This window comes from Vigna umbellata, chromosome 8, assembly GCF_029865625.1.
Source record: "Vigna umbellata cultivar VRB3 chromosome 8, Vumbellata_1.0, whole genome shotgun sequence".
Taxonomy (NCBI): domain Eukaryota; kingdom Viridiplantae; phylum Streptophyta; class Magnoliopsida; order Fabales; family Fabaceae; genus Vigna; species Vigna umbellata.
This window is the reverse complement of record NC_142172.1, coordinates 34393062-34516324: the sequence shown is the minus strand read 5'-3', so window position 1 is coordinate 34516324 and position 123263 is coordinate 34393062. Positions and strand designations below refer to the sequence as shown.

General features: G+C 31.7%; 12 protein-coding genes across 14 annotated transcripts; 4 read left to right on the top strand and 8 right to left on the bottom strand.

The window, feature by feature from the left end:
• Nucleotides 1-17910: 17910 nt before the first annotated feature.
• Nucleotides 17911-20594, bottom strand: LOC124826120 (putative pentatricopeptide repeat-containing protein At3g11460, mitochondrial). Its single transcript, XM_047298882.2, has one exon. The coding sequence runs from the start codon at nucleotides 20365-20367 to the stop codon at nucleotides 18481-18483; it is 1887 nt and encodes a 628-aa protein (XP_047154838.1). The 5' UTR covers nucleotides 20368-20594; the 3' UTR covers nucleotides 17911-18480.
• Nucleotides 20595-31887: 11293 nt separating this feature from the next.
• On the bottom strand, nucleotides 31888-40299 carry LOC124826119 (phosphoribosylaminoimidazole carboxylase, putative / AIR carboxylase). Of its 3 annotated transcripts, XM_088097463.1 has the most exons (19): nucleotides 40112-40299; nucleotides 39927-40017; nucleotides 38713-38791; nucleotides 38126-38397; nucleotides 37745-37960; nucleotides 37559-37670; nucleotides 37290-37352; nucleotides 37061-37199; nucleotides 36839-36894; nucleotides 36240-36313; nucleotides 35927-36074; nucleotides 35601-35774; nucleotides 35318-35405; nucleotides 35114-35230; nucleotides 34467-34564; nucleotides 33538-33655; nucleotides 33363-33457; nucleotides 32457-32563; nucleotides 31888-32377 (listed from the first exon to the last, which is right to left on the bottom strand). In XM_088097463.1, the coding sequence occupies exons 4-19, from the start codon at nucleotides 38326-38328 to the stop codon at nucleotides 32281-32283; spliced, it is 1905 nt and encodes a 634-aa protein (XP_087953589.1). In that variant the 5' UTR covers nucleotides 38329-38397; nucleotides 38713-38791; nucleotides 39927-40017; nucleotides 40112-40299; the 3' UTR covers nucleotides 31888-32280. The 3 variants fall into 3 exon arrangements, with proteins under 3 accessions (XP_087953589.1, XP_047154835.1, XP_047154837.1); XM_047298879.2 differs by having other exon boundaries at nucleotides 39927-40299; XM_047298881.2 differs by having other exon boundaries at nucleotides 38126-38383; nucleotides 39927-40299.
• Nucleotides 40300-48298: 7999 nt separating this feature from the next.
• LOC124826118 (uncharacterized) lies at nucleotides 48299-52426 on the top strand. The gene is made up of 2 exons (XM_047298877.2): nucleotides 48299-48600; nucleotides 49836-52426. Exon 2 carries the CDS (start codon nucleotides 49942-49944, stop codon nucleotides 52195-52197), a length of 2256 nt encoding a protein of 751 aa, XP_047154833.1. The 5' UTR covers nucleotides 48299-48600; nucleotides 49836-49941; the 3' UTR covers nucleotides 52198-52426.
• A 1654-nt stretch (nucleotides 52427-54080) lies between these two features.
• Nucleotides 54081-56450, bottom strand: LOC124826104 (uncharacterized protein At2g34160-like). Its single transcript, XM_047298860.2, has 5 exons — nucleotides 56176-56450; nucleotides 55343-55391; nucleotides 54697-54759; nucleotides 54547-54611; nucleotides 54081-54456 (listed from the first exon to the last, which is right to left on the bottom strand). The coding sequence occupies exons 1-5, from the start codon at nucleotides 56284-56286 to the stop codon at nucleotides 54361-54363; spliced, it is 384 nt and encodes a 127-aa protein (XP_047154816.1). The 5' UTR covers nucleotides 56287-56450; the 3' UTR covers nucleotides 54081-54360.
• A 15089-nt stretch (nucleotides 56451-71539) lies between these two features.
• On the top strand, nucleotides 71540-75490 carry LOC124826117 (protein WVD2-like 2). Its single transcript, XM_047298876.2, has 7 exons — nucleotides 71540-71783; nucleotides 72934-73408; nucleotides 73963-74048; nucleotides 74264-74354; nucleotides 74441-74512; nucleotides 74684-74794; nucleotides 74901-75490. The coding sequence occupies exons 2-7, from the start codon at nucleotides 72938-72940 to the stop codon at nucleotides 75204-75206; spliced, it is 1137 nt and encodes a 378-aa protein (XP_047154832.2). The 5' UTR covers nucleotides 71540-71783; nucleotides 72934-72937; the 3' UTR covers nucleotides 75207-75490.
• Nucleotides 75491-76405: 915 nt separating this feature from the next.
• On the bottom strand, nucleotides 76406-77322 carry LOC124826116 (uncharacterized). The gene is made up of 2 exons (XM_047298874.2): nucleotides 77146-77322; nucleotides 76406-77057 (listed from the first exon to the last, which is right to left on the bottom strand). Exons 1-2 carry the CDS (start codon nucleotides 77224-77226, stop codon nucleotides 76569-76571), a joined length of 570 nt encoding a protein of 189 aa, XP_047154830.2. The 5' UTR covers nucleotides 77227-77322; the 3' UTR covers nucleotides 76406-76568.
• A 7439-nt stretch (nucleotides 77323-84761) lies between these two features.
• LOC124826113 (receptor-like protein kinase ANXUR2) lies at nucleotides 84762-87494 on the bottom strand. Its single transcript, XM_047298870.2, has one exon. It carries the CDS (start codon nucleotides 87465-87467, stop codon nucleotides 84882-84884), a length of 2586 nt encoding a protein of 861 aa, XP_047154826.2. The 5' UTR covers nucleotides 87468-87494; the 3' UTR covers nucleotides 84762-84881.
• Nucleotides 87495-92550: 5056 nt separating this feature from the next.
• LOC124826114 (1-phosphatidylinositol-4,5-bisphosphate phosphodiesterase epsilon-1, putative (DUF1685)) lies at nucleotides 92551-93845 on the top strand. Its single transcript, XM_047298872.2, has 2 exons — nucleotides 92551-93182; nucleotides 93282-93845. The coding sequence occupies exons 1-2, from the start codon at nucleotides 92681-92683 to the stop codon at nucleotides 93359-93361; spliced, it is 582 nt and encodes a 193-aa protein (XP_047154828.1). The 5' UTR covers nucleotides 92551-92680; the 3' UTR covers nucleotides 93362-93845.
• A 4812-nt stretch (nucleotides 93846-98657) lies between these two features.
• On the top strand, nucleotides 98658-99705 carry PRA1.E (prenylated RAB acceptor 1.E). The gene has a single exon (XM_047298869.2). The coding sequence runs from the start codon at nucleotides 98757-98759 to the stop codon at nucleotides 99321-99323; it is 567 nt and encodes a 188-aa protein (XP_047154825.1). The 5' UTR covers nucleotides 98658-98756; the 3' UTR covers nucleotides 99324-99705.
• Nucleotides 99706-102490: 2785 nt separating this feature from the next.
• On the bottom strand, nucleotides 102491-104143 carry AIP3 (ABI3-interacting protein 3). The gene is made up of 3 exons (XM_047298868.2): nucleotides 104024-104143; nucleotides 103822-103932; nucleotides 102491-102874 (listed from the first exon to the last, which is right to left on the bottom strand). The coding sequence occupies exons 1-3, from the start codon at nucleotides 104030-104032 to the stop codon at nucleotides 102614-102616; spliced, it is 381 nt and encodes a 126-aa protein (XP_047154824.1). The 5' UTR covers nucleotides 104033-104143; the 3' UTR covers nucleotides 102491-102613.
• A 4028-nt stretch (nucleotides 104144-108171) lies between these two features.
• Nucleotides 108172-113575, bottom strand: LOC124826109 (E3 ubiquitin protein ligase DRIP2-like). The gene is made up of 7 exons (XM_047298865.2): nucleotides 113015-113575; nucleotides 112258-112357; nucleotides 111192-111471; nucleotides 110461-110963; nucleotides 110326-110376; nucleotides 109379-109451; nucleotides 108172-108638 (listed from the first exon to the last, which is right to left on the bottom strand). Exons 1-7 carry the CDS (start codon nucleotides 113130-113132, stop codon nucleotides 108465-108467), a joined length of 1299 nt encoding a protein of 432 aa, XP_047154821.1. The 5' UTR covers nucleotides 113133-113575; the 3' UTR covers nucleotides 108172-108464.
• A 4416-nt stretch (nucleotides 113576-117991) lies between these two features.
• On the bottom strand, nucleotides 117992-118725 carry LOC124826103 (pathogenesis-related protein PR-4-like). Its single transcript, XM_047298858.2, has 2 exons — nucleotides 118457-118725; nucleotides 117992-118346 (listed from the first exon to the last, which is right to left on the bottom strand). Exons 1-2 carry the CDS (start codon nucleotides 118709-118711, stop codon nucleotides 118176-118178), a joined length of 426 nt encoding a protein of 141 aa, XP_047154814.2. The 5' UTR covers nucleotides 118712-118725; the 3' UTR covers nucleotides 117992-118175.
• Between the last annotated feature and the right edge of the window lie 4538 nt (nucleotides 118726-123263).

Below are 123263 nucleotides of genomic sequence, written 5' to 3'. Positions count from 1 at the left end.
TATGTACTGTTTTTTTTTCTCACAAACTACTATGTCATTTATTGTTTTTGATTAGTATGTATGCTAAACAACCAATTTTTTTTTCTTTCTTTATAGATTTTGCTTTTGCAGTTAGTTAGTGAAGGATGTACTTAGATTTTAAGATACACAGTCAAACAAGGTTATTCTCTTATACAGACTAAGTATTAATAACTTCAAAGTGATTTGGCTTTTAATTTTCTTTTCTTTATTCACTTGTTAAATTTTTTGTTTCGTTTGATTTGATGGAATTTATGTTTACTTTATAATTATTCAAATGGTACTCTAAAAAATATTTTGATGTTTAAATATAAAAAATTCAGTCATTTTGATATTAAATGTAAAATCAATATTATTTATTATCTTAGTTAAAGCTCTTATTTATACAAAGTGTAAAGAATTTTTATTTATTAGTGACCTAATTATAACCCAATAACACCTTAATTATAATTACCAAATTGATTTATAATAATTTCTACATATGCTCTTAATCACGGTAGTTGTATGTTTGATTGATGACTCTCGCTAATTGTATGTTTGACCGGTGGCTTAAGGGACCCGTCAAATTCTTTTATAAGACTATGTGACTTTATTTGTTCCATCTATGTTTATGTTAAGTCGGTTTGACAACCCTATGTTAGGGTTAACTAGACTATTCTACATTGAATCGGTCGGGCTTGTACTATTCACGTATTAGCATCATCGTGGGGGTTGAGTGAGCACTTATAAACTCACATGGTGACAGTGAGGAATATGACGAGAACCATTGTAATAGAATAAGCTTTGGACGACCAATTGGATCGAGGGAGATGATAAGAAACCTACAAAAGCAAATAGATGAAATGTAGAGCAAAAATATGAGAAAGAGTTAAAAGTTTTGCATGCGAAGAACACTATTGGAAAGTGGTTTTAAGCCTAACTCAACCCCACAAAACCGACTTGTAAGGTGAGGTTTGCACTCCACTTATATATTATAATTTGACCTTATCTCTAGTCGATGTGGGACTTCCAACTCACCCCATTCACTCTGAGGTATAGACATCTCAAGCGTGAGAGTATAATTAATGGGTGGTCTAGTAGTGACCCGACAATAGGTTGAACAGAATGTTCACATAGATCTTGCTAGGAATGGCTCAAACCATGGCTTTGATACATATTAAGATGTGGGCTTTAAGTCTAACTTATCCCCATAGAAACGGCTTGATCATAAGATAGGGTCAGGGTGCTAAGAATCTTGTACCTTCCACCCTGACACTACCCAGACCAACCAAACAACTACATGACAAACCTAACCTTACAGTTTAAGAGGTTAGCAGAGCCAACAAGGATCATAACTCATCCATTGCGATAGTGGCTGCGATCGAGATGCTACCATTCACCTTGGGCATTGTGGAGACCCATCTACCTAGTAATTGAAGGATGTCTATTTTCAACAATTATGATGACTCCACTAACCCATACAAGCATATCAAAATATTCATGAACCAAATTACACTATATACAACGAGTGATGCTACCTTGTGCAGAGTTTTCTTTACCTCGTTAAAGGGAAAGGTCTGGGCCTAATTTTTGTTACTCCTAATGAACTTTATAGATTGTTTTGCCACAATTCAAACGAAGTTTGGAGCTCAGTACACCACGAGTCGACTATACCACTTGACCTTGATTGTCTTAATCAATGTAAGACAAAAGAAAGATGAATCACTACAAGCCTTCATGGATCGATTCATCAAGTAGCCTTACAAATAAAAAATTTCAATCCTAACGTGGTCATGTACCACATAATCATGTTATTACAGCCTGATCCGTTCGGAGACAAATTATGTATGCAATCCCTTGAAAACCTCGATAAACTAAGATAAAGAGCAACCAATTTCATATGATTGTAAGAGATGAAAGATTTTCGGATGTGGATAAGAGCATATTATATAAAGTAAAAGATAGAAATTTATAAATTAAATTATTTTAAAATATTTATCAAATATATTTATATTAGTTTATAAATTAATCACATAAATCAATAATTAACTTAATGGTCTTACCAAAGTATTCTAAAAAGTATACATTACCTTTTAAGAATTTCGTTTATCAAGATTAGAAATGGTTGTGAAATGTCAAAGGGTGAAACGCTGTGGCAGGAACAAGTGAAAAGGATAAACTGTGATATGATCACCGGAGTAAATGTTTAGAAGAGTTTAGTAATTTTGTACCCTGTTGAAATTCATTATGATTTTGAATTATTCTGGTCAACTTTTCTAACAGTACCTGATTATAAAGTTATTTATGAAATAAAAATATATTCTTTTATCGATAGATAACAAATCACAAAATACTTTTATTCATAAAAAATTTTTATAAATATTTTCTCTTGAAGATCCTTTACCAAGAATTTTTTTTGTTTCTTTATCTTTTATGAAACGTCTGACTTTATTTTGTATATGCGCTCTCATATCTTTTTCTTGTATATAAATGGAGAGGGTGATCACAGCGAGGAAAGTTGTGTATATTCGTATATCCCAAAATAATTTTAAAGAAGGAAAAATCGAACTGGCTTGATTTGTTTCCATTTAAAAGCATTTTATATTTCTTTAAAATGGAAAAGAAAAAAGTGATTTATAAGGGAATATTTTCAAAGCAGTGTTGATGAGTAACAAAGTATTTTCAATTTCACCATGTCAGAAAATTGGTGGCTTCTTCTGAAATCAACTCTTGGTTTGAGCATATTTGTCGCTATTTGGAAGCATTATTGAATGATGGTGAAATTCTTATATCTATCGATAAAGTTCGACTAAGAAGAGGAAAGTATACTGAGATGAGAAAATGTAACATACTGAAGAAGAAGAAGAAGAAAATTTAAAGTCTTATAATGTTTAACAACAAAAGTGTTTTAAGAAGATTATACTATTTTGTTCTCTATTATTTTCGTTTTAAAAGCTACTTTCTTCGTTTTTGTAAAATAAAATAAAATTAAAAATAGTAAAATTATTCTTCACTCCCAAATAGTTACCGTACATGTGAGAAAATCATATGCTATTATTATTCAGTTCTTTTATTTTAGTTTAACGAGTGTTTTAAATTTAAATCTGAGCATTTATTTTTTGAAAATAAATTAAAAGTTGAAAAATAAGAATTACTTTATTATATTTTTAAATAGAAAGTGATGTCATGGAGGAGCATAGGAATTTGAATGGAGATGTACAACTTTCAATAAACATGACAATGTGCAGAGGGAAGTTTATAGAGTTGTAGGTCTCACGTATATTAATGTTAGATGATGACGTTGGAGTTGTGCAAGAGATTCCCACTTTTAATATTTTTATTACTTTTATTTCTATTAGACTATTTTTTTATAATTTAAAATAGTAGGATCATTGCAAGTGATCAGACTTCGATGACTCAGTGTAATACCCGAAAAATGCTATAATATTATTTTTCATTATTTTACTAAATATTAGATAAAAATACGTGATACCTTAGAATTGCATAATGTGTATATTTTCAATAATAAAAAAGTATTTTTTAAGTGTCTGGTGTATCTATGCTCCTTTTTAATGGAGAGTTACATTATTTTAATAAATCCACTTAGCTGTTTGTCAATGGTTAATTAAAAAGCATATTTAAGCGGTGATTAAGAGGTTTGGATTGCATCACTGCATGGATGCTTACTCAGATTTTCTTGGGAAAATTACTCTAATATCTGAAGAGAATAAACCAATCAGAGACACAGAGAGAAAGTTATTAGTAAAATGTAGCAATCTTAATTATTTTAATTCGATAATCACAACATGGTTTGTTTAAAATAGTTGTCTTTTACCATATCGATGAATTACCTGCCACAATTCCCTCGTGTTTGTTAATGTGTTGGAACCACTGTATGTAAATAAATGAATTAAGTAGTAGTAGTACCCCTGCATATCAATTGACAGAACATAGAACATAAACCATAGAACATAGAATATTACTAGTTATTTGTTATTATTTGGTGGAAAAAGGTGGTCAAAAAATTTAAATTTTGAACATGTGTATGCACGTGTCATCTGCTGCCTCTTTTCCAATTTCTTTCATTTATTGTTGTAGGAAGAATATCACCTACCATACACATTAATAGGGGAATATAGGAATATATGTTCTGGGTTATTTTAAATACCACCATCAAATACTATAATATACAAAGAATTTCATCATTCACATTGTTACCATAAGTAACTATTTAAGTCAATTTTACTTACCGTTGTTTAATTATGAATCAAAGTACAACTTAAAATTACTGGCTTTTATGATAATTGATTTCAAAATTCAATCGCAAGTTCATAGTGTTAAAGTTTTTATATCGTTATTTTGCTGTAAACTATTATATTATAAAATTATAACATTTTATGACATCCACTGACTAGTTTAAGATTTCTTTTTCCTACCTTTTATGTTGATTTGAATTAGGGCTGTGAAAAATATTTGTATCCCATTGAATATAAAGAAATTGAAAGTAAATTTAAACATGTAATTAGATTGAATTGGATAATGAGTAATGTAAAATAAATAAAATTGGTCAGATTTGGATAATAGATTAAAATTTTATGTATACCCGACTTAATCCAGATTTGTATTTTAATATTATAAATTTTTAAATATATTTTAAATTTTATTTTTAACATATGATACTATTTTGTTAAAATTTAATAATAATTGTTATTAAAATTATATGGTACTTTTTTCAGTAGATTCGCTATATTTATATCATTTATACAAAATAAAAATGATGATTTCATTAAAAAAATTAATTTAATATAATATGAAATTCAAAATATTTGATCAAATTAATCAGCATGAATTTGACATTTCTAACAAACCAAAACTCATCTACCATTTGTCATTACCTTGGAAATTTATAAAATTAAAAACCAAAAAAGAAATTAATCCAAAAATGTTTGGAAACTATACACAAAATATATAATAAAAAATTACACTTTACGATAAACTATATTTATTGTGCAAAAAATTTAAATAAATACTTAAAGTAAAGTATTAAACTACTTATATAGTTGATATATAAAAGTCAAATTAGCTAAACTATTAATACGATAAATTTATTTATGAAAAACATGAGAAATCTTGAATTGTGTATAGATTTACTATTGATATATTTTTCTCGACTTCAATAAATTATAGATTGATTCAATAGAGTTTGATAAACTAAAATAAAATCATTTTCCAACTAAAATTTATGAAAATCTTTGTTTCAAGTACTCTAAAACAATAATGACTTTATAAACTTAGTATAAATAGATATTTGTATCATTAAAAAAATTGAAAAAATTATCTATATATTCACTTTCACTTCTATAAATACTAACAAATGTAGTTAGATTAAGACAACTCTGAATTACACCATCAACCTACACCATAAATCAATTAGTATACAAAATTTGTCATATAACTTTTATATCCTTCTTAATTTTAATATTAAAACATTTCAACACAAAAATCAGAAATAATATTAATCATGTCATTTTATTCTTAACCATATGAGTCAACTCGTTAATTTTAAAAAACAACATAATTAATAACGATTGAAACATGATATCTACTATCATTACTCATCCTCAAACCATTTCATTTCATTCAAACTAACTTGATCATTTCACTTTCTATCCCACAATGATGTTTTCTGATTTTTGGGATAAGTGCTTCTACTTTTTCTTATTTATTTATAATATTTATATTTTACTGTCATCATTTTTTAAAATACTTTTATTCTTAATTTAATTTTTCAATGGAAAAATAATTTAAAAATGGACAAAGTTTGGTTGACTTTATAATCTCATTTAAAACAGTTTAATTAAAAAAAAACATCGTTTTCACACCAAGAATGGTATATAGATTAATATACTTTCAATATTATCACATTTATAGTTACGTGTAACTAAATTAGTTTTTCGAAGAAAGATGGAGTTAATTGTCGCACATAACTTTTTACATTATTTCTTAAGAACTAGAGGTAAAGAAAAACGTATACATATTTCATTTTCTTAATGTGAATTAAATAAATCCAATTATCTTATGATTTCCTCGAATCAAGTTAAAACACTATTAGTATGGATTGGAAGATCCAATAATAATTTATTAATAAATTTCAAAAGAAATAACTGTCAAGTGTATAAGTAGAAATTAGGTGTTTTTTTTAGTTTATTTTAAAATTTACATATTTTAAGATTTTTTTTTTCTTATTCTCTGTAATATATTTTTTTTATGATAGATTTATTGTCAGATCTTAAGAGGAATTAATGGAGTAAAGTTTATTTTAGACATATCAAAATTTATTTTCTATTAGTATAATTAACTTTATATATATTTTAATTATTTTCTTATTATCTTAATGAAAATATGTCAAGAGGAGTTCGTGATTCAGGAGTCAATTTTGGAAGCTTATCTTAGTTACTTGAGTAGATTAAAGAGATGTATCAATTCAAGTTAGTGGAACTATTAATCTTTCTTGGTAAGTCATTCACCCGTTGAGTTTCTCCTTGACTGAAATTATGGTCAAATTATTATATATAATTAGGTTCAAATTTATAAGTTTGAATTAAATTTAAAGTTTATTTTCTTAAAATGACAATTGTTTTGTTGGGAATTATATGTTGAGATAATAATAATATTGTACTATGCTTAATATATATATATATATATATATATATATATATATATATATATATATATATATATATATAATACACTTTTATATATACTTTGTTAATGATACAATGTGTATAAGTTAGATTAATTGTCAGAACCATTAAAAACACACTAAAAATCTTATTTGAGTGGAAGACAAGTGTCGAGCAAGGGAAGCTGAAAATCAGAAAGTGGAAGACATGTGTGAGCAGTCGAGTGGCCGTTCGGTTTTGGAGGGTAGAAGTAAAACTTAGTTTTTCAAAATTCACGCCACTATCTACATGCAACCATCTTCTTCAATCTTCTAAAACTCCATTTTTCTCCTCCTTCTCTCTAAAAAGCTCTTACTTATCTCTACAAAATCTCACTCTTTTCTTCTTCCGATCATCAAATAGACCACACCTGAGCATTTCCAACGTCGAGGATGTTCGTTTGAACCGATCAGTTCCGAGTTCTAAGTTGGTAAGTTCTCTCTTCATTCAGCCGATTGGTTTCCTGGTACATACAAACCTAGTTTATGGGTTGCATGAGTCAATCATCTTGTTCTAAGAGTTTCTGGATTTCTGTTTGGTTTAGTTTCTTAAGGTGTGACTATAGAACGCTAAGGTCTCTGGTAAAGGTAAACTCGTATTATGAACTGTGAACGTTCAGTCACGCTTAGAGGTAAGGGAAGCTTATATAATTTGATTAAGATTCTTGTTTTGAATGGATGTACGTTCGTTGATTTCTGAATGAATATGAAATATGATTGTTGATATGTTTTGACTGTATGAAGTGTGAATATTTACTATGATATGGATGTATGAATGTATGAAGATAGATGTTGAGAAATGTGTTGATAAGATTATGAATTCTAAGTCTAGAGTTTTATGTGAAAATTGATGTTCGTCACTGAAGATCTTTGATCGTTGGGTTTTCCTGTGGACTCAGTTGGAACTGGATTCTTTCATTTGGAAAGAATTCCAGTTGAGGACCGAGCATCTTCGTTCTGTAATATCTGTATATAAGCGTTCAACCAAGGATATTCGTTCCTTGGTGTTTGATGGTAAACTTAAGTATATCTATATGTATTTGTATATTTCGTTCGTTCGTGAACACTATTTAAATGGTATCTTATTATATTTATCAAGTCTTTCTTCTATAAGTTTAGTAGTGCTCGGTCTTACACCAAGCGCTCGTACTAAGTAGTGTTCGGTCTTACACCAAGCGGTCGTACTAAGTAAGTGCACGGTCTTACACCAGGTGCTCGTTCTCGTTTTCGTAATCTATCTTTATAATAAGAGCGTTCGTCCAAACTTCATAGAGTTCGCTCTCTACGGTGCTCAGTCTTCAACTAACATTCGATTTCTTTGAGGTTTAGCTCATTAAGAAGCTAAGTATTTATTGGCGATCGGTTTCTTCATATGATTCCGTCAAGTACTATTATTTGGTGTCTTACAGTACCTGTCTCAATTGGTTTCGGCCTAGAGTCCTAGTACTCGGCCTAGGCTTTACGGTATTCGGTTTGAACTCTCAAGAGTCAGTTCATTAAATTGGCTCACTTGGTAAATAACATTCGATTATATTAGTCTCTGAAAAGTATTATTATATTTGGTCCTTTTCACAACTAGTGAGTAACTCTCTCAATTTGATTATGTTAGAGTTGGAGACATCTCGGTCTCACTCCAAGTGTTCGGTCTTGTTCTGGATTAAAAACTAATGTGCGGTATTTGGTATCCTAAGGGATCATTATTCAAATTGGTTCAGTTGAGGTTTTAATAATGAAAGATGATAGAATACGATATGGATGAAATGACTTTGGTTATGGAAGAGTGTTCCGGGGAGGAATATCACATGATTTGATATTAAAATGGTAAAGTATGAATGTGGGCACGCTAAGTTGGCGGTTCATCCTGATATTCTGTGATTACTCGTTTCTCACGTAGAGAAGGGTAAGTCATGTGTGGGAATGGCAGGAGGTCCTCGTCCTTATGGTTAATTTGGACAGAACGAACTAACCTGCTGTTGAGGGTATCCCAGTTACTACATCACCCGGGTGCACGAACGTCGTAGCTACACATAATTCATACAGTCCGGACAGTTAGACTCTAGTATTAGGCTTTGCATGAAAGAGTTAATGGGTTATCTTGTTTAAATTGATTGAGTGAGATATATGTTGATAATTGAATTAAATTACATAAGCTTACCCTATTTCCTGTCTTGTCCGTTTTATACGTTCGGTGGTTGTCTTTCTTTTGCAATGATCATCCGTGTGGATGTGAGCAGAAGGAGAAGCTTTGCTGGAAAAGGCGCTGGAAGAAGAAAGTTTGGTCGAGGTAGAAGTTAAGATCGAACCATAGAGTCATTCGGTCAGTAGTTAGTTTGTTTGTGTGATAACCGTTCGGTCATCTATTGTTTTCTTCTTTTGTATGATCGTCCGTTCAGTCTAGATTGCATATTTGTAGAGTTTTAATTTCTCCGTTATCTTGTAATGTCGTTCGGCTATAAGCGTATGTCTCATCTTTTGTAAGATTGATCTGAAATATTATTAATATGTGATTATTCCCTTTTTATATTGTATTTTTGAGATGTTACATTAATTGTATATATTTTTGTTTTGATACATGACTAATCAAATAAACCAAGGATTTAATATTAAGTTTTATTTGTTATTGTTTAGTTTAAATATGTGGTATTACGTTTGTTTTCATATGTACACACCTATATATCTTTTATTTTATAATACTTTTAAATGAAAATCAAATGTAAATTTTATAATTTATATTTATTTGTTGTTGTTAAAACTGCTTCATGTATTACACTACCATACTAAAAATTAAATAATAGTATTCGATTCAAGTAAGTTTAAGTTCGCTTAGGTTTCGTTGGTTTGGTAAGATTTTATTGTTCAAACGAATTAGGAAAAATGAATTTGAGTGATAATTTGTTTTTATGTTAATAAATTTGAAAGGAAGGAAGGAAGATGATTTGGAGAATGCAATGCGTTTTTAATCTTTAATGATGAGAAGAGATTTGTATTGATTATAAATGAAAAACTCGTTTTACCCCCTCACAAAACGAGACAAAAAGTAAAATACTAGTAGAACCGATTCCAACGATACTGTATCTTATTCTTAATTCGTGTTTTTTTAATAATAATAATAATAATAATAATAATAATAATAATGATAATATATAATAATAATAAATATATTATAATAATAATAATGATAATATAATTTTTTTATGTTAAAAATTATTTTTTTTTCTTTATAATAACTTTTACAATTATATATAATATTAATAATTATTATTTTATATTATTTTTACTACTAAAAATATTTTAATAATTTTCTATTTTTATAAATTAAATTATTTTTTTTTCTGTCACATTATTTTTTATAAATTCTATTTTCAAATTCACTCTTATTCACAACTAAATCTTTAAGAAAAAATAACAATAAATTGACTCTCAAATAATCCTTCTGCTTTCTTTTCTCTAAATCCATCCTCTACCATGAACATGCTTAAACGTTTAGTTGAACATTTTAATATTCTAATTCAATCCTTGCAGGTTATTCAGTTATGAAACCTCAATAAATAAAATAGAATTGAAGTAGAAAATGATATTAACTATGATGGTAAATAAAAAGGAATGAGGGTATTATTTATTTTTGAGAAATAAATGAAATTAGAGAGTAGATTAATTTAATTTAATGATTTGATAGGGTAATAGATAAAAAGGAGAGATGGGATGGGACCCAAAGGTTCACATGCCCTATTTAAAGTGTGGTCGAGTCCAGTCCATTTCCAACTGTCCTTGGAACAGACCCCTCATTACCAACACAAAGGTCAAACTGACCTCACACTTATCCTTATACCCTTCGCACACATTCCTAAGCTATCTACGTGGGTCACATAAATGCCTTCGCTTCTATCATACTATTACAACAAGCTTCCTTACCCTTTAACTTTAGGGAGGGTCCCTTCTTAAGATTCCGAATCGCAATAATAACAATAATGGATCACATCATGTTCGTCTGTAAGGAAAACAAAACTACAGAACAAACAGCAAGGACATGTAAAATGTTGTGCATAATTTGTATATTAGTACAAATAACTAAAGATTCTAGACGTGTGACAAGAAATAGAGTGGTAAGATGTTTTTTCGTGAATATCATAGGTAGTGGTAGAGAACTAAATAGTATTTTTTAATTGTTATTGTGAGAAGAAGTACAAGATGTTGGTGGTTAATGAAGTCAAATGAAGAAAAAAAAGCAAGAAATATGATGCTGGCAGGTCTTCAAACATGATGGGTGGTTAGGGTGTCTCCATTCATTAATGTTATGTGCATAAATTCCAATCCTGTCTTTTCAACACACTGCCACTTTTCACCCTACACCCTTTCTTTTTTTCCTCACGCGCCCTCTCCGTATCTTCTTTCAGAACAAAAATAACTTTATTTTATTTTACCAGTTTTTTAAATGGATTATTTTACATGTTTATTTAAAGAAAATAAATCAAAACTTATAAGTAATTAAAATTAAAAATTAAATATATTTTTTTTATCTCTAAACTATCGTAACAAAATAAATTTAATATATAGAATAAATCATAAAGTATTACATCTCTGTATTTTTATGAAAATAAATTCTAATAAACAATTTTTATGTTACAGAATTTCATATTGAACTGCAGTATAGTTTGTTTAAGAAAATTATATGATGTATGAAATCTTATATTATTTAGGTTAAATAGTATATTTCGTATTTAATTTTGTAAAAGAATTTAAATTGTTCTTTTTTTTCAATGTTTCTTAATTTAACTTTTATTTTAAAAGTTGAGATGCAATAAAATTGATTTTGAATTAACACCGTTGGAGGGTGATTATTATGTCGCATGATAACATGAGGTAAAAGTTGTGATGCCTATGTAATATACCGAGAATTAATGATTATTTATGAATAATTAATAGATATATTAATAAATATTAATGAATTATATTGTCTTATGTTTTATAAATATACTATATTAATAATTAATTATTAAATTTGATTGTCTAAAAATATATTATATTAATAATTAATCAATATATTTGAATGTCATAAATATACTTTTAGTCAGTAAATTGCGTTCTGGAAAAAGAATAAACTATCCAAAAAGAACATAACAATATAAATACTTTTATTAAAAGAATTAAATTGATCAAAGAATGAAAATTCTCTATCATCTTTGTTATTCAAATTGAATATATATTATGGAGCAAGCGTTTATATATTTAATCCGAATGCTAAAGAGACACGTAATATTATAAAATTACAAATAACAAAAATCGAGAAATAAAAAAAAATTGATGGAAGAACATTGTATGTAATTATGTTATTGATTTCATTATATATTTTTTAGTTATTTTATAAATTAATTTGATTAAATTAGTATAAAATAAAAAATGAAGAGTTGAGATGGGACAGGTGGTGAGAGAAAGGGTACGTGTTGAGAAGACGCTTGAAAGCGTTTGGTGTTGCTTAGAATGGCAGCATAGCGTAGGATAGCATATAGCATAGGCTTTTGCATTAGTTACTTTCCTTAATCACTTTTGCAATAATGTCACTGTCCTACCATCAATGCCAATGGTTGCCTCTGTCCTTCACCATGTGAATTCTTCATGCAAATGCCCCACACACACCACTTTCAAAATACCCACATTTTCTATTATTTTACACTCGGAATTCAAACTTTTCTCTATCCACTTTTTGAAAAAAATAGACAAAAAGTTATACATGCAATAAGTGATTTTGTGAAAATAGACTAGGAATAAAATAAAAGACAATATAAATATGTGTGAATATAAGTGATTTTTTTTCTGTCATGGAAAGGAAACATTTAAATGAAGTAGGTCCAGAGCCCTAGAGTAGCTCCACAGCTACATCTATGTTGAACTTACAAGGAAATATAAGGTTAAGAAAATAATGAATCATTTGTAATCAACTATGGAAAGCTGTATTAACACGTGAAAGAGTTTGTATACACTGAAAGGCCAAAAAATAGCGTAAAAATAAATGAAAAGGATAAGAAAAAACTTTGTTGTTAAATGATTTTTTTGTTGTGCTTATAAGTGTTTCGTGGTGGTTGTTTCAATTACATTAAAGTTGTTGTGGGTTAAATGTGTCATTGAGGCATGTGCTTTATATCTCAACGGTTGTTTTTAGGAATCTTAATAATGGAAATGCATAAATGTCTTTATTGTGATTTTATCTCATTTTTTATATTGTTGTCAGTTGTATTCATGTATATAAAACAAAGTTATTGTAATTGATTTTTCTTTTTATATTTCAGGTTTTAAAAAAACACCAAAAATTTATATAGAAAATTAAGATTTATAGTAAATTTACTTCACCTACTTAGACATTAGATAAAAAGCCAAAAATATTAGGTAAATTTACTTCACCTACTTAGACATTGGAAAATTAAGATTTATGGTTAATATTCAATGTTTTAAATTGGATAGGGAAACAAATATAGATATGTATACTTAATACTGTTTGAATTTTAAATTACCGAAACACTCTTAAGTAAATAAATAACCTAGACATCTTATTTTTACTATCTTCTTTGGTCGTTTGTTTGATTTTATTTGAAAATTTATTCTTTTACTACACACTTTTTTATTTTTATTTTCTTAGTTATTTGACTAATTTGATATTTATCCGGTTCACTCAAAACTCAAAGGTACATTATTTCTGATTACAACTTTAATTACATATTTTATTCTTTGTGTTATTTTCTTCCACTGATGTACAACTTATCAAACTAAATTGTGTTAATCCTTAGTTTATTAAGTAACCCAAGATTATCTTTTATTTAATCTAGTTCTCAATTCTTTTTTATTTAAAGAATTCTTCTTTTGCCGCCACACAAACTTCACTGAATCCCAAGGATGTTTTTCCTCTTAACATCTGCGGAAATAATAGATATTTTAGCTCTCATAAAATTTTAATTTTGTGTAATTGTTATTTAATATTATGTTTTATTTGTTATAATTTTTAAATTTTGTAAAAAACTTATTTAATTAATATTTGAGTAGTAAAAGATAAAATATTTAATGAATACAAGTAAAAATATTATCTAACGGGAACACATATAAGACACAAATTTTTAACAGGTCGGGATAAGGGGTATAAAAAGGATGACACCAGGTTGTGTAGAACAAAAACATTCACCGATACCTGCACGCATATTAGCTTAAAAAATACCTACGGATATTTTAAAACCTACAGATATCCACAAATATTTAGAAAAATATATTTTTATAAATTATCAAAATAAAATTTAAATAAAATTACAAAAAATATATAAATATAAATTAAATTAAATTAAATATAAATTAAAATTTAATTTTAATTAAATTTATCCTTATAAAATATAAATTAATGTTAATTTTAATTAAATTTAACTTAATAAAATATAAATTGAATATTTATTTTTATTTTTTGCAAGTAGCGGATATTCGCGGGTACGGATAATATAATATCCGTACCCGATCCATTTATAAGCAGATATTAAAATACCCGTTATCCGTTACCTACGATAGTAAATATCTGCAGGTATCAACCATTTGTCGCAGATTTTATTCGCGGATATATGCGGGCACAAATTTTTTCGCCACTAAATATGAATATGAATTTTCTGAAAATAAATATAATCAAATACACATGTTTCCATCCTTACTTTTAACCAAGTGACAATGTATATCCATAATACTTTAATTTTCAAATGGATAAAAACTATTTTAATTAGAATAACCTTAATGCTTAATATTTTTAAAAAAAATCATATCATGTTTTTGATTTGTGTTTAATTGTGTTTTAATATCACAATAGAGGTTGTAGTTATCACAAAAGTTTTGATTGTGTGTTGTTATTTAATGTTATGTTTCCTTTCCTCTTATTTTTTTTTTTAATTTTGTAAGGATATTATTTAGTTAATATTTGATATACTACAAATGTTAGTATGAGACATGTACAAATATATCTATTACGTGGTGAAAATAAGTCTAAGACACAAATTCATACCTAATAGAGGTGAGGACAGAGAATAAATATGAAGTTTTATTTTGACGATGAAAATGAATATAATTAAATTTGCACCCACCCTAATATCATCCTTTTTCTAATCAAGTGACAATGTACATCTGTAATAATTTAATTTTGAAATGGATAAAAACCACACTGAATAAAATAACTTTTTGTTTAATATTTCTTACAAGTTCATAACATTCTCAATTTGCTAAAATTAAATATAATTACTCCATAGTAAATAACTTCGATAATTTAGTTGTAGAAAATTATTTAAATATAATTTTTTTTCTATAAAACCATAAGTGGGAGATTATCATTTCTAATGTAATCCTATGTTGACATATCTCAAGTCTATCAAGATGAAATTATTATAAAATCTAGTGACTTTCTCATTATTTTATTATTCTAAGGCACTTTAGAAAGTTAAGAGAAAAAAAATGTATTTGATTTCAATTTCTAAATGATATAAGATTTTTAAACATTCTAAAACAATTTGTTCATTACGAAGGCTAACTTTTAAAACCTTTTCTCGTTTCCATAGACAATTTTAATGTTCCAATTTCAAGTTTAAAAATATAACGTTATTAAGTTTAATCATTATACTTGAGGTATTGTTACTTTTATATTTGATGACTTTATCATAATCTTATTCTTAAAAAGTAATTTAGAAGGTTAACAAAGAAAAAAATATATTTAGGTTACCGTTTTTATCCTTAGATATATTCAAACATATGTTTCAACAAAATTTTCAGTGATAATTTGTCCATTATTTTTTAATTAGAACATCTTTTTATCTATAAACCCTTAGAAATTGATAACACCTTTTGTCAATTAGTTCTCACTTAAAGTAACAAGAACTGACAAAAAAAAAAAGTAAGGCTGGAGGAAGAACTATCTGAAAGAAGTTTATTGGGTTGTAGAAGTCATCTACCGAATGAAAGCATCCTCTGAATTTTCTATTTTGGATACTAAATGCTCATATTACAATTTTTGGTAGCTTTAATTACTAGCTTAGTTCCCACTTTTGAAAAGTTTCAAGTTCATCTCTGTTAAATTTGTTGTTCTGTTAAATTTTTTATTTTAATTGTATGTCAAATTTTGGAAATGTATTTCAATTAAGTTATTTTAAATAAAATTAATAACTGTATTAACATGCCACATGTCACATATGATACATGGTAGCACGTGACAAGACACTTCCACGTATCAGTACCAAGTGTCATTATTTTTCAATTTAGTCTCTATATATATTTCATTGATTCAATTTAGTTTTCATTTTTTTCAAAATAAAATAATATTACCTTCCTGTAAATTTAAACCAAATTTATTATTTTTATAAATATTATAATAATATTTTTATTAAAAATGACTTTTTAACATATTACATTATTATATTATTAATTTATGTTTTGGTAATCACTTTTTTTTATAAGATTAAAACTAATTAAATATAAATGTATTTTTTCTAAAAATAAGAATTTAAAACTAACATATTACTTATCCATATATTTATAAGAATAAATGAATTAATAATATTTATACAAATGATAAATTTGATCTCTCTTAATCAAAACCAAATTTATTATTTGTATATGTCGAACACCCAATTTCGTCCGGGTAAGTAAATATTTAAAAATAATAAAAAATAAGAGAATAATAATTAATGGTGGGTAAAAAGGGATAAAATAATAACTTTAATACCAAACACAATATTTTTGAAATGTTAGTTTAATATGGTAATAATTTGAATTAATATTATGCTAATAATTATAAACAATAATTAAAATAGTATATTAATATAATTTGTTGCATCAGTTGCTTTTAAAGAGGAAAATATGATATTCTAACAATAATGATAATTGAATATTATTTAATTTGTTTTCTGGCAACCAAGACCATTTCTTTCCCTATTTTGTTTTATTGTCAATTAATTCACAATTAAGACAAGATTTCCATAATATTATGATGAGTGTATATAAATACGCCTGTAAAAAAGAGAGGGGGGAAAATATTTTGAAATAATAAAAATATTTTGAAATAATAAAAATATTTTGAGTACGGAAGAATATAGAGAAAAGTAAGTTCTCAGGTTGGAGGAACTCTGCCCACCAAGGGAGAAATGGGGGAATACTGAACGCTAAAAAGGTATGTCGCCTCTGCACCATTCTTTTGCTTTTTTTATTGTACTCTGATGTTTTTTTTCTAAAGATTTTTTCTACACGCAAATAATGTTTTTTTAATCATAATTATTTTTATAAGTATGGGTCGGCCAGTTTCTTTCTTTTTTCCACCATTTTTCAATAAATAAAAAAAATACAAAATCTTCAAAAACCAAAAAAGATGTTAGTCTTGTTAAACCAAATCTTGTTGGGATTCACTTCTTTTTCAAAGATTTAAATCAATCAATAATTTTTAACAAACTCACAAACCTTTTTATAGATAAAGAACTACGTGATCCCTGATTGTCCATTATAAATGGATGTACGTAGGACCAAGGTCAATTCTTGTCGGATTCATAAAACAAAAAAATATTTTTTGTTTCTTAATAGTTTTTTTATTTTATTATTTTGTTTAGGGAAAATTAACATTTTGCAAAACCACGTCAACTTCATACATTTAATTAAAGGTACTGCCTTTGGGCAGGCGCGATAGGGTGCTAACACCTTTCTTACGCGTAACCGATTCCCGAACCTGAAAATATCTTTTCGTAGACCATGTCTTATTTTATGATTTTCCATAGTTTTTTCCATAATAAATTATGGTGGCGACTCCACAAATCTATTTCACAAAACCGTTTGTTTTTCGCCGTCCCGTCGCAATTTCGGTTGCGACAGTATAAATTTTATATTAATATTTATATTAAAAAAGTTAAAACTAAATTAAATCAAATAAACCTATATAAGAACTAAATTAAAATAAACATATATAAGAATTAAATTATAATCATGACGCATATCATTAACACATTGAAATGTCACATATCACATTATAAACCTGACACATAGACAACAAAAAATGTTAAAAAGTAAAATAAAAATTAATAAAATAAAATAATCACATATTAGTTAATGTTATTAGTAACTTTTTTTAAAAGATTTTTTTTCAAAAGTTAACCTACAATTTACATAAAAAGTTTAAGAATTAACTCGAAATATTTTAACTAAAATGAAGACTAACCGAGTAATTAAGAGCATTTTTTGTTGTATGTGGACAAAATTAGAGGGTATGTCATTGTTAGGGAAACTGTTTACGGTGTTGGGCAAAAAAGTCAATCACCTCCTTGGGAGGATTTCCAGGACTCCACAGAGAAAAAAAATTGCTATTGCCAATTGAAGGACGCCATACACTTTTTGCCACTGGAAGTTGCACTTGACCAACTGGTGATTGATTTAAGTAGCGCATGCTTGACTTTCTTAAAGGTTTCAGGACGAGTCTTGCATGCGAAAAAGAATAGTTCTTCATCGGAAGTTAGCCTCATCATGTTATAGAATAGAAAACCATTGCACATCCCGTGCTGTGGTTGCAATCTTCCTTTTCCAAGCTCAGCGGATTCACAGTTTTCTTTCCTATTTTCCTAAATAATTGGGTTGTGGTTGTGCATATTTATAGAATTTCTCAACATGGATGCATCGTCCTCAGTCCTCCTCCCTCACTAACAGCATCAATCACTTAGGTGAGGTAAGACATCTCTGAGTACTATCCAAAGCAATTTTTGATAAATAGAGCTGCATTGGTTTCACCAGTAGTCCTTACATGAGCAGATCCCATCTCTGAAATGATGAAAGCGAGTGGCATCTCTAACAATAAATTGGCGATTAACAATCTTGCTAACCAACTTAATGAACAAATGGCAATGCACACACACTCGCAAGTTTTTCATGACAGTAATTTCTGTTCCACTCTTAGAATTCAACAAAGCAAATGCAATTGCCAGTTTTTCACTGTGCACCCCTGTACCAAGTAAGAGTTCTTCGCTTCTTCCTTGACATTTCTCATCTGGTGGAAGAATCTCCTTCACAAGATTTTCCAATTTATCTAACATCCTATATATTTCCTTACTTCGAGGATGGCTCAGATCCCCCGAGTGAAAAAGGTGCATTTTTCCCTTATATTCTACATAGCTGTGTCCTGGATCCTTCCTAAGCTTTCTTTCCCTCATCATGACTCTAACTCTTAAAACCCCCTCTAAGTTGTTAGCATCAGTGTATATATTGGACAACAAAACATAGTAACCTATATTCATGGGTTCAAGCTCAACAACATGCTGAAAGGCCAACTCTGCTACCTTCACATTCTTATGAATCTTGCAAGCACCCAGAAGGGCACCCCAAACAGCACCATCAGGTTTCACCTTCATTGACATTATGAGATCCACAGCCTCCTCCAACCTACCTGCACGGCCTAATAGATCCACCACACAAGAGTAGTGCTCCGGACCAGGCTGCAAACCATACTTCATTTTCATGTCTTCAAAATACTCCAAACCCCTATCAGTTAACCCGGCATGGCTGCACGCCGAAAGAACACTCACAAATACCGTCTGATCCGGCCTAACACCTGACTTAACCATCTCATCAAAAAGCTCTATCGCAACCGTCCCCTGGCCATGGATCCCATACCCACCAATGATTGCCGTCCAGGAAACCAAACTCTTCTCCCCCGAGCAATCAAAAACCCTGCGCGCCTCAGTCAGGTTTCCACACCTAGCATACATATTCACAAGCGCATTCCTCAAAAACGGATTAGAATCAAAACCTAACCGCTTAATCTCGCGCTCCACCTCCCGACCAATTCCTTGTGCTCCAAGATTTGCACAAGCTGACAGAAGCCCCAGAAGAGTAACAGCATCAGCACTCACCCCACTCAACTTCATCTCATTATAAACCTCCAAAACAGTCCTAGCATGCCCGTTTTGCGCGTACCCAGAAATCATAGCATTCCAAGTAATCAAATCCCTGACAAACATTTCGTCAAACACTTGGCGTGCAACTTCAACCTCCCCGCATTTCACATACATAGTGACCAAACTATTCGCCACAGCCAAATCGGTCACAAACCCAAACCTAACAACACACCCATGGAGGCACGACCCAATTTTCAAATGGGTAGCCACGGAACAGCCAGAAACCAAACTCAACAGTGTAACAGCGTTAACACTAACGTTACCATTAACGTCCAAACTGTCCTCCTCCTCCCTCCGCATTTGACGAAACAACTTGACAGCCTCAAGAGGGTTGGAGTTGAAGGAATAGCCGGAGATCATTGCATTGTAGCAAATGGTGGGATTCGGCATTTCATCGAAAACCTTGCGCGCGTGGTGAGGGAGGGAGCATTTGGAGTAGGTACTGATGAGGGAGGAACGGGTATACGGGTCGGGTTTTGACCCGGTTCGGATGACATGTGCATGGAGCTGGGAAGCAGTGAGAGGGAGAGAGAGAAAGGCGCAAGATTTGAAAAGAAAGGGGAAAGTGAAGGTGTTGGGAAAGAATGAAGAACGGAGCATATGACGGTAAAGGGTTAGAGCTTCTCTGTACTGCCGTTGCTTCGATAGCTGCCGGAGCTGGTTGTTCCACGCCGTAGTTGGGTTGGTGTACGGGGAATAATCAGAGTCCCACATCGACATTAATTAAATAGTTGGCAGAGGGGAATCCTACGTAGAATGACAAACTCAAATGACAACCTACGAATTCAAACACCTGAGCCAATTCGTGTTTCATTTTTCTTTTCCAACAGCAACCATGATTATGTGAGCAGTGATCCAAAATAACAAAAAGGAGGCTTTCTCTTCTCTATTTTCTTGTTTGGCAGGAGGGACATGGTGAATGTTTGGGATAAGAGGCTAGAACCAAAATGCTGCCCAGGTGCCCAATTTTTTCTTAGAACAATAAAAAAAATAGAAAACTAATTATTATAATAATTATTAGTTTATTATAATAACTAATAAAATACAAATTATTACTAAAACTATAAAAGAATGTATCCACAGAAATTAATTATAAATAAATCATTTTTATTAAATTTTATAATTCCATTTTTTTAGGTCCTTAATTGACTTTAAAACATAGATATAAAAATGGTATTAATTATAAAAAAAATGAAGAGAATTCATTTATTAATTGTATAGATTATGATAATAAAACAATAAAAAAACTAATTATTATAATAATTAAAAAATACTAAAATTATAAAACAGGACTAACCAATTACACTAAAAAATATTATATATATATATATATATATATATATATATATATATATATATTATTAGAAAAAATAATTGATATATTTAAGTGATACATTAAAAAAAATTACATATAATAAAATTTTCATAAATTTATTATTCATAAATTCATTATTTTAAACTTTCAAAATTAATGCTCCGTAATCTTTTTATATAATCAAACAACCAAATTTATGGAAATCTCTAAAAAAGTTTATATTAGTGAAATTAAAATGCTTTGACGAATTAAAAACACAGACATAATAGAAGTTAATTGCGTTCAAAATAAATACGGTGTTTCATCCGTACCTCTAATCCTTTCATCTTATACTTCCAAACTTTAATAAAATATCAATTTTGTTCCTAATTAAAAATGTATCTAGTCCAAGATTCTTAAACAGTTTTAATTCAGATGTAACACCCTACACCTTCAATTTTTTGAAAAATTCTAATTTTAACCTAAATAAATATATTTTCAAAATTTATTAAAGTCACTGCATCCCTTTAATAGATTTTAAAATCTGTGAATTTTGAAATACAATTCATAACTTTTTTTAAATTTTATTTTTAGGTTTAAAATTTAATATTAATTTAATTTGATTTAAATATTTAATATTATTTAATATAGGTTTTTATCTTAATAATTATTAAAATATAATTTCTATTATAATAATTATACTAAAAAATAATTAAAATAAAAATAGAAATAATGAAAAAAAATATTAATATAAAATATGATTTAATATATTTAAATATATTAAAATATTAAATTAAATTAAATATTTATTAAAGTTTAAATAAAAACAAAATTGTAAAATAATTTATTAATTGGATACCGTTAACATAATTTAATATTTTAATATAATTTAATATATTTAAATATATTAAATCTGATTTTAAATTTTTATTTTTATTTTTGTTTTATTTTTTTATTTTCATTATTATTACTCTTATTTTAATATTTTTATTTTAATTTTTTAATAAAACTATAATAAAAATATAAATCATATTTTAATAATTATTAAAATATTAAAATACTATAAATAATATTAAAGTTTTAAATTAAATTAAATAATTAATAAATTTTAAATAAAAAACAAAATTTAAAAATTTTGTTTATTGATGTCCGAAAAGTTTTTTAGAGGATTTTGATATCCGATAAAAAAAAGTTTTTAAAATTTAATTTTTTATTTAAAATTTAATAGTTATTTAATTTAATTTAATATTTTAATATAATTTAATTTATTAAAATATATTAAATCAAATTTTAAATTAATATTATTAAGATTACTATTTTTTTATAAATTTTAAATTTTTTTAATATAACTATTATTATAATATCAATCATATTTTAATTATTATTAAAATATTAAAGTATATTAAATAATATTATAATTTTAATTAAATTAAATAACAAAATTTAGAAAGAATTGTTTACCGGATTTGAATATCCAATAAACATTTTTTTTAAATTTAATTTTTTATTTAAAATTTAATAGTTATTTAATTTAATTTAATATTTTAATATAATTTAATACATTAAAATCTATTAAGTCAAATTTTAAATTAATATTATTAAGATTACTATTTTATTATAATTTCTAATTTTTTTAATATAACTATTACTGTAATATGAATCATATTTTAATTATTATTAAAATATTAAAGTATATTAAATAATATTAGAATTTTAATTAAATTAATTAACAAAATTTAGAAAGAATTGTTTACCGGATTTGAATCCGATAAACAATTTTTTTAAAATTTAATTTTTATTTAAAATTTAATTTAATTTAAAATTTAATTTAATTTAAAATTTAATTTAATTTAATGTATTAAATCATATTTTATATTATGATTTTTTTTTTCTCTTATTTTCATTATTACTATTTTTATTTTAATTATCTTTAATTTGTGTTTTTTTAGTATAATTATTATAAAAATAGAAATTAGAAGGTGTACGGTGAGATATTAGAAGAGGAGAGTTAGATGTGAGATCGTGCAAGATGCATAGTATAGAGTTATTTAAAGAAAGAAGAGAAAAATTTTAATGAAATATTTATTAAGGTTAAAAGTAAAACTTTTTAAAAAATTGGAGGTGTAGAGTGTTGGGTGAATCACCCAATGATTATTTTTCTAAAATGAAAGCTGATGGATTGACTCAGACCCATAAAACTTTTTGTGAATACATTAGATTCCGGAATTTTTTCAATAAAAGACTTTTTGACCATACGAATTTTCTGACTCCAATCCATATAAATGGACCAGACAATATAAGGGGCCGAATTGACATATATGTGTATTTGATTACAAATATTCTTTTTACTTAATTTAAATAGTGAGGATATTTCTACACAAATTTGTTAAGAAAAAAAATATGAAGAACATGAATATCAGAAAATCAATCACATTAAATCAGTCCTCTAATATATTAGATATACATAACTTTACATAATTAAAAACTTTTAAACAAATAAATCATATTTTTATGCTATAATTAAAACTTATGATGAAATACATTTTATATATAATATTATTTTTAATTATTAATCATCTATTTTAAAAAATTTGAATTCAACTTAGATCAAAATTAAAATGACCAAGATATACTTTTAGTTTGATGTAATGCGTGAAATTCATATTTAAAAAGGAAAAGGCGAAAATATTAAAAATATTTATTTAAGATTGAGTAGAGTGAAAGTCTTGTTTTTTTAAGTTGCATATCATAATATAAAAGTTAAAAAAAAAATATATTGATTACGTCCTTAAAATATAACTATTTTTCAAAAAAAAGTTTTAATTCGAAGCACTAATAATATATAACTTAAGTTTAACTTTTTCTTTTCTTTTCAGCGACGAAATTTTCTTTTAATCAACAGTTGAAGTGATATCTTAATCAAGATGATATTATCATAAATATCAATAATGATAGTAATTATATTTTGTTATCTTCTAGTTTCATTTTTTTAAAATTTCATTAATTTCCAGCGCGCCGCTTTTGTATAAAGAAAGCAGTAGAGAGGGAAAAAAACTAAATCCAAAAATACATTTTTTTATACCTTACTAACATATAATCATAATAAATCTTATGAATCATTTTTACAAAATTTTCATGATATTTTGTATTGATATATAAGTATATCATGCAAAAATAGTTCCATTAAATTTATCTAAGAGAAGACTGATATATATATATTAACATTAGTGTTGTGTTTGTTTTTATCAATTCATTTTTTCATTTGTAAAAAGAGACACAAATACTGTAACAAAATCATCGTTAAATAATAATCAAATTTAGAAATAAAAACTATTTATTTATTATATTAACTAAATTAATAATTATTTTATAAATTAAAAAGTGTTGGTATGTAAAATAGTTCCTATTAAAAAATACTAGTTTGTGAATTAGGGTAAAATTGGTTTTTAATATTAGTTAAAATTTGTAGTTAATATTAGAGACTAATTTAAATTTTGATGCACAAATTAATTAATTTGTTAGAAGAGAAAGAAGACGAGCTTATTCTTTTTTTATTTAGGAATAATAAAAATATTTATGTAAACAGATATAAGAAGATAAAATTTGGTATATAAATGAATATATATTTCAAATGGGATGATGAGTAATCAATAACTTAATATTTTATTTATAAATGAGTTAAGTGTAAATGGATTTACAAAAATTGAAGCATAAGGCTAGCAAGCTTGTATGTGTTTTCGTGTTTGAAATGTATATAATATAATAAAAGGGTTTGAATTTCAACACGGAGTTCCCTTCGCTCAACGCTACACCTTATATCACAGCAATTCAAAATTCAGTTAAAAAAAGAAATAACCTCTGAGACTCTATGTACCATCGTTTTCAAAAGCCTTCATAGTACCCAAGTTACCAAGTTACCATGTTAGCCCTCTAAAATGTCACGATACATATTATTCTTCCATAATTTTTGTCACCAAAGTCAATCTCTCAAAAAGACTTAATTCATTACTAAACTAATTTCTTAAAATCCTTTTTTACGTCAAGCTATTTTATGCTAATTAATTATTATATAAGAATTTATGTACGGTGATATTTTAGAACTTTCAAGAACTAACCTTGGGTAATTTAAAACAGCATCTTGATGGGTGAATTTTATTAAAGAAAATAACCAAATAACGTGCCTATATAATTTTGAAAAATTATTTATGTTTGACCTATTTATTATGTGCTAGTCAACGCATCTTTAACAAAAGTAGCGAAACTATATATGCATTTATAATAAACATATGTCATGCATGCATGGCAGCCAGCCAGCCGATTTGACGGCATGATCTGTGCAAAGTAATGAAGACCCGGCACAGACAATATAATATCACCAGTAAAAGTTCAAAATCCAGAGAGCCAGAGAGAGAGAGAGAGAAATTCACAAAAAAGAAAAAAGCATACAGAATCAAAGAAGGAAGGCCAGAGAAATAATCAAATTAAAGAATGAAATTGTTTTATTTCCTTTGAATAAAAAAAATATGGATCATATATTTCGTATACATTAATTCTGTAATATCTATATACATACATGGAGAACCTTTAATTGAATAACATGAATACGATAGAAGATGATCTACGAGACATGTCTTTGAGAGTCTCATGAGATATAGCAGTATATAGCAGAAGATGGTGATGACGATCCAAACTAAGTGGCAACTTGTGGTAAGGTTGGCGGTGCAGGAGCAACGGTGGTTTCAAAAGTGCAGCGTCCATGGCTGCGGCCGGGAACGGTGGAACAGGGGTTTCTTTGGGAACCTTGGACGGGGCCTCTTTGTAGCGATTGTATTATTAGCTTATTCTGCTGCCACAGCAGTTGTTTCTCTTTCAACAGCCTAAATCCCCATGTCTGTTGCAGACTCAATAACAAAATTGCCGTGAACACCAACATCTTCGTGCAGCGTCCCATTGTAGCAAAAATGAAAAATCGAAAAGGGTTTCTGAAAAAGAAGAGAAGCTTTGAGACGGTGGAGGAACGAATGAATTTGATGATTATAGATATGGCTATATATGCGCGTGTGTGTGTGTGTGAGGACACGACAAAGTGACTAGGTAGGTTAGGGTTTGTTGAATAATGTTTGGTTTGACCAAAACAAAAAAAACCCCGCGGTTTGGAGATTAAATTAGAAGGATGAAAAGGTGTTGATATTTTAATGATGTTCAAATAGCCCGAAATTTCCTTGCAATTTGCAAATGGCAAGTCGTAGTTGGCTAGTTGAATGAGTCCCCTGACCCGTAATTAAGGTTATTCACGTTCAACATCTCTACTTTTGCAGACACTTTTCGTTGTGTTTCTTGTTATCCCACTTTATCACGCTTCGTTCGAGTCTTCACCACTGACCCCACGACCATGACTATGTCAACCAGACCAGATCATTTTGTTTCCGCAATTAACCATGTAGAAAGTTATAGGGTCCCGTGTCGTCTTTTATACTCTAACAAATTATCAATTTATATATCAACCAAATTTTATTCATGGAAAATAATTTGTCACCACATTCCGTTTCGTAGACAAACTTTATCCATAAATTATTGATTTTAATAACTAATGAAACTCTTCGTCGAAAAATTTACAATTTTCGTACGTGAAATAGATATTAAAATTTTCATTTTAGATTTTGACTATATATTTCGCTAAAGAGTATGTTGATAATTATTTTTTATAAATTTATTAATAATAATTTTTTTTTCAAATGATCGATAAATAATATTTTCAAAAACTCCTAAATAATTTAATTTTTAATTCTTTTAATATATCTGTCAATAAATACTCGTTAGATTTGATAAAATATTCAATTTCTAATTTAAATTAGATATAACATTTTTTATCAAATTTGATGAGTATTATTATAAATTAATTGAAATAGATGAAAAAAAATAAAGGTAATAACTGTGGTAAAAATAGTGACTGAGATCACAACAATATTAGTGAAAGCATCAACGATTAAAAGAGAAAGAGATGTGACGACAACAACAATAACAATAATAAAAAAAGAATAGAAAAAACAAAAAACAAATTATTATATTTATTGATAATCAAAATTTATTAACAATTGACAAATTATTATCCACATATTAACCATGAATAATTATCCACATATTCTGGTTATCAAGAACTATTGATAAATTTTTATTATCTATCGGTAAAATTTTACAAATAACCTTTTACTATCAGTAATTTACCAATAATTTTAATTTATTAACTAATTTCTATTATCAATAGATTTTGTCTAGTAATTTTTTTGGTGTTACAATCATTATAACATTGTATTCTATGGTCGTTTATATGGGATTGAAACGAAACAAGATAAAACATGTGTATATTATACAATTCATATTTACTATACAGTAATGATGGTTTTTCTTTTTTCATGACACACTTGCGGATCTAAAAATTTAATATATAACAATAGTTAACAGGTTCATATATATATAAGATCAGGAGAAACGAAATAAAAAATTTAAATACATGATGATAATTTTAAACAAAGTAGTGTTTCAATCTTTTTCCTAGACCTACTTTGGTTTACTTTCAGAGTTACGAAAATGTCAATTATAATTAAAAATTGTACAAGATCAACCCTAAGCTAGTAAACTACTTAACTACATCATTCATACTTATCAAAATTTTGACTATCCAAATTAATTAATTCTTTAAAACATCGTAACAGTAAATACTTTGTTTAGAGTCGAGAAAAAAGTCAACAGAATGTTTTAAAATAGAAGAAAATCATTCCGCGTGAGACTTTCTAATAAAAACAAACTATTTGAGAAAAAATAAAGAAGTAAAACATGGGTTGAGAAAAGTCATGGTCAATTTCTTTTTGTTTTTTTTATTGTGAAATATTAACAACTACTCCGTTTTTATTGATTATTGCACAGTATGAACGGATATTTTCATTTTGAAGTTCTTAAATAGTTAATCTAATTATTTAATAATCAAACAAATAATTCGAACTACTTAAAACTTCTCAATAAGTTTTTGTAATTAAACAGAGATTACATATTTATGAGCATTCGTCAAATTTATTGGAACTTAATTAGCGTAGGCCCGAGTAAATATTTTATAAGACTAGACTATATTACACATTTTTAAAATATAAATATCTGTTCAAAACTTTAATATAATAATGGATTAATACCAAAACGAAAAAATCTAACGGCCTCCACACGATATATTACTATGACATTAAGAATTTAAAGACTGTTAAATAAAATTTGAAATGTTAATATATTACATATTATGTCAGACCTCATTAAAAACGCATCTAAAACTCCTCTGAACGGATGTAAGGTGTTAAACAACGAGGATCAGAAATCAGATAGTGGAATGTAAGTGTCAGCAGAGGAGCGGAGGTTCGATTTTAACAAAACAAAATTTTCTGAAAATCGCGTCACACTCTCTCTGCATGCATCTTCTTCTCCAAAATCTGATTTTTCTCAAATTCTCCTCCTTCTCTCTAAAAGCTCTCCCTTCTCTCTACCAAAACTCACCATTTCTCTTCTCCGATCTCCGTTCAGGCACCGTAGGAGCACTCCCGACGTCCCAAGCTTCACTTTGAACCGAACAGTTTCGAGTTCTGAAACTGGTAAGTTTCCTTGTCTTTAGCCGATTGTTTTTGGTACATGCAAACCAAGTTCTGGTTGCATGCTGTCATCTGGACTGAGCCATTATTAATTTTATGTTGTTTGGTTTAGTTTGAAGAGTTGTTGAGCATTGAGAGTAGAAAGATCTGTAGTCAAACGAACCAAAATCTGCCTTTAGGACGATCGTTCACACTAGAGGTAAGGGAAGCTTATCTAATTTAATTGTATGATTCTTTGCTCGTTCGTTGATAATGAATGTGTGTTGCTGAGTGGTTGAATGTATATAAAGTATGAATGCTGATATGATTGTTTATGTAGAATATGATTTATAAAGTATGAATATGATTATTTACTGATTTATGGATTGTATGAAGTATGCAAATAAATTTTTATATGAAGGTATAAAGTTATGAAATTAGCTCTTAAGAAATGATTTGGAATGTCAATGATCCTGGTATGAAATTTCCTTAAGAAAGTGTACGTACGTTAACGAACGGTCCTTGACCGTTCGGTTTTCTAGTGAATTTGGTTAGTAGTGGATTCTTTCATTCGGGAAGAATCCTAGTTGAGGACGAGTGTCTGTACTTCGAAATACTGTGCTTGAGCGTTCGACCAAGCATAGTTCCTTCTTGATATCTTGTTATAAACTTAAGTAGGAATATATATATATATATATATATATATATATATATATATATATATATATATATATATATATATACATATATATATGAAATTTTATATTTTAGTTATTCGTAAATACTACTCCAATAGTATCTTAGTATAATTATCAGGCCTCTTTTCTATAAGTTTAGTATCACCTGATATTATACCAAGTGTTCGTCCTAAGCAAGTGTTTGGTCTTACACCAGGCACTCATTCTATCTCCTTAAGCTAAATTTTCTAATACGAGCGCTCGTTCAAGCCCTCTAGGGTTCGCTCACTATAGTGTTCAGTCTTTAACTGGCATTCAGATTTCTTGATACTAAACTTAATTAAACTAAGTATTCACAAGTGTTCGGTCTTTCATGTGAATCATTCTGAGTATTAGTTTTTAATGCCTTGAAATATCCCTCTTCATTGGTTTCATTCTGGAGTCCTCGTTCTTGGTTTGTTCTTTTGATGTTCTGATGGAGTTCTCAAGAGTCAGTTCATCGAATTGGCTCAGTGTTGTAATTGACGTTCGTTCCATTCGTTTTCTTGGAATATATGATTGTGCTTGTTATCTTTCTCAACCCGATATCAACCTGTTGTTCGTAATCTATTCCAAAATTTGAGACCTCGCGATTTCACTCTACGTGTTTGGTCTCGTTCTGAGTTCGGGTTGAACATTCGTTACTTAGAATTCGTATAAATCTCTGTGTGAGGTGGTTAAATGAGATACTTATTAATGAAAGATGAAGAAAATGTAATATGGAAATGTTGTGGATTATGGACGAGCGTTCCGTGGAGGAACGACTCATGTATGAATATTGAAATTGGTAAGGTATGACTATGGGCCTGCTAAGCTGGCTGTTCATCCTGATGTTCCGTGAGTACTCGTCTTCACGTAGAGGAGGGTAGGTCATGTGTGGGAACGACAGGAGGTCCTAGTCCTTAGGGGTACTTTGGACAGATAGGATTAACCTCGGGTGGCAGCTGTTGAGGGCATCCCAGTTACTACATCACCCGGGTGCACGAACGCCTGTAGCTACAGAGATTTCATACAGTCCGGACGGTCAGTCTAGTAATAGGCTTTGTATGATGCGTATGATGAAATTTATCTTGTGTGTTGGATTGTTTGAAATGTATGTTTATGCATGAATTAAATTATATAAACTTACCCTGTGTTTTCCTGTGTTGTCTGGTTTTGTACGTCCGTCTTTGTCATTGCAATGATCATCCGTGTGGATGTGAGCAGGAGGAGACGAGCTGTTGGAAGAGGCGCTAGAAGAAGAAAATTTGGTAGAGGTAGAAGTGAAGACCGAACAATAGGACGTTCGGTCAGTAGTTTAGAATAGTAAGGTGGTCGTTTGATTACCTTCTCTTTTGATTTTTATTTGACCGTTCGGTATAAACTTTTGTAAACCGTTCGGTCAGGTTTGCTTATCCTGTGCAGTAAATTTTGTAACTCTTTTATGTAAGGCCGTTCGGCCATAAGCGTTCGCTCTACTCTAGTGTAAGACTGATCTGAATTATTGGTAAATATAATTATTCTATTATATAGTTTATACTGTATTTTTAGGATGTTACATACTACATTTATAAATGTATTATATTATTTTAATTCTTAAAATTTTGTTTTCTTTTAAATTAACTGGTGACATAATGATAATCTCTGAGTGAGTGTTAATCCATCTTTAGTTAAGGACTAATCATCATTGTTTTATGCTCATGCCGCCCCTAGCCTCCTAATTAATGTGACATAATCGTAGTCTTTATATTTGCTTAAGAATATCCGAAATTTTCAATATATTAGATATGCTCGATCACTGTTAAATAATCTTTTATATGACATGAAAAATTAATTTAGTGATGAAATAAGTTAAAAGATTTCCAAGTTCTGGATCATTTATGCTAACAGAGGCTTAAATTTTATTTTTTTTAATAATTTAACAATAAATAGTAAATTTTATAACATCTTGGTATTTAATAAATTGTGTTCTTCCATAGTTCCTATTTTTTTTACTCATCGCTAATAATTTTAAGAAATTTTATAACTTCTCGGTATATGATATATTCTGTTTTTTAGTTTCTTTTTTATATATCACGAGGACACTCGTTAATTAATATTTTTAACACACTAAATATTCAAACATTGAAACAAGTAAATGGTTGTTTTAAATCCTGATATTAAATATTACAATAGTGGGTTGAGCTAGTCAGAAGACTAAAATAAGAATAGGATAGAATAAAAATTAGATAAATGTTAATCTTATTTGATGTTTTGTAAGTGTGTATATATATAATTTAGCTTGCTCATAACTTTATTATATTTGAAAGAAGTACTGAATAATCACGGGACGTATAATACGATAGCTGTACTGCTCTGTCAATAAACGAGTGGTAATTTTAATCGTGGAATCCGTTTAAAAATTGGAACTGACACACCTTACGGTGATTCACTTTTCGGTGCCTTATCTGAAACAAGAAATTCAAACATATATCACTCAAACTTCAAGGTCGAATGATCTCACCGATCATGCTTACGTACCATGTTACAGTTAGCAGCAAAAAAAGAGTCAAATCACTCGTTTTTCGAAGTATTTGTCAATTTCTTTTGCAATACCTTGCTTGCTCAGTGTCGGTTCAAAGTTGTGAATCATATAACCAAAATATGGACCAAAACAACAGAATCTGTTCTCATTTATACGAGGGTGGTGGCACATTGTGCATCACAAACCAAATAAAATACAAGTTGTACATTTTAGCTCGTCATTTGCTTTCCAGCTGTTCAAATCTATTTCGAGGCACTGGCAGGGACTTATTTTCATAAGAGTAAATATCAATGTGAATACAAGACTTTTCAGCCATATTACATACTGATACTTTTCCTTCTTTCTTCCTGCATGTTAGCAATAGAAAATAGAAGATCTGTAGATTTAGGTAATAAAACATATAGCTCCAACGTTTCTCAACCTACTTATTGATATACCACACCTTCCATGTGACATCTTTTTCTACCAAAACTTTGTAGTTGACCAAAAATGAGGCTAAATTTATGGGGAAAACTAACTATTTTTTAAGTAGGATTCCCAGCCATGTTTTTCTAGTTTATCTCCTTTGCTCAAGACGGCTTCTTTTTGGTCCTCTTGATATTGACTCATCCTGCACAATATTATGAATTTTACTTCAATGAACAGATTTAACATCAGATTTACAGAAAGGCAGAGGGAGAAGGGGAAACCTTGACAGAAGATTATCGTTGGCAACACCCAACATCCTCACTGCCAGCAATCCAGCGTTAGTTGCATTATTAACTGCAACAGTGGCAACTGGAACACCTCTTGGCATCTGCAAAACCAACAAATGTGTCAGCAAGAAAAGACTGTGGCGGTGTTTGATCCAATCTTTTTGACTTTGTAACTTCTATAGAAGCTGCACTTTTGAGCTTTTGCAAATTCTTTAAAAAAAAAAATACGCGTTAGTTTTAGGAAATTCTTAAAGATTGTATTTAGCTCAAGTGCTCCTTTTGAGAAAAGGTACTAATAAGAGCCAAACACTATCTACATGTGTACGAATTAGCTTTAATAATTGCAAAAAGTCACAGCCGGTGTAATTTCTCAAGTCCTACACTAATTGGTGGTCACTGGTACGGAACCGACTACCTAGAAGAGAGGATAAATCTGACATAATACTGTAATGAAAAATTATTCCACTTGTTTGGTTAAACCATATCTAGTGTTACTCGCAGGGATAAGGCAAAAAAAGCGAGCCAAGTCCAGCTCCAATGCTGAACCAAAAAATTGATAGGAGAATGTGACAAGAAATGTGAGTGTGTACAGAACACATTCAACAGTCCCAACCATTATTCACGAACAATACTTAATATTAAAAAATACAAGAATCCTTAGCAATAAAACCAAATAACAAGGAAAAGACTTCATTTAGGAAAGATTTCAGTCAATATTTATCTTCCGCTTGTGAAAAAAGAACCAATAATACCAAATCAAAAATCATATTACATATTATTAACTTGTCACTGGAAAGGCAGCCCAAGAAAACAGCACAGAATTTTGTTTAGCACGCAAAATTGGTAAGCATTGATATATACACACACACACACACACACACATACAATGGAAAAAAATACCTGGACGATTGACAAGAGTGAATCGAGTCCGTCCAAGGTAGAAGCACGCACAGGAACGCCAACAACAGGCAAGGGAGTGAGGGCAGCAACCATACCTGAGATTTGAAGCTTACTTAATGCCAATAGACAACTCATCTTTAAGACAATTATATAGAGCAAAATTCAAATGATTTACCAGGCAAGTGAGCTGCACCACCAGCACCAGCAATAATGACTTGTATGCCTCGTTCATGAGCAGATGAGGCATAAGAAAACATCAATTCTGGAGTCCTGTGTGCTGAAACTATTCGTACCTGAAATTTGACACGCATATTTATATTTAAGAATAAAAATTTCATACACAACCGTTAGAAATATAAAATATCTTCAGATATGGCCCAGGCTTTTTCCCAGATGGACTAACTCTAGCCTTTTACCAGATGGATTGGTCTCAGCATTTCCGGAGCACAATGACTCCAACATTTCCTATGCACAATGGCAACAATTTTTTCCCAATGCATATAGTAAAAGTCAGGTCATTGCCCCTAGAAAAGTGGAGGTCAATGCATCCACTGGGAAGGTGGTTAACATAGAGTGTATATACGGATAAGTGGTGAACAGCAAGTACAAATAAAATGGCAAACCAAATTAAAAGCAATGAAAAGTGACAACCGTGCTGAAAATAAGAGACAACAGAAGATGTGATGATTAGAGTTCCACTCTTTTTGTTTTAGGGAACTCTAGTAAAATAGCGGTAATACATGTCACATAAAATGGTTCCACTCTAATATCATGTTGAAAGACGAAAAAAAATAGATGGAAGGAATACAGAAAAAACAGTGTATGTACTACGCAACAGAGTTGATTTTGATAATCATACTAGGATATTTATTCCTATACACATGACATGATATGCCTATAAATCATAAAAAATCTGATTCTAATAAGATATTTCTATAAGTTTAAATATCCCAATTAAATAAGGAAATAAATAAAAAATATAAAAGAAGAATAAATCTTAGACATCATATAAGATACTTTAAATATTCTAAGATATATCTGAAGGTATTTTATGTTTCTCAAAAGAAAACAACAACCCCCTCAGGGAAATTAGAACAATTATACCTCATGAGGCACACCAAACATCTCCAAGATTTCAGCAGCACTTTTCATAACAGGCAGATCTGAATCAGAACCCATTATGATCCCCACACGTGGAGGAACTACAATTATCAAACAAAACAAAGCAATAATATAAGAACAAAATTCTAACTTCAACCTCTCAAATACAGTGCTCCTTTTCAGTTTCCTTAATTATAAGAGAATGGTTTGAGGTAGTTTTCTAATATTTGTCAGAGAGTGGATAGAAAAACACAGGAGGGATGACTGAAAGCAATACATGCATACAGGTACAATTTGTCATTTCAATAATCTTATTTTATTCTCCACATTCATTAAATACGAACAATGTTCTGAGTAAAATATGAGGAAGAAACAAATCATTTGTCTTGCCAGAGTCATAACATGATGGCATATTATTATAAGGTAATAATACACATAATAATAGAGTTCTCCCAATAGGAAAGAAAATTCAACAAGAAAAATGTCCGGATACTAAATTCAACAAGAAAAATGTTAAATCAAAATAGTTTGTTATATCTGTTTTCTTCTCTGTTTTCTAACTCAAAACTCTAATACATTGACTATGAAAACCATCATCATAGGTCTAGCAACAAAAATAAAGTGGAATAAGGAAAGTATTTGTCACTAACCAGCAGTCTTATCATGTAAGCCTTTCCCTTCCAGCAGTATTGCAAGATTGCTTTCAATATTGTTAAGGGAGGACCCAACAATAGTTATATGGCCCATCTTCCGTTGCTTTCTCATTTCTGAAAAATCGTCATTATGGTGTTATTTAGTGATGAAACAGCAAGAGTGAAGTGGTCAAACTTAAAATTACTGCTTAACAAGTTTACCTGGCTTATCATACCAATGAACAGAAGCACCAGGGATGGCCATTGCCCTTTTCATCAATTGATGTGCTAATTGAAAACCAAGTTCCCCCTAAAATTATTTAGTAAACTTAATGGTCAAGTGTCACGGTAACTGAATGGAATAATATAATAATAATAATTATTATTATATTTAAACCCAGACAAATATAATAGCATCACTTCAACCTGGATGGGAGAAAAAACAGACTTTATTTCATATATATGAAAGAATATAAAATGGAGAGATACTCCATGTTAAAAGTACCTCTTCTTCACCTAATATGTTGTACATGATAGCAGCTGGAGTTTTCATTGATGGATCACCAAGAGGAAGACCAACAACAGCCCGCAAATGTTGCTCATATTGCGAGGTATGGCAAGATTCTATTGTGTGATGCCCACTATTGTGAGGTCTAGGAGCTACTTCATTTAATAAAATCTGTGAAAAAACATGGACATGATCACCAACATCGGATTGACAAACAAATATAAGTATTTGTAGCAGAAGAAAATTAGTAGTAAAAAGAAGTCAACATAGCAATGAAGAAAAAACATTGAGGCATGTCCAAAGTTGATGAGAAAAGTAACAACCTCTCCATCCTTAGTCAAAAACAATTCAACTGCAAACACACCGGCACCTTCCAGGGACTTAACAGCATTGAAAGCAACTTCAGTGGCAAGCTCCCTCGTCTTCCATTTTACATTAGCCGGAGCCTTAACTATGTGACATATATTGTCCCTAGAACCAAACATATATATTTTATTAGATATATAAGGAAGCTGAAACAGTACATTGCAAATCAGGTTATTGAGATTATAGCCACCCAGGCTTTTAATTTAATCTGTGGGAAATCTTGATTTAAAATCTTTCATAACAAAAAAATGAACGTGTACTGCAAGTTACCTGTGAATAGTTTCAACAACAGGATAACATGAAATTGAATTGTCTCTTCCTCTTGCCACAATAACCGCTAGTTCCTGCCAATATTTTAGGAGAAAAATGTGTAAGAAGGTCAACAAAACTTATAAATAACATGACAATATAGCAAAATTTTACGAAATAAAAAACTATTGTGGGTTGAAAGGCATGACAAGTAAATTGCATGAAAGCACCATGAAGTACAATAACTTAATTCTTTCAAAGGAAGGATATATTAGAGAAAAAGAATCTCGTAAGTGAGGTGAGCATTGTATGGCCTTGGAATGAGTTACATCACGAAATAATTCACATCCATGCAAGGCAAACTGTTATTATTAGGGGGAAAATAAAGTTATTGTTTGATTGACAACCATGAGGAAAAATTGAGACAACCTTTCAGATGAGAACTTAACAAATTGACCACTATATATATATATATATATATATATATATATATATATATATATATATATATAACTCTCGGATATTCTTGGTTTAGCACTAGTAATATCACCTTTCACCATACAATTATTGAATCATAGATTGAATAATCACTATGATCAGCAAAAAAAAAGGACACTGACCTTGACAAAAGGTGCCCATTTTTCAGCATATAAACCACGATCAAATCCTCCTAGAGCTGCAAAGTTGGGGGTGTGGGGGCAGGCAGGTTAAAGAAGAAAGTAAAAGGTATAAATTCAAAGATGTTCTTCTTATTTTGACTAATGAGGGGCAAACGAGTTTTTCAAGTTTTTCCCTTCCCAAGAAAATAAAAGAAAAAACACAGTTGTCAAAGACCTACTTACCATCCACAGCAGAAGAAAGCTCCTCTTCACTTTTAGCAACAAAATTTCCTCGCCCATCATAAGCTAGCCTCCTACTCTTAATCATAAGAGGATATCCAAAGAGTTTCCCAACTTTCTTAGCACCTTCAAGATCATCTATCTGTTCAAAAGATATTATTAATTTATCTTCAATTAATATCCTAAAGATGAATTTTCAAATACTATTTTAACTCAGATAAATGGTACAGACCTTCATAAATTCAGGAAGTGGAATCCCATGCTGGGAGAAGTGAACCTTTTGCTGATACTTATCCTATAACAAGTTAAATAATCTTGTCAAGGAAACCATTCAGATAACATTAGTCTTACCTTTACAATTATTGAAATTACCAAGTTTGTGAAAAAGTGAATATTATCCTACTACAATGACCAGGCTTTCTGCATACAATGGAACTAACCACTTGTTAATTTTCTTAATTAGTACTACACACAAAATCCAGAAAAATAAAAAATAATCACCTGAATAATTCTGACTGTAGAGGCTTTGGGCTGGCAGTCAACTCCCTGTTTCTCAAGTTTTTCCAATGTATCAACATCAACATGTTCAATTTCAACAGTCAATACTCCACATCTGAAAATCATACTTTCCAATAAGTGACATAGAAAATGACAAATACAAAATATCAATTACACAAAAATTTGAACCTCTTGGCAAATTCCTCCACTTTAGTGCTTTCATCAAAGCTTCCAACCATATGATGATAAGAGAGAGAACTAGCAGGGCAATTTTCTTGCGGATCCAAAACCATGACTTTAATGGCCATCTGGGAAGCAGCTTGACACATCATTCGACCAAGTTGCCCACCTCCCAGAACCCCAACAACCACTTCAGATAGTCCATGAACAGGAGGTTCGTCATTCCTATAAACATCAATACCAAATTTTGGGCTTTTCATGTCATTTTCAGTTTCAGAAACTTCTAAAGAATTTTACATTTATCTGCCAAAGTCAAAGAAAGCTGAAAAACAGATCAAAGCCCATACAATCAGAAAACAACCCCTGTTTATTTAAAATGCAAAATTTAACCTTAGAGAAGCATCATTATCATCCAATGATGTCGCTTGACAGGCGAGATGCGGCTGGTGACACTGTTTTAGCTTTAGAGAAGGAGATTGCTCCATGTGGAAACCAAGTGACGAGGTTGTCTTAATGGAGGGACTAGAGAGTCTGAAGGCAAAAGCTGAGATGGTGGAGTGGCCTGACAACACTATGCGTGCACTGTGAAGCATATTCAAACCTTGGTTTTTGCAACAAAAACTTCCCTTGTTTCTTTGAGAGGCAAAGCTGAAAAGGGGTTCCTTCCAAAATAATATTGTAATAATCAAATAAATTCTCTTTGTAACAACATAACAGGATACATTTGCTATTGTCTAAAATGATAGTAGGTATAGAAGACAAAACACTATTTTCTATCACAAAGAGCTTATACAAAAGTAAACGCATATAATTATAAATTTCCTGTTTGAGACTAAAGTACATTTAAGATTTATTAACGGAGTCTGCTTCTATGACGTAAATAAGAAGGCTGATGCTAAGCAATGGCTCTAGGAATATAAACACAGAAGAGGTGGGGAGAGGGGAACAGTATAACTAATTGGAGTGAAGAACGTTACTTGCTATTGTTAACTCAAGAACTGCATTAATTGTATCTGCAAACAAGAGTGGAAGGCTTCTAAACTTTGTTAATAAGACCTGCAAATAAACAGCAACATTATAATTAAAAAAAAAAAAAGTAGCAACAGCTTCAAATATGTACCCCCAAAAGAAGGAATATAAGACAATGCAAGCTTCCATCTTATATGACTACATATTAGAGCAATGAATTCAAGCTGCGTGTTGCAGGAATCATATAAGCCCCATAAATACTAAGACATATCACTCTCCAAGTAAAACCATGCCATTTACCGATGAGCTTAGGTAGGGACTACCAACTCGATCATCCAATTTCATGTTGTGATAGGTTCCTTATAGTTTATATACAATAAAAATATAGGAAACGACACTTCGTTTTGTGAGTACACCAAGAACAAAAATTAAACAGGTACCAATAGTGATTTGGCATTTAGTTATTTTAAAGATGAGAAAGTGTACTCCAGAAGAAAAGCGAAATTCCAAATTTTGAGAATTATGATAAAATCAGACGCATAGGCAACAAACTCTGAAGATAGTTACAATCTCAAACGTTGCGATTATTGATAAATTTTATGGTCCATAGTACACTCTATTGAACTGACTTATATGAGGCAAATCAAAAGTAAAAACCAGTTTCTCACTCTCCAGCGTACATTTTCCAATAAATTATTACTAGATAAACTTCCTAAATCTAAACTAACAATGGTACCACTGTAATCTGTCAGACCCATAATGCCCCTGATACTGAAATTATCTCAAACTGAAGCAACCCACCCCAGTCCTACCTCTTTTGAAACTTTCTAGAATAGAGCTGCTCCTGTGAAGAAAAAGCAGTAAAGAGAGAACACAAGAACACTAGAGCTCATCCACTCACATGACGACGGACAGAAAAGCAAGGAAGAATAGTGGTTTTATTAATCTACAAGATTTTATTCAAACCTTAGTCTTTACCTCAACCACCTTCCTAGTCCTTGTATCTTGGCTTAATGTGACTTTTTCATATGCATATAAATAAACACAAACCAAAACCCATTTTGGCTTAGGAAAAAAAAAACTGAATAGGGGTTCCTTCGAAAAAAAGATAAGGGCATTTTGATAACTGCTTTTAAAATAAATAAAAAATTAAAATGCTTTAGACGAAAAGGTGAAGCCGGAGAGAATCCCCGGCGATACAGAGAATTTCAAGTAGACCTACCTGCAGGGGCACCGGTCGGCGATTAGGGTCACGCGCATAGCGTGGGAGGGGTGGTTTTGGTCGAGACGACACCGTTTTGGTGATCAAGAACCTAATCACAAGGCGCCGTGTTGCAATACAATTGGAGTTTAATTTATTGCCACTATCTGGAAATTTTCATTTTGTAAAAACACAAAGAACAATACCAGTGACTCAGCTTGTAAAAAAGAATTTCCCAAATCCAAGAAACGAAAAGATTTGAACTTTTAGAATAAGAATAACAGTTGGTGTGTGGCTGAAGTTGAGCTTAGCGAAATGAAGGATTCCGTCCCTTCCCGCCCAGCTTTCGCTAAACAACATCACTGCAGTGATAGCTCTTAGCTGTGTTCATTTGTTTCGTTGTATTTTTAAAATATTAAATCTTGTTATTTAATTATTTAACTTCCCTGTTTTGTTAAAAATATTCGGAAAGCATTGACATTCACGTCTTCTTTTAGTATTTTATTTTAATCTTTTTTTCTGATTGATACGTTTACAATTTTGTAAATTTAAGAAAACTAGTGTTTTAGATTGTGGAATAAAGAGGGTAAATATTTTGCATATATAAATTATATTATTAAAATTCAAGGTTGTTTAGCCATATTTATATTCTTCTTCCCTTTTCTTTCTTGACCTATTCTTTGTTGTCACGTATAATATTTCCTCTTGCTTTTGTGTTTCTCTTAGGTTTTGAGTTCAGTGTTGGCAATTGATTCTGTCTACTGAAGAAGCTTATGGGTCAATCAGTTTTCAGTTCACAATCATGAATAAATTATCTATTTTTTATTTAAACTATATAAAATAAAAGAATAATAAATACGAACTTAACGATGAACCTTTGAAGCATAATTTTTTTTTTCAATAATGTGAAGAATTTATTTGACATTGGAGTAAATCTCTTAAAAGATTTTGATAATTGTTTTCTTCTAAAGGAATGGATAAATTTTTTATGCTCCTCTGACGTAGGAAAAGGATAAGAGAATGATAAATGTGTATTGAAAATGAAACTTACGGATTAAATTTGGTCTTGATGTAAGAATATGAAAATATGAATTAGAAAATAACAGGGTATTAAGTCAGTGAAACCAGAAACTTTGCATTTAAAAGCCTATTTTCAGACATCTTGATTCATTAACCCAACTTCATTCTCTCTCTAAAAAATCAGTTCTTCTTTTTTCTCTGTCTTCTTTCTACCACAACTTTGTCTTCTCTCTTCCATTTCTCCTTACTGAGCCATTGGATTTCTGTTTAGGTGGCGCTCAAACGTCCGCGACGTAGAGGGCCTCACAACCATCCGATTCGTTTTGGGTTCTAAGCTGGTAAGTCCCTCCATGCAACCTCTTCTCTGTCCTTGAACTAGCACATAAAATCTCAGTTAGTTGCATGTGGCTTGTGCTTTCATCTTCTTCAATTTTCCACCACATTCTAGCTCTAAAAGTTGTTTCTGTCACCAATGTGGTGTTCTGTAGGGTTTTGTTGAGTTCTCACAACTCAAGGTACGGTTGAAGTGTTTTTGTGAGCTGGTCAGTTCAACTCTAAGGTAAGGGGAGCTAGGTTTTCTTAAAATTTATTATTATGAAATGTGTAAATGTGCTGATCTTTGTGTGACCATGTTGTTTGGGTTGAAATTATGTTTTTTTGAGATTTATTGTATGAACTAAACTGTATGCTGGAAATTTGTGACTGTGGATTTGGTTGGGCTGAGGTGATATTTGAGATTTGATATGTTTGATGTATGTATTTTGTTGAAGGGGTGATCAAGTGGAAGGTAAGGTAAGTATGCACTGTTTTGAGTAAATTGGTAGTGGTTTAGGTCAATTTATGGGAAGTGAGGTGGTGGATTTGGGAAGTAGGGGTTATGGGCACATTTGGGCTGTTGGGACATCTTAGGCAAGTCATTTGTGACTTGTTAAGATCATAAAACTGGACTAGAACATGTTAAAAGTGGTAAAATCAAAATTGGGTCCTTGAGTATTGGAAATTGATGTTTCAAAAGATAAAACTTGATCTTAATCACTTTAGATTAGTAATAAGGAGAGTTAGGATCATCTATGCAAGTTTAATTAAGCTTAATACACGAATTGGGGGTGTTAGAAGTTGATAAAAAGTGCCTAGAATTGGTAAAGTGTGTGTGAGTTGCATAGTTCTGCAGAATTTGTGTTCTGCATATTATGTAGACTCGTTATGCGAGTTGTCTCGCATAGCGAGACCCTGTAGAGGGTGTTTACTGTCTTAGTCATTCGCTATGCGAGATGGTGCGCTGTGTGAATGACTAGAGGGTGTTGCTCTCTGTTTGTGGATTTGCCTACCGAATCATGTCGCTATGCGACTGGTGGTGGTCTAGAACCACTGCCATTTTAATTCGAAGAGCGAGATGGGCGCAAAGCGAGAGGGTTTGGGGATGTGCTCTCTGTTTGAGCTTTCGCATAGTGACCTTGGTGCGTTATGCGAGAGACCTGAGGCCTGTAGCCTCAGCGAGTTAATTCGCATAGTGAATTAAGTGGGTGTGTTGTGCGAGGGACATGAGGTACAACACCTCAGCGAGTTAATTCGCCTTGCGAGTGAGGGTACGCTATGCGAATCCTTTGAGTCCAATTTTCTCTTTTGTTCTCTTTTTGGTTGAATTAAGTGTGTGGAATGTTTGGAATGCGTAGTATGGTGGTGGTAATGCGATTATATTAAAAGTATGCGAGTGTATGAAACATGTTTGATGATTGAAAGTATGTGATTTCAAAAGTATGGTTGATGGGCGTAATTCCATGAACCTCAAAGGATGTTACATGGTTGTGTCCTATATTATTGGACGTAATTCCATGATCTTCAAGGAGAATATTCATGGTGGTGTCCTTAGTGTTTACAATGATTTGCATGGTAGTTCAGTCTTGGGGGTTATCCTGAAACTACAATGGTCAATCATTCTCAAGTAGAGAGGATTAAATCATGTCATGAGTAGTAACAGGAGGTCCTAGTCTTGGGTGCTTCCAATATGGCCCAAGGTGAGTGATAATGGACTAACCTCGTGAGTGTGGTAAGGTGAAACTCATTAGCAATGACTTTGCAAAACAGTAGAGGCCACCACGAGTGCATGACCCGCCATAACTCGACAATCATTCTAAGTCCGAACTAGTCAAGTTTATAGTGCAACAAGTCTGTTTGTATAGTCTAGTATATCTGTCTTTATTTGCATATTGTGTGAATGTTATAACATGATTTTTCCATCTAGCTCACCCTTGCTTCTGTGTTGTGTTTTGCTTAGGTATACTTTTCTTTTGCAATGATCATTCACTTGGATGTGAGTAGAGGTGGATGAGGTGCCTCTGGAGCAGGCTTTGGAGGAAGATGATGTTGCAACTTAGTCTAGCTAGGACTTGTAGTTATTCTCTTGTTTTGAAATACTCTGTTAACTAGGAAGTTTTTAAATTATGGTTCATTTTTGGATGACTGTAACTTTAATACTTTATTTACATTCTACTTTTAACTGTTCTCTTATTTTAAAATGTGGACTTACTATATTATAAGTTTTTGTATAATATGGGATGTTACTTGCCGTCAATGTGACTATTGTTGAGGTAGGATTCAATTTCAAATAGAGAAAATTTCTCCAACATTCAAAATAATAAGAGTTTCATGAGTAAGTAATAAATTATATAGAAGTAATTATGAGATTAATATACTCTTTTGTGATATTATATATATTTATAATTTCTTAGGATTGTGAATAATTGTCATGTTCTATTGTGAATGGATTATAATTATATCGTACTATAGTGAAATGTCTGTTTACTATTATATGATAATAAAATATAATAAACTTCTTGTTATTATTATTATAAATATAAATATTTTTTTATAAATTTTATTGTTAATAGTTGTAATCTATTTTATATTTATTTTTTTAATTAAAATATGGTCAAGTTTAACAAAAGAAAATTATTCTTTATATATATAGAGAGAGATAATATATAATGTCAAGTATTTATCAAATATTATTTTTCTTTTATTATGAGATGATATATTATATGATCATATTTGGATCTTATTCTACAGTATTAGAATCTCGATAAATATATATCGAATAAGTAAAATAACATTTAAAAGATAGCTAATTTTTAAATCAAAATAAATATTTTAACAATAATTATTATCTTTTGTTGTTAATAAATATTATGATATAAGATTATTGTATATTTTATAAGATCAATACGAATAATTATAAAGTATATATTCTTTTGATATTACTATTTATAAGATCAGTTATTGAATTATGTTCTTATGAAAATAATATTTATTTCAATTATATAATAACAATATACAAAATAATAATAATAGTTAATTTAAAAGATATTATATGATCTCATATTTAGATATTATTCTACTCTCAACATTGGAAATATATATGAATAAGTAGTACAACATTTAAAAGAAAGCTAATTTCCAAATTAAAATAAATATCTTAACAACATTTATTATCTTTTGTGGTTAATAAAGGTTATGATGTAAGATAATTGTATATTTTATTTTTAAATAATAATATTTGTTATTTATTAACAACTCAGCAAGAAGTTACAATAAAATTTGTAATAAAATTTATTGTTATTATTATTTTTACTAATAAATTAATAAAAATGTAATATATTATGTTTATATTATATATATATATATATATTATGCCAATTCTTCAAATAATTTTTTATATTAATTATTTTTTTGTATGCAAATATAAAAGTGTGTCATTCAAAATTAACCATTTATATTATCACATGATATTTACTTACCGGAATTTTGAGCCCGAATTTGTAAACTGGTGACAGAATTTTTGAGTGTTGTAGACGGATGACATAATTATAGTCGTGCCTTGAGTAATCTTGATAATTTGAATTATATTTCTTTCTACTTAAGGTTATTGCTGCTCGTAAGTAAGGAAGATCACAAAATCTATTTGACACCCAATTCACAAAGAAAGTTTAGGATTGAGTAATTATGAAATGAGTATTTTTATATATTACTATTTGTATTTATAAAATCAATACGAGTCATGTACTTCGTTTTGAAAATAATATCTACCTCAATTATATAATTACAATATACGAAATAATAATAATACTAATTAATTTAAAAGATACTATATAATCTCATATTTGGAACTTATTCTACAACTTTGGTCTCTCAATATTGTAAATATATATCCAATAAGTGCAACAACATTTAACAGAGAGCTGATTTTCAAATTAAAATAAATATCTTAACAATATTTATTATTTTTTGTTGCTAATAAAGATTATGATATAAAATCATTATATATTTTATTTTTAAATAGCAATGTTTGTTATCTATTAACAACTTGGCTAAAAGTTACAATAAAATTTATTATTATTATTCTCTTTTATTAACAAATCAATAACAAATTATAATATATATATATATATATATATATATATATATATATATATATATATATATATATATAACAACAACATTTGATATTTTCTATCATTAACATGGCAAAACGAAACAAATTTTTTTACATGTAAATAAATAATATAAGAATTAATTATTTAAAATTAATCATTCATTTAATCACATGAGATTTACTTAATGAAATCTTGAACACGAATATGATAGAAATTTTGAACGTGAATTTGTAGACAATTGATAAAATTTTAATAGTGACTTAAGTAATCTTGATAATTTAAATCAGATTTCTTTCTATAGGATTGAGATTCTTTGCTAAGATATCACAAAGACTTTTTAAAGTAAGTATTTCTTTTAAGATTATTACTTATTTTTATAAGACATGGACCATAATTCTATATTCTTTATCTATAATAACAGTTTACAAAATAATAACAATACTAGTTATCTTTAATGATTTTTTTTCCGAATGTATTATAATTACATTTAAATCAAATCTGGAACTTTAAACTATATAAAATTCATTTAATTAATTAAATATATATATATATATATATATATATATATATATATATATATATATATATATATATATATATATATATATTCCGTAACTCTTGTCATTTATAATTCTCAATATGATAGTATATAAGATAAGAATATTAAGATAAGAGATAGTCTCGAACATTAATTTTATTATATATTTAGTGCACATGATGATAATACGGATAAGAGTAACGGCGATAAAATAAAATAAAATAATAATGAAAATTACGATAATAAAATGGTGCTGTTATGACGATGACAAAATATCGGTAACAAAGTCAATCACGATTCTTATGATAAAAATGTGACTGTAGCAATAATAATGATAAAACAAAAATCACTAAAAGAACAGTAAGTGTGATAAAAATTAATTTGTGAGTCATATCTAATACCTCCGATCATTGTTATCTTATTCGTAACAGTTATTATTATCATTATATCACAACAGTGGTTATTATTAAAAGTATGACATTAATGATGGAGGTATTGGATATGATATGATAGAATGATAAAATTACTAAGAACGATAATAAGACAACAATAAAAGTAATGATGAAATGTTTATAATAGACATTATATGGTGGAAAAGTAACGATAAGATGGGCATGTTATCTTATTTGTTTTCTTACTTTTGCACAAGATAAAAAAAATATAATGCACTAATAAAATGTGATATACTTAAGTTGGTGAATTTTATAAGTGTAGACTATAATAAGTATGATTAAGGTTAAAAAAACTCACATATTAAAAAAATCATTGAAAATTTTTCAAAACTAAAATATCTTACGTGGAGATTATAGATTTTTTTTTAACATGAAAAAAAAATATTATTATACTTTTTTTATGTTGGTATATTTTGATGATAAGATTGTTTTAACTTTCAGTCAAATAACATAGAATCGATCTTAAATCAAACTAATTAGGATCGATTTTCAATTTAAAATGACTCATTTTGACTTTTTGTCAATATCGATCAATTTTGAACTTCAACTAAAATTTATTAGAATCAATCTTTAACCTAAGTTCGATGGACCAGTATTGATTTTATGTTTGAGTTATATTAATCTTAACATTTGATTCGAATCAGTTATATCAATCTTCAACTCAAGTTAATTCGTATCAATCATTGACTTGATTCAATCTATATTAACTTTTGATACATACTAACCTATTTAAATCAACTCGAACAAATTAAGTCAAATTTAGACACTAAAATTTAATCAAAACCGATGCAGTGACATTTAATTAAATTTAAATATGTAGTCATTCTAAATAAAATAATTATCTTAATGTAATTACTAAATGAATCCTTGTTTTCTATTTCAATAGAATTTATTTGAAATGTTTAATTAAGTTGTTTTATTTGAGCTTTCTAATTTGGATTAAATATTGTAATTATCATCAAATAAAAAAAGTATTCTATTATTAATTAAAATTTAGTAATTTAAAAAGTTGGTGATGTGTTTTAATCAACATTGGTCAATGCTATTTTTCAGCCAAAGTTCACCAATACTTTTTTAGCAAACGTGAACAAAGGTTTTTTTTTTTTTTTTTCAATTGGTTGAGATTATTTCTACTTGATATCAATCTTAACTATTTTAGTTAACACGGGTTATAGTTATCTTTTCTTTTCACCATCATATCAGATTATTTTTTATAGACATTTGGGTAAACCTTTGTCTCCACTAACATTGACCAAAAAATAATTATAAATCAAAGATATACAATTTCTCCTGTGCTAGAAATAAATCTTAATAGAATTTGAATGAAAAATAACATTAACAATATATATTTAGAACATTGATTAAAAACAATCATAACTGACATTGATTCTATAAATCTATTTAACTGGAGGCATAATATTGGCAAGGATTTAAGGCAAAACAATAAAATTCAACAAGGCAAAAAAAAAATAATATAACGATTTTAAACATTAAATTTATGAATTCTAATTGGTTTAGACTGAGTTTAAAACAGAGGGAGGTTTAAAATAATATTTTATGGTAATTCTAAATAGTAATATATTGTTGACAAAACTTAATTAAGAAAATATTGATTAGGTTTGTTTAAGATGCAAAAGATAAAGTTAAGAACTGAATAGGCTGACTTGAATTTTAAGCGAATTAAACCAATCAAATTATCGAGTTAATAAAATAAAATCAAACAAAATCTTATTCACAACCCTAACTGAAAAGTTTGATAAAATTGATTGAACTATTTTTGGAAACGAAGATTCGAAGTGAAAAAAATTGCATGTATGGTAGTTGTATGAAAAGGGTGAAAAGAGAGTAGTATAATACTAGGGTGGAGTGGGGCAAAACAGTAATTCCGAGAAACAGAAAAAAGAAGAGGTTGAATTCCTTTGACCTAAATACCCTCTTTTTGTGGATAGCCCCAAACCTGTATTTCCCTTCTCAGCCCTCAGAAGCGATGCCTCTGCTACCCCTCTAATTCCCAATCTTCCTCTCCTCTCCTTACCCTTCCTCTCCTATTTCCGATTTTCTCCACTTCCCCGCCAATTTTCATCAACCTCTTTTCAAATTTCTCTTCTTTCTTTTTTCAATTCACAAAACCCCTTCGATCCGCTCTCAACCCTCTCCCTACTGCCTCTGCTGCCATTACCCACCTCCCTTTTATGTTTTTCCAGCTCATCTGGCCATGGTTTCACTCCCTTTTGAGCAAAGGTGAAAGCTTTCAGGTAATTTCATCATTATTTAGAATTTTGTTATCATCAGTTGTCGTGGGTATTGGGAATTCCTTCGATTTTCAGTCAATTCAATTGTGGGTAATGGATGTGATTGTGTGTTTTCACGAAAGTTTGTTTTTTTGGTTAGTTCAGTTACCTGTAAATCCGCTTCACATCACACACACATATTTTACCTTTACTCCCCGTTTGGGCTACTGCAGTCCAGATTAAGTTAATTGGAGTTGTAAGCTCGATGCGTAGTTTGTTTTCTTGGATAATGGAAGTGATTTTAGTTTTTTCTGGAATGCTAAACATTCTCTGCAATCAAAAGGCTTGAATTTTCAGGAATTTAGTTCATGTGATTCAATTTGTTTCTGAATGGTTATCGATTAATGGAAGTGTGAATGGAATGCTTGTGGCGTGGATTGCTGGATTTCCAATCTATATGTAACCATTGATGATAGATTTGTGGGTTTGTACTCCCAATTGTGAAAATGTAGTTGGACGTGTTTTCTGGATGAGTGCTTACAAAATTAATTTTAAGTAGAATTGGTTTTTTGTAATTGATTTTGAAGTGATGTGATTTATGTTTGGGTTATTTATTGAAAAAAACAAGTTAGTAGTAAAACTAAGCATAATTTGTTTTATCCAACGCAAAGCTATCTAAAATTGTTTCAACTCTCGATTTACCTGAAGTTATGCTAGCTGGTATTTCAATGTGACTCTCGATGATTTAATGTGAACCTAAACACAAACTCAATCAATAGTTAATGTTTCATTATGTGAGCAATTAGCTGAAGTTGTGCTAGTTAGGTATTTCAACGTGGCTCTCGATAATTTAATGTGAATCCAAACACACACTAAATCAATAATTAATGTTTCATTTCAGTATGTAATTTGTGATCTTTGATGTGTGGTAGCCCTAGAAGTTGCTAAGGGTGAACAAAAGTTCCGTGCTTTGTATGAATTATATATTTGCCGCAGTTTAGGCGGGTGGGACCTGACATGATTTAGTTGATTGTAACCATCAGACTGTACATTTTTTTTATGTATTTGAGGAAGGATATTCGAAGAAAGGATAGAAAAGTAAAAACAAGAAGAAATGATTGGTATGCTTTGTTAGCTGGATGTTCGCATGATCTTCTGTTGTTTTCTTTGTTTCTTTCTGGTGATTCAGGACTTTCATCTTTAATGTGTTGGACAGAGGATTGATGTGGTTTATCTGACTTGTCTTTTGTCATGTGTAGGATCTTGCAACAGTGTATCTGTCATAAAGCTGTAATTTGTATATCAAGCTGAGCAGCAGTTCTTCTTGTTGTCGGCTTGTTGCTATATGTAGTGATTTACATCTTGATGGCTAACCACGATTTGATTCTTGGTCAAAGTCACAATTTGGCACTTGGTCATGATCAGCAATTGGTGATGGGCCATAACCACAATTTGGGCCTCAGCCAGAACCATGCATTAGAACTGGGATCAGCCCATGAGCACCATTTAGATCTTGGACAAACCCATGATCATGAACTGGGCTTGGGACATGCCCATGATCATGAATTGGGATTAGGACAGAACCACGATCATGAAGGTGATGGTGATCACACTTATGAGCATGAGCATGAGCTAGCCATGGATCAAAAACCTGAGCATGATGATCATGACTTGTCTCTTCCTGGACAAAATCACGAGTTAGTCCTATCTGAGAACAATGATTTGACTGTTTCAGAGAACCAGGAACTTGATGAAAACATGGCCCTGGGTGTGGTTCAGAACTCAGAACTGGGAATTGATTCTGCAAATGATATGGATGTTCAACAATCACAGCTTGTGCTTGCTTCCACACCTCCAATAATTCAGGTTCGTACTGCAAGTCCTACTTATGAATTGTCAGTGGGGCAAGAATTCCCTGATGTCAAGAGTTGCCGAAGGGCATTGAGGGATACAGCAATTGCTCTGCACTTTGAGATGCAGACTATAAAATCTGACAAGACCCGCTTTACTGCTAAGTGTGCTAGTGAAGGATGTCCCTGGCGCATTCACGCAGCTAAGCTCCCAGGGGTTCCAACCTTTACTATTAGGACAATTCATGAGAATCATTCATGTGGAGGAATTTCTCACCTTGGCCATCACCAAGCTTCAGTTCAGTGGGTTGCTAACTCTGTGGAGCAAAGGCTCAAGGAGAACCCTAATTACAAACCAAAGGAAATATTGGAAGAGATTCACAGGGTTCATGGTATTACCTTATCATACAAGCAAGCATGGAGAGGTAAGGAGCGTATCATGGCTGCAATGCGTGGATCTTTTGAAGAAGGATACCGTTTGCTTCCACAATACTGTGAACAGGTGAAACGCACTAATCCAGGAAGTATTGCATCTGTTTATGGAAGCCCAGTTGATTGTTGCTTCCAACGTCTCTTTATTTCCTTTCAAGCATCCATATATGGCTTTTTAAATGCTTGTCGGCCACTCTTAGGCCTTGACAGGACATATTTAAAGAGTAAGTATCTTGGAACATTGCTTCTTGCTACTGGATTTGATGGTGATGGGGCTCTCTTTCCTTTGGCATTTGGAGTCGTTGATGAGGAGAATGATGATAACTGGATGTGGTTTCTGTCTGAACTTCATAACCTGCTTGAGATCCACACTGAAAACATGCCAAGGCTCACTATCTTGTCTGATAGACAGAAGGGAATCGTGGATGGAGTGGAAGCAAATTTTCCCACTGCTTTCCATGGATTTTGTATGCGCCACTTGAGTGATAGCTTCCGTAAGGAATTTAATAACACCATGCTTGTCAATCTCCTATGGGATGCAGCTAATGCTCTTACTGTAATTGAATTCGAAGCAAAAATTTTGGAGATTGAAGAGATATCACAAGATGCAGCATATTGGATTCGGAGAATCCCACCTCGCCTCTGGGCCACTGCTTATTTTGAGGGGCAAAGGTTTGGTCATTTGACAGCCAACATTGTTGAATCTTTAAACACTTGGATAATGGAGGCATCTGGACTTCCAATAATTCAAATGATGGAATGTATCAGAAGGCAGCTAATGACTTGGTTTAATGAGCGCCGGGAGACCAGTATGCAGTGGACGTCAATACTCGTCCCTTCCGCCGAGAGACGAGTTGCAGAAGCTCTTGATCGGGCACGAACGTATCAGGTTCTTCGTGCCAACGATGCTGAGTTTGAAGTAATATCTCATGAAGGAACAAACATAGTCGATATCAGGAACCGTTGCTGTCTTTGCCGTGGCTGGCAGCTCTATGGTTTGCCCTGTGCACATGCTGTGGCAGCACTTCTCTCCTGCAGGCAGAATGTGCATAGATTCACAGAAAGCTGCTTCACCGTAGCAACATACCGGAAGACATACTCACAAACCATACATCCAATTCCTGATAAATCCCTGTGGAAGGAGTTGTCTGAGGGGGATGCCAATGCTGCCAAAGCTATAGAAATTGTTATCAATCCACCTAAATCACTGAGACCACCTGGGAGACCGAGAAAGAAGAGAGTTCGTGCAGAAGACCGTGGTCGTGTTAAGCGAGTGGTGCATTGTAGCCGTTGCAATCAAACAGGACATTTTAGAACCACATGTGCAGCTCCCATTTAAGTTACCGAATAAACAAAATCGGACAACCTTTAGTTATGTTATGTGCCTGGAATCCTTTATATTATTTATTTAGGCTTCGTAGCTTAGACTGGCGAGTAAATTATCTCTGTTATTTACTTGACATTAATGTGAATTAATTCCTAGCAGATACTCCATGTGTATATCATCCTCCAATAATTGGCATCGTTCAATAACGCATACAGGAATGGCGTGATATTTGTTTTTCGTATATGTTCTTGAATAATTTGTGCAGATGCTCCAAGGGTGAAAAGTGAATGACCACTCACTCTTCACTACTGCTTCAATCTATTTGTGATAATGTCCTTTTAGCTACTTTTAAAATAATAAGTTGATGTCATGAATGGAGAATTAACACGAGATCACCTTTGATTTTAAAGGATCAAAAGGAACTTGTACTTTTCCTCTTAGTTTCGAAGAATTATTTTATGTATAAAGATTTTTTTTTTCTTTTTTCGTTTCGAAGTAACGTTGATGCAAAAGAGTTTTCTTCAGTTAAATAAATAAACTTGTGGAATGGTACTCCGCTGATAAGAACCAATGGGTAATACTAAAATACGTATTTGAGCCTATTAATCTTTTTGTGTTATGTTCGCTATATTGTTATTTTTTGTTAAACAGGGTATGTTTACATTTAAAGTTGCAATATAGTTTTTGAATATACCGGAAGGGTTTGATTTTTTTTAATATTTTTTTTTCATTAATGAAGCAAAAATATACAAAAGAAAATCTGGAATAGTGAACAATGTCATGTTCTAATTATTTTAAACAATAGTGGTAGCCTTTTCAGATTAATGCACTACCAACTTATTGTGCTTCACTATCAAATAAAATGCATCGACGTGATAAAAGCTTCCAAATTATGCTATCTTAGTTTGAATCCTTTTTCCCGAGTTATTATTTGAAAGGACAACAAGAAAGAGGAGTTTCCATGGTGTCCCCTTCATTGAGCAATCACCGTTCTTTTTATTCAAGTCTTAGAAGTCTGACAAATAACTAGTAAAAAATAGAGTAAATGAGAGTAATACACGTTTGTCAATAAACGTCGTAAAACCAAATGATAAGAAATTCATCGAAGTCCTTGACTGCTTAATCAATCAATCATCGACGAGACTGTGGATATAATTCAATCGTTTTGCATTTCTTTACTTCCATTTTTAATTGATACCTGTATATTCTGATCCCACGAACACTAGATTTGAAAATATTGGTTCATATGGACCAGTGACTTAAGAAAAACACACCTTTTAGCTGTTCACAGAAGTCATGATTCTTGTGTATTTGATGTCAAATGGCGTACAAGATATACGCAGGAAAGTAATAATCTGAGTGGAATTCGAGTTGGATCTTATATACTCATCTTAACACTGCACATTATGCTCATTCACAATTGGTGTGTTTTCTCTCCTTTTTTTCTTCAATAAATTTTCTAGTCTTAAAAATATTTCCCTTTTGGTTTTTGCTAGTTGAGTAGTTCAAAATTGTTACATACATACAATCCGGTAGGCGTGGTAAGTATGAACAATGTTAAACTTACAAATCCAGAGAATTGTGTGTTATTCACTACAATGGTAAAAGAGTGGATTTGTAAGTATCACGTGCAAACCGCAATAGCAAATGAAGATAATTCAGTTGCATTGCAATACAATTTGTGTTTGTTTATTACAAGGAGCATATAGTTTATGCTGTGGTGTGGACTGAGAACTGTTAGAATTATGTTGATTATTATTGGTAGAGTTTACCAGATGACTAAATGAGTTCTTTCGTTTACTTTTGTTAATCAAAGCTCACCTTAGAAAATACATCTAAAATGATGGAAAAATCGCGGATGAAATGGAAATGTCTGTAACGACACTTGACAAGAATACCTCAGAATGAAAACAGGTTGAATGAACTGAAAATCAGAGCTCAAGAGTGACCAGTAAAGTGCTCACCATCACAATCGTATATGTGCAGTGAAGAAATACAATCTAAATTGATAATGAAAATATGTGCTCTACAACTTTGACCACACATTGCTGCCTTATCATTGTAATTTTACGACCCTTTTCAACTCCCCTATTTACGTCTATGAATGCAAGCAGTACAAAAGACTCAGAATGTTAACTACAGTAGTGTCACATTAACCGGACTGTCTTATATCTGTCACTTTTTGTCCTCAGCAGCTGCTGCTTCTGGTTCAGTTTTGGTAGAACTCATCAGATTGTCAAACTTCTCAGATTTCCCCAGCACAATTTCAATCTAAAACATCAGGAAAAGTAGATAAAGCATCCGAACAGAGGGAACAAGCCTTGCAGAAAACTAAAATGTAAAACTCATTGGGAAACTCACCTTTGCCTTCTGCACCAGACGACCTTTGTTCTCATCTTTCATGCCAACTGTAGATGTCAGAACTTCTGTTCCATCACAAGATTCATATCGATTAGAGTGACTACAACTATCATACAAATGTGAGTATTAGAAATAAGGAAGAAACCTTACTCTTCTCAGTGGCAAGCCCATTGTTCTTCAAAATCTCCGCAATTGTGACAACGGTAGCTATAGCTGCAACAATACATGTCAAATTTTTGCACAATGTTATATCAGTTGGACTTGGAGTGGGAATAGAGGTAGCAGGGCACATTTTATGTGTTCAATCGGTGGAGGATGTTAAATCAGTTCGACAGAGTGTGTACAAACTCATATTTTCAGTGGTTTCGCATCAACAAAATAGAAATCACGATACTTGTGCTTGGACTTTACACCAGCCACATGCCATGATTTTTGAAACTTAATTTCTAGTAACAGCTAGAAACTTTATTTCAAACTTATCTAACAGAGATGAGAATGTCTAAATATATACCTCCAAACGTATTAACATAAGAAACAAAGTGCAAAACAATCCTAAAAATACCAAGAGACATTATGGACATTTCGGCACCAAAAAGGCTTAATGAATTTAATAATGGACTAAAGGAACGTCACACTTGTCCTCCATCAATGCAGAAAAAATCGCATGATAACTGTGACTGATAAATAAGGTTTCAAGCTAAACTGAATTTAATCCCTCAAAATTTTAACTTCTGAGGATACGAAATTTGCAATGAAATGAAAAAGAAGTGAAATGTGAGTTTGCAAAAAGAGGTACCCATTCCAAGAGCAGAAAGCTCGACCTCATTGTGCTGTTGTATGTACCTCTGCATCAAGAAAAAAACATTTGAGGTAGCTATTCATCATGTTAGTAATGTAAATGAAAACTATGAAGCCCGCACAAAGAAACATAGACTCTCCATTACTTATAGTTATTGTTATTCTTTGTGTCTATGTTATTATTATTCTTATAAACTAACATAGACTCTCCATTACTTAGACAATCATGTAAATGAAAACAATATTATTATTATTATAGTTATGAAGTTATTCTTGTTAATGATAATAATAATAATAATAATATTAATTATTATTATTATTATTATTTTATAACCATAATAATAATAACTAATCTTATTTAATATAAACGAAATAATATAAAGAATGACGATCTCGATAATTTTATAACCTATTACCTAATGCGATAATTATAAAACTATTGAAGTAGTATTTCTTTATACAATCTCAATTTTATCATAATAATATTATTTATAATAACTATTATTATTGTAAAAGTTCATAAAGATTATTATTAGTTGTAAAAAAATTATAAGAATTATGATATCGATTTTCCCAATATAAATAACTATCACTTGAAAAATCATAACATTTAATATTAGTAGAATTATAAGAAATAAAAAGATGAAGGGTAATTATAAGAAAGAAAGAAATTAGTTTTCTCAAGAAACGCTACAGCACATATTTACAAAAAAAGAAAAAGATAATAATAATAAAAATTTGAATTTCTAACTTGGCAAAGAAGTAGAGATGAAAGAGAGGAAAAAGAGTATGTGAAAAGTTGAAGAAGGAAGAAGAAGTGTGATACGATACCTTGGCGAGATTGACGTAAAAGAAAAGAGGTTTCTTGGTATTGGAAACCTGAATACGGTTCTTCTTGGGGGTTTCGTCTGGAAGGGTAGCAGCAGCGGCTACGGTCGCCATTGCAATTTTGAGTTAGAGTAAAACGGTAAAGTAGCAGAATGAGTATGACTCTGTCTTATATAGCCCTCCAACTGCACAATTAGTTTCTTCCTCTTTTCAGATGCCAAAATCTCCATGGTCCTCATTCTTTTACGACCGATTCTTCTGCATCCTTTCAGTTTCACCCTTTCGCAAAATTCATTTTTAGTTACGCTTTAAGGATTACTTAAATTAATAATTTAGAGTAAAAATTCAAATGTTTAATAAACAGATTTTAGCCATTACTTATAAAAATAATATATATATTATTTTAATATGGAATTATACTAAGATAAAATTACATGGCATTTATAAGAAAAAAAACTTATCAGGAAAACAAAAACTATGATTTTCTTCATGAAAAATTACTTGAAAACAAATTTTTCAGTACATTAAAAATTATTCACAAACAAGTCTCTTTATATATATCAAAAGAATAGAAACTACCACTAAACTACAATGAATTAAATTTAATTACAAATTATTGATAATAAAAGCAGTATTATTCAAATGAAACATATGGACTGAGAAATAAAATTTCACTAATACACCGTCGTCAACATACTTAATAAAAGAATATTCAATTACAATACAAATAATATTAAGATTATCTACTTATGAATGTCATGTCATTGAACAAAAGAAAGTAATAAAACATAGGTTAAACCCTCTTTTGGTCCTCGTATTTGTGTGTCAATCTTAAGTGGGTCATCGTTTTTTTTTTCGATCTCAATTGGACCCATAAACTTGTAAAAATGAGTCAATTAAGCCTTCACCGTTAAGTTTTCACTGACGCGTCTAATTGTGATGAAGTGTTTATGATGTCGTGCATTGTTTCATTACGTGAAATTTTTATTTAAATAAAAAAATTATGATATGGCAAAATTGAAAAGTGAAAGAGAGATTTGAAAACCACCGCGCATTCTTCTGGATGTTATTTGGAAAAGCCTGAAAGGGTGGCCGACTCTGTGTCCATCACTTGTGGATCCCTCCGCAAACTCAGTGTTTCTGGTCTCCAAGCTGTTGTTGTTACTGTCGAAAAACCCAAGCCATTATCAGATTTATCATCTCCTCAGAAGAACAATTTCCATTTCTATCTTCCATATTCAATCCCTTCATCAGTATCTTTATAATCTTCCATTTCTATATTCCATATTCAATCCCTGCACGCTATCAGAGTAGATATATAAAGAGAAGCATAGAGAGATCGAAGAGTGTAGATAGCAATAACAATGTTGAAAAAACAAACTAGAAGAGTTGTTTTCGTGCAGGAACAATTCGAGTTCCCTCTTTAGTGAAGTTGAAGCCTCCACTCCCCTCTCGCCATTTCCTTCTATTCCCCTTCTATCCTCATCCCACCATTGCCCAATTTCTCTTTCTGAATCAAAACAGGAAAAAGGTTGCAACTTATAATTAAATATAGGTTTTTAACCAAAAATTGAATACTTATGAATTTCTCACTGTGAATTTCTTTTTCTTTCTTGAATGGTACTATATCTAATAGACTAAAACTGGGATAGGGTTAGAGCCTCAAGAAGTACCAAATGTGTCCAATTTGCAACCATTGTTACCTAAAATTAAATACAGTGAAGCAGTGTAACGAATACAAGGAAGGGACGGAAGGAGATGGTAAATAAGATGCAAACCAAATGGGTGGATAAGTATGAAGTATGAAAGAGATACGAAATGTGCGCAAGGAAAATGACCTCAGTGATTGGGGTATCGAGAACCCTCTCAGGGCCATACTTCTCAAGTAGCCCCTTGGATATCTAAAATGAAAGAAGAAAGAAAGGTAATAGGTAATACACAATGGTACCGAATTATTAAATCCAGAGGTTGGCAAGGCAAGTAAACTAACCTTGTATGCACCCTGATATTCCCCAACCTGCACTTAATCAGAAGGAAAATGAAGTGGTTGGCACTAAGGGCGACAAACCTTGTTCGTAATGGTGGAGGGCGCATCGACGGGGACGGCGAAACCTCTTTCTTGTGCGTGAAAGGGTCAAACCACAGTGTCCAGTGTGGTTGATGGCATTGCGGACCTGCTGCAACAGTGACGGTGGCAGCCTAGAGGGAAACGGCGCAGTGGTTTCCAAATCCCTAATACGTCATCATAAGCACGTCATCACAATTAGACACCGTTAGTGAAAACTTAACGGTGAGGGCTTAATTGGCTCATTTTTACAAGTTTATGGATCCGATTGAGATAAAAAAAAAACGATGACCCACTTGAGATTGACACACAAATACGAGGACCAAAGGAGGGTTTAAATCTAAAACATATTACACTAAAAAATACTCAGCCACTTACTCTACCACACAAATATCTTTTTTTCTTATGGTATAATAATTGTATAATACTTATGAATAACAAATTTTGCTACGCATTTCGGCCAACATTAGATGACTATAACATTTTGTGACTCGTATCATCAGTTAGTAGAATAAATTGTTGATGAAGCATTTTAATTTAATCTAATTAAGAAAACATTAATACATATTTATATAGCTGTCAAAATGGGTCACAACCCGCGAGCCAACCCGGCCCACCACGGGTTTGAGCCGGGTTGAGTTTGAAAAAATTGTATTTTTTTATGCGGGTCAGATTTCAACCCGGCTCATTTAAACCCAACTCATGCGGGTTGAACACGTGGTGGGCCGAGTTGGCCCACCAACCCACCTACCTAATTTTATTTTATTAAAATTTAATTTTAATTTCTTAAAATAATATTTATTATTTTGTTTTTTCTTGAAAAAATGATTTAAGTTTCATATTTTCAAAATTAATTAAACACCCATGTTGGAAGTGAAATTTGTTTAGATTTGAATTATAGAAAGTTTGTAATTTTTTTTTAAAAAAAGTGTAATTAAGTGAGCTAGTGAGCCAACCCGTTTACTCACCAACCCGTGGTGGATCGGGCCAGATTCAAATTTTTCTGACTCATTAATAAATGAGTCAGATTGGGTTGGCTCACTAAATGACTAACTCGTGTTGGGCTGGCCGAGTTGAGCCGGGTGACCCATTTGGACAACTCTACATGTTTATGTGAAGGGTGTTGCTCCCTCCACCACCACACCTTTCTCCCTCCACCTCCCCAATTTTTTTTAATTCCAATTATATCCTTAAATTAAAATTTTTTATTTTTATTATTTTAATTTATTCCAAACCTAGTTCTCCTACTTTACTCCCTGCACTCAATCTTTCCATCTCTCAATCTCGTTTAACAATTTGTCTTCTGTTTTACTTTACAACTCCATTTGTCTTCTCCGTTTCACTTCTCCTCATACGATTCTTTCTTCTTCATTTTCCTTACATTATTAAAATACATTAAAAATATATTAAAAAATAATAAATCAAAACATTTAAATTAAATTATTAAAATATTTCCAAAATAAAGAATAAACTAATAAAATAAATCCTAAAATTAAAAACGTAACTCGGAGTCCGTTTAAGGAAAGAACTGATGTCAACATCTGTTTATGGAAAGAACGGATGTCAACATCCGTTTAAGGAAAGAACGGATGTCAACATCCGATCCGTTTTTTCCTTAAACGGATGTTGACATTCGTTTTTTTCCTTAAACGGATGTTGACATCCGTTTTTTCCTTAAACGGATGTTGACATCCGTTGAAGGATGTCACCGTTTAAAAGTTACGTTTTTTATTTTAGGGTTTTATTTGAAGGTTTATTCGAAAACACACCTTAAGGAAGCAACACACGCACTGCACCACTCCACGCACTGCACCACGAGAGCGACACTGCATCACGAGAGCGACACTGCACCACGAGAGGGAGACTACTTGATAATTCTTTCTACTACCACCAACCTTTACAACTTGTAGTATCTCACTGCGACAAAAGAAAGAGATGAAGAAAAATAATGTTAAAATAAAAGAAAAATATTTTACTCATGTAGGAGGAACTAAAATAGGTTATTAGTGGAATAGGTTGTGAATGGGTAAAATTAAAAAAATTAACCCTAAAAATAAAATTTTATTTAAGGGCAAAATAGTAAAGGAGAGGTGGAGGAAGAAAAGTGTGGTGGTGGAGGGAGCAACACCCTTAGGTGAAAAATCAGTGACTATATTTCCACCCGTGTAATGCATTTTACATGGAAATGAGAAAACATAAAACAAAAAGGAACACTCCCCAATTCAGATCGTTTTTTTTATATTTTTAAATCTATATTGAACAAAAATGCGAATTCTTTTAGTTTCTATTAGAAATAGAAATTTTCTCAAAACTAAAAATATTAGATATGAATAAAATTTAATTTTCAAATAAATCTTTGTATCACTGTCAATTTTGGCAAACAGATTCAAAGTTCATTAATTATCACATGAACATTATTAAAATAAAAAACAAAAAGTTAAATGAATACAAAATATCATACCATACCGAATCTATATAAAAATTACTCCAATAAACATAGAATTTAATTTAATCATGTCATGTCTGTAAGGATCAAAGCATGCTTAACTTAAGAAATAGTAATTACTATGATACTATAATGTTTTATTAATTAATAGAATAAATCTAATTTCATTCGAGTGTATGTAACATCTTTTCATAATCATAGGCACACGTGCATGTAGGTCGCGCTGACACGTTGATTTGGTGGTCCAGACTAACTAAAGTTATAAACATTTTCATAAGGTTTAATAGCTTTTTTTTTCCTAATTTTGCTGCGGTGTTAAATTGGTTCAACCTTTTAATTCAATCATACTTGATAAAATTTGTTTCAATTAACTCTCTTCCGTTAAATATGCGAAAACGGAGTTAACTTTTCTTTCTCTCACTTATGCTCCTCTGCAATGCATCAACTTTTTGTCAGTGGTATCATCATCTCACTATTCTTCATGTGATCCTTTATATAAAACATGTGAATTAATGCTCATAGTTTCTCCAAATCATAATGAGTTAATGATTAAAAAAATTAAAATATATTGGGTCTCATTCCTAATTTTTGGTATTTGTCTAACTTTCTCCTTCTCTAATATATAAATTATTAAAAATTTAAAATATACATAAGAATAAGATTAATAAAAATAATAAATATGATTTCAACTGTGAAAAAAATCTTCAAAAATTTAAGTTTGTGTATCGTATATAATTAAGGGTTAACTAGATTTTTTATTCCTAAACAATTTTTAAAAATTGTATTTTGTTTTTAAACTATTTTTATTTGTATTGAAGGAAAGTTATGTAAAAGTAATTTTTAACAAAATATATGTTTAAGTTATATTACACTATGTAAAATTCTATTATTTTGCCTTATTTTTATAAAGTAAAAAAACCATAAATTTATTATAAGGATGAAACACATTCTTAAAAATAATTTAATACAAAAAACATATGTAATCTTATAATTAATGACTAAATAATATAGATATACACCTAATATAACAGTAATATTTACTCAATAAAAACTCTATCTTGAAAACATAATTTTTGTCATTAAACCAAATTAAACAAATGGAGTGTGTATGAGCCTTGTAAGAATCCTTATATTAGAGTAAAAGTTGCTAACCAATAATCTTATGAAATAGTAAAATCCACATTAATAAGCTTTAATGTATTTTTAGTGGATTTTATTATGCCACGTCAATTTTAATATATTTTTTTACTACTTTTTGTGTAATGTAGGAGTTTCATTAGACTATTATTTTTCTAATTAATATTTTATTTTGTTGTTGAAAAAGATATATACTCTAGTTAGGAAGGAATTGTTTTTTATTCCTATAATTCAACGTTTTTACAACTTTTAAATTTTGTTATCACTTTTATTACAGTAAAATAGTCTTATAAAACTCATTTTTTTTAAGTTTAAATCCTCTTTTGGTCCTCATATTTGTTGGTGAATCTCAAGTGGGTCATCGCTTTTTAAACTGTCAAAATTGCGTCCATATACTTATAAAATTGAGTCAATTTTGTCCCTTCCGCTAAGTTTTGACAAAAGGCGTTAAGAGATGCTGAGCTATATTTTTTTTAAAATGGCGTGGTATTATGTATTAAATTAATGGGTTATGTGTTCTATCTTTATTTGTCTTCGGCTTCTACTCTATCTCCAGCGCCAATTTCATTTTCTTCTCAATTCTTTCTTCTCAGTTCAATCTTTATTTCTCACAATCAAATTTTCCACTATGGCTCCAACCCCTTCTTCCAAACAAAACTACCCCACCCAGATGAAGACTCCACAGTCCAAGCACCGTCTCAATTTTCATGGCCCTAAATCAGCAATGCAAATGCACCCTTTTCCCAACCCAAATTGTACTGCAAACAAGGAACCCCCTCCAAAACACCCAATTGAAGTAGTTGCCAGAATCCGTGACTACCCAGATCGAAAGGATAAGCCTTTATCTATTATTCTATGAATTAAAAAAATAATATTAAATAGTTATAGATAGCGCTTATTTAAAAAAACACTATCTATTGTCATAGTTATAGATAGCGCTTTTTTAAATAAGCGCTATCTATTGTTCCACACATTAATAGATAACACTTATTTAAAAAAGCGCTATCTATTAAGCGCTATCTATAGCTAATTTTGTAGTAGTGCAACTCGAGTTCTATCCGGGTTCGAGCTGATTTTGGGTACTGGGATTTCTGTGTCTGAGGAAGAGGACCTGGATGTGTTCTATAAAAAGTTTGTGGAGTCGAGGATCAATGGAGTTAAGCTTGGGGACAAGTGCACCATCATGATGTATGGACCAACCGGTTTTGTGAAGAGTCACACAGGCATCGGTGCCGTTATCGCCACCGCTGACGACACGCTCAGGCGACAAGCTAACGCGAGACTCGTTGAAAGTCGCTGATGGAGTATATTTTGCTTCTGCTATTGTTCAGGTCGTTGGGTGAAGATGAAGCGAGGTTGAACACGCGCATTGTGATTTCGTTTAACGAAGGTAGAAGAGAGGTTTCGGCTGTGCAGAATATAGCCAACAAACATATCACATCTTATTGTTTGGATGTGATTACTCTGGATTTTACAAATTCTTCATCCTGGTGAAAGTATTTATATTCTTGAACTTAATATGGAATGATCGAATACACAATGGAAGGAGGTGCAAGAAAAAAGGTAATCTTTTTTTCTGGTTGGGTCAAAAGAAGACGGTGGATCCGACGAGGTTGATAGTGGAAGGTTGTGGCTTAACGGTGTTGATGGTTATGTAGCACGGTGGTGGTTTGGGCGAGGATGGTGGCGGGCATGGCTAACGACGGCTAGAGTTTCTATGGAGAAGACGAAGTTAATGGGTGGGAGAATTTTTTTTTTGTGAATGGAAATTTCTAATGTGGAATTAACACATAATCCATTCAATTTAAAACGCAATGCCACGCCATTTTAAAAAAATGACAGCTCGAACATCTCTTAACGCTGTTTATCAAAACTTAAAAGGAAGGGACAAAATTGGTTCAATTTTACAAATATATGGACCCAATTTTGACCGTTTAAAAAGCGATGACCCACTTGAGATTTACCAACAAATATGAGGACCAAAAGAGGGTTTAAACCTTTTTTTAATTAATGTTTTATGGGTTAAATATATTTTTTATTTTCAAATTATTATAAAAGATTATGTTCGTTTATAAATTAAATTATAAATTATCATATTTTTACAATTTATGAAAGTAATATAAAATATATTTTCAACTCATCAATCTTTTGAATAAAAATTTATTTGTTTTTTTTTAAGTTTCAACCTTTAAAAAGAAAACATAACAAGTCTCTAATATTAAATTGATAAAATTATGATATAACAAAAGTGTATATAATTACTTCACAAAATGATTTTTACGTCAGGAAGTAAACCATACCACTGATAAAAAGTTGACAAGAGCTGTTGCGTTGCGTTGCAGAGGAGTAGAAGAAAGAGAAAGAAAAACTAACGCCGTTTTCGCATATTTAACGGAAGGGACTTGATTGAAACAAATTTTATCAGTTATGGACGAAATTGACACTTTTTCAAAAGGTTGAACCAACTTGACACACATTATAGTGAAACTAAAGACAAAGAAGACTATTAAACCTTTTCATAACAAAGGAGTTCCAAAGAATTAGAGATATTTGCTTTTGTTAGTATTTGTAAAAAAATATATTTAATTAGTATATGTAAAGCATTTTTTATTTTAGTTCTTATCATTAATCGATGAAATTATATTTTTATGGAAATTATAATAAAATGAAGTGCAAACAATAAACAAAAACTATATAGTTTAAATATTTATATCAAAATTATACATACTATCTCTTATAATATCTTCTTACATTTTATTTTAATAATTTATGACAAAGAGGAATCAACAGAAAAATAAACACACTTAATATTACGTATGAATCCTTTTACTAAAATTACATAGTCAATCAATTAAAATACTGATAGACTTAACAGATTCCTATTCCTATAATATAAATGTTTTTTACTGTTTTCTTTTACTGTTTTTTTTTTCTTTTTAATTTCCTAAATTTTGAAATTTGCTATTTTAGTAAGGTGACTATTATGATCACATTTAATGACTTATAAAAATAAGAAAACATTAATGCTTCCCGAGTGTTTACTTCACACAAATTAATTCATTATGCACACAAGTCAATTCAAATCTGAATTATATTTTGGTAAGACAAAGTTTTTGTAACTCAACTTAACTCATTTAAAAATTAAGTGTATGTTATTTTTTATAAGGTTTTTAAGGTGATTTATAATATATTTGAAAATAAAGTTATAAAAAAATTATTAAAAACTAATATGATATATAAAAAAATATTTTAATAAATAAAAAATAATGATTATCAAATTGGTCTCAACGGTAATAATAATATAAAATTATTTACGAGTAAATATTTTTTTGATAAAAATTATCTGAAATAATTATAATTAAAAAATAATAAATAATTAATATAATATATTTTTTGGAATACTGAGATTTTTTTATTTATATAATATGTTGTTCAGTATATAATTTAGTCATATAACTATTATATGTACATAATTAAAAATATGAAAATTTACATTTTTCTCTCTTTTATAAATGTAAAAAAAAGTGATTTAGGCTAATTATTTGTAGATCTCATATATAATTAATATTTTATATGAAAATTTACATTTTTCTGTCTTTCGTAGACGTGAGCCTTACAAAAATATTACATTAAACAAAAACAAAATTCTTATAATAGATTCATATAATTTAGAATCGGTTACCAGACAAAAGCAAAACTTTTGGAATGAGTTTCATATAGTCTAGAATCGAGTGGACTCGGTTACTAGTATAATTAGAAACACGTCTTTGTGGAATTGGTTACCCATGATCGTGAAGGGTTATTATTTTTGAGAAATCGATTCCATCTTCGTGTTGTCGCTTAGTGGAATTGTTCTCTCTCCTTCATCTTCAACTTGCGTGTTGGTGGATGAAAACAGTTTGCTTGGAAGTTGTATTAAAAACAGTTTTTTCTTTTACTATTATCAACTGGCCACGCAAGTTAAAAACAAATTGTTCTGTACAAAAATGGATTTTCGTAAGTCAATTATTTTTTTTCTTTCAATTTTTATATATTTATTATAATACTCATTATTATATAACAGCACAGTTAAAATGTTCACTTATTTCACTAAACATTGTTATAGATATAAAAAATGAAAATTAAAGTGTCAAATCACTTAACTTGAAAAACAAATAAATTAAGTATTCAAACGTTATTAAACAATATTTTAATATTCAAAATGATCAAATTATTAATTTATATAATTAAAAGTAATAATTATAATAAAAAAATTATGAAGAAAATAATAAAAATTTAATAAAAAATTGTTGCTGATAAATTATAAATCAATTCCTTGAATTCAACTCGAACTCATTTAAACCACAAATAAAATGAATTAAATCCAATTTAATTTACATTTAATTCTTTTTCAATTCAATCCTACTCATATTCATTACAAACAGTAAAGAAATCACTAATCTATTTTAAAAAAAAAAACAAATTTTATATCTTACCTTTTCTTTCTCCTTGTATTTTTTCACAAAAAAAAAAGAGTAATGAATTTTTTTTTTAATTATCCAAAGTTTAAAGGAAGATACTTTGTAGCTATTACAAAGACTAACAATTTTACCATAGCATGTTTAAAGAAAGACAACCTGTTTTCTTCATATTGAAATGTAAAAAGAAAAAGATTGAATACTTTATTAGACTGAAATAATAGGTAGTAGGAATAATAAAGAGAAATTCATAATTTGTTGTTAATAGAAAGAAATGTAGGGATAAAGTGGGAGTCTATTTCCACACGTGCACAATTATTTAATATGTGACCAATTAATTGGAATATTGTAATGCTTAGTTCGGTGGAAGCAAATCAAAGGTGCCCACACACCCTTTTTGCACTTCTAGATCTCCTTTGGTACTTTTCTTTCTAACAAATACATCCCAATTATTAAAGGAAATATATGGATAAAATAGTTGTAATCAAATTTAATTTTTAAAAATATTTTTAAAAGAAAGAAAGAGTGAATAACATTTAGAAATAATGTCAAGTAGTAAAAAAATGTGGTGTCAAAAATATGATAGTGTCTATTATTAAATTTTTTTATATTAAAAATTAAATTTTACTTATACTATCAATTTAATTAAATCAAGGATAAATTTTACTTGGATAATATAATTTGATTTAAATTTTAATTAATGTAGAACTTTGATATATATCTAATATTATAAATGAGTAACTTGATTAAATTAGATCTATTGAAATTCAAGTATTAATTTAAATTTTACATATTAAAATCTTATAAGAAAAAATCCTTTTTAAATACTCCATATCATTTACAAATAAAATACATTTAAAATATATAAATAAGTGTGAATTTCGTTTTACAAATTAATTTTATAAAATTAAGTAAAAAAATAAAAGAGATATAACCCTTATTTTACAAACAATTTTTTATAAAATTGAATTAATCTTAAAATGTAGTTTTTAAATCATGTATATCAATTTTAAGTTTAAGGTTGATTAGAAGTGTAAGTTGTTGTATTTGGTTTATCAGACTTAGAAGTACATATTTTCAGTTGAACGATGGAGATGTCGGCTGAGGCATCGGTGTTGATAAAATTAACTTGGCATGTGCAGTGAAAATGGTTGGTTCCATCATACCATAAAATACATATAAATTATAGTTATATATTTCCAACGAATTTTCCTTATATAATTTTGCTCAGCTATATAATAATTCATCGGTTAAGCTTTCATGTCTCGTCCTCATGATTTTCTAATTTATATACAAATATGTATGTTTGGGAACATGAAGTACAATACATGAATATCATAAGTATAACAGAAAAATATCATTTCTTGATTTGAAAACGTGTTATGACGAGGATTGATGATCCTCCACAAGAATGTTTATTATTTGCATTTTTTTTATTTCTTTGGAACATAAAGGTCAACCACAGCACAAAGGCAATATCTACATAAAATATTGAGGCTTGTTTGTATGAAAGAAAAGAGACTTTAACCATATAGATAATATAAATTGGTTTAATTCAAACGAGTCTCTAATTTGAAACTATCATTTGGTGAAGGGTTAAGATACTGCACTAGCCTCTAAGTTCTTAAGGAATACGAAATTGATTGAAAATGACGTGTTGGGTGACACTTTAATGTCATTAATTATTAAAATACATACAATTAAAACCTGTACGCGTTCCATGTATGTAATTAATGAATAACGATGTGTTAGTATGCACTGAATCATACCCAGAAATAGAAAATCAAGTCTATTGCTTAAGAAATTCATTTGGAAAGCTATAGTTGTTGTTGGTATGGAGTTTAACACTTGTTAATCAAGGTTTTAGCTACAAAAAGAAAAAAAAACAATATAATTTTATTGAAAGTTGTTTTAAATCTCTTTTGGTGGTAATCAATTTTCTGATTCTTTTAAATTTCAAATAATTTTGAGAAGTTGTAACAAACACATTCGGTGACTCTGATAAAATTGTTTTGTAGGTATTGGGCATGATATCTCAACTGCATTAGATATTGGAATTGTGGTACGTAGATTTCAGATCTTAATCACTGATGCTTCAATTAAAACGATCACACAATTGAATTAAAATTAATCATTGTACCTCGGACACAGCAAAACAACGTACACCGAACAACTTGGGAATTTTCTTCAATTTTCTGCACCTGCACTCCTTGTATGATTAATTTGAAACGAAGGGTTCAACTTCTTTTCAGTTTGTGGAAACCTTGAAAGGGGAAAACAAATGGAATATTAAAGTGTAGGCCAAAAGGTAGCCCACGATTGAAAATAGAGATTAAATATGGTCAATTCTTGTAAACATGTTTAAAACATACAAACGATACTGTTTACTTTATGACTTTAATATATGTTTAGAAAGGATTTCAATTCAGAATTTGATTATTGGAACGAAACAGTATCAAACATTAAAATAGTCGAGGAAACACAAAAGTAACAAGACAAAGCATCTTTTTTCTCCGTCGGTGCAAAACCAAAGATAAAGCAAAATCTTGGCAAATCATGGTATAGCAATAGTAGCATACTTTATGTTCAAAGGTCAAAGGTTCTACATTGTTCCAGAGTTAGGAATTAGGAAGAGAACAGATTCCCGTAACTGATCGACAATAAAACACAAGTCTCCATAAACAGTGTTCACAAACCACAACAACATGTTGCAATGACAGAACGTACGAATGCAAGACGATGAATAAAGAATGTCCAGAGACAAGTAACAGCGAAGAGTGTCTCATTGCCTCTTACTACAGCCATTTCTGACAGAAAGTTATTCGGTCTTCACCAGTAATTTTGACCCTTCTTGTTCAAACACACAAGGAACATCTACTGGTTTCAAATTTTTAGGTATACAACAACAATGTCAATGTAGGCATCAAGTAAAAGCTCTCAGAATTTAGGTCATGAATAAATGGCCAATTATTTAAGCCAGTGCAAGATATTATCTGTGATTAATTATATTTTCTACCAACATATGCTATTATTAAACAAACAATTAATATGTGGGATTCCCCTTATTCTCCACTGCCAATAAAGAACCTCATTTTTTAAAGGCTTTTCTAAATTCTACCTACCTACAAGTGTGGCAGTACTTTATTTAGTTCGTAATTAACATGGCAATAAAGTGATAATGAAGTTATCAGTAGTTTCTACTAACTAAACTATAGGGGAATTTGAAATAGAGAGTTATAGTTAGCTCCTTTGCACCTTCAAATTCAAAAGGAGAATGACCGCCATAGAAGATGAGCAAAACGAGAAAAAAGAGAAAAGGTGTCCCTGCCACTGTACCTCGACTCTATAAAGAAGGTGTGGGAACATGTTATGATGAAAAAAAAACGGAGTTAATCGAGTTAGCTCATATTCAAAAATAAACATAGCTTGCAGCATAAGCTTCTTGGTTGGCCTTTTTGTTACCCTATTTATACTCTGATAGATGATGCTTTGTTAACAATCATCATACAGAAGAAAATGTTACAAACTTGTGTTTACATGAATTTGGCAAGCATCTTTCAACGTTTCATCATCCGGAAGAAAACAAAATGGTGTGCATTTATCGTTGATTGATTATACACCTACCTAACAATAAGAAATACACTTTCAAGATGTTACTTTTTATCTTAAGAAAGAAGCTTGGGATTTGTGACGAGAACAATTAATCAACCATATGCATATATATATACCTGCATATAATGGAATGAAGGTTAAACTTGCACTTTTCTGTCGAAAACAGAACTTTCATAATTTGTGTCACAATTCTATGGCATAGCTTCTAACGTCTGGTGCGTGCGCATTTTTCAATTGATATCACTTGAATGAGACCATGTTAGTGACATGGAATTTATCTTCAGCATGATTGTTGTAAGTGGTAAGTATGTGTCACAGAATTTGAGAAACTCGAACCTTGTCCACACCCATAGAAACATAGGAAGAGATTTGATGCCATAATTATAATGTTCACGAGTTAGAAATGAAAGTTACATTTAATCTGTCACGTGATTGTACAATGTTGTTCCACGGTAGCATCGAGTAGAAACATTGTGGTGAATTGAGTGAAGATGGTTGTAGCGGTTGGGTTGATGAGTATGCATCATTCTTACTACTCACTGGTAGTAGTTATTGGGTGACAGAACAAACCTTTATGTCTGGTCAAATGACAGACACGGTTATTAAATAAAGATGGAGAATAGAAATTTGGAAAGAAGAGAGAGAGGTAGAACAACAAACAAAACAACCCCACAAAAGAGAGGGGAAAAAGTAAAAAGAAGATTTTTTTTTTTATCCCTTCCTAATCCTACTCATCTAATTCGACCCAGATATTGTTGCTTAAACCTGTCCATGATTATGATGACTTTTAATCATTATCATTGTACTGTCAAATTGTCGCTTTACTTTCAAGAAAGAGGGAGAATACCCCAAACGATAAATTCATACTCCATTTCATAAAAGGAAATAGAATATAAACGTCTAAATAGTTTTGTTGCTTTTGTTCGCGAAGGTAAAACTCATTGAAATAAGCAATTGGTAGGAAGAATTAATTAGCATACCCGAATAGGATATTTATTCAAGTTTCTTAACAAGGTTGGATTATCATCTTAATCATGTAAAGTAACTTCACACTTTAATGAATGATATGGCATATAAAACTAGATTGAAGTTGATGTGAATGAAAATGCTTAATTCTAATGAAAAGAAACAATTCTCTCGTGTATTAAAGTGTAGTTCGTATACTTGTTTTTTAAAAACATATTCTAGATTAGTTATTCAACAACTTCATAACAGAAAATGCATTCCTTCTTTTGGACTACTTTTTTCTTTGCTTACAATTAATATCCTATAATCACGGTCTTATTCCTCATGATGTTGATACAATATCAATTTTAATACCGTGTGATTATTTTTTATGTAGAAAATTAGGAAAAAAGTTGTGTATTATTTTGGTGGAGATATTGGTCTACTAGCCTATAATTGTTTGGCTATATTTAGGCATATCTATAAGACCAAAGCATATACCTTATCTGTTGGATGACTAATATCATTCGTCTTCTCTTCCTTTTACTCTACATTTTAATTTTTATTTGACTTTAACCTCACTCTCAGTTAACGCCGTTAGATGTTCCGACAACCTACGGAGAAAAGTGTCTCGGTGAAAAATCGCCGTTAAAAACCAGAAAAGACCATCTATAAATAATGTTAAACCAACGAAGGAACATAAACGCAAATAGGAGGAGAGTGAGAATAAAAAAGAGAAAGGAGGTTTTTGATAAAGCAAAAGAATATTATTGAAACATAAATTTTGGACTTTCTTTGTATTTGACACCCACCCACAAGGAAATAAAACAAAACAAGCACACAACCAGAGACACACACGCAAAAGAGAGAGAGAGAGTAAGAGAGAGGGAGGAAAGAAGGAAGAAAGAGGAGGAAGAAGAAGGAGATCTTGTGAGATCAGGCCACAACTGTAAGCTACATTTCTCTCATTCTTTGCTGACTCTGTTCCCATTCTTGGTTTGCTTTTCTTTTGCTTTACAATGTGGGTGTCGATCTCTGTTGCACCTAACTCTGCTTCGCCCTACTGTGGAGAGATTTATCTGCCATTTCCACTCTTTTCTGCTTGTTTCTGTGATTTGTGATGTGGGCTTCTCCTTTCTTTGATCTTTCTTCTGATTCGTTGATTTTTATACTCGCCAGTGCTGGCTAGCTCCTCAGAACCTCTTCTTCTTTCACCGCCAACAGTTACCCTTCTCCTTTTCAAAATGGGGATATGAATATTGGCTCAAAAGTGGAATTCGATTTCCTTTTTACTTTTCCATGTTTTCGTTTGTTTATTTTAAGGCTTCTCATTTCTTCGGTTGATTTCTTCACTTGCCGGGTTTACTTAATTTCTTTTCTTTTCAAAAGCTTTAATTTTCCGGTTTCTCTGCTGACTCATCACACTTGTTACTGGTGAATTTAGTTGTTTGAATTAGTCTTTTTGCGTCTCCGTTTCTGTTCCTCCAGACAAAGGGAAACATTGTTTTTTTTATTTTTCGTTCACTTTATTACTCTACTATGTAAGTATATATATATTTCCTTACCTTTCATTTAAAGATCATATTGGAGTAGCTTTCTAATTTTCATTTTTGCTTCTTATGTGGAATTTTAGTTTTTACTTCTGAAAAAATATGCAGTTATGCCAGACCTTGAAATGTCTACTCTTGCCGTTTTCTCTCGTTCTACGTCAGAATCTGGAGGTTACAGGGCGGTTGATGAAAATTTCAAAATCACTAATTCCAATGAATCTATTCATATGAACAAAATTTTCATTTTTAACTGGATGCTCTCCTGGATCTGTTTATAACCCATTCAGAAGAAGTAGCTTCCTTTTACTATTTCTTTAATCTATATAAGGATATTTAACTAATCCCTTAATCTTTTACCTTCGTATACAGGACAGTGTACTAAGCTGACCTTAAACATATGAAGTGACTTTTTTATTTGGTTTATCGGGTGGCGTAACTCTGTTTTAATATGTGTAGTATTTCTTCAATTTTAACGCACATAGATGAAATTTCAGCATTAAATCTTTGTCTGAGTCTTGTGTCACTCATGCTGTAACTTAAATCCTGCAGTACCATGGGGAGAGAAGTTACAGGCATGCAAGTTGTGGACAAGAAGCCAAATGGTGTAGTACCAGCTTCCTATGGTAGTTCTAATGATAATGTATGCATTTCTCCTAAAATGGCAGCAGCTAAGGCTCAAGCAAAGGACCATGAGGTAAAGGAATGTACCATAGGTAATTCTTTTGTCGAGAAAAGCCATGAGAAGAAGGATGTTTTGAGTGCCAAAACAACGAACTGTAATACTGACTTGCCTGACGAGGAGATTGAGAATTCTGAAGTGCTCAAAATGGGTGACAGTATTAAGTTTAGCTCGCCTGCTGGAAAAGAGCATACTAGTCACTTTGTTACACATCCAACTGATCTGGTTACTGAAAGGCATGAATCTCACACACAGATTGTTGATACTGAAGCTGATGCAAATGGTCTGAATTTGTCATCAAACACTAACAACATGCACTCACCTATCTCATCAAAGAATTCACAGGTAATTGATGGTCCTGCTTGTTGTTATGCCATCACATGTTGATGTTGAAGAATGAACCACTTCAATCCATACATACTCATATAACTTAGCCAAGGATGTATTTAACCTGGTGAATGCTATGCATATATGTTATTAATAGGTTGTTTCCAGTTTTACTTAGAATTACAGACCAAGGATCTTCATTTTGTTTTAGAACATGCTTGTTTGTGCGAGATATATTTCTTTCACAGAGGTTTAATTTCTCAACCCTCTGCAATTCAAACAAGAAAGCTTGCCAAAGGAATCTTTTTAAATCTCGAAATGAAGGTAGTTTATGGTATTAAAAATTTGAGACGTATATATGCATTGGATCAATTTCAAGTCTGTTAGATCTTGGGAAACTCATAATACCATGTCAAAGAAATACATGAATGGTTTATTTTGTATGCATTGCTAATTTGTTAAGGTTTTCTGTTAATAGACTTCCTATTTATATATTTTGACGTTTGTCAGGATGCTTTGCAACGTTTTATTTTTCTGTTTGAGTCGCTAACAGAAAAGTTCCATTTTTTCAGCCAAACTCACCTTTTTCATCGAGCAAGCCTTTGCAACATGATAAGAAGAACTATGATGATGAAGATAATTGGTCTATTGCTTCCTCGTATCCTCTAAACATGGATATTTTGATGATTTATTGTTAAACAGAGCAAGTTTTACCTACAGTTGCAGAATCTTTTGGCATGTGACACTTCGTTCTTGTACAGTCTAAAACATTTATAACATAATGAATTTCAGTGAGATTTCTTTTCTTATTTTGAAACCATCCAAACAATACGGCTGTTACTTTATCAAATGTTCCTTGACCACAAACACTAGTGCTATGTCTATGCGCACAGCCAGATCTAAGGTGACTCTCGGTTCAGCCCCTACATTTAGGTGCTCTGAACGTGCAGAGAAACGGAGGGAGGTATTGATTGACTGACAAGTTGACTCTTGTATATAATTCGAAACAGAGGATTGTTCCATGTTGATATTATTATTTTATGTATCCAGTTTTATCTGAAGTTGGAGGAGAAACATCGAGCTCTTCGAGAAGAGAAAAACCAGTACGAGGCAAGGCTAAAGGTACTGTCGTTATCTTGTAGTTGCATTATACACTGTTATTTAAAAGTTCTTATCTTTCTGTTTCCTCTTCGAACTACAAGCATCACCCTCATCCCTTTTACCAAAGCCTGGATTACTTGTTTTATGTTTACCCCCCCATGTAATCTTTTGCGCATTGAATTGATATGATAGGAAGAGCAAGAAGCAGCCATCAAGCAGTTGAGAAAGAATTTGGTAATCAAAGCAAATCCAGTACCAAGTTTCTACTATGAAGGGCCTCCTCCTAAGACTGAATTAAAGAAGGTATTTTGGCCTCTTTCTATGAATATTAAACAACCATAACAGTATTTATGGTTCTTTTAATTTGGATGAGAAATATATGAACTGGGTTTGGTTTGGTGAGTGACAGCTGCCACTGACTCGACCGAAGTCACCAAAACTAAGTCGGAGAAGGAGCTTTGGGGATACTGTGAACTCATCTCCAGAAGCCTGTAGTCGAGCGCGTCACAGCACAGGAGGTGGAGGTCACATCAAGAATGGTTCCAATGCCCCTTTCCCTCACAAAAACAACATTCGACGCAATAGCAACAGCAACAACAACAACAACAACGGCGTTTGCAAACCGAAAGAACGATCGAAAATGGATAAGGAAACAAAAACGGCTCCTCCCAACATCACAGACCGTGCAAATGCAGACATATCAGTTCAATCATGACCGCTGAGACCAAAAAAGGCTTCATCATTTTCTTTTCACCCGGACTGACTTTTGTGACTTGCGGTGTATATGTTTTGTAACTTATATTGCTACACTACCTTATTATGTCTTCTTATATAATGATGAGAGTTATTGATGTAATATGTTTTGTACCAATGTATGAATTTTCCCCAGAGACTAGTCCTCCCGTTTTAAATATAATTTACCTTTCTCAAGGACTAGCATCAGGGGTGTCTGAGTGTTACACGGTTGCATCTATTACACGGTTTCACATTTTGATTTCTTCTTGTAAATCTCTTGTACGCTGTTAGTTTTGAATTTTTCCAACAGGGCCTAGGATTCCGAAGAAAAACTAAGAACACGTGAATGAATTTGGGAAAGTATTTCCATTCGAAGTTATTAAAGAGAATATCACTAAGAGAATCAAGATGTACTTCTGGCACATTATCTCCCACATCGGATAAGACTATGCACTGGAGGTTGGACGCCGTGAATAATAACTAATAATAAGGCCAAGCTTTTCTATTGTACAAATCTAAGCTTTCATATCATTAATAAATCAATCAAATATATACATTTGTCATATTTATATTACTGAAGGATCATTACTTATTTTATAAAATTATTTCTAACACAGAACAGTAATGTTCAAATTAGAAATAAACATTTGATGTTAAAGGAAAAGCCACTTAAAATATGTTATAAATAAAAATATTATAATTAATAATATATTAACAATTAGAAAAATTAAACAGTCTTTAAATTCATTTTCTGTAAAACTTTTAAAATTTGATTTCTAAACTGATAAAGTAAACAGGTTGGGCTCATTCAACCATTGTTGGTCCAAGTCATTTCAGCCACTCAATTGAAACCATAGAAGCTCATCATCTTTTATAATTATAATTTTATCCCCCTACTATATTAAAATCTCAAATGAAAGTAAATGCAATTCAAATAATGAATAAAAAAATGTAAGAGTCTTCAAATTATTCCATCTATTCATATTCCACAATATTCCTCCAATTCATGCATGACAATAGAAGACAAATTGAAAGAATTATCTCAATCACACGACAATTTCTTAGAAATTCACAAACATCTTATCAACACAAAACACAAGCCAATGCTGTAAGGAGCAACTATAATGATCAAGAAAAAGAAAAATGCAATCCAATTGACAATAGGAGAGTAAACCAATATATGAATAATGAAGAACTGTATTCAATGCAAACGAGAACTCTTTCTAACAAGAAAATTTACATCAAATACTCTCTTTCTAACAATATACCAACCTATACTAGGATTTCATCTGAAATAGATAACACTATAACATCAAATCAAAACCCATGCCACTCCATTTTTTCACTTCTTGGTCTTCTTGGCTGGAGATTTCACGCTCTTGGGTTTCTTCACCACACTCTTGGGCTTCTTCACCGCTTTTACGGGAGTCTTCTTGGCAGACTTGGCAACAACCTTCTTGGCAGGCTTAGCCTTGGGCTTGACAGCTACAGCAGCAGTCTTAGCCTTGGGCTTAGACACGGGCTTCTTCTTAGGAGCAGGCTTGGGCTTAGAAGCAGCCTTGGTGGTGGTCTTGGTAACAGACTTGGGCTTTTTAGGAGCAGCAACACCAACCTTAGCAGAAGGAGCAGAGACAGGTTTAGTGGGTGCAAGTTTAAAGGAGTTTTTAACCTTGACAAGCGTGCCAGCAGCAACAGATTTCTTGAGCTGAATGAGTACAAGTTTCTTGTAGGTTGGTGGCAACTCCTTGTGCTTCCCTTCGATGAACTTCGTTATCGCATATTGGCTTGAACCAGTTCTCTCCTTCAGACTCGTAATAGCCTCCGATATCATCTTCAACACACAAAAATTCATAAATAAACAAACTGAAATAAGATAAGAGCGTGAGAATAATTGAATTGAAAAAATCATTGAAAAGTACCACGGCAAAGGTAGGGTGAGAGAGGTGTTTCTTGGTGGTCGCAGCTGTTTTCTTAACTTTGGGTTGCGCTGCGGTAGACATGGCTAAACTGATGCTTAAAGAAAATAGAAGAAATAACGGTTGCGAAATAGAGATAATAGGTCAAAGAGAAAACTCGGGATGATAGAAAATTGGGGGTGTAAAGACATTTATATAGAGCAGTGAGAAAGAAAAAATCGGTAGCTCTGATTGGTGGGAAGGAGGTTCACTCGGATTCACTATGTTTTGCTTTGTTTAAATATCCACCTTTGGATTCGTTACTATCTACGGTTATTAATTTAAGTCACATGGATCGTAGCGCTTTAACTTTTTTTCCATCTCTAGCCACAATTTTTAGTTTTTGGGGGGTGGGTGTGTTTTTTTGTGGTTTTCATTACTAAATAAGATGTGAATTTTTACACTGATTTTAATGACATTTTTTGCATCTTAGTTTTGCAACTAATTCTTAATTGAATTTTCTAATTGAAATCATTGTCGTTGTTTTGCAAACGGTTTAATTATGAATGGTTGGGTGAAATCCCCATCAAGGATTACAGTGGACTAGGGGGAGTAGAGATAATATCTACAAGTATTGTGTAAAACATACTTGATTTTTTTCTTTTTTTATAATTATTTACTGATATTTGTAAGCTTAAGGAATAAATTATTTTGTCAAAAATATATCATGTAGATGGCATCGTTAACATATATGTATATTACTTTTTGCATTCAAGAAATATCTACAAGATATTTAGAAATAATATCTTTTGAAATTTAAATATATATATATATATATATATATAAATATTATCTTTATATTATATTTATCTTTTAAATTTAATTAGTTTGTTATTATTTTTTATTTATATTTTCAGTTTAGTCTATATTTTTTATTATAAATAAAGAATATGTGTATATTTCATACATAGTTTTTACCATATTGATTTTGGTATCTAAAGGAGTCTAAGGTTCTTTTGAAGAAAAAAAATTATGTTGTATCTGTTATTACACGATGTCATTCTCTACTGTCGTCGTCTACTGCAACCACTATGGAAGTTCTAGTTTTAACTGATAATCACATGGTTTTGATTGTCTCGACTAGACGACCACCATGTCGTCAACGACGCCTTCATTGGAGGTCTTACACGCTCTCAACACCTTTTGAAGTTGTGGATTTGTTCCCTTTTTTCGTCATGCACGATGACATGATAATAGCAATCCAGCGTATAGGTCCCTTGTTTTCCTCTTTCAGGTTCATCGTGCGTTGTCGCACGTCCAGTCTCCTCTCATGGAACTATTCAAAGCATTGAAGTTGCTCTTTTTCCTTTTTCAGGTGTCTTGATTGAAGAATCTTGGATTTTTAAAGTTTCTCTTTCTTGTTCATCCATGGCTTATCATCGTCGTCGTTTCTTCTAACCTCCCTTTTATCACCATTGTGTTTGAATCGTCCATATATGTTTTTTCTTCCATGAAAAATATGGCTTTTGTTACTTTATTTATAGTCGTGGTGGCTATCCAACAATTACCTCTTTACCCATTGGATGTTAATAATTCATTCGTTGACGACAATTTGCAATAAGATATTTACATGGACCAACCAAAAAGACTCCCCCTGAGCAACAAATTTGGGAGGTTGCTCCATGTAAATCTCTTGCTGCAAACTGTCCTTAAGGAATGCATTATTGACATCTAGTGGATAAAGATGTAATTGCTGGAGAGTCACCATGGCTCTAAATAAAGTAACAAAATCCTTCTTTTCCATGAGAGAAAAAACATGGTCAAAAGCAATGGTGTTGAAAAGGAGATCAGAAGAGACGATAATGGAAGAAGCCATGGATGAACAATAGAGAAAAATCATAAAAATCCAAGATTCTCCAATTAAGGTACCTAAAAAAGGAAAAAGAGCAACCTCGATGCTCTCAATAGTTTTATGAGAGAAGACGGACGTGCGACAATGCATAATGAACCTGAAAGAGAAAAGCAAGGGACCTTGACGCTCTAAATTGCTACTAGACATGACACCATGCACGACAAAAAAATGAGATCCACAACTTTAAAAGGTGTTAAGAGCGAGTGCGTAAAAGCTCTAATGAAGGCGTCGTTGATGACATGGTGATCGTCTGATCGAGACGATAAAAACCATGTGATTGTCAGTTGAATAGACGATGGCGGTAGACAGTGACATCGTTGCCGGCAACGATTGGTGTAGTGACAGAGGAAACAAAAAACATTTCCTCAAAAAATCGTCGTTCTAAATACTATGATATAGTGAAAATTATGTATAAGATTAATCTTCTTTGTGTTAAATATACACAAAAGTTTTTTATTTATAATAAAAAAAGTAAGGACTAATCCTAAAATATAAATAAAAAATAATAAACTAACTAAAAATATAAAATAAAGATAATATATTTAACGTATGAATTATATCAAAATTATAGGTGTTAATTATCATGATAGGCACGAGGAGTTTTGATATTATAATTGGAGTGCTATATTTAAGTTTAAATATTACTATTTAACTGTTTGAAGAAACGTTCACTCACATAAAGATGTTAAGAATATAAGAAGTTTAGTCTACTTGATATGTTATTCTCACAAGAATTACATATGATAGTCACCTTTGGTTACATAGAAAATGAACGTACTCTGTCCATACCCCCACAAATAAGATTTATGACTTTTGTATTACAAATTCACTATCATATATCTTTAAAATTAAATAATTATTTTAAATGAAATAAAATTTATGACTTCAGTTGTTAAAAACCTACTTTTTTATATTTTTTATTTTTGATTTAGTGTTTCAGTCTTTTAACCGAAACAAAATCTTAACCATTTTATTTTGGTTTATAACTACGATAAAAATACATCATTTTTTATTTTGTCTTAACGTGTTTTAATTTTTAAACAGTTATAAAAAATCATCGTTGTCATATTTCTTCTCTATATTAATATAATAAATCACAATTCTTTTAAAAATAAATATTTGAATCTAAAAGGATTTTAAAAAACAAATAAAAGATCACATTTCATATCCTTCGTATTTTTCACACTGAAATTTCCTTTTAGAAAAACTAGTATGAGACCCGTAGTATATACGGATTGGATGTTTCCTTTTTCTTTTTATAATTAGTAATTTTATAATTTTTTTACGAATTATAATTATTTCTAATTTTTAAATGCAATGTTGAAATAGAAAGTTTAATAATATAATTATTATTACACTTGATTAAATAATTATTAGATGAACATTTAATTATTACAGTTTTTTTATAATAAATAGATGTAATATCAGAATATAAAGTTTAATCTTTTTAAAAAATAATTAAATAATTATATTATTATATTAAAATATTTTTTTAGTAGATATTAGGACATTAAAATGTATAATAATAATTAATAATTAAATTGATGCATGATTATTAATTTAAAAAATAATTTTAAGTAATGTTTAAATAAATGAATAATTGAAATGAATATTTATTGTAGTTAGATATTAAATGTAATAGTTATTGTATGTTGAATACAATAATCACTATAATTTTTATAATGAAAAATATAATTATTATAACAAATATAAACTATAAAGCAACAATAAAATAATATGAATTATTGTTACAAAATTTGAAATATAAATTTAGTATGTAAACGCATCAACTTAAACATGATGATAATAATATGTTAATTTTTTCAATTACATTACATTATATTTAGAAAATATATCCTAGAAATTAATGTGTTATTATATATTTGATATACATGTATAGTTGTGAATGTTGTGTTGGAAAAGATCGATTATATATAATCATGGTTGCAAAATAATAAAAAGAAATTTTTGTATTTTTAATATAACATATATTTGTAGACCAGTTATTTTTTTTATTTGACATTTAATATTTTTAAATATATAAATTAAAATATATTCTAAATAGTAAGATGTATAATAATAATAATAATAATATGAAATTATTATATGATTAAGAATGTACATAATTTTTTGGGTAACATGATAATAGATAATTGAATAAAAGGAGGCGAGGCAGTGACATTAACGGCCGTTGTAATGGCGACGATGGACGAAGGGGGAACCTGTTCGCCGCCTTCCATTGAGAGAAGAAACTCTCCCCGCCTTATATTTCGGTCTTTTCTGTCTCGACAGACAATTTATTCTCTCTTTCAAAATTAATCTAAAATTCTAAAATTGCAGCAGAGAAAAAAACATGAAATAGAGAGAGAGAAAGAGAGACAAACATTGAAGAGAGAGAAAGCGATTTCCCAAGGATTAAAGGCATTCTGTTTGTAAGCAGAGAGGAGAGGGAACCTGTGGTGGTTCTGATTTGGGGGATTTTTGGCGAAGCCCCTATGTATTTTTGGCGAGTAATAAAAAAAACGCACTCAAAGAGAAATGAAGCAACAAAGTTTTATTACAGTAAAAAGAGAAAAGAAGCAACAAAGTTTTACTACAGTAAGAATTATCAGAGCACACAAACTTTTTGAAGAAAAAAAAAACAACGCAAAAAAAAAAGTAGGAAGTAAGCAACAACAGCATTGGATGAATCACACAAAGAAAAAGCACTAGTGAGGGAAAAATCGACTTATTGGAAATTCTATTATTAAATCCCATTTCAGAAACCCTATTATTAAAATCTAATCTTTTAAGAAATGTCACGTATAAAGCTTTCAGCATGTCAAGTCTAAAAATTTCACGTCAATCTTCCACTTCATTAAAAACTTAACTCCGTTAATTAACTTTGACGACACAAGCCCAATTGATTCAAATTAACATTTTTTAGAACTAAATTGAAAATTTTAATAAAACGGGAATTGAACCAGGAAAAACCCACAAAATTTTAATTGAGTTTTATTACTATTAAGTTTTGGGTTTATATTATATATAGTATATATATATGGTAAGGATAAAAAGGCATGATAATATAATAAAAGTTAATAATTTAATTATCATATAGTAAGAAGTTCTAAAAACACTTTTATACAGATTATTGGGTTTGACAGATAAAAAAAAATGGAATATTAAAATGAAATGAAGGGTGCATTTTTCTTTTTTGGTGGTCATAACGTGCATCTACCAGCACCAACTGATAAGAAGTTTTATACAGATTATATACGATTTGGACTTTATATTTTATGTTTTTTTAGTTCTGCTTTTTAGAAATATATTTAACTATCATTTATATTTTATAACTCATGATAAATTTATTTTTTATATTCTATAAGTCACGTTGATAAAGGGATATAAAGCATTTAAAATAACCATGAAAAAGATTGACTGTTTGTTACAAAACATTAAATTAAAACATAAGAATGAACTAAGTAAAAAATTTAACATGAAAAATTATAATAGATTCAGTTACACCAAACAGAAACTGAAACACAACACAAACTTGCAAGAACATTTCTCAAATGTTCCCTAAGTTTAGTTTAGAAATTTAAGTGTGAGTTTAAGTCTTATATTGCATTGAAATAAAAAAATAAAAAATTATATAAAGATAATTTATTGTCTTAAGATTTTGGTTAGAGAGTCGTGTCAATCCTTTACGTGATTGGATTTAGATTTGATTAGATTTAGATCTGATTGGTGTTTGTATCTACCCGGTGAATCTCCTCGTCAATAGACCCAATGGATGGCTTACAACCATTATCCAAATGTTGGAGTGACATCAAATCAAATTCTTAACATGAATATATTGAAAGAGTCGATATAGATGGCTTACAACCATTATGCAGTTTTCTTCAATTTCTCTATTAGCACTCCATTGAACACCTCCATTCTATAAGGATTACATGCTAGTGATCTTGCATATCCACCGATTGCAACTTTGGAACGATAAAAGACTCTAGGCCAAGCTAACTCCCTTTGCTTCAGTCAGAACATAACATCAATGAACACCATCGTGCAATCCTGAGTTCATGATCAGTGTCTGGGATTGTGCCTTCTGAGAAGTACTTCTCCAACAGATTTTGAAACCCTTCATCCCTCAGAGAATCCAATCCTAGATAGTTTTGTGTTTCATTCCAATAATGCCCGTTGAAAATGCCTGTGATCCTAAGGGTCTTTCGGGTTTGAAAAGTTCATTTCAAATCTCCAGGGGACAGAATATATTTCAGGCAATTCTAGGACAAAATTGAGCATGTTTGTCAACGTGATTTGAAGAAAATCCACCTATTCTTCAAATATATAACTTGGATTGTAGAAAACAGTGAACAAACTTCTACTGGCTGCGACATGAATTAGAGCCATTTGTTGCATTACATAGAGACTTTTCATGCTTTCACATCTTACATTTTTCTGACCTTTATGTGTACAACTTTGTATTCATTTGTTTGTGTTTTACAATTTTGCTTGTTTGTGTTCATTTGTTCTAGATTGCTTGTTTGTTGGTGTTTCTGACATTTATAGGTTTTGACTTGCATTTCACATTCATAAGACCTAAATTTTAGGCTTAAAATAAAAAAATAAGCAAAATGGCAACACACGTAAATTTTTGTTTGATTTATATGCGCCAGAGATGAATTTATATCTAGTATTAAACCTAAATTTACATTTCTTACAATTAAGTCTGATTTGTGTCAGAGTGTAAAAAACTTGTAATATCATAAGTAAAATATCTTTTCTGTTTTAATGACTGCTCAAAAGATACAAAAATTCTATTGAAAGAATTTCACTTGACCACATGGTTTGCCACAATGCATTGTTACCAGAAATGGTTGGCAATTCACCAATAATGGGTTCAAACAATTACTGTAATAACTCAACATAAAATATCGAGTTTCATCCGTGGAACCTTCACAAACTAATGGTCAAGCAGACAGCCAACAATATCATATTACAAGTTGAAGAACAACGAACAAGCCCAAGGTCTTGAGGTTGACAAAATACCAATTATACTATCGTAATACCATCACCCTACTGAATCATTAACAAAGGAAATATCATTTTGATTAACATATAGATAAAATGTTACGATCCTAGTTGAGCTTAGAGAAGCCAAACAAAATTTTCAGCAATGACGCCAACTTGAGAGTCGAGCCTGATCTCTTATATGAGGCATGAGAAGAAGCTCGAGTAAGACAAAAAGTTGCATAAAAATAAGGTTGCACGATGTTATAATATGCACATCAAAGAGCTGGTTTTTCATAAAGGAAACTTATTTGACGTTAATTCGACGAGGTAAGAATAGTCAAACATGAAGGTAAACTGACACCAAATTGGGATGGTTAATTAATATCGCATAGTGGATTCAATTCAGAATGGAAGATATAAACTTGAAGAATCATGAACATGAATGCAACACGTTTAAAGGTGTTTACAATTAGAATATTATAACTAAAAAATAAGTACTCATTTTTCTTAGTTGAGATTACCTTCCTAAATTGGATTTATTGAGTAAAATTTTAACTTTTCAAGATGTAAATTGTTTATATAAACGATCACTTATCAGACACTGCTGATTTTTCAGACGACAGAATACTGATCATTCAGATATATTCAGCCATATAATATACCTAATAACAAGCAGGGTGAGCTTGCTTTTACTGTCTTTCTGTACAACGAGTTGCTATTGGGCTATAGACAATCAGACTTAGTGAGCTATTTAAAGGGACAACTGTAGAAGAAACTGTGTACAGTGTACTCTAAAACAAACGCTAAAAGCTGGTTCTGTAATCCTGAACCCGTCTTCTATAGTGGTTTATGTTCATCGTCCTGTTGGATTGGCAATTTGAGAGAAGATGACAGCAGAGCTACCATTACCGGAGTCTTGGCTAAGCCCTTTCTCGCTTTCAAGGCTGAGGTTTTTGTAATGAGCTGCCCTGTTGTCTTCCAAGCTTACTTCTGAGAACTCACCTTCGTCCCGACCTGGAGCAGTTGAACCATCTGTGTTTTTTTCCAAGTTGAGAGCGAATTCGAGATTCCACAACAAGTCATTCATGGAGGGTCGTTCGAATCCATTATCAGATACACACTTCTCAGCTGTATCAGCAAACTTGGTCAAACTTTCAGGGTTCATCTTCCCTTTGATGCTGGGGTCAATGATGTCCTCAAGGGTTCCTTTTCTTTTGTTGTACAATGCCCATTCCGCAAGGCTTACCTGTTCCTTCGGAAGGTTAGGGTTGAGAGCAGGCCTTGCACAAAGGGCCTCAAACAGCACCACCCCAAACGAGTACACATCAGACTTCTCAGTCAACTGTTGCCTCCTGAAATATTCGGGATCCAAGTATCCAAAGCTACCCTTCACCACTGTACTAATATGACCTTGATTCATGTTTGGACCTGTTTTGGACAGTCCAAAATCTGAAACCTTGGCAACCCAGTTTTCATCAAGGAGAATGTTGGTTGTTTTGACATCTCTGTGAATGATGGTGTATTTTGCTCCAGTGTGAAGGTAGTGAAGGCCTCTTGCAGCTCCTATGCAGATCTCCAACCTCTGCTTCCATGTTAGCAGGTCTAATGGCTTGTTTCCCTTGTAAAGGTGTTCCCTCATGGTGCCAAGAGCCATGTAGTCATAAACCAGACACATCTCATCACCCTCCTCGCAAAAACCAATCAAGGACACCAAATGCTTGTGTCTCAACTTGGACAGCATCTCAATCTCTGTCTGAAACTCGTTCACTCCTTGTTCTGATTGCGGGTTCGATCTCTTGATTGCAACTTTGAATCCATTATCAATAACACCCTTATAAACCTTTCCAAACCCTCCCACCCCTATCACGTTAGATTCATCGAAATTCTTGGTTGCTTGCTTCATATCATGTAAGGAGAAATAGCGGCACAATCCTTGAGTCATGGCTGTTAGGTTGGAATGGCCCACACTCTTCCCTGATCCTGAGGATTTGGTGCCTGCTGTGTGCGAATGGCCATAAAGAGGCAGCCAGCTGGACGTGCCAGTGTACGTCCCCGGAGCTCTCTTTTTCTTTTGCCGACGAGCAACAACAACTATTGCAGCCACCAAGGCAAAACCTGCAGCACCCCCAGCAGTGCTTATAACAAAAGTCCTACTAGTCTCATGTTTTCTATGGAAAGTATTTGACTTGTGTTCATGTTGAACCAGCATTTCAGAAGGCTGGGGATTGGGACCAGACAGGTCTGTGTCATTGAGCTTGAACACCTCCACCCCATTGAGTAACGCGTCATAAAATTCTGGCTTTGATTCATTTGCAGGGTGCAAAGCAAGCCAGAGTTGATCATCACCTGGTTGATCTTTCACATATAATACATAATCCTTGTACGTTGGCACTCCTTGACCTCCTGACCACCCAATCACATCAGCAGCAGTCTCCGCTGTGCGGTTGTTGATGTAGATTTTGAAAACAATCTGATTTACTTTGGAATAGTGATATTCGCAGAAATGCAACCGGGTAAGATACATAGAAGCCGGGTCAACTTGGAATATCCATGTGAGATTGTAGCCCATGTTGACATCCTTATTGGTTCCCATGGATCGGGAAGTGGAGTAGATATCGACAGGAGCAATGGACTCTGGCTGAGTTTTGTAGTCGATTTTTTCTTCCTTGGTAGCTTGGTTGGTGACACCAGTGGCAGAACCATAAATATAAGGCGTATCATCGTACCACGTTCTGGATAGACCAGAATCATTATTTGGAGCGATGTATTGTCCTCCAACGTTTAACCTGAACATGGTCTGAAAATGCATAGTCTTGGTATCCATGGTTTGGTCATCGAAACCCAACAAGGGAGCCTCGTCAAACAACTCAGGCATTTCGATGAGCTGAATCCCATTAATAAAAGCAAAAGCTTTATCGTGCTTGTCAGAGGGCGTGAAGGTGACGGTGAGAGTGTCGGAATCCAAAGGCGCAAGGGAATACTCTCGGTCGAGGTAGGCCTGTGAGAGGGCTTGGCACGTGACGGAGGCGCTGAAGTTGGAAAGAAGCTTGAGGCCGTTTGCGGTGACGGAGAAATAAGAGTCAACGGGGTCGAAGGTGTTGTAAGAGGAGGGGTAGAAATGGAGCCTGAGCCAGTAACGTTTGTCACCTTGGATGGGGAACTTGTAGGATGCTTTGCTGGTGAAAATTCGTGCAGTCATATATGGAACCTCGGACAAAAGCGAAGGGTCTTGGAAAGAGGCTTTGAACGTGAGGGTGTTATTCTCTGAGAGGTACTTCTCATCGGAGCTCCATTGTCTACCGTCGCTGTCTTTGGCACCGCTTTTGTCCAACCCACAGCTCAACATCAAGGAATCGCTGCCACCTTTGTCGGAGGAGGATGCGGCGTTTAACAAGACGGGGAAACAAAAGAGCAGCAAGAGACTCGCGCGGATGTGCATGGTTGAAGCAGGGAATTGAATGAAAAGGGGAAGATGAAGGATGAGGCGTACAGGAAAAGATTTTGCTTTGTGGCGTGATAAGTGAGGAGCCAAAAAGGTGAATAAAAGGTTTGCTTTTTTCCGTTTTCCTGTACGCCAGAAACTAACAACAAACGGTTTTGGATTGGTGTTTGTTCTATGTGATGGAAACGATGGTTGCAACACTATTCCACCATCGCCGTCGTGGATCGTTCATGCTGGTGTAAAAGTTAAACCTGGATTGGTGGAACCGGACCAAACCAGGCAGAGAAACACAACACGGGCCTGAATTTTATTATTTAATATTATTTTCTTTACGAGTTACTATGGTCTGGTTTGCTCCAGAATTCAGATTTCGGAAGTTTTTTTTTCGTTGCCCTCTTCGGAACCGACGATAGAGAGTGAGAATCGTATTTGATCTTTTAGGGGTTGCCACATTTTCTTAATCCTACAAGGGCGACTATGAGCTATTTTTAGCATTCCATTTCCATTCAATTTTGGAGTGATCTCCAACAACAGAAAATCTCCAACAACAGAAAATCATTGCTTTTATATAATTTTATTTTTAATTAAAAGAGATTGATTAAATAATATACAAAACCTGTTTTTTCATACCAGTTTAATATTGATAATCCACGTATTACGTTCCAAGTGTATTGCCACTTAAACATAGAACAATTACTTTACATCTTTCCGTCTGATCCAACTTTTGTATGATAACCTATATTTAGAAAATTTCAAAATTAGTCAACTTTTATCCTGTCTAATTATGACGATGACAGAGAACTCATATTTAGTATAGGAAAAAGGTTCTTTGATATAATTTCACAATCATTTGACATGGTAAAAGAATTACAAAAATAACTTTTTATACCTGTAAACAAAAATGAAAATAGTAAAAAATTAGACCAAATAATTGTGATTGTTTTTTGGATGTTTAAATATTATTATTATTTAGCATATTAAATAAAAAATAAATGATTAAATCTTCTGCCACAATGATTATTAATCTAGTATCAGTTTAACGGGTAAAAAAAAGAAAAAAATTTCAGGAGATCATAAATTATAACTAAAATTGAACAGAACAAAGGTTAAGTATTGTATAAATAAATATTGGATTTGTATATAAATTGTTACATGTCTTTACTTCTACTAATTTATTGTGTAAGAAAATGGATTTGAAAGTAATTAAGATTTTCTTCACGATGTTTGAAAGCAAATGAAGCTACCAATTTGTCCATATGATTGAAATTTTCATTTATACTTATGGGAGAAGATATGCAATAAATTATTGTTGTATGAAAATGAAGAAACTACATTCTCCTTCACCTTGCCTAAAAATTAAAAAATATATATAAAGATGTCTCTCTTGAAATTCATAAGAGATGAACATCTCAAAATTCTACAAAAGACAAATACATCTCTTTTGAATCACACAAGAAATAAAGAAACACTTTATTGGAATCCAAAATGAATTAACACTTCATTTGAATCACATAAAGAATGAACAATTTCTCATAATAATAGTAGCAACACTTAATCACACAATAGTTCACTTGGTAAAAGTTATCGCTTTATTCACACTATGTTTTTTAAAACCTTTCCACAAAGAGTTCTCAAATACTCATATTTCTCTAAGTTTTATGTTTTTAAATGAAACTCCACCGCTTTATTTATAGAAGTCATTTTTGAAGAGTTAAGTTACTGTTGATAATCTATCACATAAATTTTTAAAAACATTTTCTCGATGTGATAATCAATTAAGAGAAGTAGATAATATATTATCACGAAGTCTTTTGTGAGAAAGTGTATTTCATTTGAATAATCGATTATCAATAGTGATTAATCAATTATCATGGTGGTTTTTATGAAAAATCAAATTTTATTTGAGTTATGTCTTTTGACTCTTTCTACTAATTTAAATAAGATACATAGATTACAAGAGTTCAAAAAGCTAAACTTTAAGTCTTTAATTTATCTCTTGAATCCAAACATTTTTTTAAGTTTTTAACCCTCTTCCATAAGTTATCAATGATCAAAACTTTTTATTGAAGCAAGATGTTCATCTTCTTCTTTTATCAACAATCTCCATCTTATTGATGATGATAAAAAAAACTTGTGATATGTCTTTTTCTTTATCAACAACTTAAGAAAAAATAATAGCTAACCTATAAAAGAAGAGAAATAAATATTTTTTCTCTTTTTTAAATAGAAGTTACTACCAATATCAACATAATCATATATCTCTCCATAAAAAACAAGTTATCACATTATACACAAATATAGCTTTCTATTTTTATCATAATAAAAAAGAATAATTAAAAATAAAAACTCCCTACAAAGATGAACTCCCACTATGTAATATTATATATATTGTAAGGTGAGATTTGCACCCCACTTATATATTATAAATTGACCTTTTCTTTAGTTGATGTGAGACTTCCAACACACCCACTGAGGTATAGACATCTCGTGTGTGATAGTCGAAATTGGGTGGTTCGATAATGGCCCGATGGCGGGTGGAATAGAAGAATAGAATGTCCACTTAGAACTCGCTAGGATAGACTCTAATCATGGCTCTGATACCATATTAGAAAGTGGGTTTTAAGCCTAACTCAACCCCACAAAACCGGCTTGTAGGGTGAGGTTTGCACCCACTTATAAAGTATGAATTGACCTTATCTCTAGTCGAAGTGGGACTTCCAACACCCCCCCTCACACCGAGGTATATACATCTAGAGCGTGGGATTAGACATTTTTAATGGGTGGTGTGATAGCGGCCCGATAACAACCATGACTCTCCTAACTCTAAAACTTTTAGGAATTCAATGAAGATTTTTCTTTTCAAATCATAAACATTTTAGAAAAAATATATACATTACTTAGAAATTAAATGGTTACAATCAGGTTGAATAAAATTGAATAAAAAAATTAATTATTTACCGTACCAAATAAATGTAATAATATAATGTTATATATTATAGTCTTGTGAGCAATATTCTTGCAATCTTAAAACCTTTTTTTTCAAGTTAAAAAAAACTAAGTTTTCAGGATATTTTTTTAGTTTAAACCCCTTTAGTTGTCCATATTTATGTGGGTTTTTTCCATTTTGATCCCAGTTTTATTAGAATATCCAATTGAGTCCTAAAAAATGCTAATTTGAATCAATTGAACCTCTGCCGTTAAATTAGCTTAAAGGAGTTAAGTTTTTTATGAGTTACGAGGTTGACTGGACAATTTTTGAAATGTGTCATTCATGTAGCTTTATACGTGGAATTTTTACAGGATTTAACATTTTAAAAATAGTAACGTTTTCAAATACTTGGTCCTCCTATCTCTTCTCCGAGAACCGCTCCGGGTGGAACCGCTCCGGTTCACTGAACCCCTGAAACGCCGACTCGAACGCCGACAGGAACACGATCGTCCCCTTTGGTATCGTGTGTGACTCCGTTAGCGCGAACCTCTCCGTCGCGATATGCGGCACCAGCGTCGCCGGCGGCCGAAACCTCACTACCTCACAAGCCACCACCCATAGCAGCGACGACTTGGACTCGTCCTACGCCGCAAAGAGAAAATAAAAGAGGTAACCACCAATCTCGGAGTCGGCGGAGAACGGTGTAGCCGGCTCTTCGGTGAGCTTGGCCTCCTCGATTTCGCTGAGTGTTTGCTGCATGCAATAGTCAATCAGACACGAAAGCTCTTCCCTTTTCTGCATCCTGGTTTTGCTCATCTCAGTGCAGGTGGCCAGCGTTTCGATGAGCCAGTCCACAGCTGAACAAATTTGGGCTTGACTGGAAAACTATCAACGTTAACAGCTCTCTGTCGTCTATTGACAAACAGGGAAACGGGGGGTACAAAACTGAGCACCGTTATTCCTTACAGCAGGTTGCATAGTTCAGTCTAACAGACTCTGGTGGATGGTTTCGTGAAGAAAGCAACGCTTAGGAAAATGAAGAGAGTGGCTTAGGTGGCGCCGTTTGGGGAGTGCTTCAGTTCGAGAACGGTTGGGAATGACACGTTTAAAATATTGTGAAAATTCCACGTATAAAACTACATGAATGACACGTTTAACAAATTAGCCATATCAACTTCCAGGTCATAAAAAATTTAACTCCGTAAATAGATAATTGATTCAAATTAGCATTCTTTTAGAACTCAATTAGGAATTCTAATAAAACGAGGATTGAAATGAGAAAAACTCACGTAAATAGAGACAACTAAAGTGATTTAACCTTTTTTTTTTTTACATTGTCGTAATTAATAAACCATTACGATTATTTAAATAAGGGTTAAATATGTTTTTAGTCCCTAAACTATTGGTCGTTTCTGGTTTTCGTCCCTCTTTCAAAGTAAGGTACAATTTGGTCCTCATTATTTTCGAAAACGTTCGTTTTAGTCCTCGAAAACTAACACCGTTTAAAAATTTGGTCCTTATTTAGCAACAAAATGAGGACTAAAACCAAAGTTCCGAGGACTAAAACGAACGTTTCGAAAAGAATGAGGACCAAATTGTACCTTACTTTAAAAGAGGGATGAAAACCAGCCAATAGTTTAGGGACTAAAAACATATTTAACCTTTTAAATAACTATTCTAAAATATGTAAAATTATTTTATTTAATTTCTATTAATAAAGAAAAGTAGTTTTAAAATAATAGATAGAAATAAATATTCTCAAAAATCCGTATTCATCGAAAACAAAAGTCTTTTTTACATCAAACACCCAGCTTAATCATGAATGTATAGAAGTTCTGTGATGTTATTTTTTGGCGAGCGTCAGTCTGTGGTGAATTAAGAGGAAGAAGTGAAGAAGAAGATTGAAACTGAATCAGTTGCGATGCAAGCAAAAGCGCAAAGCTTAGTTTAATTATCGTTACGTGTGATCCCAAAGATTCCACGAGAATGTAGCAACGCCCTTGAAAAAAGCCTACTAAATATTGCTCCTAAAATGTTGCCGCTGACAGTTACAAATGGATGGTCCAACCTCAAAGCCCCAACACAAAACCCGCCAATATTAGAACACTCTATCCTCTTCCTTTTCCCTGTCGCACTCCACCTACAATTCATTCATTTATCCACCACAATCCGTTTACCTTTCCCGGCGAGGCCACGCAAGGCGCCTCCCCCTTGCCGCCTCCGCCGTCACAGCCACCACATCAATTTTATTTCCTCCACAACCACCCTCTGCGCTGCAAATATGAGGGAGGAAAGGCACAAGGAGCATCATCATCACTATCATCATCATCATCATGAGATGCTGTTATCTTCCTCTTCTTCCTCCTCATCGCCCAGCGAGTCAGACGAGGAGTTGCAACACATGCTGTTGGCTCCACCATTGTGGAAGGACAAGAAGAGGTTATCGAAGCAGCTATCGATGTGCGAGAAGCCAAGAGACATTGCATGGGAAAGAAGACGAATGCAGGAGCGGAGGAGAAGTTCCACGGTATGTGATGATTTGACCGACGAGGACCTGAACGAGCTTAAAGGGTGTATAGAACTTGGATTCGGGTTCAACGAGGAAGACGGTCAGAGACTGTGTAACACGTTGCCCGCACTCGATCTTTATTTCGCTGTCAACCGCAGGTTGTCTCCTAGCCCTGTCTCCACTCCTCAGAGTCGTGCCTCTTCCCTCGGAGGTCGTTCTTCCTCGTTCGGAAGCCCTAGAAGTGACTCTGACTCTTGGAAGATTTGTAGCCCAGGTCTCTTTATCTTCTTCATTATTCAACCCTCTTATCGTAATAATCATTTGATTATTAATTTTAATTTTCATTGCTTAAAAGTTTGAATATTTTTTGCAGGGGATGACCCTGAACATGTGAAGACCAAGTTAAGGCATTGGGCTCAAGCCGTAGCATGTTCTGTGATGCAATCTTCTTGAGAAAATAATTTGTGGGATGTTCTGTACAGAGAGGGGACGAAACAAAAGCAGAAAAACAGAAAAAAATATATGAAGAAATTGGGAGAAAATAAAAAAGAGACTTTGCTTAAACTTGAATACGATTATTCCTTGTGAAGGGATTTTTTGTTGGAGACTAAGTAATTCACTTTGGTGGGTGAATTTAGAATTTGGTTAGAGCAGAGCGATGGAAGCAATTATGACGAACCCTAATTTCTTGAGCGATTTTAATTATTCTGTTTTTTATGTTGTAATCCGAAAGTGTCCCTGGCAGAGCGTATTTGAATTCCTATAGCTATTTTTTGGATGAAATGGTAAAAAGTACAATAATTAAGAATAGCAAAGTGGGTTGAGGATCATAGCTCTCTTGAACATGCACTTAAGAGATTTCACACCGATGACATATATATGTATTACTAGATTATCAGTGTTACGCCCTTTCCTTAGCTTAGGACATCCTTTCACATGTTGTGATCACTTCATTGTAAAACATTAACTTGCAAAAATGTAATTGTTGGTTATGGTGTATTCATTTTCTTTCCCTTTTTCTTCTATTTTCTTCATTCTTTTCGTGCTCAAACCAAAATTATAAAAAGGATTTTTACTTCAAATACCAAAATATTCAAAATTTACAACTTTTTTTTTTTAAAGAAGAACAAAAATATTATATATTTTTTCTGTAAATTCTAAAACTTAAAATAAAGGGAGAATAAAATATCTTATAAATAATTCAATGTAAAAAATATATCTCTTACTTCACAAATAACATCAAAGAAAAAAAATTACATAAAAACTTTAAAATAAAATATTAAATAAACTAAAAGTGTTTTATAAAACACATGAATATATGATGATTCCTACAAGTTTTTTTTTTAATTTAAGAAGTTGAATATTAATCGTATTTATACTTATATCTATATTTGATAAGTTTAGATAATTTTATTAACATGTTTAAATTTATACAATACTTATATTTGTCATCCATATTTACTAGATTCGATCTTCATTAGAATGGAAGAGATCTCACCAGAAGCAACTTTTAATTATGTATAGTTTTTTTAATAGTGATTTGATCATTAGTAAGTTTAGTAACTTCAAAGATTGAGTCTATGATATTTATGGCTCTTACATGAATATATTAAACTCGTGTATGATACTTGTAATACTCATTTTCACCTTAATTTGTAAATAAAAGGAGTTTCGAAGTTTAACCTAATCGTTTGATAATCTAGTTTTAAGATAATATGATTATTAAATAAATAAAATTTTATATTTATAAAATAAAAGAGATAATTAAGAGTAAAATAATAATTATAGAAGGAGTGTAGAAAATATTGGTATCAAAATATTGTGATGGTTCTTAAAAATTTCTTCGGAGGAACATTCCATCATCGTTTGGGCTAATGAAGGCTGAATCTTATTGTTTATGTGGAAGTTGCTCCCTCCACCACCCCAAGTGTTCCCTGCACCTCTCTCATATTCTTTTAATTACTAAACTATCCTTTTTTTACTTTAACCTTTTACCTTTTTACTTTTTTTTAAGAAAATCCTAATCTTTACATGTCATTTTTACTTTCACAGCTGCACAGCCCCACACCACCCAAAGTCTCACTTTTTCTCTTTCTCTCCTCTCCATATCCGTTTTTCCCAATCCAGTTTTCACCACATCCGTTTTCACTTATAATTTTTTCTTTCTCTCAATCTCTCACTCATAAAACACAGGGGCTCAACTTACGAAATTACATATTTTAGTATTAAAACAAACTCCATCAACACACTCTCTTTCTATTTCATTAAACACTTAAACTCATTCTTCTCTACCTTTTTCTTTATTTATTTTTCACTCTAATAAGCCAAATCTCATTCTCGTAACCAACCTTCTCCATGCAAAAGCCCATCCTCTATCTACTACACTCTCTAATACCAACCCTAAAACGTTGTTTTCCTTCTCCCACTTAAACGAAAATGAGCTTCCCAAACCAACACTCACCTTCCTCTAGCACAACAGTCTCTCGTACAAAGCCTCCCCTCTCTCCCATGCAAAGGTTCTCACCTCTCTAACTACTTCGTCTCTCCCACGAACACACACTGATCATCTTTCCAGATTTCAAGAAAACCCTCAACCACAACCCGACGCTCCCTCTCCTTCTCTTATCACAAAATGTACCCACTCACTTTACTCTGATTTTCCTATTCACGCGAGAATGGAGAAAGACCACTCATATGAACATACAAAGCTCTCCTGCAGACAATTATTTTTTGACTCTACATTTTTAACCACTCATCTCTCAGTATAACTACCAAAACACATCCTTCTACTAACTTTCTTCCTTCCACTCAAACCCTTACATCTCACCCATAACTCTTTTCAAAACCCAAACCCATTCTTCATCTTTGTAGTAGTACCTGCAACCCCTATTCTTCCTCCAACGTCACCTTCACTCCAAGCCCAACCCACATCACCAAGGCTTTGCTCTTCCCAACCCACCAAGAACCCCTTTCTTCATTGATTTCTACCTCATCATTCACACTACTCTCTCTCTTCCATTCACCCAAATAAACATATACCCCTCTCATCATTTCAGTTTCACAGAACCACTAAATTCTTCTCAAACTCTCAATATAACTCTCCTACTCTCACTTTAAACCTCTTCCATGCTTCACAACAACTTCAAACTCCTTTCATTAATCAAACACTTTACATATTTCATGCCCTAAAATCATCTCTTCCTCCTTCTTTCCTACGTAAAACGAGTTTCCGCCTCTTTCCTTATATCTCATCCTTAAAACCTAACCCTCACTCTACAAAACATTCATCTGTACCCTAACCACACGAAGCATGACCCTCTCCCATCAAAGACTTCCCTGCCCAGACCCCAACCTGCACACCCATATATCAATCCTTTATTGGACGGATATCGACATCTGTTTCTCATTCAACGGATGTCGATATCCGTTTATGGATGCTGACATCCGTTTAATACTTCAGTGCATACCCACGTCCGTTACAATGTTAGACTTATATTAAAAAAAGTTGTGAAGCTCGCGGACCACCTTCAACCACCACCAGACGAAGCTCTTCCACCAGTGCACCTTCTTGTTCTTGCACCCCCACTTCCTCTAATTACTCACTGGAGCACCTTCTTGCATCGCAACGAACCAATGTTATCTCCAACCAAACACACCACCGTAACCCTAGACTACACCACCACACTTTCAGTAAACAAAAATTAGAGGAAGAAGAAGAGTGAGAGGATTTTCATTCAAGCGAAAGCAGTGGACTGTTTGGGAGATGCATTGATACAGTGATGGGAGTGATGGGACCATTAATGAAAGTGGTTGGTTGTTGGAGAAAAAAATAAAAACAAAAGTTAATTATTACTGAAGGGTAAAAATGAAAATAGGGAGGTGCAGGAAGCGGCGTGGTGGTGGAGGGAGTAACCCTCTGTTTATGTCCATAGTACTATATCTAACAATCATATGGGTTGTTTATTCTTGCACCTGCTTTTTTTATTCCTGCACTTCCATAGGTGTGATGTAATGACAATTTTATTCCAGCGGTAGTGCATCTATTTACTTCCATTGCCACTGTTAGATCACCATATGAGAAAGGAAAGAGCAGAACAGGAAACAGCCAAAGAGGAAGGAGAAGAAAGGAACATCAATTTAAAATTATCTTTCGAAACATCTAAAAATTCTCTTTTAAATATATTTTAAATGGTACAGTTTAAAAAGTAATTCTAGAATCAGGAATATCTTTTAATGTATATAAACATATTTTTTTAATGCATTTTGAATTCTGTAATTTAGAAAGTATACTTTTGAATCCAAAATATTTTAAATTAAGGTTTAATATTTATTTTTGTTTCTCGGTCTTATTTTGCTTATGGTATAATTTTTTCTCGAAGTTATTGATTCATGGCACGACGAGACAAGGTTAAAAGTTTTTATTTCATTTTTTATATTTTTTTCCTTTATTTTATTTTATTCTTAATAGATTCTTATATTTTTTTTTCCAGCTACCACCACCAATACAACAACTACCAGTTCTCTTGGGCTACCACCATGTCGGCCACCACGAGAGCTTTCTCGTTCCTCTCTCTCGTGCAACCATGAATATGAAACAACAAACCACATCCAAATCACAATCACCAGTAACCTTGTTCCAAAACTGTCATCGTGTATTCCCTTCTTCTCAAAATCTGCAAGAACGAGAGAAACTTTCGTTCAAACCTCCATGGATACGATTCAACTTGCAAGAAACCACCACAAAACACCAAATTGAGAATGTGAAACCCTAATTGCGATCATCCTTTTCTCGCGAACAACCAAGCCACAACACCACCCTAAAATCCTAAATTAGAAAGTTCGTAATATGCAAAAACTCAAATCGCACCATCACTCCACTGTGTTTGTCTTCTACACCTCGAGAAAACTTGGTTCTTCATCGTAAGAAGCATAAAAAACTCAAAACTCTAACCTTCCTCGGCTTAAATTTAACTTTAACTTTTAATCATGTCATGTTAATTGGACCAATTGTATCTAGTATTGCAAAACTCCACAGATCACCTAGTTTTGACCAAGGGGACAATTACATGTTAGTGTTTTTAACGCAAAAAAAAAACAACTTAAACAATTTTTATAAAATATACAACATATGAAAAATGTAGGACTACTTTAAATAAATATAACAAACCAAGAAACTAAAATAAATATTAAACCTTAAATCAATTATACTGCAAAATGAAACTTCTGCACAAATAAATTAAAAAAAATCGTGAATTTACTTTTAAAATACTGGTAATTAATCGTATTAAACAATATAATTATTTACTAATTAGTATTTATTCAGGTGTCTTCCAACAGAATTAAATTAGTCTAAAACAAAACTTCGAAATAGTAATAAATCATGTATAATGATGAAATAGGTCATAGTTTTGTTAAGTAATATTATAATTATTAATAAAAACTAATGATGAAATAGTTATTTATTTTTGTTATATTTTTTCACTTTATATTTTTCATATATATATTTTTATTTTCTTCCTCTAGAAAAAAGCGATTAAAGTAAAATATGTGCTTAGACGGACTGCACATTAATTTATATTCTGTATCGATTTCGTTTCTTGTATTTATTTTGCTTAAAGGATAAATTATCAAAGTGGAAGTTAAGATATTATTTTGCTGGAAAGTGCAATGGTGAGAAAGCAAAGGAAAAGGAAAAGGAAATTAAACAGCCCTAAAGAGAGAGGGAAAGTGAAATCAATTTAGTACTTTTTATATAATTTTGTATACAATAATATTTTAATTTATAAAATATTATTCTTTAAAACAAATAAAGACATGCCACACTCCCAGATCTAACCTACACTCCCAAATGTCCAACATTCCCACCGCCGGCTACGGCACCATCGCCGGCGCCACCACTGCCACTCCACCGACCACCACCACCACCACCTCCTTCGTCACCCCTCGGCCATGGCGCGAGTTCCTGGACTTCTCCGCCCTATCCCGCCCCTTCTCCTACGACGATGCGATGATCCGACTCCGAAGAAACCTCAGCTACTTCCGCTACAACTACGCCGCCGTAACACTTCTCATCGTGTTCCTCAGCCTCCTCTGGCATCCCATCTCCATGATCGTCTTTCTCCTTGTCTTTGTTGCCTGGTTCTACTTCTACTTCTCTCGCCACGGCCCCCTCGTCGTGTTCAACCAAACCCTCGACGATAGAACCGTGCTCTTCGTTTTGGCGGTTATCACTGTCGTCGCGCTTGTTTCTACTCACGTTGGCCTCAACATCTTGCTGTCGTTGATCGTCGCCGTGGTGTTTGTTGGCCTGCACGGTGCGTTTAGGGTTACTGAAGATTTGTTTCTTGAGGAGGAAAGTGGGTTGCTTTCAGTTGTGGGAACTCAGCCTGTCAGAACTAATTATACCCCCATTTGATTATATTCAATTCCGCCAACACCATCGGGTTTTTGAATTTTTCTTTTCCTAGTTTGAGCAGTATAAATGTGCAATTGAGAAAGGCAGAGCTCAAATTTCGAAGCTGGGTACTTGGTTTTGAAGAGTAGTCGCGAATTGCAAGTATGTTGATTTCCTGAATGGGGATGGGTTTGTTACTGTGTTTGTGGGGAGGCATTGATCAACATTGAATTGGATATTGGAATTAGGTGTGGCTTTATCGATTTCTGTCATAGAGACACGACGATTTTCCAAGGATCAAAATTCGTTCCCCGTGGAGCTTTTTTGCTTATTTATCAGTTCCTTGTTTACGTTCTATTTGATAAGTTTGGCTCTCTTTCTGCATAACCTCATTTTTTTTCCATCGCTAATCTCTAGTCTAGTTTACGTGTCTTACTGATGACGGTTTAGTTTCTGTTGGCTGCCGTGTTACCCGTGGTAATTTTCATCATTTGCTCAACCTTAAACTGAACTCATTACGAAATGCAGATCAGTTTGCTTGTAGTCTTGGAATTGTTCATTTTCACATACCTGTTACAGGGGCCCTGTCATATTTTATGTTGGTTTGCTCTTTATTGATTGCATAGCCCTTTATTTGTTGATTTTCTGAAAAAAATTCTTTGGGGGGTTTCTCTTGATTCTTTAAGCTGAAAGAAAGTGGAAGTCTTCCTCATCGTTGTTGAATGTTGCTGGGAATGAGGTAAAGCACACTGAAAGGGTAAAAGGGGTGAGGGGATGGGTTTGGGAAGAAAGGTATTATAATATTATAGGAAAGCGTATTAAAAGGGAATCCGAAAGAAGGGTGGGTGGTGAATATTATATGGGGATAAGTATGTGTCCATGCAATGATGAGCGGCGCATGTCTGTCCTGAATAGGTAATCAGCTTTTGCTCCCTCTGGTATTTATGATGTTTATGTGAGGAGAGAAGATGAATGCAATCATGAATGGTGGTTTGAGACTATCATTTATCTTTACTTTTTAAGTTTTTGGTGATTTCCAGATATGATTCTTGATTTCTATGGTTCTGTGATTATTAGAATGGGACTAATTTTATTCTTGATGTATAGTTGTTTCGGAGGTTGCTGCTTGTCATGACGCGGTTCTAAAGTTTATGCTTACTCTTTTGGATGACATGCACGATGTCTCCCCCCACTGTATATTTGGCTGATCATTTTAACTCTGTACTCCCCAATTTTGATGAATACTTTGTGTACTTCTATTTAACCCCTGACTGTGTTCTTGGTAGGGGTTGGTAAAGAAATACTGGTATTGGCCTTTTGTATGTGTGTGTTTTTGTAGATGGTGATTAACGTAATAGTGCAGGAACTTGGAAGCCTTTGACTTGAGATATGGATATGATTGAAATGTGTTTGAAAAGTGTTTGAAAAGTGACTTTGAAAGCTTTCATCTTTTGATGTAGTGTGTGTGGATTACGGTCGGATCCTTGGAAAATGATGGATGCCCATAACAGAAAGAAGAGTGCTTTCTATTAGGTGTGCGAATTAAGTTTGTTTCGACTGTTATTATTGAAACTGTTCAAGTATACTCCTACAATAAATACGAACAGTTCAAGTAAATAAGAGATACGAAAACAAGAAGAATGTGAGATAAAATGTATGACGAGATTGAGGTAGAAGGAAAAAAATAATGTGTACGTAAATTGATGTCTAATGAAACGTATTATGTGATTGAGATGGAAAGATGCAAAGTAATCCAATTATCTATAACCTATTAATTTTATTTTCTTCAAATCAAAGTGGATCTTTCTATTAAAATGGAAGTGACAATTAATCCAATCCATTTTTTTTATAATTAGTTTTTTAAAATTTATTTTTAAAGATTTTCAGAAAAATGTATATTTTAAGTTTCTTTACAAAATTTAATTTTTAAAACCTTTCAAAACATAATTTTAAAAGATTGACTGTCCATGATTAAAATATTATTAACTAATAGATAAATTGATTTTTTATTAAATGAATTTGGTTATTAGATAAATCTTTAATAGATTACTAGGCTTTTTTTTATCCTATCCATTATATTCCACAATAAAATTTATTTGATTAATCTGCTTCGTCTCTAAATATAAATTGATGTACAATTTTATTCTATGAATATCTCCTTAATGTTAATATTGTTGCGTAAATGTTCTTGCTCATTCTTCAACTTCAACCAATTATTTTAGCAAAGAATACAGGAATCGATTTGGATATTCTCACTCGTATTTAACTATTTCAAGAGTTCAATATTAAAATTACTTATTCAAATGGAACAATTTTGTATTAGCTGAACCAAGTATTTCATGATACAACTTAAATGGAAATATAACAAGTGTTTAAAATTGTATACGTTGAATATTTTATTAATTAGTATTTAAAAAAATATTCTATTTGTCTCTGACTTTTCCAGTGTAATCTGCCTTAAAATTCTTCATGCAAAATTACATATTAAAATAAAATGACAAATACTTTAATGCAGGGTCAGAGAAACCTATCGAAAAACATTTTAAAATTTCCAAGATGTAGTAGATCTCTTGAGCTATTTAATTCCAATGACCGATCTAAGAATATACCCAAACTGTAACTAGTAAACTACATAGTTTGAAGTAACCCTTTCTGTTAATAATCCTCAGGAAATTTTGAGTAAAATAAGTTTTTGATATCTTAATTTTAAAGGTAAGTTTTGGTCTCTCTAAATATCTTATTCCTTCTGAGTCTTTCTAATGTTAGAAAACACTACTTTTAGTCCACAAAATATTTAGATAACCCTATACAAAAGAAATAAAGTACTTCAAATAATGGTTCAGAATACTTAAATTACTGTTTTTCAAAAATAGTTGAGAGAAACTAAAATCAAACTTCACAAAATTTTAAAGAGATTAAAAACGTATTTTATCCCCTTTTGTTTCATAGAATCATCTTTCATTACACGAGTTTGACTCCAAAAACTTAATACAACTGTATTACATCGAACTTAATCCCAAAACTATTAGCTAAACTAGGACACCCTTCCGCTAGTTAATTCAGATACTCGATGACCTCAATAAGATAGCAGATTTTACACACCCCTCCTCCCCTTGAAGATATTTTAAGGGAATATGAAATTCAAGAAGCCAAAAAAAGCAGAAACCTAGGCCAATGTTTGAAAGAGGTTCAAGCAAAATAACACACATTCTAAAATTGAAATAGACAAAATGATTCAAATTCCAGAGGTCCAATAGGTCATATAAACAAAAAAGTAACCAAGTAGATATCTATCAACAAGAAGTAAGTACCTAATCCTCCTCAAGGTTGATCGAGTCATTGAACTTTGCATACAAAATTTTCTTCAGTTCAGCCATCTGAGCAAGTACAGATTCTTTCTCCTCTTCAAGTTTTTCTAATTTTTGACTCGTCACCTCTTTCATCTGTTCAATTCTGCTCTCAACTTCATCCTTTGGCACATGAGCAAAAACCTCCCCTATTTGAAACCGAACTACCTCTTCATCTGTGAGAATCAACTCGTTGCTTGCATCCTCCAAATTATCATTTGATTCCTATAAAAAATACCTTGCTGTATTTGTATCATACTATGAAAAAATAAGCCAAATAAATTTACCATGGAAAAATGCTTGGATGGCAGTGAAATTAAATCTACAGCAGGACTAGCAGAACAGACACTTTACGAACAAGACAACAACTAAATTTCATTATGCCGTTGTGCGTGTGTTTAAATATATTGAAACAGAGAGTAGAGCATACAAATAAATAAAACCGAATTCTAAACCTTTTGCGGGAGTGTGTTAAGGATGTTACTTGAGTAGGTTACTCAAGCAAAATTAGAATTAGTTAGTCCACATACTTTCGCTGCAGGATATAATCATGTAATTGTCTTCTATCTTTCCCCTAATTAAGTTTAGATTGGCACTCAATTTTCTTAACTTCACACAGTATCTATGTTCTTTCAGTCCGCTGCTATAGTATTGGCAAGAATTTTAAATGACTATCCTAACATACTTCACACGGATCCAGGGAAATTTTGGTATTGATACAAAGAAATTATTCACTTACGTCCTGTCTCTACCAAAGGCATCCACCCAAGGATAGATATATTAATGAAAAGCTAAAAAAAGTATCAGGATTTACATAAAGTAGTTCAAGGCTAAGTTTGGAATACCCTTTTGCCACCTTCAATTCACATGTGTCCCAGTAAACTCAATTCGATGATGTTTAGTTTCCCTCAATAGTAGGTTTACACACCAACATTTGGCTTGGAATCATGTTTCAATTGATAACAATATGAAAGTTGGTCTAGTAAACCCAGTTTGCAAAATGAAATTCATTACATTAACTCTCGGAGTTCGTCATAAGTTCTTAATCTTAAGCATAGAGCGATTTCGATAAATATAACCAAACAAGTAAATAAAATGCTCTGCACAAACACTAAACAGAAAGGGAGGATAGCGTAGAAACTGAACACGAATTAATGAGTTACATAGAATACCTTAGCGATTTTGATCTCATCCTCAAGCTCGTGAAAGCGATTATTCAACCTTCCAAATTTGTTGATGTTCTGTTGGTCCTCCCATGTCACTTCCGTCTCAGATCCACCGCCCTTTTCGGATTAAAAACAAACGATCAGCTTTAACATGAAGCCGACGAAATAGCAAAGTGCAATCTGAAGAGTTATCATGGTTTCCCATTACCTGCTGCATTTTGTGATTCCAATTCAAATTAGGGTTTCCGACAACGATAGCAGGATGACTAATGACTCCCCTTGGAATGTTAATAGGATTCCGTGGATTTAAAATGAAGAGGCATGCCAAAAAGATTTGTTTTTATATATATTTTTGTTTTAAAATACTGATTTATATATCAAAAAGCAAATTATAAACTTTAAGAAAAAAATAAAGTAAAAATGAAAAAAAAATAAAACTAAAATAATAATAAAATATACTTATTGATGATGTGTAGTAGATTAACTTAAAAGAGTAAATTAATTTTGTTTTAAAACTAAATTAATCACATATACACTAAAACATAAGTTTAAATCATAAGTTTGATTCGAATAAAACATAAAAAGAAGAGTAAATTATAATTGAGAATGAAATAAAACCTTATGTTTTAATAATTAATTTATCTACTGAGTTACTTAAAATAATATTTGTTTATAAACGAGTATTAGAGTATTAAAATATTTATGAGTAGTAAATATCTGTAAATATTAATTATTCGTCTTAGATTTTATTTGCTTGTAGAAACAAATTTTTTTTTGCCATAGTGTGAAAGCATGATGGAAAGAATGAGAAAAAGAAAAAGAGAGAAAATAAAAAGAAAAAATAGAGGAGCCGCACATGGTTTTACAACCATCAAATTAAATTAAATTTTAGAAATAAATTATATTTAATAAAAGAACCTGAAAGACTTTTTTTTTTAAGTTGAAACCTTAAAGCAAATGACATACTATTAAGGTTTTGAAATGTAACGAATCTTACATAATTGTTTTGGTTTAATAAGATGAGATTTTTATTCCTTTATTGAAATTTAATTTAATTTTTAATTGTTGTAGAATCTTTAACACATCTCCTAAAAAAAATATGAGAATCAAGAAAAGTTTGATAATAATTAATATTGTAGAGTTAACATGCTCAAGTTAAATAAATTTTGATTGATTTGGTATGAAATAATATAATTTAAGTTTAATTCAAGATGAAATTGAGCTAGTTTAAAAGATGAAATTGATCGGTTTACTATATTTTTTAGTTCCTTAATTTCATCATGGTACAATTTGATTTTTATATTTAAGATTAGTTATGAAGGAGAATAAAGAAGCGAGGGATCTCTCAAAGTTTGAGAGAGAATGTGGGAAAAAAATAAGAAAAACAAACAAAATATATTAGATTTAATCATTTTCGAGGTCTCTACTATTAAATTGAGTGAACAGAGTTAAAAATATAATGATGTGATACGTTGACGTTGCGATGTAACAAGGTTAGGTGGTATAATTATGTTGAGGTTGGTGACATTACGTGGAATTTGATTATTTTAAGTTTTAAAAAGAAGTAAAGTTTAATTAAAAAAATTTGTTATGCTAAATTAGAGATCTTTTTAGAGAAGGTTCCTTGTGCGAAAGTAAGGTTTCAATGACACGATATTGGGTTATTTCGTTTCGTGCAAATTAGGGTTGATTCAATGAAATTAGTTTTCAAACATTGAGATTAAAGTTTCCTTGGAGGAATTTGTAGTTATCTTTCGAACATTCTTGGTTGGAATTGGGAGTAGTGAATGAACGCAGATCCAAACTTTCGCAGAAATAGATAAACGCAGATAAAGACCCACCAATAACACTGAAAAAGTAGATGAACGCAAATCCAAAATTTCCCATGACAACAATAACCTTCAGAATATCGTTAAACAAAAGAAGTATCAACATTCGCATCACAACAACATCGTGTTACAAAAGAGCAATTTCGAACACTTCGTACACCTTTTAATTTGGGATTTTGGTAAATTAGGGGATTCAATGAAATCTCAAATTTTTTATTTTAAAAATTACAAAACCGTAACTAACACCCTCAATCTACTACATTGTTCAAACATGTAATGTTAATGTGTCACGTCTTTACATTCTTAATATCATTTCTTCAATTTAACGATAGAAGTGCAATTGAATCAATTTTAAGTAAATAGAAATCTAATTGAGAAGAAAAATAATTGAGAAGATGTATTTGAGACTTTTTAACAAAAATTAAGAACTTCGAAAATTATTAAACTAATATAATAAAAGAAAGAGAGATCTCCCCGAGATTTTACAACTCTCAAATTAAATTAAATTTAAGAAATAAGTTATATTTAATAAAATAAACTTAAAGACTTCTCCTGTAGAAGTTAAAAGCTTAAAGCTAATGACATATTATTAAGGTTTTGAAAGGTGTATAAATGAATCTTACAACTTTAGTAAAGTGAAATTTTTATTTATGTACTGAGATTTAATTTTATTTTTAATTAACGTAGAACTTTTAATGCATCTTTATAGAGCATAAAAATCAAGAAAAATCAAGAAAAGTTCGATAGCAGTTAATATTGTAGATTCAACAAATTCAAGTTAGATAAATTTTGATTGACTTTTATACCACATTAAAATAATATAATTTAAGTTTAACTTAAAATTAACATTTTTTTCTTAATAAAATAAAATTTAAACTTATTATAATTTAATTTTATTTATTCGTATAAGAGTTCTCGTCTATATTTAACTAATAAGACTAATAAAAAAATTGTTTACAAACTAAAATTAATCGACAAAGTTTTAAGGAATTAAAGGTGAAATTAATAAAATAACGAGTGAGTAAAAACAAAATTATACTAAAAACCAATTAAATGTAATTAATAACTATCCTGTCAATTTTATAGTTTACCCGTGAAGGCAACACAAATATAAAGTTTTCATTTAATGAAAGAAACTAAAACATTAACGGGTATAAATTTTAGAAACCAATATCAATCAAACATTTGTTTAAGGACTAAAAATTAAGAAACTGAAAAACATATTTTTATTAAAATAGGTGTTTCGAAATAAATAACTTTTAAAATATCACTAACTTTTTTTTATAAAAAAAACATAGGAATTGTTTGTAAAAGTAAGGGGGAAATTCTGTGTCATGAAAAGTAAGCAGATTACACAAAACCTCCAAAAAAAACATAACTATCCTTATGTTATTAATCAATCACTTTCTAAAAGAAATACAAACCGATTAACAGAAAAAGTATCGTTTGCAATTCTATATTTGTATTTTATTTATTTACTTCTTGAAGTATAATACCTATTTTGGTTCCAATTTTGGTTGAGAATGTTCGAAATGATCACAATTTTTGTTTGCTGTTTAATGTAGTCCTAAAGAATGTAATTTGTGTTCAATTTGATCATTTTTGCAAACGCCGTTAAAATCGTTAATGGGCATATGTCCAGATGTGCAATTACAGAGTGAAATGTAATGTATTGGCTTACGTGGAGTTCTTTGTGACTTTGCGAGTTGGATTTATTATTTTTGAAATTATATTTTTTTACGTGGAGTCCTTTGCTGGTCTTCTTCCTTGGTGTTGCGCGATCATAGACGAAGAAAGAGTTTTTCTGTTGCAGATATGTGTTTGTGATTGCAAGGTTTCTGATGCAAAGGAGGTGTAAGGGAAAGCTTGCTTATGCGCAACGAGAAGAAACGAAGATAGGATGGAGAAGATGAAATCGCTATCTGGTGGAGGATCTCGCGGCTGACAGTGAGTTTGATGGTGGTGGAGAATGACAGTCTGATAAGGGTTTCATGGTGGAGATGGAAGTCGAGGAAGACGCTGAAGATGATGATGGAGGACTCGCAACTTTGGCGTTCGCGTTCTGTATTGGTGACGGTGGTGGCTACCGGCGACGATGCTGGTGAGGATGATGGGTGGTGGTCCGATGCTGGGGTTTGATGGTCGTCTAGTGACGACACAGTTTCATGGTGGCGACACAACGTGGCTGACGGCCGCATTGGCTAGGTTAGGGAACTAGGGTTTCTGTGGAGAAGATGATGATGTGTCAACGATTTCACTCTGTAATTGCACATCTGACCGTTAACAATTTAAACGGAGTTTGCAAAAAGGACCAAATTGAACACAAATTACATTATGTAGGACAACATTAAATAGCAAAAAAAAAATTAGGACCATTTCGCACATTCCCAACCAAAATTGGGACCAAAATAGGTATTATACCTTTACTTTTTTACTATTATTCACAGTTCTTCCTTTCTCATTTTTGTCTCCTAATTAAATCCTTGAGTTGCTTTCCATTCTCATAGAACCATAGAACATAAATGCATAATGTTAAAAACACTAACGTAGTTGAAGTCTCGTTCGATTCTTACAAGGGGGAAGACATGATTTGACAAAATGTTCCATGATCCAAAGAATAACAGCTAACAGCAAATGGAACAGAAGTAATGAAATTGGTGGTTGCACATACTCAGTCACTAGCAAAACAAAATCATACATATTCCTCGTCTAAATGAACAAATCTCTAGGCAGTAATGTCGGTGAGAATGGTATCAAAACAGTTGAATGTGTATGTAAAGTATCGGGGGAAAATGTATATAGATAGAACAGGGAACATGTTCAAGGGGGCAATGTCTTTCGACAATACGATAAAACCATCACAAAATCTTTGGCTGAGGACCCCACTGATGCTGGTATCCTTTTCGAGGTTGAGGCTGTCCGGAACCATAGATCTACTAAATTATGCAGTTGTAATGATGGAAGCACTGCTTGACCCCGGCACATTATTTCCACCTGTGCAAATTATGTAAAACTTCAATTATTTCTTTTGCTCTGAAAACAACATTTGTTATATCGTAATTTACGTCCAAATATGTTCAAATCTTATGGCAACTGAAAGTTCATATAACAAGCAAATCGTATGGCTATTAAATATCCGGCCATAATGTGCTCTATCTACAGCTATATCTGATTCAACTATTAAATATCTATGGGACCTTCGGGACAGGAATGCTCCAGAGACAACAAAATTTGAGACCAATATATGCGCAATTCAGTTATTGTCGTATTTTCAGTACTATCAATGTTAATTCAGTTCTCTGTCTACTTGGTGACTTGGTGTTAAAACTTCGACAAAAGAAACGTGTTTCCAAAATTTTCAGCAAATTATGTGGTTGCATGGGCTCGTGTCAGTAGTTGTGCTTTCTAATATTTACTGTTTTCTATTACCTAGAAGCATGCAAAGTTTAGTAAAATTCTGAGACAACCCATAAATTCTAGTTTTCATAGTTGTAATATTTCTTGTGATAGTCACAGCCAATGTCCACAAGGCAGCACTATGTTCTTGGTTTCCTATAATTTCTCGCAAACAACAATAAGGCACACTTTAATCAGAAAAGATTCAGGACCACAAGTTTTTAGTATAATTACATCCTCGAACAACAATTAATTCGAGAAAAAAGAAAACAGAAAGGAGGAGATAGAGAACATGCCAACAATTCATTGTCCTTAGATAGTGATGATAATTTACTCACCTCTGCTTCACTGGAAAGATTAAGTTTCTTCACGAGGTACTTTTGAATAAATGAGACGGGCACAGTACCATCCCTGTGATGAGGTCAGGAATAAAGAATTACATAAATCCTTATCATAAGAAAGGAAATATATTTAAGAAAATTAGCAGAAAAAGAAAGAGGTAAAGAACTATAAAATGAAAGCCAGAAAAGGGAATATATTTAAGAAAATTAGCAGAAAAAGAAATAGGTAAAGAACAATAAAATGAAAGCCAGAAAAATCAACGCATTTCAAAACTATTCAAATGGAAGCTAAGTTTTCTTCGCTGAAACTGTGATTCAGACAATAATCACTAATCTGTGCATCTGCTACCTAGAATAACACAGCAAAATGAAATCAACATATGACTTATAGCTTGTTTGGTTTTGCATCACAAAAGACTCACGCTTAATTCCCACAAAAAAGGGAGAAGCTATACAGATTAGCATTGGATTTCCGAGTCCCTTATGTTAGCTAGCCTGTGGGGACTGAAACGACAAGGTGTAAGACAATGATCACTACTTTGCTGATTTTTTAATAGATGGTTGTTCTAAGGAAATGAGTAAGTCTAAAACTAAGTTATAAAATTTGGAAGGGTAATTTTTTTGCTAATTGCATCCTGAACTTTCTTAGAATACTCTATGGAAGTGTTTGCCTGAATATCGGTCAGTCATATCATTAAATGCAGTAACGTATTTTTCTCTTGACTTCCTATATAATCCTTAGAGTTTGAGAACTCATGATAGAGCGTATATAAACAAAAGCACTTTTTTATATCTTATTGTTCTTTGCTAGCTTAATTTTGACACCAAAATTAGAAGCAGTTATACACAGCCCAAAGTCATAGTCATAGCCAAAGAAAAACTTCTAATTCAAAATAAATAAAGTAATTATACAAACAGAGTAGCAATGAGATCAGAAGAATTACTTTATTCTTAAATAACATGCTGAGATCTGTGGCAAGGGAATATCTCCTTTCCTGAATAATAACATCAAATCTTTAATGACAACAGAAGCTCAACATTTTGTTATTAGTATGATTGTTGTATATAAAAAGACTTACTGGTCCTCTGAAGCAACTAATGAAAACCAGATAGGACTATTTTTTCTGTTGCACTTGCTCCCTGTTGCATTTAGTGGAGCTGGGGATGAGGAAGACATCTCAGATGCTGCAACTCTTTTCTGACCAGCAGGACGCAACCTTCTTCTCTTCACTGGTCCTGAAGGCAAGTTGTTTGCATCCTTGTCATCCCCAAATATTGTTTTGTGTCCAGTATCCTTATTTTTGGATTTTGGAATGTTTAGTTCACTGTGGACAGAAGCTGGTAGGTCTGTTTTGGTTGTAATTTCAGGTATATTTTGTCCACCATGAGGAGTAACCGGGGACTCTAATTTGGCAAGAGGAATTGCTTGTGAATTTGACCTGGAGGACTTTGTTCGGTTGGCAGCTTCAACAAGACAGTTCAGGGGTGTCCAGAGATCAACCTTCCCTTCTGCATGTTCCACACTGTTCTCTTTATCTGCATTAGGCTTATGCTTTTTAGAAGGCTCGGCCATTGAAGGATCCTACAACCATATAGGGAATCAATGATTATATATGAGCATTATCACATTGTGCATGACTTACACGACCCTCATTACTTAAAACTAAGGCTTAATTAATGTCACATAAAAACCAGAAAAAGTACAAACACAGAAAGAAAAATTAACACCAAGTCCTGTTGCCCCAACAGCCCGCATCTGACTTACATTTTCGAAAGTCATATTTGACGAATCCAACAAAATTGACCTTACCGTATTATCTTCACCGTTTGTTTCTTCCTTCTTTATGGATTCAAGAAGAAAACCGCATCCACGTAAAGCAGCAGCAGCCTTTCTTGTACTGGTTTTAGTTCTCTTTCCTGTAAAGCCGGGTTGCATTGAAACTTTGGGGGCACTGACTACCAATGATGAAAGTGATCTTTCTTTCCTTTTGGTTGGCAATGATATTGAAGACAAAACTTCCTGGGCCTTGATCTTTTTTCTCTTAAACGGGAATACTTTTGCCCTTATATCTTGCAAATTATGGTCTGGCCTGCATATAATCAATAGGAATCCTTGATTATTTCGCAAACTTCCAACAAATTTACTAAGCTGCGTTTTTTTTATAAATCTACAAAAATAATTTATTCATGCAGCCTCTAAGTATAACTCTCATTCAAATCTAATATGCCTGATGATGGGGAAGACGTCCCTCTGGGTTTCATATTGAAGGTCCATTATATCAAAATATCAGTCTTCACCAAAAATCACAAGCTGCAAATGAAATTCACATACAAGATTCAATCTCGGTTGAAAATGTTAAACTATTGGTAGTCTTTCAGACTTTAGGAAGAAGGGTGCCTTCTATAATACGATAGATGTCCAGAATTATGTATCTGACTTATCGGTGACAAAATTCAAGGCAGATGCAACTTATATATTGTGATTACCATTTCTGAAAGTAGGGAAGAGAAAAGTTCAAATCCAACTTAAAGAAAGAGAATAAGTTCAGTGATGAAATTTTTCGATACACAGTGAAAGATATTCAAGATAAAAACCTTCATTCGCTCACACCAGACAAATAGGTTTTATACCAAGAAAGAAAAAGGAAGAGATTGATCATGAGCATTAGTAAATATTCTCAGCAAGTTCTGTAGTACAAGCAAACAACAAATACTAACAACGAAGTGAGAAGAAGACGAAACGGAATAAACAAAGTTACAGATATTAATCCATCCCCAACGAGAAATTCCAGCAGCATGTTAGTTCAGTCCAGTTCAAAAGAATTCATAAATAGCACAAAATGCAATAGTAAGTTGGCAAACAAAGACCAACCAACCTGAGCTTTTCAACCGGAAGGCAGCCTAAATCAATCTTGCACACAGGACAGCAATCCATCTCCTCATCCGATAGTTTATCATATATGCACTTCCTGCAAACTGGTGTTCGAATGATACTTCAGTGAGTTGCACAGAAGATCCTTGCAAGTGTCGATAAATATACTCAAAACATGTGCAAGCTAGAAGATGTAAGTGTGTGATTCAGGAATGTCATAAACATCACACGCTGCTCGAATTACCAAACTAACGTATCATGAAAGTCCACTGCATCCTAAAAACACTTCACAACAGTACGCCACCTCAAAACACAATTAGGACGATTCCATTCCTTACCCGTGAAATCACAGAAATCCAAACAACCAAAAAACCACAAACAAAAAAGTAAGCCATGTAAGCCCAGCTATCATGTCAATCTTATTGCTCTACCAAAGCCACAATACAATTATTTAACGTTCTCTTCACGCAATAGAAGTAATCTAAGACAAAAGTTTCGTATGAAACCAGATCACCGAAATCACCAATCACAAGTATCAAGCAAGCGCATTGAAAACCCAAATCATGAAAATCCAGCCAATTAGATATAAATTAGAGAGCAAGGACAAGGATGAGTAAGAACCCAGAGGGATTAAACAAAGAGCAATGCATTGCAGATTGTGGGGTAGGTAAACCGAAGCAACGTCAAAATCCGGGAAAAAAAATTCAAGAGCAGCATACAAATCAAAAGAGTACAGAAATCGAAGGGTAAGAGAGACGAACAGGTGTGAAGGCAGAGAGAGATGGTGGTGGCATCTTTGTAGAAGTTATGGCAGAGAGGGCATGTCATGCATGGTCGTAGCGTATCTCTCTTCACTTTCACCACCTGGCTCGACACCATCGCTACGATAACGAATAAATTAATTAACTTTGCATTCCAATCCTGCCAAGTGAACCACAGCACACCACGGTGGTTCTATCCCTGTTGGATTCGACGTAGAACCGATATGGATCTGGGGAGGGAATTCAGGTGGCGGCTTTTGGGGGCCAAATCCCCAGATGGGGTTCGATTGTTGGCAGAAAAACTACGTAAAGATAGACCGGGCACCGTCCAATGTTGTTGTCGTTGTTGGGTTTGGGTGTTGTTGGTGTTAGACCGAGACAAAGAAAAGAGAGCATGAAGAGAAAGAGAAGGAGAAGCGAAGCAATACACACGCCATACACACACACACACACTACTAACAAACCAACGCTTCTTGTTCCGTGCGTGTGTTTGTGTGTCATTCACATATTTGACTTCAACTCTCCCAGATTATTACTGTTTACTTTGGTAATACCATGTATCACTGTTCCTTAACTGTATATCCTAACCTCCTTCGTTTTTTTCATTCTATCTTCTTCCTTTCTAGTTACCATTTTCCCCCAAAATAGCAAAATATTCTGTTACCAACATCACCCTAACACACTACAAAACTTTTTATGTTTTTTTCCCAACTTCTGACACCACCTCCGACTTTCTTCCTCCTATTAAATTAAACAAAATTCAATTTTATGGCTCATTACTCATTAATTAACATTAGCACTAATTTTGTTTTCCACTCATGCATTTATCAGATGTAGCTCTAATAAGGTCACGTTGAGATGTGTGTGTAACGCTACTTAATGTAACAAACATTGATGTCTAAGAATCTCTAACAGGGAAGTTGACTTATGACGGCTAGATCCTATCTATGCAGCTTCTCACTAATAAATCACGTAGCGTATGCGTACTTAACCTATTTCAATCCATAAACTTAACCCATTTATTTACTCACTTAATTATATTTTAGTTTATTTCAATTAAATTATTCAAATTTCTTCTTTCAAAATATTATTAACCAATTATATATCTTTTTTTATCAGAGAAAAAATTAAATCTTTTAAATACCCTTATTGTATCAGAAATATATAATTATGTCTGGGATGAAATTAGCTGTCTTCAAATCTTAAACTTTCACTGTTACATTACTCAATAATTGTTTATATAATATGATCAGACAATCTAAATATTATTTTTTTATATAAAATAATTAAATTATATATTTTTCATGTAAATAAAATTATAATTAATAACATAACTTTATTTTAGTTGATGTTATATATATATTAAAGCAAATTTCTAAAACAAGTAAACTTTGGTATATATATAATCCAAAGGATAATATCAAATAATTAAATAACAAAACTATTTAATTTTTCGTATTTTAGATAAAATTATTAAAGGGTGATATATCGAAACATTTAGATCTGTCGCATGATACAATCAGCTTGACGCATTTGGTTTACTCTTTGAACTTTGAAGGGCTATATTTGTGGTATTAAAATCATTTGGTCTTATACTTGAATTATTAAAAGTTATGAGATGGATTATATTTTAAAGTTTATTTTGTATACCATATTGTAAGAAGATGGCTTGGTATAAAAATACGAGTAACGGGAATTATTATTTTTTCCGTAAAATATATACAAGGTTAATAAAAAAATTATAAATATTATTATTTTTTGAATAATACAATTATTATTTTTTGAATAATACAAAAATTGTGGTTTTAATTCGTGAACATCTATTAACATTAGTATTAAAAGAGAGTCTCGGTAAGTATGCAACATGTGGTTGTTAAGTAATTTTCCAAAGGAAAATGATACTTGAACAACCATTTTTGACAACATTTAGACACGCGCACACGTGTCAAAATCTGAGTGGTCCAGTTGGAAAAATTAAATGAAAATGGACCACTCAGATTTTGACACGTGTGCGCGTGTCTAAATGTTGTCAAAAATGGTTGTTCAAGTGTCATTTTCCTTTTCCAAACATTTAATGCACTCAGAAGAAGGTGCAGCAAATGTACCCAAACACGTTTATTTTTTTACGTAAAAAAAAAACACAAACACTTAGCCAATATTCATTAAAAGAAATTCTCATATTTTTATTAAATATTAAATAATAAAATAATATATTATAAATCACATTTGACTTTTTAGCATTTTATACTATTTATATATATATATATATATATATATATATATATATATATATATATATATATATATTTCATTAATAATGAATCCATATGTATAAGTAATTAAAATTCATTAATCCATATCATGAAATTTATCTATAATTATAATATTTTTCCAAAATTATTTTTAAGTAATCAATGTACGGAAATAAGAAAAAAAATAATTAGTAAAGGAAAGTCTTCAATATTTTGATCTTTAAAAAATCATACTTTCATTATTTATAGACTAAATTAATTGACAAGATTTTGCTTAAAAATTAATGCCAAAAATAATATAAAAAATTCGGGGAAAATTTTGGAGTTTTTTTTATTGGATTTTTCTATATACTAGATGTTGTGTTATTTAAAAATAATACACATATATAGAAATTGATTTTGTAAGTATATGTGCAAAATGATCCTTTGCTCCTTGGCAGCTAGCAACAAGAAAACAAGAATACGTTACCCTATTTCACTCCTCAACTTATCGATTTACTCTTGTGTTATCCAACCACGTTGTTTTAGGAGCTGAATGGGGACTTATTGAAAAGGAAAAAAAAAACAAACATAAAAAAAAGGCCCCTTTGGTCTGTTGTCTGTTTGTAAATGATATCATATTTTTGTTTACTATAAATCGTTTGTGGCATTACAATAAACAAAATAAGGCTCTTAATGATAAGATCGCAGAATCATACCGGTACAACATAGGTCAGAATCATCATGCATCATTGGTCTGTCTATATACATATATATCACGACAAAACAAAACAAAATGGTTGGGACATCCAATGAATAAACCCACTTTTAAGTTCTGGCCGCCTCACCTCAATTTTGTCCCTGTTCCACTAAGTAAATAATAAATATACACTTTAATTTTTACATATTATTAATCAATAAAAATTACTTTTACTTGTTATTATTTTCAATATTTTTACATGTACGACTTTTATTTGTCATGAAAAGTCAAACCAAATAAACACTTACAATTTCATGCATTTGTTACGTACTAATTATTATTATTTGCGTGACACTCAATGATTTTACATACTTTATAGATTGAGATATAAGATAATTTAAATATTTATTTTCAATAATTTCATATGGTCTATGAATCGTGAGAACACCAATAAATGACCCATGAGAAAAGATCAATTGACAACTGCATAACCCTCCATTTTAGACTGTTCGAGTGTTTGTCATCAGCATGCAAGCCCATAAATTATTATCATGCTTTCTTCATTAATAAAAAACAAAAAGGAAAATAAATAGAAGGCATTTTAGGCTATGTATATCTGACGTATATAGCATGCTAGCATACCCTCATGCACCTGCCACGGAAAGCTTGGCCTTCAGGTTCTACGGTTACAGAATGGCACACTTTGAGTCCACTACGCACACCATGGGCAACAGGAGTAGGGTATAAGCTTTGTCATCATCGTTTATGATTAATATTAAAAAGATTGATTAATTTGCCACCTCAAGTTGCAGTTGAACTAATTAGATGTTGTGTTTCATAGGGGCCGGCCAATATATATAGTTAAAATCACAGCTTTTGCAAACTCATATATTGTTTCCTCGTATTACATTGGAGTTGCATTGCAACGCTGTACATAGTCGCCAACGTAAGGAATATGCAGTCATCAGATCGAAAACGAATAGCAGTAACTCTATATTATAATGGTCTGAATCCTTGAAAACTATGCGGAAGAAACTGAATGATAATGGTCACCTCTAGAGAAGATTTTTTTCGTGGAAATTTCCAGTCTGGACTAGAAAAATATGATTTATGAAGCTCATCTTTGTCTTGTTTTTCCTTGTACGCGGCGAATATCGACACTGCACTATTCAATACATATTATTGCGCACAAGGTTTCCCTGTCAACACCCGTGTACTGATTTGTCAATAAATTTCGCAATCACACTCACATGCAGCCTTGTGCAATGTTTGATGCTATCTGCGACTTTGAATGATTATACACGTTACACAGTCTTTAACGCAATTCCTGTCTGACATCTTAATTGCACGATAATATAATAGATCTAACTAAAATTGATTTGTTAAACGCATCCCCTATATCTTATAGCTGAGATTCGATAATCTAATAAAAGTTTTATACTAAACAGATAAAAAAATAAATTTAAAAGAAGATCGCAACCATAAAATTGACAAACATTAGCATTTTTCTTAATTCTGTTCATTCTAATATACTATTAAATGCTGTTCAAATAAGATTTTTTTTACACTGCCGGTTGATTTTGTTTTTATTTATATATACACCTAGACGTACGTAAGTTCTCTGATTTACATGGCTCACTACATTGTGTCACTGATAAATTCATGCAAGAAATTGTCACCTATAAGGTTTTCATATGAATAACTCTACTTTTATTGTCCTGATTTATCATACTTATTAACAAAATTATTCTTTTAATATTATGATCAGGTTGATTGGTCGATAAGAGTGATTTAAGTGTTTTAACAATATTTTCGAGATTGATATAATATATAGAGTTTAAAAAGTCTAAATTAGCGCAAGTGACGATCAAGAAAGAACATTAATCACTACATATACTGTTAATTATTTTAAACTTAGAATATCAAAGCAAATCCACGTGCTCGCGAATCAAAGTTAACAATATACACTTTATTTATATGCATCCGGTGACTGCAACTTTGATATCAAACTCCAAAACAAAAAATAAAAGGAAGGACTTGGGCAAAATTCACTAAGACTTTTATTGTGAAAAAATGAAGCAACAACATTTTTGCTTCCAATTGCATGCAATGCAATCGGTAACTATCTAAAATAACTTATTGATTATGCTTGTACTTTTGTCATTAAATATAACTAATAAGAAGCAATCCTTCTTGGATCTGGTAGCCCTTCTGCTGAATTATACAATGTTTAGTCACCACAGTCGACAAATTCGTAGTGAACAGTAAGATGGCCTTGAGCATTCCCATTTCCGTCGGAGTCAAGTCTTTGGAACACGCTAACGTCCAAGTCCAGACCCCCGTTTTGGCATTGATCCACAATTCTAGCTATTTGCTCATCTCCTGTTCGAGTGTTTGTCACCTACAAAAAACTATTACTGTGATTTCTTCATCAATCAAAAGCAAAATCATGCACGCATGTTAAGGAGGATATTGCTTAAATATTGAGGGAGTGGTGTAAAGCATACGTACCCTCAAGCACTTGCCACAAGAATCTTGTCCTTGAGGCCCTGCAGGTCCACAGAAGGCTGTCCATCCATATTTGCTTCGCCATGAGAGGGGCTGGTTTGCATCCCAAGTGGCGCAATACGCACTCACTGCCAGCAAGTCCCAGTTATGCTGCTCAGGTTGGTATAGATGATACGTAGACTCCACAACGGCACTTTGACCAGAGGCCACAGCCACCACACAAACTATCGACCACACGAAAAGGATAAGCTTTGTCATTATGATCTTAAGCTTCATTAATTTGTTATGCTTAGCTTGTTTCGTTGCAGTTCAATGAATAGATTTCCTGCATTTATAGCTTCTTTGGGCCGGCACATCTATCATTTATATATAGTGAAAATCAAAGCTTTTGCCATTTTCTTTCTTCGTGGTAAGTTGGAGTTACAATGCTTTACATAGTCTTTAACGTAATTCGCCACTCACATATATTCTTATTTTTACAAGGAATATTTCGATTACAAAATGAATGCGCTAATTGATCACCCTAGACAAAATACAGAATAAAGAGAAGGAACATGTTTTTTTTTCCACTGGTTTGATAATTTACTTTTAGGAGTATGTTGGTACTAAAAAAAAATTTATATTTACAAAGAAAGAAAGAGATTTAAGGATAAAATAGTGGAGGTAAAGTATGTATAAAATTTTGTTGGATGTCAAAAAATAGTACCCTAAAGAAAAACTAAAGTAAGAAATATTAGTCTAAATTGATAATTATTTTTTTCAAAACATGAATTTATTTATTTAGATTGCCCTTTATTGCTTATGTTTAAATAGTCTTTAATTAACTAGTGATCAATTTATACATTAATTTCTTTCATAATTAATTTTGGAGATCAACTTATATTCTACAAATTAATTATAATTTTTATTCATAATTAAATTTATTTTAGATATTAATAATTTTAAGTTTTTAAATTGATATTTAAATTATTTGTTATAGTAACTATATTTTTTATCTTTAAAATTAATGATTATTTTTTGTCTTTAAAATTAATTGTTATTTAAAGATTTTTATTTATAATATTTGATAGGTTAAACTATATTATAAGATGACTAATTTATGATATAAAAAATCACATTATATCTTTCTATAGTTCTAATATATAATAAATTTAATGTTTTATATTACATACAACACTACTCGATTTTAATAGTATTTTATTTGTTATCAGATAGTTGTTTTAATTGACTCATAAATATAATATTTTTTTATAATGCTTATTTTTAAAAAATGGTTGTGAAAACATTTTTTTTTTGCCAAATTTAGTTTGCAGATAGCAATGCGCCTACGACTGTTATAATGCAATTCCCACTAGATTTAGATAGGACAAAAGAATGAGCGACAAAAATCTGAGTTAGCCGCAAACGGCGCGTTTCTTGTCTTTAGAATAACGAAAAAGTTTCTTTAACAACATTTATTTGCCAACGCCAACACAACGGTTTTCGATTGGCTGAATTTGAAAAAAAAAAATGTATATAGAATTAATCAGGTGAGGGTATCATAGGGAAGGGAAAAATACAAAATTTTATTTTGTGCTTTTCTTATTCTTTTTTATTTGCAATTTCGCTAGCTCATCTCTCGCATTATCTCATCTTTCTCATTCTCTCATGTCTCTCGTGTTCAAATCCTAAAGTCTCACCTTCTACTGGACTGTTGGTGTTGTTCCTTCTTACAGTCTTGGACGTCCGTCTTGTGCAACATTGAACCCGTCTTTGACGTCCCTGTCCAACATTGGTATTGTGCCTTGTCATTATCGTAGTGTTTTTTAGTAAGTAGAACTGCGTGAACCCTAACCATCTTCTCCAGCATTGGCGTTTTCGTGTTGCGTGAGCCCTAACCATCTTCTCGACCATTGTTGTTTTGTTTATCTTATAACTGCAGGTCCAATGGCAGCTCAAAAAGGAAATGTAAGATGAAACAAAGGATAAGATCTAAAGTTATAGGCTCATTTGGTTATGTGCAAAATCATGAGGGAGTGTGGGTTCCCAAAGAGAACTCCCCCAATGAACAACGTGAAGGCAGACAAGATGAGGATAATCAACAAGCTAGTTCTTCTACAACACTAAATGATGTCATCAACCGCATTGAACAACTGTAGACCTTCGTTGGTACAAGATTTGACGCCTTCGAAACGCGATTTAGAAACATGGACATGGTCATGGGGACAAGATTTGACGCCCTGGAATCGCGAGTTGGGAACATTGAGGAACAACTATAGCACTTGCGCAACGGCTTTGATAACGAACCTCGTAGTTAGAATTGGTTGTTTAGAGTTAATTACTTTCATTAGGAACATTCATGGATTGTTGTGTTGCTACTTCAATATTGTAATGTTTTTAATACTCAAGTGCTTTATAGATATTTAATGTTTTCATCATCAATGTTTACATGAAGTTTTTGCGAATTATTTATGATAAATACTTAAATGAATATACCAAATTAGATAACCTCATGTGTATTGTACTTCTTAACAATAAAATCGAGTGAAAACCATTGGATTTATGTAAAAAAATTTAAAATTTTGACCATGGTCACCTAGGTTAACACAACTGGCTCCTGCAGTACAAGTTTTTGTACAAAAGCCAAATTTTGTTCGTGTAATCGTTTACCATATAGTTGTAAACGATTACAAGTGTGCTTTTTGGTGCACAAGTTTCAAGACTTCACCTAAGTTGTTCATCTCATAAATATTGTTCCTTTCCTCCATCATGGGGTGCCCAAACATGACTTCACACACTCAACTCACACTTAAACACCAAAATAAAGTGAAAACCACTGGACATATGTAAGAAAACTACAAATTTTGACAATTGTCACCCAGGTTACCACAGCTGGCTCCTACAGTTGAAATTTTTGTACAAAACTCAGGTTTTGTTCGTGTAATCATTTACCAACCAGTTCTAAATGATTACAAGTGTTTTTTTTTGTGCACAAGTTTCAGGACTTCACCTAAGTTGGTAGTATCACAAACATTGTTCCTTTCCTCCATCATGGAGTGCCCAAACCTGACTTCCTACACTCAACTCACACTTAAACACCAAAATCAAGTGAAAACCACTCGACTTATGTAAAAAAGTTACAAATTTTGACAATTGTCACCCAGGTTACCACAGCTGGCTCCAACAGTTGAAGTTTTTGTTCAAAACCTAGATTTTTTTCGTGTAATCATTTACCAACCAGTTGTAAACGATTACATGTGTGTTTTTGTGCACAAGTTTTAGGACTTCATCTAAGTTGCTCATCTCATAACCATTGTTCCTTTCCTTCATCATGGGGTGCCCAAACATGACTTCCCAGCCTATACTAACACTTAAACACCAAAATCAAGTTTAAACCATTGGACTTATGTAAGAAAGTTATAAGTTTTGTCCATGGTCACCTAGGTTACCACAATTGGCTCCTGCAGTACAAGTTTCTGTACATAACCCAGATTTTACTCATGTAATCGTTTACGAGCCACTTGTAAACAATTACCACTGTGTTTTTTGCAGCAGAACCTTCACCACTTGTGTTAAGTTCATCATCTCACAAACATTGTTTCATTCATCCATCACAAACATGACTACTCAATCAAATTGGCCAATTTATTCATTAACATTCCAAACAAAACCTCATTTCACAATGACAACAATGAAGGGAATAACATTTAAATTAACATTAACAATATTTAACGGAAGCAAAGATGCATCTTTTATAACATTGAACAAAATAGGTTACATTACACTCATTTGTTCATCTATGTACAATGTTGTATGACTTTCTTTTAACAAATCAATACAAATATCACTCATTTTTTATTCTAAGCACTCAATTTCTAGTGTACGGAGTCCTAAGCGCTCTGCCCTTGTAACACCTTCATGATTTGACCCTCACATACGTCTTCATAGGAGGTTGGTTGGCGTACATGCCACCCAGGGAAACAAAGCCATTGTTCATAGAGGGTTCTGCACGAGGCGCACTCTGTCCACCAGCAATGAAGAAAATGGAGGGAGAACGCATTTACCTTGGTTGAAGGACCATGGTCATCAGACCTTGCCATTTCGCACAATACCCTGAATAAAGAAGACGATGTTTAGCAAACCTTGCAGAGATAAAGAAAATGGAGGGAGAGAGAAAACAAAGAGGGTGAACAAAAAATCAAGAGAGATAACGAGGGGAATAAGAGAGAACGTTGATTTCAAATGAAACATGGTAAGAGGTATATTTGGAATCCCAAATTTTTGAAACCTTACTCAATTTTGACGTCACTTTTTAAAAATAAAAGTAAATTAAAACGGACCAATGGGCTGATGACACCCGGCGTTGTCAAAATGGTGTTAAAAACTCGTCAAAATAGCAGGATCCTTAGAATAAATAAAGGAATTGACAAAATCAGAGTTGTGTTGTGTTATCCATATGTGTTCATGGGATCTCTTAACCATATGTCAAACAACTCTGATTTTGTCAGTCTCGTCTAATTAAACTCGAGTCTATTCATTTTGGCCTTTATCATTATCTTGTATCCCATGCAACTTTTATTTTATTTTCTTATAATTATTCAAACATCTTAATTATTATAATACAAATATTGGATTTTTCTTTTGGATTTAAATATTACATTATTCTTTGAATTATTAAGTCTGGCAGTGGGAACACACACGAAGAAAAATGTATGGGTTGGACTAACAATCTCGAAAAGCCTTCTTTTTCGTCCTCCGTTCAGGCGACATTCCGACAATGCTCCGGCGACACACCCGGAACTCCGGTGGACAAGGCACTGCGCCGGTCAAG

Bases quoted from the DNA above. Each gene is read 5' to 3' on its own strand.
- LOC124826120 (XM_047298882.2), bottom strand. From the start codon at position 20,367: ATGTCGATGTGGGACTCTGATTATTCCCCGTACACCAACCCAACTACG.
- LOC124826119 (XM_047298879.2), bottom strand. From the start codon at position 38,328: ATGCTTCACAGTGCACGCATAGTGTTGTCAGGCCACTCCACCATCTCA. The intron at 37,353-37,558 runs GTGATTATTTTT...AACTTGTTATAG, and splicing joins CTACAGTCAGAATTATTCAG to GATAAGTATCAGCAAAAGGT. The intron at 37,200-37,289 runs GTCTGTACCATT...TCTTTTGAACAG, and splicing joins CACTTCCTGAATTTATGAAG to ATAGATGATCTTGAAGGTGC.
- LOC124826118 (XM_047298877.2), top strand. From the start codon at position 49,942: ATGGCTAACCACGATTTGATTCTTGGTCAAAGTCACAATTTGGCACTT.
- LOC124826104 (XM_047298860.2), bottom strand. From the start codon at position 56,286: ATGGCGACCGTAGCCGCTGCTGCTACCCTTCCAGACGAAACCCCCAAG. The intron at 55,392-56,175 runs GTATCGTATCAC...TTCTTGATGCAG, and splicing joins TTTACGTCAATCTCGCCAAG to AGGTACATACAACAGCACAA. The intron at 54,760-55,342 runs GTACCTCTTTTT...GTATTGTTGCAG, and splicing joins GCTTTCTGCTCTTGGAATGG to CTATAGCTACCGTTGTCACA.
- LOC124826117 (XM_047298876.2), top strand. From the start codon at position 72,938: ATGGGGAGAGAAGTTACAGGCATGCAAGTTGTGGACAAGAAGCCAAAT. The intron at 73,409-73,962 runs GTAATTGATGGT...CCATTTTTTCAG, and splicing joins TCTCATCAAAGAATTCACAG to CCAAACTCACCTTTTTCATC. The intron at 74,795-74,900 runs GTATTTTGGCCT...GGTGAGTGACAG, and splicing joins CTAAGACTGAATTAAAGAAG to CTGCCACTGACTCGACCGAA.
- LOC124826116 (XM_047298874.2), bottom strand. From the start codon at position 77,226: ATGTCTACCGCAGCGCAACCCAAAGTTAAGAAAACAGCTGCGACCACC. The intron at 77,058-77,145 runs GTACTTTTCAAT...TGTGTGTTGAAG, and splicing joins CTCACCCTACCTTTGCCGTG to ATGATATCGGAGGCTATTAC.
- LOC124826113 (XM_047298870.2), bottom strand. From the start codon at position 87,467: ATGCACATCCGCGCGAGTCTCTTGCTGCTCTTTTGTTTCCCCGTCTTG.
- LOC124826114 (XM_047298872.2), top strand. From the start codon at position 92,681: ATGAGGGAGGAAAGGCACAAGGAGCATCATCATCACTATCATCATCAT. The intron at 93,183-93,281 runs GTCTCTTTATCT...TATTTTTTGCAG, and splicing joins TTGGAAGATTTGTAGCCCAG to GGGATGACCCTGAACATGTG.
- PRA1.E (XM_047298869.2), top strand. From the start codon at position 98,757: ATGTCCAACATTCCCACCGCCGGCTACGGCACCATCGCCGGCGCCACC.
- AIP3 (XM_047298868.2), bottom strand. The intron at 102,875-103,821 runs GTATTCTATGTA...TATTTTTTATAG, and splicing joins ATGAGATCAAAATCGCTAAG to GAATCAAATGATAATTTGGA.
- LOC124826109 (XM_047298865.2), bottom strand. From the start codon at position 113,132: ATGGTGTCGAGCCAGGTGGTGAAAGTGAAGAGAGATACGCTACGACCA. The intron at 110,377-110,460 runs GTAAGTCTTTTT...GTTATTATTCAG, and splicing joins TTAGTTGCTTCAGAGGACCA to GAAAGGAGATATTCCCTTGC. The intron at 109,452-110,325 runs GTAATTCTTCTG...ACCTCATCACAG, and splicing joins GCATGTTATTTAAGAATAAA to GGATGGTACTGTGCCCGTCT.
- LOC124826103 (XM_047298858.2), bottom strand. From the start codon at position 118,711: ATGACAAAGCTTATCCTTTTCGTGTGGTCGATAGTTTGTGTGGTGGCT. The intron at 118,347-118,456 runs GTACGTATGCTT...AGTTTTTTGTAG, and splicing joins CTTGTGGCAAGTGCTTGAGG to GTGACAAACACTCGAACAGG.